Source organism: Nicotiana tomentosiformis, chromosome 2 (genome assembly GCF_000390325.3).
Source record: "Nicotiana tomentosiformis chromosome 2, ASM39032v3, whole genome shotgun sequence".
NCBI lineage: Eukaryota > Viridiplantae > Streptophyta > Magnoliopsida > Solanales > Solanaceae > Nicotiana > Nicotiana tomentosiformis.
The window spans coordinates 91432150-91576328 of record NC_090813.1 but is presented as its reverse complement, the minus strand read 5'-3'; the positions used below and the strand labels follow the sequence as shown (position 1 = coordinate 91576328).

The window sequence follows — 144179 nt, the reverse complement described above, 5'->3', positions numbered from 1 at the left end:
TTTCATGGCCAAATGGGCTCTAAGTAGGCGTTTGGACATGAATTTCAATTTTTTTTTTCAAATTTGGAATTTTACTAAAATTTGAATTGAAGATGAAGTTGTGTTTGGTTATAATTTTTGCAACATATTTGGATGTCTTTTTTTCAACATATTTTGCAACTAAAAACTAGCAACCTTCCCATTTTCAAGTGAGATTGGAAAAATTGTAAGATTTTGATAACCAAACATTGTTTTCAAAAAAACAATTGAAAAAAAAAAAGAAAAAATTTCTTATGTCAAACGGGCTCTAAATTGGCGTTTGGACATAAGAATTGTAAAATTCCAAAAATAAAGTAAAAGAAAAATTCAAGTGAAAATGGAGTTTGAAAATAAGAGTTGTGTTTGGACATGAATATAATTTTGGGTTGTTTTTTATGTTTTGTAAGTGATTTGAGTAAACATTTTGAAAATAACTTTTTGGAGTTTTTCAAATTTTCAAAAAATTCTAAAATTGATCTTCAAGTGAAAGTTGAAAATTTTATGGCCAAACAATGATTTTAAAAAAAGTAAAAAAATTTCGGTAAAAAAGAAAAAATTCTTATGTCCAAACGGGCTATGAGTATCTTTCTTATAGTTTCATTTAGTAGTACCGATGATACAACAGTACTTGAAAAAAAAGGGCAAGAGTAAGTTTTTTTTTATTAGCCGCATTTATGGGTGGAACATTAAGATAGCTAAGAGGAAAATTAAAAGAATAGGATAAATAAATGTTAATAAAGTATGAAATGATACTCAAACCAGTGAAGGTCAAGGGTATGTACCTCCTCAACAGTTCCTCAAGTTATGTATAGAAAATAATTTATTTATATTAGGTTCACGTCTATTGTTAAATAGTTCGTCTTTCTTTGTTAATGGCCATTCACAAACTTCTTGCCGCTCAAAAAGTTGATGCTTCGTTAGTTAAAAAATTAATTTCGTCTTGCTCAACTCTCTGTACAATTGATTGAAATTTTTTTCTCTACTATACTAGTGACTTCTCTTGTACTACTTCAATGAATTCTGAATTTGGGCCATTTAGCTTCTAGTTTTGGGCACAAGGAATAGCGCAATGAGGAACCTAATAAACCCACAAGACCCGTTTGTACAACAAAAAATTGCAGAAATATGACATGTTTTGGGATGGTCTTTATTTTTGACCCCAGCTTGTCTCGTGTGCAGAATTTTAAGATAAAAAATTAAAAATGTTGCTCATGAGGCAAATAAGGGGCAATACTTGTTAAACTTGAAGTTTTGTCGATGAGGCAAACAAGGGACAAAAATTCAAGATCATCCACTTTAAGGGCTATTTGTGTACTTCACCCATTGTACAAGGCCTCTAAAGCTCTTAAAAAATAAACAAAAACAAAGCAACTACTAGTAAGGGCTAGCCACTTTTCAGCCCTGTTATTGAAAAATAATCACTTATGGAATTTTAAATTCAACATGTGAAACTCCATGGCAGTGGTTATTTCAATAATGGGGGCTAAAATGTGGCTATTTGTCTACTATGTTAATCGAACAAAGGGTGCCGCTCTTTTTCTCTGATTCTTCCCAATTTTTTGTTCAGATTTCGGGACCACACTAAGCCAACATTACAACTTCAAATTCTTAAATTTGGAAGATGATGCGTAAAGCTTTATCGACTTTCTCCGTTAACAAAATGGTAACTCAAACTAACAACGATAGATGTTTCAAATTTGTTTTAACATATTATTAGAATCGATACTCTATTAAGCAACTTCAATACTAAACCTCCAAATTTTATAAATCTTGAAGTTCGTCGTCCGTCCAAAAACTTACAAATTTATGTAAAGTCGTATATAATATCTTCAACACCGATTTACTATAAGCATACATGACATGTATGAACAATGTATTGAAAGGTGTTCATAATCTCCTCGAAGTCCATCGGATGCGTGTTTGGAACTTCGTTCATCTTCCCTATGAAAACGCAGCTGTTTTGAATGGTTTGAAGCAAACCTTGCTTCAGCTCGAAATTATTGGCCGCAATTGGAAGTGGTCTAACACTTGACAATCCTTGATTGTAGACTGGTCTGGCATAGTCACCCAATGCTATACCAAGCCTTGCTACCGCATTCTCGAACTTGTCTTCAATCAAGGGTCGATTTAGATTGAATCTTTGACCCCTATTGTCTTCGACATTTTCCTCAGCAACTCTATGGGTTGCCTCAACAACAATCCTTGTAGCTGCCTCTACCTCATTGTCATCGTTATTAGCCATGTGTTCTTGGTTTGAAGGTTGCCCCAAGAACCTTACGGTAAACTCTATCTCCTTCCTCAGTTGTCGCAGGTGTTTTTCCAATTCCTGGTTGTATGGTATCACTTCTTTAGAAGAAGATTGTGTCATACACTACAAACTTAACATGTTGCCCTGTACATGGAGGAGAAACCCGTTAAGAATAAAATAAAAGTAAAAATAAAAATAAAATAAATTCCTGAATTAACACTACAAACTATTTCAAACACTATTAATTGCCAATCCGCAGCAACGACGCCAAAATTTGACGAGCTCAAAACACACACTTAAATTATGCTCGCTAGTCAAAGATAGTATAGTATAATATCGTGTCCACAGAGATTGGATTTAAATAATATTCTCGTAGTTTCTAGCTTGATTGCTATCCAGGAGGATAAGCAGTTGAGATTTATATGATTAATAATAAAATTTAACTAAGAATCTATATCTATTAACTAATGACAATCGAAGCAAGGCCTAAGCAAATGAAGATATCAATGGGAGAAAATGGGGTTTTGATAGGATAGGTACAAGATAATTGTCTGGGATTTAACTCTAGATAATTTACTTCTAATGTTCAAGTGAGTCTCTCGAATTCACTTAATTATCAGTACAATTGTTTAGTAGAAACTCCTCTCTCGATTAAGTCTCAACATCTCAATATGAACCAATTTAAGCTATGTGAAGATATGCTAGAATGCGTAATGGATCGGTCTTTAAGAAAATCTCTTTCGATTATTTAGAAGAATCTATGAACTCAACCAATAATAGAATGCAAAGATATCACAAGTTATGCCTATTTCGATTACAAGAATAAGTGAATATAGATGCAACAATTAAATCTTCTAGAAAATGATTCAAATACATAAAAATAGAGTTATAATCCACAAACAATCATCAATACACCAAATTTATCAAAACACAAAAGGATCTACTCCATAGACATGGAGAAGTTCTTCACAAATGTAACTAAGTATAGGAAAGCATAAATTCAATCCAAACCCGGATCTTGAGTGAGAAAGGATTGATGAAATCATTGTGCTTATGTTCTTCCAACTCCTCCCTAGCCTCCTTGGCTTTCTTAGGTCAAAAATGTGTTAAAAGTCTCGAAAATGGTATTTTCCCATGTATTTAAGTCACCCCCCAATAAACCCTGCACGAAAATACCCTTTTTAGCGGAAATGGGAACATACTCTAACATTTTTGCACTACCGCGCTGTGGCATGCGCCGCGCTTAAATCCAGTACGAATTGCAAATCACTTTATGGGCATATATTACACAGTCGTGAATCAGTTTTTCCAATTTTTGACATCCACACTTGGTACTCGACCCCCGAACGCGATTCCAGTTTAAACCCTTGGGCTTCTACTTAGACTTCAAAGCTTTAAATTGCTCGAATTTATTCAGTAACATCTAAATAACTCAAAATCACTCTTACACGGCATAAAACACACAATAAGAGAAAAACATGACTAATTAAAGCTCAACATAAGTAAAGTGAAGTGAATTAGAGTGCAATAAGCGACTAAAATACGGGATTATAGCCTACCATCAAGCTTCCAAAGATACTCCACTCTTAGAAGCTAGCAGTACTCACATTGTTTCCCTTCTTATGGAAAGATTGATGTTGATGTTTCTCCTCTTATTCTTATGTATCAAATGTTGTTGGTATTTCCTAATTCCTATAAGATTCATGATGATGAATTAGCTCTAATAACGAATACAGAGGTTACCTACCTTACATCATGCCGAAAGGTTTAGAACGTGAACCCATGAGTCCAACAAGCATTATATATATGTATCTATTTTACTCTATCGGGCCGCGCTATAGTCGACCGGGTACGACACCTATTGTGCAATCACTTATCAGTGGGGTTTTATCTAGCTCCACGTGGCCGGGTATGATTCTACTGAGCTTTATGATGGCCTGATATGTTTTTACCCAGTCCTCTTCGAGGCCGTATACGATATGATGATGATTTTGCCCACATAGGCGTATGTTTTTAAAGGTATATGTATCAGGCATTTCATGTCAGTCGCCCTCAGAAGCACTCAGATGTTACACGTTGTATACTCTCTATCCCTCTTTACATTACTATTCTTATTTATGCTTCTTGCGTTACATACTCAGTACTTTATTCGTACTGACGTCCCTTTTATTTGTGGATGTTGCATGTCGTGCTGCAGGTCCTGATAGACAGGTAGACGAAGCTCCCCCACCAAAGTAGGCTGCCCAGTTTAGTGGTTATTGGCCAGATCCCTTCTCGGGACTTGCCGTGGTCTTGGTATGCATTTTTGTTATAGACATTATAGGTATGTAGGGGCCCTAATCCGGCAATATTGCATCACTTATGTTCCTTTAGAGGCTCATAGACAAGTGTCGACTCATGTATGGTTTGGATAGCCTTGGCGGCTGATTTTTGTTGTATAGTCTCTCATGGTAGCTTGTCGGCTCGTACCTTATATATAGCTTCCTGACAACCTTGTCGGTCCATGTTATGTATTTTTATGCTATTATCTGTCATTGTTAGTTGTTCATGATTCATCTACCATTTATCTTGATCTCGTCGGCCCTTATAGATAATAAGAAAGGTTAGATAAAATGCATGTTGGTACTCGGCAAGTATGGACCGGGTGCCAGTCATGGCCTTCCAGTTTGGGTCGTGACAGTTGTGGTGTGCGCAACTGCAGATGACAGCTGTCACACCTCCTTTTTCCTAAAGGGATAGAGGAGTTTTTCCAATCAAAGTGACATTAATCGGAATGAGATTATTTAGGTATTCAGAGTCGCCACTTGAGATAATTTATGGTATCCCAAGTCACCGGTTTATTTTAAATCCCAAATCGAGGATATTTGACTCCGTTTAAAGTCCGCGAAATCAGAAGACCGGGTAAGAAATTCTGTTAACCCAGGAGAAGGTGTGAGGCACTCCTGAGTTCCGTGGTTTTAGCACGGTCGCTCAACTATTAATAATTGGCCTAATTATCTGATTTATTACATGTTTAAAACCTATTGTGCATTTTTAACTTTCTACGCGCTTTTAATATAGTTTTAATTGCTTTTAGAATTTATGGAATATATTTAAATAAGTCGAGATGTCGCGCGCTCATTATTTTTGTACATATTGCGAATCGCGTCACGTGAAACACACTCGCGACCTACAACATGTTGATTTTTATTATTAATTGATTTGGAGTTATGGTCGAGTCACGTGAAAGGTACACTCGAATTGGAATTTACGTATCGTGACCATGCCACGGGAACCGTACCCATGACCACGATGATTTATTAATCGCACCTAAAGCTATTTACTCCTCCTGTCTCAAGATATTAGTCACTTTATGCTAGTTCATCACATTTATATCCCAAATACCAGTCAGTTGCTCTTACCAACATTTGGTACAAGTCCCGACACTAAGGTTTATACATATTTTACTCCTACACCGTACAATCATATCACCAACTCGTCAAAGTTAACACCACTTTTATCTGTGCTGCTTTGATTCTTCATATCAAATCAAGCAACAAAAGGTGTAGAATAAGATGTATAAATACAACATAGGTAAGACAAAAAGGTCAAATGCATTGGGTTTCCAACAGCAATAAGAACTAGAATCTAGGAATAAGCTACCCATTAGCATATTTAAACAAAAATCAGCAACGAACTTCTCATAAACAAACACATATATTTAAATAAAAATCATCACCATTCATCCAAATCTTATAGCAAAAACTACACATGAATTTAAAAAGGAGCAAAATAACAGAGGAAGGATTGAGAATGCACCTCAATACGATACTTTCTTCAATTTATAATGAAACTTCACGTACAAAATCAATAGCTATTAGCCACGCCTGTTTAGAACACATCAATACCAAGCTTACATGATCGGAATCGTGAACCTCGAACAAGACCTCGATCGAACCGGAATCAACCTCGGCTCAAACGAAACTCCATCATTTGAGAAAAGTAGAAAAAAAGGCCAGCAAATGCAACAAGGGTTCTCCAAAAGAGGAAAACAAATTCAATCCATTTATAACAACAAGAATTGGGACTCCTATGCTTGTAGTGGTAATCTTTCTGCTTTTTTACCGAAAAAAGAAGAAGAAAGGAAACTAACGGCGAAGTGGAAAATGGATTGGTCCAATCTTGTTTTGCTAAATTCCTCCGTCGTTGTCTTGTTGTTCTTGTGTGTATGTGGTTCCTTTTATTATTTTCTTGTGTAGATTTCGACTGATTTCTTTTGAAGGGAATGGGGGTTAGACGGCAGAGAAAGAGATGAGTGCTGGGCCGTTCTTTCTCTTTTTGGGAGGTACGGCTCCTGTCTTTTGGAAATGAGAGTGAGCTCCTTTTGTAGGGAGTAGGAATTAGGTTAGGTCAAATGGGGAGTGGGTATGGGCTTGAGCGAGTTGGGCTCAGATTTGGGCCTTTAGTAGCCAAGTTTGTACTCAAAATTTGGGATTTCAACTCTTAAAGTGCAAACTATATGAAACTTTTTTTTTTTGTATTTTTCAATTTTTGAGCTTTAAAACTAGAATTAAAATTAATAATGAAGTGAAATCATATAGAAATAAACTTAAATAAATATTCTAAAAATACTAAGACTATTAAAGATAATTCTGATGTGCGGGTCAAAAATTATGTGCTTACAGCTGCCCCTCTTTGCTTGGAAACACGAAGTGTTTTTGAGCAAAGAATTAAGTAAGCGACGTAATTGACTTCTGACCTGACACTTATTAAAAAAATATATATATGGGTAAAAGATTGTGACCGAGCCCTGGTATCTGAGCTACCTATATATCCTTGGCTATAAAGGAATCAGGCCACGTGTAGTTCAGAAGTGAATGAAGTGATGGAGTATACGGAGAGGACGAGAGAGTCGAGTGAGGTTCCGTCGAGGTTCCGGTCCGTGGTCTTGTTATTACATCAAAATCAAAATCAAAATCAAAAGAAGCTAAACATGCCTATCAGCTATGAGTTACAAAATTCCTATCTACAAGTCTTTTGAAGCTTGATCTTGAGTCTTGACTGGTTGTTCATGCAGACTCTGATCTGAACCTTGATGCTTACTAGCTGTAGGTGCTAGTTCATTCTTCTACGGCTTCTTTTGAGCAAAACGGGAAATGTGAAGCTCGTAACTTCAGTCATGTCTTGAGCAGTCCATATCCTTTCTATCTGCTTCTGCATTTGGATTAACTTCTTTTTCTTTTCTTTTCTTTATTCTGGATTGAGACTTCTTCTTTAGTTCATCTTGAATCCTGTCTCGAGGTAAAACCTGCTCAGACATCACAACAAACAAACGAACGAAATTTTTCTGCCCCAGTTTTCACTAGGAAAATTTCGTGAGTTATTGTAAAAAAATTCTAAACTACTTTATTGAAAGCAATTAAAAAAAACGGGAATGGTGTACCTTGAAAAGGTCAGATAATTTTTTTTTGTCCCAAAAGAATGTCTCAACTAAGGATTGGTGTACCTTATGTTGGGAAATGTGGCCAGGAAATGGGATACCCTATATTGGCAATGATATCAGGGAGTGGTGTATCCTGTATTTAAAATCAAATCAAATAGGGAGTGGTGTACCCTATGTTGGAGAACACAGCTAGGGATTGGTATACCCTATACTGGTAAGGAGATCAGGGATTGTTGTACCCTATACTAGTAAGGAAATGTAATCAGGGGATGGCGCCTTGTATTACTGAAAAAGAAATATAACCAGGGGTTGGCGTCGTGTATTACATAAAAGAAATGTAAACAGGGGTTGGCGTCCTATATTACTGAAAAGGAAATGTAGCCAGCGGTTGGCGTCCTGTATTACTGAGAAAGAAATGTAACCAGGGGTTGGTGCCCTGTATTACTGGAAAAGAAATGTAACCAGGAGCTGGCGCCTGTATTACTGAAAAGGAAAATGTAACCAGAGGTTGGCGCCATGTATTACTGAAAAAGAAACGTAACTAGAGGTTGGCGCCCTATATTACTGAAAAGAAAACGTAACCAGGGGTTTGTGCCCTGTGTTACTGAAAAGGAAATGTAACCAGGGGTTGGCACCCTGTATTACTGGAAAAGGAAATATAACCAGGGGTGGCACCCTGTATTACTAAAAAAGAAATGTAACCAGGGGGTTGGCACCCTGTACTACTGAAAAGGAAATGTAACCAGGGGTTAGCGCCCTGTATTACTGAAAAGGAAATATAACCAGGGGTTGGCACCCTGTATTACTGGAAAAGGAAATATAACCAGGGGTTGGCGCCCTGTATTACTGAAAAAATGCTAAATCCCTGGGGAGATAAGGGTCTACCTGGGTTAAACTACGAAAAGCAAATCGGGGCGAAGAGTACTTCTACTCGGAATATGAGTTGTATCCCCATAGGTGAAAAGTTTTTACCCGGGTTAAACTACGTAAAACAACATGAGCGAAAAGTACCTCTACCCGGAACTATGAGCTGGATCCCCCTAGGCGAAAAAGGTTCTACCTGGGTTAAGCTACGTAAAACAATCTCGGCGAAGAGTACTTCTATCCGGAAACTATGAGCTGGATCTCTCTAGGCGAAAAGGTTCTACCTGGGTTAAGCTACGTAAAACAAACTAAGCGAAGAGTATTTCTACCCGGAACTATGAGCTGGATCCCCTTAGGCTAAAAGGTTCTACCTGGGTTAAGCTACGTAAAACAACTTGAGCGAAGAGTACTTCTACCCGGCACTATGAGCTGGATCCCCCTAGGCAAAAATGTTCTACCTGGGTTAAGCTACCTAAAACAGCCTGGGCAAAAAGTACTTCTACCCCGAACTATGAGCTGGATCCCCCTAGGCGAAAAGGTTCTACCTGGGTGAAGCTACGTAAAACAACCTGAGCGAAGAGTACTTCTACTCGGAACTATGAGTTGCATCCCCCTAGGCGAAAAAGGTTCTACCTGGGTTTAAGCTACGTAAAAAAACCTGAGCGAAGAGTATTTCTACCCGGAACCATGAGCTGGATCCCCCTAGGTGAAAAGGTTCTACCTGGGTTAAGCTACGAAAAATAAACCTGAGCGAAGAGTACTTCTACCAGGAAACTACGAGCTGGATCCCCCTAGGCGAAAAGGTTCTACCTGGGTTAAGATACATAAAACATCCTGAGCGAAAAGTACTTCTACCCAGAACTATGAGCTGGATCCCCCTAGGTGAAAAGGTTCTACCTGGGTTAAGCTACAAAAAACAGCCTAAGCAAAGAGTACTTCTACCCGAAACTATGTGCTGGATCCCCCTAGGAAAAAAAGTTCTACCTGGGTTAAGCTACGAAAAAACAACCTGGGCGAAGAGTACTTCTACCCGGAACTGTGAGCTGGATCCCCCAAGGCAAAAAGGTTCTACCTGGGTTAAGCTACCAAAATGATCTGTATGAACAATAGTGATACATGCTGAAAATAAAAGAAAATGGAAATTTTGCAAAAACTTACCTTTGGTGGCATTCATCCTTTTGGAATCGACATTCTGCACTGCTTTGTTCCTGCTGCAAACAAAGAAAAAATGTGAGTTTTAAAAAGTGGTGGTCGATTTGTGGCCTTGATGCACTGAGGAGTTTGAGTTCACGAACACCCCGTTGTCGAAGGACTAATTCTATCAGAGTGGTACCGAGATGCTCGGATACTTTGTATCATTTTCTGGAGACTTTGTCTTTCTGACGTCTCCCCTGGCTGTTTCATACCTGGATGTCCACGGTACCGTTAACCCTTGTATCTAAGGCAAAGCAATTTTTCTTTAAAATCAAACTTAGTTGTCTTGCACTCAGAACCAGTTTGTGTCTGTAGTGCTTATCAACTTTTCCCATAAAGCAAGTCTTACTTAGGCGACCTTTTTAGTTTCTTTGAGACACTTTGTCTGCCTTATCAAAAGAGATCACAGATGGATTCCTGCCTTCGTCAATGCCGTATATGCTCCAAATTGTGCTCGGTATTACGGGAAAACTGTAGACAGCTTTGCAGCCATTTTTGCTTTGCTTTTGATGCAAGATTAGACCGAAAGGGAATCTAAGAAAAATTATGGAAAAGAATAGAAGAGCAATTGGAAGTGAAAAAGGAATTGTGTCTAAATAAAAGGTGTCCCTTTCGTGGAGAAAAATAAGGAGACTTATCTGGAGATATGTGCTGACTTCAATGAATCATGACATCCATTTTGGACTGGACGCCTGATCTGTCTGGGCTATCTAATTCTCAAAATACGTCGCAAATGTTCATCTTGAAACTGTCTTGGTTGTGCTCATGCCGGAGCATCGAAGACCCTCATTCGGCTAGTAGCGCCCTTTGCGGGTTTTCGCTAACTGACCTCTCTCATTTCTCTAATCAATGTTGCCTTATGGTGCCTATTTGGTTTCACCAATACGACTCTTGCATAACTCTTGCATTTCTCTGCTCACTGTCGCCTTACAGTGCTCATACGGGTTTTCACCGATAAGACTCTCTCATTTCTTCTTTTCTTTTTTTCTTTTTTCTTTTTTTTATGCGGAAGGTTGGCCAATGCCCCTGGCATGGGGACTTCAAGTATTCTCAAAGATCGATCAGAAATTCTTAAAAGGAAAAGGCGAAAAGAATCTTGAACTGAATTATAACTTTTGGAACTATTTCTACGGGAAAACCGTAAGATAAAAACAAACTTCAGTCCCAGTTTTGGAGTATTGGGAATATGGATTTTTGTTGCGATGGGACCGAACCCAGGGTAAGGCTGCCTACGTATCCTTTCGAAATCAGGTTGGACGTAGTTCAATGACTCAAAAAATTTATTGTTTGACTTTTTTTTTTTTTTAACACAGGTTCCAGAAAATGGAAAACAAGGAAGAAAAATAAAGCTTAAAATGGGTAACAAAAGGGTGACACTTGCTTGGAATAGCGAGCAATGGTAGCCTTCGTCATCTCGATCTAAGAAAATCATGCGTGAAAGTTCCACAGTGGGTATATATCAGACATAATATCTTTTGACTGTATCTGCATTAATAGTCATGTCTGGTACCCGTCCTTCTTCATCTACCAAGTGCAAGGCCCCTTTTGGTAACACTTTCTTGATGATGTAGGGTCCTTTCCAGTTTGGGGCGAACTTTCCTTTAGCTTCTACTTGGTGTGGAAGAACGCATTTCAGAACGAGTTGGCCTACCTCGAAATGCCTTGGACGCACTTTCTTGTTGTAAGTGCGTGCCATTCTTTGCTGGTATAACTGGCCAAAGCACACTACTGCTAACCGTTTTTCATCAATCAACATTAGTTGTTCTAATCGGGTCTTTACCCATTCTGTATCATCAATCTCCGACTCCACAATGATCCGAAGAGAGGGAATTTCGACTTTAACCGGTATTACAGCTTCCGTCCCATATACCAACAGATAAGGAGTTGCACCAACAGATGTGCGAGCAGTCGTGCGGTATCCCAAAAGAGCAAAAGGCAATTTTTCATGCCATTGTCTCGAACCTTGGATCATTTTCCTAAGAATCTTCTTGATGTTCTTGTTCGCTGCTTCAACGGTTCCATTGGATTTTGGCGATAAGGGGTAGAATGGCGATGCATAATTTTAAATTGCTCGCATACCTCCTTCATCAAATGATTATTGAGATTGGCTGTATTATCAGTGATAATGGTATTTGGGATACCAAAGCGGCAGATGAAGTTGGAATAAACAAAGTCTACCACTGCTTTCTTGGTGACTGCTTTGAAAGTGACGGCCTCCACCCACTTGGTGAAGTAATCAATTGCAACCAAAATGAATCTATGCCCATTTGAAGCCTTTGGCTCAATTGGCCCAATAACATCCATTCCCCAAGCAATAAAAGGCCAAGGAGAGGACATGGGATGCAAATCCGAAGGTGGCGAGTGAATCAGGTCACCATGAATCTGGCATTGGTGACACTTGCGAACAAAACTGAAGCAATCTCGCTCCATTGTAAGCCAATAATACCCTGCCCACAAAATCTTCTTCGCCAAAACATATCCATTTATGTGAGGTCCGCATACCCTCGAATGCACTTCACTCATGATCCGCTCAGCTTCTGTGGTATCTACACATCTCAACAAGTTCAAATCTGGGGTCCTTTTGTACAAAATTTCCCCTTTCAGGAAGAAACCGCTGGCGAGCGGACTTATAGTTATTTTTTGATCTCCCTTGGCATGCTTTGGGTATTCTCTCATTTTCAGGAATCGTTTTATGTCATGATACCATGGTTCACCATCTGGCTCTGTCTCAATTGTATTGCAGTAATCGTGTTGATTATGAACTTGGATTTCTAGTGGATCGATATGGGTGTTTCCCGGATAAGGGAGCATCGAGGCTAAAGTAGCCAAAGCATCGTCTAGCTCGTTGTGAAACCTGGGAATGTACCTAAACTCGATGGATTTGAATCTTTTGCTTAAATCTTGTACACAATGTCTGTATGGAATAAGCTTGATGTCTCGAGTCTCCCATTCGCCTTGGGCTTGCCGGATAAGCAAGTCAGAATCTCCCATAACCAATAACTCATGCGCATCCAGATCGAGGGCCATTTTCAAACCCATGATACAGGCTTCATATTCTACCGTATTATTGGTACAGAAGAACCGAAGCCGGGCTGTTGCAGGGTAATACTGTCCAATAGGTGAGATAAGGATTTCCCCGATCCCAACTCCTTTGATATTGACAGCTCCATCAAAATACATTTTCCATAGAGGGTTGTCGTCTGGAACTACTTCCTCTATTGAGTTGACCTCTTCGTCTAGGAAGTATGTGGTAAGTGTCTTGTACTCATCATCAAATGGATTCTCTGCCAAATGATCAGCCAAAGCCTGTGCTTTCATCGCGGTGCGAGTGACATAGACAATGTCGAACTCTGTGAGCAGGATTTGCCATTTTACGAGCCTGCCGGTGGGCATTGGCTTTTGGAAGATATACTTCAGAGGATCCATTCTGGATATGAGGTAAGTAGTATAGGCCAAAAGATAATGTCTCAACTTCTTAGCGACCCAAGTCAAGGCACAACATGTCCTTTCTAAAAGGGTGTACTTAACCTCATAATTGGTGAACTTCTTGCTCAAATAATATATTGCTTGTTCCTTTTTGCCTATCGCATCATGTTGCCCCAGAACGCATCCAAAGGAATTATCCATCACCGATAGATATAAAAACAAAGGCCTACCAGGTTCAGGTGGGACCAGTACAAGGGGTTTTGATAGATAATCTTTGATCCTGTCAAAAGCATTTTGGCAATCGTCCGTCCACTTGATTGCAGCATCCTTTTTCAGCAACTTAAAGATGGGCTCGCACGTGGTTGTGAGCTGAGCAATGAACCTACTGATATAGTTCAACCTTCCGAGCAAACTCATGACCTCCTTTTTGTTCTTCGGGGGTGGCAGATCTCGAATGGACTTTATCTTAGATGGATCCAATTCGATGCCTCTCCGACTGACTATAAAACCGAGGAGTTTCCCAGATGGAATCCCAAACGCACATTTGGCTGGATTGAGCTTAAGGTCATACATTCGAAGTCATTCAAAGAACTTTTTCAAATCATTCACGTGATCACCCTGTGTCTTTGATTTTATGATGACATCATCGATATATACTTCAATCTCTTTGTGCATCATGTCGTGAAAAATGGTGGTCATGGCCCTCATGTAAGTTGCCCCTGCATTCTTTAAACCGAATGGCATGACCCTGTAACAATAGGTACCCCACGGAGTGGTGAAAGCGGTCTTTTCTGCATCACCCTCATCCATTAGAATCTGGTGGTACCCAGCATAGCAATCCACGAACGACTGTATCTCATGCTTTGCGCAATTATCTACAAGAATATGGATGTTCGGCAAAGGAAAATTATCCTTCGGACTTGCTTTGTTCAGGTCTCTGTAGTCAATACAGACTCTAGTTTTTCCATCTTTCTTTGGCATGAGCACAACATTTTCCACCCAGGTGGTGTATCGTACGGCTCTGACAACATTGGCGCTCAATTGCTTCATTATTTCCTCTTTGATTTTATCACTCATGTCCGTTTTAAATTTTCGCTGCTTTTGTTGAACTGGTGGAAAATCAGGATACGTGGGAAGCTTATGAACCACTAAATCGGCACTTAAACCAGGCATATCATCATAAGACCAGGCAAACACATCTCTATACTCAAATAAAAGTTGAATCAAGGCATCTCTGGTTTTTTGTTCAATATGAATGCTTATCTTTGTTTCTCTGACTTCTTCATGACCTCCGATATTAAATGGCTCGGTTTCATTGAGGTTGGGCCTAGGCTTGTTTTCAAATTGTTCCAACTCTCTTTTTATTTCATCAAAAACCTTATCTTCATCATATTCGACCTCTTGATGCATTATTTCGAAATTAGACAGCTTTTTGAGATCTGGGCATGAATTCCGCATGCATGTCATGTTATTAAAGCCGGCATTAACAAAACTGAAATGGAAATAAAATGGCAGGAATTAGGAAAAAGATACAAAACACGAATCTGAACTGCATTTCATTAAATTTGAAAGGATAGAAGGGTTAACGTCAAAATAAAACAATCATACTAAGATATTTGGATTACAACCCTGAAAGTAACCCAAAGTACAAAAGAAAGAAGCTGCAAAAGTCAACTACCAAGACTCCTTCCTTGTGGGGAGATGAGTTGCTTCCCAGTTATTGAGCATGGTGTGTGGGCCAATTAGTTGCATATCGGCATGACTAGGGCCTTCACCAGCCTAGATCATATTCACTTCAGAAAATATCTGGCTGAGGCCATGGCAAATTTCATCAATGTTTGCATGCGCCGAGGAATTTTGACCATGTTTGAATCACGGCTTGACAAAAGTGCAGAAAATGTAAGGGATAGGTTGCTGCAAGACCCACCCGTACTTTTTGCGGTGCTTGGCTTTGTCTTCATCCACTTGTGTTGGCCTAAAGCCTAAACCAAAAGTACCCCTGTTACTGAACGGAGAAATAGGTTTTGAAATTCCTTGCAATGATGCCTCCAAGCCTTTTCGTGGCTCATAACCTTATCTCATCATAACTGCAGCCACCATTACAGATGTGGCGGAGAGACGAGGATACAGAATGGGCTTTCCTTCCTCAACATGGTCCACAACAACCACTTCGAAAGCCTGATAGACAATAGACTCGCATCCTTTCTTGGCCTCAATACATGGGATTAACGGGTCTTTATAAATAGATGACTCGTCTTCTCCGTGAATAATAATTTCTTGCCTGTCGTGCTCGAATTTGAGCATCTGATGCAAGGTGGATGGCACAGCTCGGGCCGTATGGATCCATGACCTTCCAAGAAGAAAGTTATAAGAAGTTTCCATGTCCACTACTTGGAAGATAATTTCAAAATCAACAGGCCCAATCGTTATGGTGAGGTTGATCTCCCCAATGGTATCTCTCGCTGAGCCATCAAAAGCCCAGATGCAAACATTGCTGGGTCGGATCCTGTCTGTATTGATCTTCATACTTTGCAAGGTAGAGAGAGGGCATACATCTACACTCGAGCCTCCATCAACCATGACTCGCTTCACATAATGCCCCTCACATTTGACAATCAGGTGCAAAGCCCTATTGTGACTGGCTCCCTCCTCAGGAAGTTCATCATCAGTAAAAGAAATTCTGTTTACCTCAAAAAATCTATTGGCCATCTTCTCTAACTGATTCACGGTGGTATTCTCTGAGACATGTGCCTCGTTCAAGATTTTGATTAGTACACGGGCATGCTTTCCTGAGTGTATGAGCAGAGATAACAGAGAGATTTGGGCAGGAGTCTTTCTCAGCTGGTCAATGATTGAGTAATCCTGAACTTTCATCCTTTTCAAAAACTCCTCTGCCTCTTCTTTAGTAACCGGTTTCTTTATTGGCATTTGGCCTTCTCTGATTTGCTTAGCCTTCCTCAACTCTTCTGGAGAGTAACACCTCCCTGATCGAGTCAAACCTCCAGTTTCCCCCACTTTTTCTATGATTTCCTTGCCTTTGTAGGTTACTACAGTTTTGTTGTAGTTCCAAGGGATGGTTTTCGTATTTGTTACACGGGGTTGTGTGGCAGGCTTGATTATGATCGGTTCTATTATACCCGTTGCATCGCCCTGATTCTGCTTTGTGATGGGGTGACCTCCAAGGAAGTATAACTTTGGGTTTGGAACATTGGAGTGAACTTCCAACCTCGAGATTTTTGGAACAGATAAAGTTGCCCTCTCTGAGCTCTGGGCACCTTTCACAATTAACGGTGCATCTAGGCTTGGACTTACTTCCCGATTGGTTCCCTATTGAATCGTTACCACTGTCATTTTTGCTCGACCAACCAGCTTATATTCATGATCTCGGCCAATCATTCCCATAAAATGAACATCATTGTGTACTGGCAACGGGTTATTGGTCACATTAGGAGGGTCCTCGCCATTCGTGACTACAATCAATTTTTCAACAATGAGTCTTTCTATGGCTCTTTTGAGGGTCCAACAATCATCAGTGCTATGCCCCGGAGCACCTAAATGATATTCACATCTAGCATTTGCTTGAAATCCGTGTGAATCGGGATGCTTATGGTGGGGAGCGATGGGTCCAATCACGCCCATATGCTTCAACTTCTGGAACAGACTAGAGTATGATTCAGCCAATGGAGTAAATTTTTCCACCGGCCTCTACTCTCGACCATAATCCTGCCTAGGACGAGCATTGTAGGGTGCCCAAAAATTTTGCTGCTGAGGTCGGGGAAATCTTGGAGCTGGTGCCCGTACCTGTTGATTGAGAGGACGAGCATATGATTGAGCATTAAACACTGTATATTGTGGCGGTCCCACAGAGTACTGAGGAATTGGCGGGGGATAGTAATGTTGAGGGTAGCTGGATTGCCCCTGCTGAACTTGCACATAAGGGTGCGATGCCCCTCTTTGAACTTCCCTGGATCCCGAAGTCATCGTGGACCCTTCTTCTCTCTTCTTTCTATTTGCCAAACTTCCCGACCCATTTTGGATAGCTTGGGTGGTGGATTTGAGAGCAGCTTGACTTACAATTCTGCCAGTCTTGAGGCCATTTTCGACCATTTCTCCTATTTTGATCGCTTCCGCAAAAGGTCTACTCATTGCGGACATCATATTCTGAAAGTAATCAGGCTCTTGGGCCTCCAAAAAAATAGTGATCAACTCTTGGTTATCCATGGGTGGCTTAACTCTAGCTTCTTGCTCCCTCCACTTGATCGCATACTCCCTAAAGCTTTCAGTCAGCGTTTTCTTCATATTGGACAGGGAATTGCGATCCGGCGCAATATCTATGTTGTATTGAAATTGTTTGACGAAGGCTTGGGCCATGTCGTCCCAGACATGCCAGTGAGAGATATCTTGGTCAATGAACCATTCGGAGGCTACCCCCACAAGACTTTTCCCAAAATAAGTCATCAGTAATTCTTCTTTTCCACCTGCACCCCTCAGCTGGTTGCAGTACCTTTTCAAATGGGAGATAGGGTCGTTGTGTCCATCATACTTCTCGAATTTTGGGGTCTTGAACCCTAGTGGCAAATGGATGTGAGGGAACATGCATAAATCACTGAACGAAACACTTTTGTGACCCCCTAGTCCCTGTATGTTCTTTATGTTCTGTTCAAGACTTTTCATTTTCCTGGCCATCTCATCCGGCTCAACCGTCTTGGCAAGCTTTTCATTTTCCACTGGTGACTCGTACTGAGGAGTCTGATTATATGGAGCCGAGACCTCGAAAGCCATATTTGGAGAGTAGTATTGGCCATCATAAGCATGAGATGGTGGCTCGTTGATTGGCCTCGTCACAGGAGGTGGAGGCGGGATTGTGTATGCCGGTGCGCCAGACACGACTAGAGGAGTGTTCCTGACCGGTGCGACTGGAGGTCGCATATTAGAGGTACCAGGAGCAACGTGGAGGCTGTAGTTTGGCACATACCCTGGCGGTAGGATGTGGTCGCTCGTTGCATGGAGCGGTGGTTGAGTAACCATGGGTACAGTGGAAGTTCCCTCTGAGGGACCACGGGGTGGAGGCTGACTAGACACCCAAGCTTGATATACATCAGACAATTGTTGTCTCAATTTTCTTATTTTCTCCGACTCTTGTTCAACTGATTGACCCTGGGGGTCGTCACTGATCAGCTCGATCTCATCATCGTTGGCCATTACTACTGCTCCCTTAGATCTAGTGAAGTAATGGTGTGTTGCCAGTTTTACCACAAACCAACCACCTTAAGCTTACTAAGGTAAGAGACAACAAACGTGTTAGGGTTAAGCATTTTATAGATATGAATCACACATAATGTGCCATGCTCCTATCATTGTCACTATTTCTAACATGCTTTTGGAGGCTTCATGTTTCATTCTGGCTTATGAGGTTGCTTCTTATTGACGCTCTTATTTTCTTCTCTCTAATTTTTTTTTTTACTCATGCCTCATTTTGATCCCTCATCTTAGAATCATTGAAAAATATTTTGATCAAACCTTTTGTGGGTTGCCTACGTATCATGTCGCCGCATGAATCAGATTATTACGTAATACAGGGGGATTGGGAATAGACAGACCCATTTGTCTTTTTCTTTTTCTTTTTTTTTATATATAAAGATTTTTAAATATATTTTTGGAGTTTTTTTTCTTTTTATGAAATTTTGAATTGTTTTTTTTAAATGAAGGAATTCTAAAGAAGGAAGAAAATATTTTGGATTTTGATTTGAAGATTGTTTTAGTTCTTCTTCTTTTTTTCGAATGAAAGGCTTCGGAAAAGAAGGAAAATATTTTTGGATTTAATTTCTTTTTGGATTTTCTAAGGAAAGAATTCTAGAGAGGGAATCCAGGAAAGGGAAACTATTTTTGAATTTTTCTTTTTTTTTGAAAATTGGGGCCAGAACCGATGAGGTTTGCCTACGTATCTCATATCCGGTGAGAATCAGACCCGCGTAGTTCGGTTGATGAGAAATAAAATAGATAAACTAACTCTTTTTTTCATATACAATTAATCCGACAAAATCTCCTAGCAAAAAAAATATTTTCAATTTTTGTTTTCGATTTTTTTTTTTTGGAATTGGTGAAAGAAAAACTTCTAAAGAAGAAAAAAAAGATTTTTTTTGAATTTTGATTTTTTTTAAAAAAAATTCGAAAGAAAGAAAATATTTCTTTTTGAATTTTGGGTGAAAGACTTTTTTTTTTTTTAAAGGAAAAAAATATTTTTGGATTTTTGGTCTCAAAAAAAGAAATTTCTAAAGAAGCAATTAAAAAAAAATATCTTTTTGGATTTTTGAAAATTGGGGGCCGGAACCGATGAGGTTTGCCTACGTATCTTACATCCGGTGAGAATCAGACCCGCGTAGTTCGGTCAAAACCGACTATGTTCTTCTTTTTGTTTTTTGATTTTTATGAAAGTTAATCTTTAAAAATCATATGCACTAGACCACATTATTTTTTTTTTCTGTTCGTTCAAGCCTCTGAAATAATGCAACAAGTAGCACATAACATGACATAATGGTCTCAACAAGGTACCTGTCCTAAAACGGAACTCGGCCCCTGTGTCGAGCGTTGCTAAGTCAAATACACATGATGCAAATAAAGCGTAGCCTACTAGGGATATTCATTGCTTGTGGCTTGTTCTTCTAAGTTGTCAAATCCTAAAGGAGATGGTATCTAGACCTGGCTTACCCGGGCGGACAACCTGAGTCGAGGAGCGTCAAGCGTCACCAGTAGTAGAATAACACTGGCTAGCTAACGGCTCTCCCGCCTAAACATGTGTGACTAAATCTTTCACCAGAAGCTGGTAGGCTAAGCTGGCTTTATCTCAAGACAGAAATTTTGTGATGCTGGTAGGCAAACACAACATAACTAACTATCAGAAGACTCAGAGGGAAGAAGGGTTTTGTAAAAGTTCTATGTACAGTTCAAGCAATATCAAAGCGGCATTTAGCACATTAGGCTCAAATACGTAAAAAAATCAGATAATAAACAAAAGTCAGGTATAACAGTTATTCTAAGCTCGAATTCTGAACCCTGAACTAGAGATTCTGGGTTCTTGTCCACAGCAGAGTCGCCAAAGCTGTCACACCTCTTTTTTTCCAAAGGGATAGAGGAGTTTTTTCAATCAAAGTGACATTAATCGGAATGAGATAATTTAGGTATTCATATTCGCCACTTAGGATAATTTATGGTGTCCCAAGTCACCGATTTATTTTAAATCCCAAATCGAAGAAATTTGACTCCATTTAAAGTCCGCGAAACCAGAAGACCGGGTAAGAAATTCTGTTAACCTGGGAGAAGGTGTGAGGCACTCCCGAGTTCCGTGGTTTTAGCACGGTCGCTCAACTATTAATAATTGGCCTAATTATCTGATTTATTACATGTTTAAAACCTATTGTGCATTTTTAACTTTCTACGCGCTTTTAATAGAGTTTTAATTGCTTTTAGAATTTATGAAATATATTTAAATAAGTTGCGATGTCGCGCGCTCATTGTTTTTGTACATATTGCGAATCGCGTCATGTGAAACACACTCGCGACCTACAACATGTTGATTTTTATTATTAATTAATTTGGAGTTATGGTCGAGTCACGTGAAAGGTACACTCGAATTGGGATTTACGTATCGTGACCATGCCACGGGAACTGTACCCATGACCACGATGATTTATTAATTGCGCCTAAAGCTATTTACTCCTCCTGTCTCAAGATATTAGTCACTTTATGCTAGTTCATCACATTTATATCCCAAATACCAGTCAGTTGCTCTTACCAACATTTGGTACAAGTCCCGACACTAAGGTTTATACATATTTTACTCCTACACCGTACAATCATATCACCAACTCGTCAAAGTTAACACCACTTTTATCTGTGCTGCTTTGATTCTTCATATCAAATCAAGCAACAAAAGGTGTAGAATAAGATGTATAAATACAACATAGGTAAGACAAAAAGGTCAAATGCATTGGGTTTCCAACAGCAATAAGAACTAGAATCTAGGAATAAGCTACCCATTAGCATATTTAAACAAAAATCAGCAACGAACTTCTCATAAACAAACACATTTATTTAAATAAAAAGTATCACCATTCATCCAAATCTTATAGCAAAAACTACACATGAATTTAAAAAGGAGCAAAATAACAGAGGAAGGATTGAGAATGCACCTCAATACGACACTTTCTTCAATTTATAATGAAACTTCACGTACAAAATCAATAGCTATTAGCCACGCCTGTTTAGAACACATCAATACCAAGCTTACATGATCGGAATCGTGAACCTCGAACAAGACCCCGATCGAACCGGAATCAACCTCGGCTCAAACGAAACTCCATCATTTGAGAAAAGCAGGAAAAAAAAAAAAAAGGCCAGCAAATGCAACAAGGGTTCTCCAAAAGAGGAAAACAAATTCAATACATTTATAACAACAAGAATTGGGACTCCTATGCTTGTAGTGGTAATATTTCTGCTTTTTTACCGAAAAAAAAAAGAAAGGAAACCAACGGCAAAGTGGAAAATGGATTGGTCCAATCTTGTTTTGCTAAATTCCTCCGTCGTTTTCTTGTTGTTCTTGTGTGTATGTGGTTCCTTTTATTCTTTTCTTGTGTAGATTTCGACCGATTTCTTTTGAAGGGAATGGGGGTCAGACGGCAGAGAAAGGGATGAGTGCTGGGCCGTTCTTTCTCTTTTTGGGAGGTGCGGCTCCTGTCTTTTGGAAATGAGAGTGAGCTCCTTTTGTAGGGAGTAGGAATTAGGTTAGGTCAAATGGGGAGTGGGTATGGGCTTGAGCGAGTTGGGCCTTTAGTAGCCAAGTTTGTGCTCAAAATTTGGGATTTTAACTCTTAAAGTGCAAACTATATGAAACTTCTTCTTTTTTTTTGTATTTTTCAATTTTTGAGCTTTAAAACTAGAATTAAAATTAATAATAAAGTAAAATCATATAGAAATAAACTTAAATAAATATTCTAAAAATACTAAGACTATTAAAGATAATTCTGATGTGCAGGTCAAAAATTACGTGCTTACAAGAGCATTCTGGATGATCCTGAATATATTAGTTGATCTACTGTGGGCAATTTCAGCTAATTCCCCATTTGTTAAGTGAACTGAACCACCTTTACTTAATGAACTTGCATTGTGTAGTAAATCCAATCTTGGAGTCATATGATTGGATGCTACATATCTACAATCCAAACACCTTGATTCAAACAAGTCATTAAGGATATAATAGCACCCGTTTCCAGCTCTGCTGCATTAGCTGCAACTTCTGTGGGCTTGCTGTTGAGCAATTGCAGGATTTGTTGGTATTGTCATGGTGTGAAAGTTGGTGCAGTGGGAGTGGAAGTGAAGGTTGCTGGTGTAGGTTGTTGAGTCACCAACTTAGTTGTTCCTTGAGAGTTGTATTTCTTCTTGAACTTATGGTCATTTGGATATCCTACTAGCTTGTAGCATGTATCCCTAGTAAGACCTTTTAATTTGCAGTAATCACAGTAGACATTATAGTTCTTCTTTGGCTTTTGCTGATTTCCAATCCTATTTGTCAACAAGGCAGCCATTTCACCAGCATTTAGATTAGCATAAGCATTTTCCATAGTCTTTTGGCTTTCACGTTCCATTCGCATAGAATACACCTTATTTACTGATGGTACTGGGACCATCATCAAGAGCTGACTCTGAGCCTATTAGTACGACTCATTTAGCCCCATCAGAAACTGTAGAAGCATTTGGGGCTCCATAAATTGAACGAGTTCGCGAGATTTGGCACAGCCATAGCCAGGTATTGGTGCCAAACTATACAATTCTGGCCAAATCACTCTCAATTTTGAGAAGTAAGTTGAAATTAAGCTAGTGACCTGACTAGCAAAGTTGAAGTTGAGCTAGTGCCCTGACTAGCATTAGCAATTTCTTTGTGGATCTAAAAAATCCTAGAACATTCCACCTTATCAAAACACTCTTTCAAATCATCCCATACCGCACTAGCATTTGAGGAATACACCATTTCACTCAGTAATTCCGGAGAAACACAGTTCATCAACCAAGACAATACAATCGCATTATAACGTTCCTAGAGGTCAACAAGATTCGTACTGTAATTCTCCCTTTTGCATGTGTCGTCTATGAAACTTAGCTTGTTTCGACCTAGGATTACAATCCTCCTCGCCAGGCTCCACACAGAGTAATTTTTCGGTCCTCTCAATTGTAACGAAATCAATATAACTCCGGAATTATCATTTGAATTCAAGAAGAGCGGATGATTGTGATTTAGTTTCTCCGGTTCGGTGTTATCGGCTGTCGCCATTGACGATCTTCCTTCCAAGCTTCGAGAAAATGAAAATTGAAGACAATATGACCATATTAATGGTCGTGTGGCTCTGATACGATGTTGAATTTAGCTATCCAAGGACATCTGTCATGGTGATTGAGCTGAATTACTCTATTAGCCGGAGAAGGAGGAGGTCGTAGAGAATGAATCTTAGGGAATATTCTAGAAGAGGAGAGAGAATTGTAATATTTCATTCCAAATGTAAAATATATTTGTACATGTGTATATATAATGTGGGAAAACTAATCTAACTGTAGTTAGTACTAAAGCTAACTCAAGTTACTCTAACTCTAGTATAGTGTAAGTTAGTTATAACTAACTAATGGATAACTAACAAAGCTAACCACCACTAGCACTACAGGTCCATATCTATTCTTCAATCTTATATTTGCCTCTGGTCACTGGTGAACATATCGTGTATGTTACAGTAGAGAACAATTGTTTTTCTCTCCAGAGACTAGAAGTATATAATAAGGATGAAATGGAAGGAATTGTTTGTTTTTGTTGTTATTAGCATACATAAACTTCTTGACACTCAAAAGTTGATGTTTGGTTAGTTTAGAAGAATATTTTTGACTGGCTCAACTCTCATTGAAAAATTATGGGACTTTTATAGGACTACTAGGCGATGTAAACAATTAGCCACATATATACGTTTAGAGAATTCATCCATTAATAAATTACATAACACAATTTTATTCAATTCACATAATTATACTCTGAAAGTGTACAATAGTAAAAATAGTTGAATCACAGTGTTGTATACTATTAAGGTATACAACATGTGAATTGTATACTGCAAAACTATAGAACATACGTATTTCTTTTGGGTATTTTGTAAAAAGTTTTCTAGGTATGAATTATAATACTTTTTAAAACATATACTTTCGGATAATTAATTATTTTATCCTAAAAATTTAAACTAAAAATTTTAATTTTAGGACAATTTAGAACATTTATGTCCCAAAAAAGGTAAACTGAAAAACTAAAATTCATTACAGATTGGCTAATTCCTAAATAGCAACCTTTTAGAGTGGTTACCTTGTGTCATTTCTACTAACTTCTTGGACTACTTCAATGAATATGAAGCTTGGGCCAATGGGTCTTCAAGCTTTGGGCAGAAAAGGAAAAGGAAATGGAGCACACCTAACAAGCCCACGGGGCCCTTTTGTACAAGGCTCTAGATCTCCTGTATGAACTGCTGGCAATACCAATATTTTTTACGAAAAAGGTTCAAATATGTCCTTGTACTATACGAAATTGAGCACATTTGCCCTTCGTTAATACTTTAGCTCAAGAATGCCCTTACCGTCACATAATTGGTCCATATATGTCCTTAGAGTCACACAGTTGGCTCATATATGCCCTTTTCGAAACGAAATCTACCCAAACTAATTATCTCTTTCGCTAATTGTATTAAAATGTATTACAAACACTATTTCCTTTTTATTAGTACTTTTTTTCTTTACCTTTCTCTTTTCTTTCTTCTTTTTTCTTTTCTTCTCTTTTTTTCCCTTTTTCTTTCTCCCTTATCCGATTTCCTCCATTGCTGGATGACTTCTCCATTTTCGTCACCAATTTCATTTGACAAAACTCATGAATTCCAATTACTAAGAAAATTCTCCCAAAAAAATATTTTAATAGATCATATGTTTGTCAATTTTTTAATTTTACAGAACATATATTTAGTTATAAAAAATTTAACAAAGTAAGATTGAAATACTATTTATGTAACAAAAAACCCGAAAAATCTAACAAAACCGAACCATTGGTTTGGTTTGGTTTGATAAAATCGAACCAACCCCGTCCATGTACACCTCTAATTTACATAGTTAATATAAAAATAGAAAAAAGATGAAAAAAGACTAACAACTCAAATTTATAATACTAGAACTTGACCTCTGGGCTTTTAATCATTAAATTATCATTCTGAAAATAATTTAAATATTTTGGTCTTTTGAGTATTGTTAAAGGTTGAGATGTTTTTATTATTTTAAAGTTTAAACCATAATTTTTGGAATAATTTTATTTTATTTAGAGGGCCAGTGATATTGGAACTTGATTACCATATGGGAGAATTTTCTTAGTAATTAAAATTCATGAGTTTTGTCAAGTGAAATTGGTGACGAAAATGGAGAAGACATCAGCAATGAAGGAAATCGAATAAGGGAGAAAGGAAAGGAAAAAAAAAGAGAAGAAAAGGAAAAAGAAGAAATAAAAGAGAAAGCTAAAGAAAAAACAAATACTAATAAAAAGAAAATAGTGTTTGTAATACGTTTTAATACAATTAACGAAATAGATAATTAGTTTGGGTGGATTCCGTTTCGAAAAGGACATATATGGGCCAACTATGTGACTCTAAGGGCATATATGGACCAACTATGTGACGGTAAGGGCATTCTTGAGCTAAAGTATTAACGAAGAGCAAATGTGCTTAATTTCGTATAGTACAAGGGCATATTTGGACCTTTTCCGTATTTTTTATTTATTTTTGGCTTCTTTTTTTTTCTTTGGTCAAATGGTAAAAATAGTTACACTCTGCTGGAAAACAACACCATCAGACATTAGTAGAGGTAACACCTCATTTGAATTGGGCAAAATACAAACCTTGCAAATCACAACATTTGAATCTAAAACAGTTTGATCCACATTATTTCCACCTGGTTTGTTCAACTTACTATGTTAATAAAATAAAAGAATGCAGCTTTTCCCTATGTTAATATTCCTCCCAATTTTTATTTTATTTTTTCAAATTCTGGCTCCATATTGAGCCAACATCAAACAGTTCTAATAGTTCTGTAAAAAAAACCAAAGGCTAACAATACCATACTCACTAACAAAACTATTCTGAGGATAATAAGTTAATAACCTATAGTCTTGCTCTTCTATTTATAAAGTTCATGGGTTCATTGAAATACAATATATATCGTCTCGTTAGGTTAACACTCCTCAATCTATGATCATTTTATTGATATTGTTCAATTTGTTTAGCTTCACTTTAAATGCTATAAAAGGGTCTGTTTTCGTAAAGTTAAAACTTGTGACATGATTTTCAGAATTACCCCAATGCATGATTAGAACTAAGCAATTCAATTTACGAACTAGTGGTCGATGAACACTCTTTACTCAAATTATACCCCCTCTGTCTTCATCTTTATTGTTATGATGATAGTGAAGGATTTAAACTTCCTAGAAAATGAATGGTAACTCAACTAAATAACCATAGATGTAAAAACAAAAGCAAAAAAACCATAGATGTTCAAATTTGTTTTAACATTATATTGGAATCGACAATCTATTAAGGAACTCAATATTATAAGATTCCGCCAAAGTTTTACAAATCCTCAAGTCCTTACTCCATCCCTCACAGGTTCATTGGAGATTTAATGTTTGTACTCATTGTTTTGTAATATATTATTTTTTTAAAACATTTGAATAGATTGTATCACTTGATGTAGTTTAATAATATTTTGTTTCTTGATTTATTTGTATAGTATTGTACGATATCAAATAACTTTACTAATACCCTATTTAATACTTCTTAATTTATCACAAATTATGCCTCGTAAATAGTTTAAGATATTAAATTCACCAAAATCCTAACGAAATCAATCAAAGGCATAAAAAAGGGTTGGATAAAAAGGGGTCTTAGCATAAAAAAGGTAGGTGAGAATGCTAAAAGGGATAAATAAAAAAATGAAGCGGCAAACATACTAGATGTCTAATATTGATTAGTAGATTTAGATGTTATTTTGGTGATTTGATTGTGCGAGCAAGTTTGTATGATATTATTACACTTGTGTGCATGTTTGGTTTGGAGCCTTAGGTAAGGTGAAGTTAAACAGAAAAATAAAACTATGAAATAATAAGTAACATAGCTGGGAAAAAAAGAACGTAACAATAGAATCACACCAAATGAGTATTTTACATAAAATGGGTCTTTTCGTTATTACATACCAACAAATTTAACAATACAATACTAAAATAGCAGATTAACGAGAAATCATTTATGTCTTCACCAACTAGTATACATGACATATTCACATGCTTGCTTACCAAACACTAGAAAATATGAGAGAAACTCTCATTTTCCCATAGGAAACATTTTTTTGAAGATGTTTTTCTTCATACTAAACACACCCTACATGGCTACATCCCTTCAGGAAATGGGATGGATTCACAGCAATGGTAATAGCCATCGTCACCATACACATACATTTGTGAAAGATGAGCTTCACGTAAAAGACACTCTCCCCATTCTTCCGAGCCATACTGACCAAAAATTGCTCGTGCATCAAAGGAATCAGCATTTCCTGATCTATTTTTGCTACCAATTAGAGAACAGTAAGTCAGTGGCAACCATAACAACAAAGAGAGTTATGCAACCGGTAGCATCATGCTAGAGACTTTAAGCTGACTAATAAACAAGACTATGCAATGAAAGAATTAAAAATGGCACCTTCTCCTGTGTCCCGCATTCATTATAGTGGCATGTAACTGTATTAGAAGGGGCAGAAAAGGCTGATCAGGAACATTTCAAAACATAAAAATAGCCCCCCCAAAAAAAATCATGGATAAGCTATACAAGCATTCTGGTATCAAATCTAAAAAGGAAAAAGGCCACCAGAGACTATAGAATACATCTTGATAAGTAACTGTATCAAATGCAAGTCTAAAAACAGTTTTACGGGGACAAGCATAATGAGCATTTCTCGAAAGTAACCATAAAAGTGAAAATATAATTGAATAAGATGAAGCATAATGTTCAAGTATTTAATACTTGATGCCAGAGCAGAAAAAGAAACGAACACCACAAGAAAGCACCAGCAAGCAAAATGCAACTGAAGAAACAAGTTCTAGGCATATAAAGTTGGAATGCAGGAGGTGAGAAATGAGTTACGGTTCGAGAGTTCTGAATTCAGCCATATTGACTCTTGGTGGTGAATGAACTGCTTCCATTTCCAAAATAGGGTCGAACCATTTCTGGTTGTATTAAGAGATCCTCTACCGAGTGCCTTATGATTTTAGGCCCTTGCTTTTTTAGGAGAGCCAAGAAATCCCCGGGGGCCAAGTGGTGCAAAGTTCGAAAATCAGTAGATAATGAGCCCGCCCCTCAATCCTTCTCCGCTTAAATATCTGGCTTTTGTACCACTAGACCAAAGCCCTGGGGAGCCTTTAGACGCTTGCGATGAATAAATTGCTTTTATGAGAAAAGAAAGTGGAAGGGAGGAAAAGCAAGGAAGAAGCAGCACTAGATTGAATGGTCAAAGTATTTGAACACAGCATCAACAGAAATAGAGTCCTAATGGACAAACAATAAAGGCACTGCCAACCAAATCAACCAGACTACAGAATTAACACCTTGAAAGCTATACCTTTAACTTCCGGTTTGCATCTTTTTCAAGAACAAGACCAGCTTCAGTGAACGCATCAATGATGACCTCTAGAAAGGCTAAGGAATGACAAATGCAGGTAGTAATTTCCCTTAGAAATGACACATGCAGAGAAATTAAAATCAGTGGGTACAGTGAAGAAGATGCCAGAAATTGTGGATACGACAAGCACGTAAAAGTCGGGCTTCACCACCAATTACTTCCACAGGAGCATATACAACATAAGCTTTTGCCGGAGACCCTCTCATGCACTCCTGCAGGGTAAGAACAAATCTTAGTTCCGGCCAAGAAAAATTGAGACCTTGTGAAATCTCATTAGAAGCGACAGCCCAGAAACATCCAGCATCTAAAATCTATATGATATGTAGTCTCTCACTCTCACTCTCTCTGACACACACATACACAAACCAACAATTGAAGAAGCAAAAAGAAAAAGAGATTGGTGTCGCATGAAAAGGTAAATGAATTCTCTAGATACAATATAAGTGGGTCAACATTGCTACCAGTGGCACAGTTGAAGGCTCTAATACACATTTACCAATTGTTTAGTTTGGAGTTAAAAAATTACAGAAGTCTATTTGCTAATTCACATTTCCACTCTCATGCGTTGTCTATTTTTTTTTTTTTTGTAATACTTTTAACTTTTAAGCATATAAACTCAAGGCAGGCCTGATCTATGTTTCTTCATCAATTCGCACTGTTTCGCTACAAAATATTACTACAACTGTAATATCACTACTAATTCTTGTATCCTGTTTGGAGATGTTTTCTTTCTTGTTTTAGTGTTTCCCCAAGCCATTAACTTATTAGCCCATGAGAGAAAATCATCAAACCACAAGAAAATATTCCAAACTAGCAAACTGCTATAGCACAACAAATAGACATCAGAATCCATAAAATAAAATCTGAGTGGACCGTATGCATTTTTTTGATAAACACATACTGCAAGCCCGGCAATTACTCTCCAAAAAGGAAAAAGCCAAAGAAAAAGTCACTAGCGAAGTACAACTAAATTGATTAAGTTAACTCGTGTTATTTTACTTTGCACAACAAAATATCGAAATTTTGTGGTGCATGGAAAAATTACATCACATTCAACACATGTATAGTTATAAAAGGAAAAAAGGAACAAACACGTCAGGTGGCAACTTAAATTTATTCGAAACTTATAGTTGGACATTTCAAGTATCTCTAGTATGAGATCTATCATTTTGTTTTTGAAGTAAAAGATAAAGTGCAAGTTAAATTCAGATAATATTTAATACTGAAAAAACAAAATATAGATGATCTACATGCATATGAACCTAAACAATATAAGAACATTAGTTTCTGTAATACAATATGAAAATTTCCAATTTGACAGTTGCAATAATCTTAGGCTCAAGATGCTAAAAGTTGTGAATACTGAAAGGTGACTAGCTCTTAGATGTCTTCCCTCAATGTTCATTCGAGAACTTTGAGCCGAGTGATCCTTTCCTACTTTGCTCTTTTGGTGACTTAAACCAACAATCTTACGGTAGGTGGAGATTCCTCACCACTAGTCTAACCTTCCATTGTTTCCTTTCACTCCTCTCTTACTTTGTTCAATGAATCCTAGATCATTTGCTGCATCAAGATAGCCATTAATAGTGAAGTGCATTTGCTACAGCAAGAAAACCATTAATCACCTTCTGCTCAATCTACAACATCTTTCCATGTTTCTTCGTTATTGGACTCTACTTACATGAGATGGGATGAGTAGTGGCAGACGGTGTTTTGATCATTTTTCTTACGGAAAAGGGCCAAAACTACCCCTATTGCTTGGTAAATGGTCTAAAATTACCCTGCATCCACCTTTTGGTCCATAAATACACACGATGTTATTTCTAGGCTTAAATTACCCCCTCCCGCTAATGGCGCAATAGATGTGTCCCCATTTAATGCGTTGGCAACATATTACTAGGCTACGTGGCTATTTATTGTAGTCATTACATCCGGGTATAATATACCCGCCCCATTATTTGACCCGCCCCAATAATAGGTTATCCACTTCTTGTGCGTTAACCTATACCTTTTTATGCAGACGATTAGCAACAGATGATTCACCCAAAGATTGATTGCAAGTAGATAAGCAAATACGAACTCCACGGATAAATTTCAAAGGAAAGGGTTATGATGCCAGTTAAATTGTGTTAACTAAACCAGCTGTGTACAAAAAAAGAATTAGCTTTAATAAGGAGATGATATAACTTACGCGGATAAGAATTAACATGTAATGATTATCAACTATAGCAGCCTGAAGTGCATAATTGTATAACTTGGATAAATACTTACCAAACCCTTCAGTCTTATAGACACAGGTCGGTTCTCCAAAGCATCAAGTACTTTTGGTGAGACACTCTGGTTTATTTTGAGAAGTTAGACAGAAAAAGATATTACAAAGGGACAAAATAGCCATTCAAGTAGAAATGTTTACCCGCAAAACCTGAGCAGCAGCTTCAAAACGGTCCTTATTCCAAAGCTTCAGTATGAGCACAGTCAAGTGGAATGTTTCTGGATTAATAAAGATGGACTTCTCAATTCCCAACTCTGTTTGAGTGGAAAAACATTGGTGAATTTTGTCAGAGATTAAGAACTAGAAGCACCGAGTCCCCATGCTAGGTTGAAAGATAGGGATAGATATTATAATAAACATAAGGAAATGAAGAGAGAACAATTTTCATCTTTTACAACAACATTAGAACATGAATCCTTTCAGAATACCTAATAACCCATAAACTTGGCACGAATTATTAGTAGCACATCTGAACTATTCGTAATCTTAATTACTCCTCGACTTGGCTATTTGATAGTCCTTATCCCCTAAGATGCTGACATGGCAAACAGCTTAGGTGCGTGCAAGTGACTAGAAATTGAAGAATCAGCTAGAGGTGGGGTATTTTCCACCCGTTACTTGACAGTCATATACAATGGTTTATTTATTCCAATTGTTTAATTCCCCTAAGATGCTGACATGCAAGAGCGTAGCAAGAGCATGTATGTCACTTCCTGGAGATGAGATCATCCAGGGGTTAAATGCTGTCAAATATCCAAGTGCATAGGGTAATTTATACTATGTGCAACTAATAACCCGTGCCAAGTTTACGGGGATTTTAGCTAACCTGTCCTTAAGAAAAGAAACACAGTACGTAGATCTTATACCAAATAGTTCTGAAGCCTTTGATTCTGAGGTAGGGGACTTAGACACTTCAGTAATTCCAAGAACTGAGTTCTGAAAGTTGATGAGTTTGTTTACCAGTTCAGGATATATGGCTAATGGAAGCGATACAAAGTGAGAGTAGTCCGGATATTGGCTTTCAACTGCCTACAGGAAACAAAGAGGCACAAATAAGACTTGGAGGACTAACTCAACTTTAATCCTGAAAGAGTTCCTCGACAAAAAACAGAAGTCAAATAAAGTGGCCTTATTTAGACGTAATGCTATATTTTAAACAAATTACTGGCTAAAATATGGCTGTTTAGTCAAAATTTTATCCTTAATAGAATCAATGGAAGCAAAATAGACAGAATAGCCTTAGTAAAGACTCAGTTGATTAATAACTTTGCAGCACTGAATGTTCAAGCAGAAATGAGATCAACTATAGAGATATAAGAGCAATTCAGGCAGCATAGACATGAGATTATTCCTAACTGCAAAGCGGAGACCTATAAATCAGTATATGCACTTTCAATAAATTAGGCGTCTGGGCATATGCTTCTGCTGCCACAGATCCTACTTCCGGGTGCTTTTTCTACATAAAAAAGTACTACGAACTATAAAATCCAGATGAAAAGATGCAAAGAATTCACTCCAAACCTACCCCCTCCTATGAACGCCGCAGCTCTTGTATTCTTATGAAAAGGGAACCCTAAGTATTTATCGACTACTCTTGGTTGGGTAGGATGGTCTAATTCCATTTACCGAAAAAGAAAATGGGCCTGAATGATCAACGAACATAATATATACCATTTTTTTCACAGGCTGTCGATCCATTTGATGGATAGGACCTATAAAAGCAGAACAGTGAATATCAGAATCACAAATCCAATGTAAAATAAAACATTTAGGAGCCATATTCAAAAGAATCCAAAAATAAAATAAAAACACGGTCTGAACCAAAAAACAGTGTTTGCAATAGGCACTCCAAAACCTCAAACTATGCCAACACAGGATCAAGGTCGTGGAGAACAATAGAGAAATGATCAAATGGACATTTATAAGGAGTCGAAAACTTCCAAACGCCACGTATAAAGGGACTTCAGATCAAGTTGATTTAAAATTCTTGTACTTATGCAGACATAAAATGTAAAAACAACCATGTAAGGGTATGAGTTAATACCAGAAGACTGAGAAGGACTAGAGCCTGAAGGTGCACCCCTAGAACGAACATTTGATGCTCCTGATCTACTCGGTTCCACATCCCGTTGCAGCTGGTTTCCACAGCCGCCGCCACCACCATGTTGCTGAGGCTGCTGTGGCGGTGCCCGTATCCAAGCAGTACCACTGCCGCTACTAACATCTTGTTGTCGCTGCTTCGGTGGTGGTCGCGTCCAAGCAGTACCACCGCCACTACTACCATGTTGCTGTGGCTGCTGCTGCGGTGGTGGCCGGGGCCAAGCAGTACCACCGCCACCACGACTGACCCAAGCAGTACCACCACGACCCGGATTCTGACCAGCTGTATGGTGCTGACCCGTACCCTGCTGATTATAAGGAGCCCCACGACCCTGATATTGACCCGGACCAGATGCCCTTGGCTGGTTACCCCATTGTTGTGGAGGCTGAAATGGTGGCTGCTCATTGTATGAACCCATCTGGGGCCCACCCCTTCCGCCTCCACAGCCTTGCTCCTGTTCGGAGTTACCACCGCCACGGCCTCGGCCTCGGCCACGACCACGGTTACCTCCACCGCCACCACGTCGGTAATTTCCACGGTCCATTTTCCAACTTCACTAAATAAAACAACTGTATCTTTTCAAAAAACAAATTATATACTCCTTTTTAGTTGTCATATTTTGCTTCGAGTGTGAAAGTAAAGTTTGATCAAACATTTAAACTTTTTGACATAATAAAAATTATATTTTTAGTATTTTTATTAGAATTTTTAAGAATGTAAATTTTAATTTTATCTCTAATTTTACTTTAAAAATTAATTAAATTAACTCTCGAGAAGAAAATATTACAACAATTTTAAACTTGAGAGAGTAGAAATGACGCAAAAGAAAAAGCTCATAATGATTTGCAACTGCGAGGATCTAGTTGTGTACTTGTGGAGAGTAAAAGACTAAATATGGTATATAGAGTAGAAACAAAGGAATATTAAATGGAATAAGGCCGAATAGCTTAGTAGACTGAGCTCCTCTACTTATTTCAATCAGACATCTTGCCCTCGTACATCACTTGTTTTCGTCTAGACAATTCTACTTTATAAAAAACTTATTGTCTTAATTCAAGTTATGTGATATTTATTTTGTTGAATGAGATAAAGTGTGTGGCTCCATGCTTTTAAAAGAGAGTTAATGCAATAATTTTGATTAAAAAATATTAAAATCAAAAGAAAACTAACAAAGAAAAGCAAAAGGAAATAATTTAAAATATTCCCCAACTTTTTCGCACCTACATCTTCTTTCCCGAAGCTTCGCCCTTCCGAACCAACCAACCCCCCTAAACCCCGGGGTTCTACTCTACTCTATTACCTTTGGCTCCAATAAACATCAATACACTTGCAGATTGATGCCACGTGTTCATATAATTATGAAGGGCTGAGATTGCTTTTAATTTATTCTTATATTTTTTGTTATTCTCCATCTTTTGCGAACCGGAACAAGAACAGTAATAGTTCCAATTGACTATTACTTTGAGTATGACAAAACATGTACCTAATGCACTGATTTTTTATTTTATAATTAATGGCATTAATTACTGATTTTCTACATATAAAAAGCTAACCAAATTTTATTCTATTAAACAATTAGTTCATATATATAAATTTTTATAAGAATACAATACATTCGGTAACCTTTTGTTTTGTGGCACACTTTGCTATGTTTGTGCTTTCATGGAAGGGAATGATTGGTTGGGTATTGGCATGAGATAAGTACATTAGAAGGATAAAAATTTTGACGCCGACAACTTCCTTCTTGTTCCGGTCCGCAAAAGATGGAGAATGACCAAAAATACAAGAATAAATTATAAAGCAATCTCAACCCTTCATAGTTATATAGACACGTGTCATCCATCTACAGGTGTATTGATATTTATTGGAGCCAAAAGTAATGGAGCAGAGCTGAACCCCAAACTCAGCTTCTTCTTTCCCTCCCCTCCCTCCTCTGGTCACGAACCCTCAACCTTCCAACCTAGCTCCGCAATGGTAAAGAAGAATCAAAAGAATATAGATGAGTAGGAATGGCGATTGGGTAGGATAGGGCAAGGTGTGTGACCTGCTAAGCTTTTGATCTGCCCTATCCTGTCCTATTTAATATTTTTCAAGTTGTTGTCGTGCCTTGCCCGCCCTATTAGATCCTGCCTTGCCCTATTTAGACTTTCCTTCATTTTTTAACTTTTTTCATTTTGTAAGAATTATTCAAGTTTTTATAACTTTTGACCTTTTTAATAAAGCTAAAACTCCTTACATATCATGTCCTTCCCTATTCAAAATTTTCTTAAAAAGTGTTTTGACCTGCCTTTATCCTGCCTTGTCCCGTTTAAGTATTGCCATGCCCTATTGCCATCCAATACATGAGGTTTAACAAATATACCTAAAATTTAACAAACAAAAATACCGAAGTCTTCTCTTTAATTTCTCTCTAAGATGAATTAGTACCAAATAAAGAGTGAGTGGAGGTGCGTTTATCTGTATTTTATGAGCTTCCAAGACGAGTTCTATGCCATTGGAAAAATACCAAGTTAAGAAGATTTTTTTGGCAAAGACCATGATCTGATTCAGTAATTTTAATTTGTACACACTCTCTCAACCATCAAATTGGGCTGGTGCCTCTTTTGATTTGTACTAGTTATTTTCTTTAGGCAAAAATCTCAAGAACAGCCAGATCAAATTGGGTCGTGACACCCACAATCACCAATTGCATGTACACAAACTCATACAGTAATCAAGATTCTCTTCTTTAATTAATCTAGAAAATGGAAAAATCAAAGAGCTTGCAATCAAATGCACACACCATATATAAATAGTCATATTTTAAAACGTGGAAAATTTGAGAGTATAGTGCAATATATAATAGGATGATTATCCCAAGGCACAAGCATCAGAAGTCCAATTAAGGGCTAACGATCAAGTGAATGGTGGCCCATTTTAATTCTACAGAGCCAACTTAACTTTTATTTCATAATATCTCAAAATTCTAAACCTGAGAAGCTAGAATAAGCGTACTCGTATAAACTTTAAGAAACAATTAACATCCGAATACTTACCTGCAAGTATAAGGTCAAATATTGGAGAGAGATCACGAACAGGAAACCCTACGTTCTCGGATGAAAGACAAAAGTGAGAGTAAAGTGGCTATTCGTTTGTGTGAAAATGGTCATGCATAATTTTCTTATTTATTGTCTCGCTGGTATGAGATCAAATATCACATATAAGCAGTTGTCCTGCTATTTTTAAACCTTATTTACCCTGCTAAAATCAATGTTCAAGAACCGATTCAGAAAAGCAATAGTAATGAAGGAATGAATTTAACTTTTATATATTGATAATGTGATTTATTTTTTAGCCATGTTAGTGATATTTCACCTATAATGCATAAATTGTACAGTGCTAAATTATGAGGGCGTTTGGACATAAGAATTGTAAAATTCTAAAATAGGGAGAAAACAAATTTCAAGTGAAAATGGTATTTGAAATTTAGAGTTGTGTTTGGATATGAATATAATTTTGGGTTGTTTTTGAAGTTTTGTGAGTGATTTGAGTGAAAATTTTGAAAAATAACTTTTTGGAGTTTTTCAAATTTCCGAAAATTTTCAAAATACATCTTCAAGTGAAAATTAAAAATTTTATGAACAAATGCTGATTTCGAAAAAAAGTGATTTGTTTTTGGAAAAAAAGAAAATATTTCTTATGTCCAAATGAGACGTATCATATTTTTTAGGTTACTCATACTTCGACTTATTATAATAAGGCAAAATATATAAGTTGACAACCGAACTATGGACTAAATCCCTGTTACGCATTTTTTGTGGGCGAAAATAATATTACACACTCAACCTTTTAAAAGTGTGTCTAAGATACGCCGCTTTTTTCTTGACCACTTCACCTAAATATGGGTAATGTCACGCACCTATAAGTCGTGACATTTGTCATTAACATAAATAAAAAAATATATAAAATTACACATATACCCCCATCTTCTTGAACCCAGTCTCTTCCACCTCCATCTCCATCTCCTCCTCCATGGACCACCCAAAAAATTAGAACACACAATTCAACACAATAATTAGGATCCCAAGTGATTTAATACCAGAAAGAAATAAAAGCATCAAAAGCCAATAAGCCATGGCTCACACAACCGTATCATCTCCACAACAAGGCTATTGTTAAAAGAAAAATACAACAATGGCAAGGGTAGATCGAAAATAGAATAAGAACGACCTTCTCTCTACAACTCCTTGGGTACCATATCTACTGAAACTTATTTGCATCAACAAAGATATAAACTGGCTATTTTTATTTATAGCTCTCTTCCAAAATTTTGTTTGTCATTCCCATGGCTGCCGTCATCACCACAAACTTTCAGAATAAAAAATTCAGCCTTCTCTTCAACTTCAGATGCTAAGAATCCTAAATTTGAGATAGATAACCGCAAAATCAAAGGAAAAAGTAAATGCACACGATAGATGTAGCCGAAATTACTCACAGGAAAAAAAAGCTATATTAATTGAAAATTTTGCGATGATGACAAAAATTTATTAAGTGGGAATGAAATCAACCATATAAAAAAGGAGGCTAGAGAATGAAAGATATTGGAAGCTTGAGATTAATGCAAAATATTTATATTTAAGAGGGTAGTGATTTTGAGAAAGAAAAAGAAAAGAAGGGATTTTGGGGTGGGGTGGCTGGTGGAAGAGAGAGACATAGGAAGGGTGGAGAAGATAAGGGAATTGCTGACACGTGGCATTAAATAAATAATTATACAGTATTTTTATTGGTAGATGCACTTCTATCGTAGTGTTTTACACATGCTGAGTCCTGGTCAAAGAAGGTATGTATTAGACACACTTTTAAAAGTTTGAGTGTGTAATATTATTTTCGTTCACACAAAGTGTGTAACATGAATTTGGTGCATTGTTCAGGTGCCAACTTATATATTTTGTCTTATAATAACAATAACAACATACCCACTTTATTCTCATACTTGGGGTCTGGGGAGTGTGTACGGAGACCGGTGTGTACGGAGACCTTACCCCTACCTAGTGAAGGTAGAGAGATAGTTTTTAATAGACCTTTGGCTCAGAAAAGTAGGGAGGAGAGGAAGAATAATAATAAGAAAAAACAGATGGAGAGAGGGAAGAAGAAAAGAAAAAAGAGATGGGAGAAAAGGAGCGGGAGGGGGGAGAACAGAGTAACTAGCACCAAAATAGTGAGAATAGAGTAAGTAAAACCAAAAGAATACTATAACTAAAATCTGAGAGATAGGAGAGTACATGCGTGCTACTAGATCTATCGGTAAGAAAAGAAAAAACTCTCAACTACCTGCTAATCTTCTACCCTAATTTTCGACTTCCACTTATTATAATATGATTGTATAGTAATTCTCTCACTGTCGGAGGGGTTAAATTCTAAAGAAATACTATTAAGTGTCTTTCTTATAGTTTCATTTAGTGGTACCGACGGTACAACAGTACTTGAAAAAAAAAAGAGCAAGAGTACATTATTTTTTTATTAGCCGATCGTTTCGAGAGTTATAGCCTTGTTTCCCCTATTTTTATTTCTTTTGAGCTTTACAACTGTATTATATCCTACCGGGTTGGTTGGTTCAGGTCCGGAGTGGTTTTAGAGTGAATTGAGACACTTAGTCTCTTAATTGGAAGCTTAAGTTGAAAAAGACGACTGGATGTCGACTTGTAGGAAAACGACATCGGATTTGAATTTTTATGATTCTGTTAGCCCCGTTAGGTAATTGTGGACTTAGGAGCGTGTCCGAAATTTGATTTGAAGGTCCGTAGTAGAATTAGGCTTGAATTGGCTAAAGTTGGAATTTTGGCAATTTTGGCCGGTAGTGAAAATTTTGATATTGGGTTGGATTTACGAAAGTTGTAATAGGTTCGTGATGTCATTTTTGACTTGTGTGTAAAATTTAAGGTCAATCGGACATGGTTTGGTAGGTTTCAGCGTCGTTTGTGGAATTAAGAAGTTTAGAAGTTCTATAGGCTTGAATCCGGATGTAATTTGGTGTTTTGGTGTTGATTGGAGTGATTCGAATATTCGACTAAGTTCGCATTAGGTTTCATGACTTGGTAGTATGATCGGTTGAAGTCCTGGAGGCCTCGGGGTGATTTCGGGTGGTTAACGGCTTGATGTGAGTTAAGGAAATGCAGCTCGAGCTGCTGCTACGGGTGTAACCGCACCTACGGAGTGGGAATCGCAGGTGCGGGTCCGCAGAAGCAAAGAAGGAGTCGCAGATGCGGACAAGAAAGAGCTGGGCATGAACTGCAGGTGCGAAGATTTTCCCGCACCTGCGAGGGTCGCAGATGCGGGTAGTTGGGCGTAGGTGCGAAGGATGGCCGCAAGTGCGATGGATTCCCGCACTTGCGATAGGTGCATATACGGTCTCGGGGCCGCATGAGCGAGATCAAGATTTTTAAGTAAAATTCGCACCTGCGATAGAATTTCCGTAGGTGCGGCATCGTAAAAGCGACACGAGGACCGCATGTGCGGTATTTCTGGGCAGAAAAACGCCAGCTCGAGGGTTGGACTTTCATTTTCGATTTTGGACTTGAGAAGCTTAGGAGAGAGGCGATTGTTCGAGGATTTTCAAGGAAAATGTTGGGGGTAAGTAATTCTAACCCGGATTGGTCTAAATTTCGTGAATCTGTGGCTTTCTCCATCATCTAATTAGGGATTTATGTTATAAATTTGGGGGGGAAATGGTGGAAACTTCATAGGCTAAAATTTTGAGTTTTGGAAGTTGATTCGAGGTTGGATTCGAGTAATTCTTGTATGGTTGGACTCGTGAGTGGATGGGTGTTCAGAACCAGATTTCAAACAATTAGTTACCTCAAATGCGCAAAAATCCTACTCCGCAATGCCTTTGCCCCTCGAATCAATCTCCAAACACTCTGTTTGAAATCTGGTTTTGAGAGTATGAAACCCCGAGGATTGGTATGATGTGAGTGTTTGGAGGTGACGCACATGCTAGGTGACAGGCGTGTGAGCGTGCACCGTGAGGGATTGTGACTTGGTTCGTCTTGTGAGACTGTAAAGTCGAATAGCCATTGTTATTACTTGTTTTTCCTTGCCTTTGAACAATTGACTGCCTTTCATGTTAGAAACCAAGCTTAGGCCTTATGATATCACTGTTGGGACCCATAACAGTCGTATACTTGTTGAATTGACTGCTAATAGATATCTTGTACTCAGTCATAATCTTACTTGTGTGTTATATCTCTGTTCCCTCTCATTTCTTGTTGATACTTGTTGTATTCTCTGTTTGGGCCGATTATTATGATATTTTGTGAGCCCGGAGGGCTGGAGAGGTTAGTGACTGAGATAGAACCTGAGTGCCGAGCTGTGAACTATGTGAGGATATATGGATCGGGTTGCACGCTGCAACGAGCCTTATGGCTATTTATGGACTGTGGATCGGGTTGTACACCGAAAACGAGCCTTATGGCTACTTATATGATTGGGTCGGGCTGCACGCCGCAACGATATAGCGCTTAGGCTGGAAGGAGTCTCTTCGGAGTCTGTACACCCCTAGTGAGCGGAGGTACCTATTGAGAGTGTGTATTGAGGGCTGAGAGTCGAGAGTATGAGTTGATGAGATGAGTTGAGTGACTACTGCCTTGAGAGGTTGTACTTGCTTTTATTTATTGTTGCACTTATTTGCTATCTGATGTTGTTGTGAAAATTCTGGAAGATTCATATCTCTCTTACTTGGGCTCGAACTGATTTGACTTATACCATCGGATTTGAAAGCATGTTCACTCTTTACTGAAAACTTTTGAAATGATCTGTATTATTATAGCTCGTCACTGCTTCTCAGTTCCTTATTTAATTCTGTTACTTGCTGAGTTGGTTGTACTCATGCTACACCCTGCACTTACGAGGTAGCTGCCGGCATTTATCGGTTCTGGCAGTCGCTGAGTTCGTGCGCGAGCTGTTTATCGGAGACTTATAAGGTAGCTGCCGGCGTTCGCAGTACTTGTTTCTCCGTTATTATTATCTTTTCTCTCTTGTATTGGCGTTTGGCACAGACTGTAGTAAACTCTATTTCTAGATTGGTTATTAGATGCTCATGACTTAGTGATACCTCGATGTCGGTCTATGTTTCTGCACTTATGTTTTATTTGGGTTTTACCCCCTTTTTATGAAAACTCTAGTTATTTTAAATGTCTTAATTAATTTTTGTTAAAATTTTAAGGTGTTTTTGGGAAGGTCGGCTTGCCTAGTATCACGATAGGTGCCATCACGACGGGTTAGGTTTTGGGTTGTGACAAGTTTGTATCAGAGCCTAGGTTACATAGGTCTCTCAAGTCATGAGAGGGTTTAGTAGAGTCTTGCGGATCGGTACGGAGACATCTGTACTTATCTTCGAGAGGTTGCAAAACCCTTAGGAAACTTCACATTCTTGAATTCTTGTCATGCAAATCTGTTGATTCAAGTAACTAAACATTTGTTGTTTCATTCTCTCACAGATGGTGAGGACTCGTACTACCGGGCATGATGGACAACCACCAGTACCCCCAGCCAGTGTCGCGAGAGGCCAAAGTCTTGGTAGGGGAAGAGGTGCAGCCCGTACAGCAGCTGGGGTAGTACCTGCAGATCCACCAGTTACCCCAGATCAGGACCAGATTCCAGTTGTTGATGCACCAGCTCAGGCACCACCTGTGCCTATTGTGATTCCAGGCCTTCAGGAGGCCTTAACTCAGATTTTGATCGCGTGTACCAGTCTTGCTCAGGCGGTCTCTGTTCCGGCCGCAACAGCCACTTCTCAGGCCAGGGGAAGTGCTCAGACTCCCGCTGCCCGCACACCAGAGCATGTGGTACATGGATTCTAGACACCGGGGGCACCACCAGCCCAGTCGGTTGCAGCTGCTCAGGACTATGTGGTTCCTGCTATGCCTGGGGATGAGCAACGTAGATTGGAGAGGTTTGGGAGACTCCAGCCTCCATCTTTCAGTGGTGCATAGGGAGAGGATGCACAGGGTTTCTTGGGCATGTGTCAGAGGATACTCTGTACAACAGGTATTCTAGAGGCCAGTAGGGTCTCGTTCACTACTTTTCAGTATTTTGGGGATGTCTTCGTTGGTAGGAGGCTTACGAGAGGTGTAGGCCGGTCGGCTCAGCACCCCTTACATAGCAGAAGTTCTCCGGTCTATTCCTGGAGAAGTTTGTGCCACAGTCCCACAGAGAGGAGCTGCGCAGACAGTTTGAGCAGCTTCGTCAGGGTGATATGTCTGTGACGTAGTATAAGATGCGATTCTTAGAGTTGGCCCGTCATGCTATCTGGTTAGTTCCCACAGATAGGGAGAGGATCAGGAGGTTTATATAAGGCCTCACTTTTTAGCTGCGATTTCTTATGACCAGAGAGAGAGTGTCTGGTGCTACTTTTGATGAGGTTATTGACATTACGCGTCAGATTGAGATGGTTCGTAGTCAGGAGAGGGTTGAGAGGGAGGCCAAGATGCCTCGTGGATAGGGTAGATTTAGCGGTGTTTGTTTCGGGGGCAGTTCCACCATGGTAGGGGTCGTCCTTTCAGACATGCTCCGACGGCTCACCCAATCCACAGTGGTGCATCATCTGGACATGGTTCACATAGTTATCAGCAGGGCCATTCATCTCTCAGTTCCCTCCCAGCTTAGAGTTCATCTCGTGCTTCATCGATTCAGGGCTCGTCTATGCCAGGTCCTTCTACCAGTCATCCCGGTGCTCGGGGCTCCCTTCAGTCCCCAGCACCAGCACTGGGGAGTTGCTATGAGTGTGGGGACTTTGGCCACATTAGGAGACATTGTCTCCGCCTTACGGGAAGCTCGACTCAGCGGAGGATCCAGTCTACGACATGAGCACCAGTCTCTTCACCACCCGCTCAGCCAGCTCGGGTGGAGCCCAGTCAGTTAGGCGTCGCCCAAGAGGGGAAGGCAGATCAGGGGGTGTCCGGGCCCGTTTCTATGCCCTCCCTGCCAGACCATATGTCATTGCTTCAGATGTTGTGATTACAGGTATTGTCTTAGTTTGCCACAGAGATGCCTCTGTATTATTTGACCCTGGTTCCACTTATTCATATGTTTCCTTGTATTTCGCTAATTTTTGGATATGCCCCGTGAGTCTTTAGTTTCATATGTTCATGTATCTACTCCTGTGAGTGATACTATTATTGTGGACCGCGTATATCGGTCATGTGTGGTGACTATTGGGGGTTTGGAGGCCAGAGTGGATCTTTTGCTGTTCAGTATGGTCGATTTTGATGTGATATTGGGTATGGATTGGTTGTCTCCATGTCATGCTGTTCTAGATTGTCACGCTAAGAATGTAACGTTAGCGATGCTGGGGTTGCCGAGAGTTGAGTGGAGATATTCTATAGACTATGTTCCCAGTAGAGTGATTTCATACTTGAAGGCTCAACGGATGGTTGAGAAGGGTTGTCTATCCTATTTGGCTTTTGTGAGGGATGTTAGTGCAGAGACTTCTGCCATTGATTTTGTTCCGGTAGTGCATGATTTTCCGGATATGTTTCCTGCAGACCTGTTGGGCATGCCGCCTGACAGGGATATTGACTTCGGTATTGATTTGGTGATGGGCACTCAGCCCATTTCTATTCCACCGTACCGTATGGCACCGGCTGAGTTGAAGGATTTGAAGGAGCAGCTTCAGGAACTCCTCGATATGGGGTTTATTCGGCCTAGCATGTCACCTTGGGGTGCACCAGTTCTATTTGTGAAGAAGAAGGATGGTACTATGAGAATGTGCATTGATTACAGACAGTTGAAAAATGTCACAGTCAAGAACAAACATCCTTTGCCACGTATTGATGATCTATTTGACCAACATCAGGGGGCGACGATGTTCTCCAAGATTGATTTGAGGTTAGGGTATCACCAGCTGAAGATTCGGAATTCGGATATTCTTAAGACAGCTTTTAGGACCCGATATGGCCATCATGAGTTCCTTGTGATGTCTTTTGAGCTGACCAACGTACCAACATCATTCATGCATTTGATGAATAGTGTGTTTCAGCCTTATTTGGACTCATTCGTTATTGTATTCATTGATGATATCCTGGTGTACTATCGTAGCCAGAAGGAGCATGCCCCGCATCTGAGGATTGTGTTACAGAGATTGAGGGAGGAGAAGCTTTATGCAAAGTTCTCCAAGTATGAGTTTTGGCTCGGTTCAATGGCGTTCTTGGGGCACATGGTATTTGGCAAGGGTATTCAGGTGGACCCGAAGAAGATAGAGGCGGTGCAGAGTTGGCCCAGACCGTCCTCAGCCACGAAGATTAAGAGCTTTCTAGGTTTGGCGGGCTATTACCGTCATTTTGTGGAGGGTTTTTCATCTATTGCATCACCCTTGACCAAATTGACCCAAAAGGGTGCTCCATTCAGGTTGTCGGATGAGTGCGAGGAGAGCTTTCATAAGCTCAAGACTGCTTTGACCACGACTCCAGTTCTAGTTCTGCCATCAGCTTCTGGTTCTTACACAGTGTATTGTGATGCCTCGCGGATCGGTATTTAGTGTGTTCTGATGCAGGAGGGTAGAGTGATTGCTTATGCTTCGCGCCAGTTGAAGACCCATGAGAAGAACTATCATGTCCACGACCTTAAGTTAGCAGCTATTATTCACGCCTTGAAGATTTGGCGGCATTATTTGTACGGTGTCCATTGTGAGATTTACACTGATCATCGGAGTTTGCAGCATTTGTTCAAACAGAAGGATCTTAACTTGCGTCAGCGGAGGTGGTTGGAGTTTCTTAAGGACTATGATATCACCATTTTGTACCATCTCGGGAAGGACAATATAGTGGACGATGCCTTGAGTCCCCGGGCGGAGAGTCGGGGGAGTTTAGCATATCTTCTAGCAATATAGAGACCCTTGGCATTAGATGTTCATGCCTTAGCTAGCCAGCTTGTCATATTGGATATTTCGAAGCCGAGTCGGGTATTGGCTTGTGTGGTCTCTAGATCTTCTCTTTATCATCGTATCAGGGAGCGTCAATATGATGACCCCCATCTGCTCGTCCTCCAGGACATGGTTCGGCGAGGTGATGATAGAGATGTGACTATTTGTGATGATGGCGTATTGCGGATGTAGGGCCGGATATGTGTGCCCAATGTGGATGGGCTTCGGGAGTTGATTCTTGAGGAGACCCACAGCTCGCGGTATTCCATTCATCCAAGTGCCGCGAAGATGTAACAGGATTTGAGACAACACTATTGGTGGAGGAGGATGAAGAAGGATATAGTTGGGTTTATGGCTCGGTGTCTCAACTGTCAGCAGGTTAAGTATGAGCATCAGAGATCGGGTGGCTTGCTTCAGAGGTTAGAGATCCCAGAGTGGAAGTGGGAGCGGATCACCATGGATTTCGTAGTTGGGCTCCCATGGACTTCGAGGAAGTTCGATGCTATTTGGGTGATTGTGGATTTGTTGACCAAGTCCGCGCACTTCATTCGAGTTGGTACTACTTACTCTTCAGAGCGGTTGGCTGAGATTTACATCTGAGAGATTGTTCGCCTTCATGGTGTCCCAGTTTCCATCATTTCGAATAGAGGCACAAAGTTTACATCACAGTTTTGGAGGGCCGTGCAACAAGAGTTGGGTACTCAGGTTGAGTTGAGCACAACTTTTCACCCTCAGACGGACGGACAATCCGAGCGCACTATCCAGATATTGGAGGACATGTTACACGCTCGTGTCATTGATTTTGGGGGTTCATGGGACCAGTTTCTACCGCTCATGGAGTTTGCATATAACAATAGTTATCAGTCGAGCATTCAGATGGCTCCGTATGAGGCTTTATATGGGAGGTGGTATAGATCTCCGGTGGGATGGTTTGAGCCGGGTGAGGCTAGGCTCTTGGGTTCAGACTTGGTCCACGATGCATTAGACAAGGTGAAATTGATTCAGGAGCGGCTTCGCACGGCGTAGTCTAGGCAGAAGAGCTATGCTAATAGTAAGGTCTGTAATGTGTCTTTCATGGTCGGGGAAAAGGTTCTGCTGAAACTATCACTCATAGAGGGTGTTATGAGGTTTGGGAAGAGGGGCAAGTTGAGCCCCCGGTTCATTGGGCATTTTGAGGTACTTCAGAGGATAGGGGAGGTGGCTTACAAGCTTGCCTTGCCACCTAGCTTGTCGAGTGTGCATCCAATATTTCATGTTTCTATGCTCTGGAAGTATATCGGTGATGCATCCCATGTTTTGGATTTCAGCATGATTCAGTTAGATTGTGATATGACTTATGATGTGGAACCGGTGGCCAATTTGGAGCGGCATGTTCGGAAGTTGAGGTCAAAGGATATAGCTTCAGTGAAGGTGCAGTGGAGAGGTCAGCCTATGGAAGACGCAACTTGGGAGACCGAGCGGGAGATCCGGAGCAGATAACCACACCTATTTTAGACTCCAGGTATGTTTCAAGACTCGTTCGAGGATGAACGTTTGTTTAAGATGGGGAAGATGTAACGACCTGGCCGGTCATTTCAAGAGTTATAGCCCCGTTTCCCCCATTTCTGCTTCTTTTGTGCTTTACAACTGTATTATGTCCTACCGGGTTGGTTGGTTCGGGTCTGGAGTGGTTTCGAAGTGAATTGAGATACTTAGTCTCTTAATTGAAAGCTTAAGTTGGAAAACACGACCGGCTGTCGACTTGTGGGAAAACGACCTCGAATTTGAATTTTTATGGTTCTGTTAGCCCCGTTAGGTGATTTTGGACTTAGGAGCGTGTCTGAAATGTGATTTGGAGGCCCGTAGTAGAATTAGGCTTGAATTGGCGAAAGTTGAAATTTTGGCAATTTTGGCCGGCAATGGAAATTTTGATATCGGGGTCGGATTAAATTTTCGAAAGTTGGAATAGGTTCGTGGTGTCATTTTTGACGTGTATGTAAAATTTGAGGTCAATCGGATGTGGTTTGGTAGGTTTCGGCATCGTTTGTGGCATTCAGAAGTTTAGAAGTTCTTCAGGCTTGAATCCAGGTGTAATTTGGTGTTTTGGTGTTGATTGGAGTGATTCGAATATTCGACTAAGTTTGCATGGGGTTTCATGACTTATTGGTATGATCAGTTGAGGTCCCGGAGGCCTCGGGGTGATTTCGGGTGGTAAACGGCTTGATGAGAGTTAAGGATATGCAGCTGGAGCTGCTGCTACTGGTGTAACCGCACCTGTGGAGTGGGAATCGCAGGTGCAAGTCTGCAGAAGCGAAGAAGGAGCCGCAGATGCAGCCAAGAAGGAGTTGGGCAGGAGCCGCAAGTGCGAAGAATTTTCCGCACATGCGAGGGTCGCAGATGCGAGCAGCTGGGCGTAGGTGCGAAGGATGGCCGCATGCGCGATGGATTCCCACACCTGCAATAGGCGCATATGCGGTCTCGGGGCCGCATGAGCGAGATCAAGATTTTTAAGTGAAATTCGCATCTGCGATAGAATTTTCGTGGGTGCGGCACCGCAAAAGCGACACGAGGACTGCATGTGCGGTATTTCTGGGCAGAAAAACACCAGCTCGAGGGTTGGTCTTTCATTTTCGATTTTGGACTTGAGAAGCTTAGGAGAGAGGCGATTGTTCGAGGATTTTTAAGGAAAATGTTGGGGGTAAGTAATTCTAACCCGGATTGGTCTAAATTTCGTGAACCTATGGCTTTCTCCATCATCTAATTAGGGATTTATGTTATAAATTTGGGGGGAAGTGGTGGAAACTTCATAGGCTAAAATTTTGGGTTTTGGAAGTTGATTCGAGGTTAGATTCGAGTAATTCTTGTATGGTTGGACTTGTGAGTGGATGGGTGTTCATATTTTTGTGACTTTTATCGGATTTCGAGATGTGGGCCCGGGGGCCGATTTGAGCATATTTCGGATTTTTACTTATAATTTCGTGTTGCTCTTGTGGAATTGATTCTTTAAGCCAATATTGATTATCTCGTACTGCATATGGATAGATTTGGAGCGTTTGGAGATTGATTCGAGGGGCAAAGGCATTGCGGAGTAGGATTGTTGCGCGTTTGAGGTAAGTAACAGTTTAAATCTAGTTTTGAGGGTATGACACCCCGAGGATTGGTATGATATGAGTGTTTGGAGGTGACGCACATGCTAGGTGATGGGCGTGTGAGCGTGCACCATGAGGGATTGTGACTCGATCCGTCCCGTGAGACTGTAAAGTCGAATAGCCATTGTTATTACTTGTTTTTCCTTGCCTTTGAGCAATTGACTGCCTTTCATGTTAGAAACCATGCTTAGGCCTTATGATATCATTGTTGGGACCCCTAACAGCCGTATACTTGTTGAATTGATTGTTAATAGCTATCTTGTACTCAGTCACAACCTTACTTGTGTGTTATATCTATGTTCCCTCTCATTTCTTGTTGATACTTGTTGTATTTTCTATTTGGGCCGATTATTATGATATTCTGTGAGCCCGAGGGGCTGGAGAGGTTAGTGACTGAGATAGGGCCTGAGCGCCGAACTGTGAACTATGTGAGGGTATATGGATCGGGTTACACACCACAACGAGCCTTATGGCTATTTATGGACTGTGGATCAGGTTGCATGCCGCAACGAGCCTTATGACTACTTATATGATTGGGTATGGCTGCACGCCGTAGTGATATAGTGCTTGGGCTGGAAGGAGCCCCTCCGGAGTCTGTACACCCCAAGTGAGCGCAGATATCTATTGAGAGTGTGTATTGAGGGCTGAGAGCCGAGAGTGTGGGCTGATGAGATGAGTTGAATGACTGCTGCCTTGAGAGGATGTACTTACTTTTATTTATTGTTGTACTTAGTTGCTATCTGATGTTGTTGTGAAATTTCTGGAAGATTCATATCTGTCTTACTTGGGCTCGAACCGATTTGACTTATACCACCAGATTTGAAAGCATGTTCACTCTTTACTGAAAACTTTTGAAATGATTTGTATTACTATAGCTCGTCACTGCTTCTGAGTTCTTTATTTAATTCTGTTACTTGCTGAGTTGGTTGTACTCACGTTACACCCTGCACTTCATGTGTAGATCCATGCGTGTACGGTTCTTGCGGTCGCTGAGTTCGTGCGCGGACTGATTATCGAGACTTACGAGGTAGTTGCCAGCGTTCGTAGTCCTTGTTTCTCCTTTCTTATTATCTCTTCTCTCTTGTATTGGCATTTGGCACAGACTGTAGTAGACTCTGTTTCTAGATTGTTTATTAGATGATCATGACTTAGTGACACCCCGATGTCGGGCTATTTTTCTGCACTTATATTTTATTTGGATTTTACCCCTATTTTTATGAAAACTCCGGTTAATTAAAATGTCTTAATTCATTTCTGTTAAAATTTTAAAGTATTTTTGGGAAGGTCGGCTTGCCTAGTATCATGATAGGCGCCATCATGACTGGTTAGGTTTTGGATCGTGAGTCGTGACAATGTACCTCTTCAACAGTTGCTCAAGTTATGTATAGAAAATAATTTATTTATATTAGGTTCACGTCTATTGTTAAATAGTTCGTCTTTCTTTGTTAATGGACATTCACAAACTTCTTGCCGCTCAAAAAGTTGATGTTTGGTTAGTTAAATAAATAATTTTTATTGGATCAACTCTCTGTAAAGTTGATTGAATTTTGTTTCTCTATTATACTAGTGACTTCTATTGTACTACTTCAATGAATACTGAAATTGGGCCATTTAGCTTCTAGTTTTGGGCACAAGGAAGAGCGCAATGAGCAACCTAATAAGCCCACAAGACCCGTTTCTATAACAAAAATTGCATAAATATGACACATTTTTGGATGGTGTTTATTTTTGACCCCGGCTTGTCCCATGGACAGAATTTTAAGATAAAAAATTAAAATTGTTGCTCATGAGGCAAACAAGGGGCAATATTTGTTATACTTGAAGTTATGTCGATGAGGCAAACAAGGGACAAAAATTCAAGATCATCCATTTTAAGGGCTATTTGTGTACATCACCCATTGTACAAGGCCTCTAAAGCTCTTAAAAAATAAACGAAAACAAAGGAGCTACTAGTAAGGGCTAGCCACTTTTCAGCCCTATAGTTGAAAAATAATCACTCATGGAATTTCAAATTCCACATGTGAAACTCCATGACAGTGGTTATTTCAATTATGGGGGCTAAAGAGTGGCTATTTGTCTACTATGTTAATCGAACAAAGGGTGCCACTCTTTTTCTCTGATTTCTCCCACTTTTTTGTTCAAATTTCGGGACCACAATGAGACAACATTACAACTCCAAATTCTTAAATTTGGAAGATGATGATTATCGACTTTCTCCGTTGACAAAATGGTAACTCAAACTAACAACAATAGATGTTTCAAATTTGTTTTAACATATTATTAGAATCGATACTCTATTAAGCAACTTCAATACTAAACCTCCAAATTTTATAAATTCCGAAGTCCGTCGTTCGTCCAAAAACTTACAAATTTATGTAAAGTCGTATATAATGTCTTCAACATCGATTTACTATAAGAATACATGACATGTATGAACAATGTATTGAAAGGTGTTCATAATCTCCTCGAAATCCATCAGATGCGTGTTTCGATCTTCGTTCATCTTCCCTCTGAAAACGCAGTTATTTTGAATGGTTTGAAGCAAACCTCACTTCAGCTCCAAATTATTGGCTGCAATTGGAGGTGGTCTAACACTTGACAATCCTTGATTGTAGACTGGTCTGGCGTAGTCACCCAATGCTCTACCAAACCTGGGTACCGCATTCTAGAACTTGTCTTCAATCAAGGGTCGATTTAGATTGAATCTTCGACCCTTATTGTCTTCGACAGTTTCCTCAACAACTCTATGGGCTGCCTCAACAGCTATCCTTGCAGCTGCCCCAAGAACCTTACGGTAAACTCTTTCTCCTTCCTCAGTTGCCGCATGTGTTTTTCCAATTCCGGGTAGTATGCTATTGCTTCTTTACAAGAAGATGGTTTATACACTACAGACTTTACTTGTTGCCCTGCACACGGAGGAGAAACCCGTGAAGAACAAAATAAAAGATAAAATAAAATAAATTCCTCAATTAGCACTACAAACTATTTAAAACATTATTAATTGCCAATCTCCGGCAACAGAGCCAAATTTGACGAGCGCAAAACACACACTTAAATAGTGCTCGCTAGTCAAAGATAGTATAGTATAATATCGTGTCCACATGGATTGGATTTAAATAGTATTTTCGTAGTTTCTAGCTTTATTGCTATCCAGGAGGATAAACAGTTGAGATTTATATGATTAATAATAAAATTTAACTAAGAATCTTAAATCTACAGCTATTGACTAATGAAAATCGAAGCAAGCCTAAGCAAATGAAGATATCAGTAGGAGAAAATGGGGTTTTGATAGGATAGGTGCAAGATAATTGTCTAGGATTTAACTCTAGATAATTCACTTCTAATGTTCAAGTGAGTCTCTCGAATTCACTTAATTATTAGTACAATTGTTTAGTAGAAACTCCTCTCTCGATTAAGTCTCAACCGCTCAATATGAACCAATTTAAGCTCTGTGAAGATATGCAAGAATGCATAATGGATCGGTCTTTAGGAAAATCTCTTTCGATTATTCTCCTAACTAGGTTTAATCAATGATTCAACTAGCCTCTTTCGATTACTTAGAAGAATCTATGACCTCAACCAATAATAAAAAGCAAAGATATCACAAGTTATGCCTCTTTCGATTACAAGAATAAGTGAATATAGATGCAACAATTAAATCTTCCAAAAATGATTCAAATACATAAAAATAGAGTTATAATCCACAAAAATCATCAATACACCAAATCCATTAAAACCCAAAAGGATCTACTCCATAGACTTGGAGAAGTTCTTCACAAATGTAACGAAAGTATAGGAAAACATAAATTCAATCGAAACCCGGATCTTGAGTGAGGAAGGAATAATGAAATTCTTGTGCTTGTGTTCTTCCAACTCCTTCTTAGCCTCCTTGGCCTCCTTAGGTCGAAATTGTATCAAAGTCCCGAAAACGGTATTTTATCGTGTATTTAAGCCATCCCCCAATAAACTACGGATGCAAATACCCTTTTTAGCAGAAATGGGAACATACTCTAACATTTTTATACTACCGCACTGCATGAGCCACGCTTGTGGATAATTCTAGTACGAATTGCAAATCACTTTATGGGCATATATTACACAGTCGTGATTCGTTTTTTCCAATTTTTGACATCCGCACTTGGTACTCGACCACCGAACGCGATCCCGGTTTAATCCCTTGGGCTTCTACTCAGATTTCAAAGCTCCAAATAGCTAGAATTTGTTCCGGAATATCTAAATAACTCGGAATCAGTCTTACACGGCATAAAACACACAATAAGAGCAAAACACGACTAATTAAAGCTCAACATAAGTAAAGTGAAGTGAATTAGAGTGCAATAAGCGATTAAAATACGAGATTATAGCCTACCATCAAGCTTCCAAAGATACTCCACTCTTAGAAGCTAGTAGTACTCACATTGTTTCCATTTTTACGGAAAGATTGGTGTTGATGTTGCTCCTCTTATTCTAATTATGTATCAAATATTGTTGATATTTCCTAATTCCTATATGATTCATGATGACGAATTACCTCTAATAACGTATACAGAGGTTACCGACCTTACATCACGCCGAAAGGTTTAGAACGTGAACCCATGAGTCCAGGAAGCATTATATATATGTATCTATTTTACTCTACCGAGTCGCGCTATAGTCGTCCGAGTACGACACCTATTGTGCAACCACTTATTAGTGGGGTTTTATCAAGATCCACGTGGCTGGGTATGATTATACCGAGCTTTTTGATGGCCTGGTATGTTTTTACCCAATCCTCTTTGAGGCCAGGTACGATATGATGATGATTTTGCCCATAGAGGCGTATGTTTTTAAAGGTGTGTGCATATATATATATATATATATATATATATATATATATATATATATATATATATATATATTTGCCCATAGAGGCGTATGTTTTTAAAGGTGTGTGCATATATATATATATATATATATATATATATATATATATATATATATATATATATATATATATATATATATACCATGCATTTCATGTAAGTCGCCCTCAGAGGCACTCAGATGTTACACGTTGTATACTCTCTATCCCTCTTTACATTACTATTCTTAATTATGCTTCTTGCGTTACATACTCAGTACTTTATTCGTACTGACGTTCTTTTTATTTGTGGATGATGCATGTCGTCCTACAGGTCCTGATAGACAGGTAGACGAAGCTCCCCCATCACAATAGGCTGTCCAATTTAGTGTTTATTGGCCAGATCCCTTCTCCGGACTTGCCGTGGTCTTGGTATGCATTTTTGTTATAGACATCATGGGTATGTAGGGGCCCTAATCCGGCAATATTGCATCACTTATGTTCCTTTAGAGGCTCATAGACAAGTGTCGACTCATGTATGGTTTAGATAGCCTTGGCGGCTGATTTTTGTTGTATAGTCTCTCATGGCAGCTTGTCGGCTCGTACCTTATATATAGCTTCATGACAGCCTTGTTGGTCCATGTTATGTATTTTTATGCCATTATCTGTCATTGTTAGTTGTTCATGATTCGTGTCTACCATTTATGTTGATCTCGATGGCACTTATAGATAATAAGAAAGGTTAGATAAAATGAATGTTGGTGCTCGGCAGGTATGGCCTGAGTGCCAGTCATGGCCCTCCAGTTTGGGTCGTGACAGTTGTGGTGTGCGCAAGTGCAGATGACAACATTCTTGGTGATCCTGAATATATTAGTTGATCTACTGTGGGCAATTTCAGCTAATTCCCCATTTGTTAAGTGAACTTAACCACCTTTACTTAATGAACTTGCATTGTGCAGTAAATCGAATCTTGGAGTCATATGATTAGATTCTCCATATCTACAATCCAAACACCTTGATTCAAATAAGTCATTAAGGATGTAATAATACCTGTTTCCAGCTCTGCTGCATTAGCTGCAACTTCTGTGGGCTTGCTGTTGAGCAATTGCAGGATTTGTTGGTATTGTTATGGTGTGAAAGTTGGTGTAGTGGGAGTGGAAGTGAAGGTTGCTGGTGTAGGTTGTTCAGTCACCAACTTAGTTGTTCCTCGAGAGATGTATTTCTTCTTGAACTTATGATCATTTGGATATCCTACTAGCTTTTAGCATGTATCCTTAATATTACCTTTTAATTTGCAGTAATCACAGTAGAGATTATAGTTCTTCTTTGGCTTTTACTGATTTCCAACCCTATTTTTCAACAAGGCAGCCATTTAACTAGAATCTAGATTAGCATAAGCATTTGCTGTCTTTTGGCTTTCACGTTCCATTAGTATAGAATACGACTTATTCACTGATGATACGGGGACCATCATCAAGAGCTGACTATAAACCTGTTAGTACGACTCATTTAGCCTCATCAAAAATTGTAGAAGCTTTTAGCGCTCCATAAACTAAACAAATTAACAAGATTTGGCACAGTCATAGCCAGGAATTGGTGTCAAACTATAAAATTCTGGCCAAAGCACTCTCAATTTTGAGAAGTAAGTTGAAATTGAGCTAGTGTCCTATCTAGCATTAGCAATTTCTTTGTGGATCTGAAAAATCCTAGAACAATCCACCTTATCAAAATGCTCTTTCAAATCATCCCATACCGCACAAGAATTTGAGGAATATACCATTCCACTCAGTAATTCCGGAGAAACAGAGTTCATCAACCAAGACAGTACAATCGCATTACAACGTTCCCAGAGGTCAATGAGATTCGTACCGTAATTCTCCCTTTTGCATGTGTCATCTATGAAACCTAGCTTGTTTCGACCAAGGATTACAATCCTCATCGCCAGGCTCCACACGGAGTAATTTTTTGGTCCTCTCAATTGTAACGAAATCAATATAGCTCGTGAATTATCATTTGAATTCAGGAAGAATGGATGATTGTGACTTAGTTTCTCCAGTTCGGTGTTATCGACTTCCGCCATTGACGATCTTCCTTCAAAGCTTCGAGAAAATAAAAATTGAAGAAAATAGGACCATATTAATGGTCATGTGGCTCTAGTACGATGTTGAATTCAGTTATCCATGGAGCTCTGCCATGGTGATTGAGCTGCATTACTCTATTAGCTGGAGAAGAAGGAGGTCGCAGAGAATGAATCTTAGGGAATATTCTAGAAGAGGAGAGAGAATTGTAATATTTCATTCCAAATATAAAATATATTTGTACATATGTATATATAATGTGGGAAAACTAATCTAACTGTAGTTAGTACTAAAGCTAAATCTAGTTACTCTAACCCTAGTATAGTGTAAGTTAGTTATAACTAACTAATGGATAACTAACAAAGCTAACCACAACTAGCACTACAAGTCCACATCTATTCTTCAATCTTATATTTGCCTTTGGTCACTGGTGAACATATCGTGTATGTTACACTAGAGAATAATTATTTTTTCTCGAGAGACTAGAAGTATATAATAAGGATGAAATGGAAGGAATTGTTCGATTTCGTTGTTCTTAGCATACATAAACTTCTTGACACTCAAAAGTTGTTTGGTTAGTTTAGAAGAATATTTTTGACTGGCTCAACTCTCATTGAAAAATTATGGGACTTTACAGGACTATCAGGCGATGTAAACAATTAGCCACTTATATACGTTTAGGGAATTCGTCCATTAATAAATTACATAACACAATTTTATTCAATTCACATAATTATACTCTGAAGGTGTACAATAGTAAAAATAGTTGAATCACATTGTTGTATACTATTAAAGTATACAATACGTGAATTGTATACCGCAAAACTATAGAACATACATATTTCTTTTGGGTATTTTATAAAACGTTTTCTACTAACTTCTTAGACTACTTCAATGAATATGGAGCTTGGGTCATTGGGGCTTCAAGCTTTGGGCAAAAAAGGAAAAGGAAAAGGAAAATGAGCACACCTAATAAGCTCACAGGGCCCTTTTGTACAAGGCTCTAGATCTCTTATATGAACTGTTGCCAATACCAATATTTTTTATTTATTTTTGGTTTCTTTTTTTTCTTTGGTCAAATGGTAAAAATAGTTACACTCTACTGAAAAACAACACCATCAGACATTAGTAGAGCTAACACCATCAGCATTCAAATTTAAAACAGTTTGATCCACATTATTTTCACCTGGTTTGTTCAACTTACTATGTTAATAGAATAAAAGAGTGCAGCTTTTCCCTATGTTAATATTCCTCCCAAATTTTTTTTATTTTTTTCCAGATTCTGGCACCATATTGAGCCAACATCTGACAGTTCTAATATTTCTGTAAAAAAAAAATAAGGCTAACAATACCAAACTCACTAACAAAATTATTTTGAGGATAATAAGTTAATAACCTATAGTCTTGCTCTTCTATTTATAAAGTTCATGGGTTCATTGAAATACAATATATATCTTCTCATTAGGTTAACACTCCTCAATTTATGATCATTTTATTGATATTGTTCAATTTGTTTAGCTTCACTTTAAATGCTATAAAAGGGTGCGTTTTCGTAAAGTTAAAACTTGGCATAATTTCCAGAATTACCCCAATGCATGATCAGAACTTAGCAATTCAGTTTACGAACTAGTAGTCGATGAACACTCTTTCCTCAAATTCTACTCCCCTCTGTCTTCATCTTTATTGTTAAGATGATAGTGAAGGATTAAATTTCCTAGAAAATGAATGCAGTTCATATTTTTTTAACATCTTCAAATTTTGAAATTTAATGATGATGCACAGTGTTTTATTGATTTTTTCCTTGATAAAATGGTAACTCAACTAAATAGCCATATATGTAAAAAAGAAAAAAAAACATAGATGTTCAAATTTGTTTTAACATACTTAAGGAACTCAATATTATAAGATTCCGCCAAGTTTTACAAATCCTCAAGTCTGTAACGACCTGACCGGTTGTTTTGTGCTCCAGCGCTTCGTTCGGTGGTTTGAGGCCTTGAATAGTTTTACTTCAGGTATTATGACTTGTAAGCGTGGTCGAAATTTAATTTTGGGAAGTTCGGAGTTGATTTGGAAAGGAAATTCTCATTTCGAAAGCCTTAAGTTGAAAGAATTGACTAGGATTGGATTTTAGAGTAAACGGCCTCAGAATCATAATTTGAAGATTCCAGCAGGTTCGTATGATAATTTCGGACTTGGGCGTATGTTCGAATCGAGTTTTGGATGCCCCAGGAGCGTTTTGGTACCTATTGTGGAAGTTAACATTTTGGAAGAATTCCATAAATTTGGGTTGAAGTGTATTTCGATGTAACCGATGTCGGATTGGAATTCCGAGTCTGGGAATAGCTCTATATGGTGATTTCTGAATTGGAAGCGCATCCAGAAGTGGATTAGGAGGTATGTAGGTCATTTTGGAGTCATTTGGCTAAAGTTAGAAATTTGAAGGTTTTTGAGAAGTTTGACCGGGAGTGGACTTTTTTGATATTCGGGTCGGATTCCAATTCCGTAAATTGGAGTAGGTCCGTAATATCAATTATAACTTGTGTGCAAAATTTGAGGTCAATAGGACGCGGTTTGATAGGTTTCGGCATCGAATGTAGAAGTTTAAAATTCTAAAGTTCATTAGGCTTGGAATGGGGTGCGATTCATGAATTCGACGTTGTTTGATGTGATTTGAAGGCTCGACTAAGTTCGTAATGTGTTTTGGGACGTGTTGGTATAATTGGTTAAGGTCCCAAAGGCCCCGAATGGATTTTGGGTGGTTAACGGATCGAATTTGGAATTTGAAGAAGAGTTGAGGCAGCTGATATCTGGTGTGATCGCACATGCGCAAAAAGGGCCGCGGGTGCGAAGCCGCAGGTGCGAAAAATCCATCGCGGGCGTGGACACCGCAGGCGCGAAGAATTTTGCCGCCGGTGCGGAGCCGCAAGTGCGAGAAATCCATCGCATGCGCGGACACCGCATGCGCGAAGGATTTTACCGCGGGCGCGATGATCGCTGGGCAGTGAGTGTTTAAAGCGGGAATTTGAGCATTTTTGCTCATTTCTTCATTCTTGGACGATCTTTGGAGCTTCTTGAGAGGAGCATTCACCTAGCAACTTGGAGGTAAGTTAATTCTCACCTATTGCAAGTTAAATACATGATTTATATATGAATTTAGACATGGAAATTAGTAAAAATTGTGGGGGTTTGTTAGAAAACCTAGAATTTGATATTTTTGGATTTTTATCACGAATTTGAGCATGGGATTGGACATAAGTCATATATTTGAGTTCATAAGGTTATGGGTAAAGTTTATTTTTGAAATTTTTCGGAATCCGGGCACGTAGGTCCGAGGGTGATTTTTATCGACTTTTAGAATGGAATTAGAATTTGTTATAAATTGGATTATAAGGAGTATTAGAGTATATACTCATGGATTGCACATTTATTTACTAGTTTTGGAGCATTGAGCATCGGTTGGAGTTATTGGGAAGGCTCGGGAGTCGGAGAAGGAACTTCGGAGCGAGGTAAGTCTTCTTTCTAACCTTGTAAGAGGGAATTAACCCCATAGGTGAATTAAATAAATGTTTGTACCTAGTTGTGGGGGATACGTACGTACGAGGTGACGAGAGTCCGTACGTAGCTACTATTATTGTAACGACCCGACTTGTCGTTTTAAGAATTAACGCCTCGTTCAGTGACTTAAGGTCTCGAGCAACTTTGTAATAATTATTATGACCCGCGGGTGTGGTCGAGTTTGATTTTCGGAAGATTCAGAATTTAATTAAAAGAATAATTCTTATTTAGAAATTTAAATGGAAAGAGTTGACCGGAGAGTTGACTTTTGAGCAAACGACCGGAATAGAATTTCGATGATGAGAATAACTCCATTACATCAATTATGACTTGTGTGCAAAATTTGAAGTCATTTCGAATTGATTTGATACGTTTCAGCGCAAAATATAGAAGTTGAAAGATCTGAAAACTCATAATTCGATTGGAGACACGATTCGTAATTCAGACATTTGTTTGACGTGATTTGAAGCCTCCACTAAGTTCGTATTATATTTTGGACCGTGTTGGTATATTTGGTTGAGGTTCCGAGGGGTTTGGGTGTATATTTTGGAGATTAGTAAAGTTAAAAAATTTGGGAGTTTGATCATGGTCAATATCAGGTCAAGACGACCTCTTTTCAATGTTTTCAGTGCGCGAGCAGGTCCGTAGCGTGTTTTATGATTGAAATTCATATATGGTTTGTGTCCAGGAGATTCCGGATGAGTTTCGGGAGTGCTGAGGCAAACGGGAAGTGCGGACCTCGGGGGAATTGTGCGGACCGCACAATTTTGGTGTGGCCGCACTTAAGTCCGCAGTGGAGTGTGCGGGCCGCACAATTTTGTGTGCGGCCGCACTCAAGAACTCTCAGATTCGCTCGTCCGATTTCGGAAGCTTATATCTTTTGATCTACGAGGAATTTTGAGATGATTCAAAAATGAAAGTTGTAGCTCTTCGTATCTAGTTTCCAGAAAGATAAAGAAGTCATCATTTGGACATCTTTAGAGAAACTTATGGCCAAAAAAATAAAGCATGGCAGTGCGACCGTACCATTTTTGTGCGACCGCAGGAGCTGGGATGTGCGGCCGTACTTGTAATTGTGCGGACCGCACATTGGAAGTTCAGAGGATGTACTATATATCTGAGGTTTAGGTTATTATTTTTCAAGAAATTCATCGAGGTAAGTAATTCTAACTCAGATTTGGTTAATATACATGAATATATCACTGATTTCATCATTTAATTAGTACTTTGAGATGAAAATTTGGGGGGAAATGTAGAAACTTCATAAACCACAAATTTAAGATTTGAAGGTCGATTTGTTATTAGAATTCGATAAAATTAGTATGGTTGAACTCATATCGGAATGGGTATTCGGATTTCGTGGAAATTTTGTCGGGTTCCGAGAAGCTAGCCCCGCGTTGACCTTTGTTGACTTTTTGGAATAAATATTTAAGTTGACGTTTTATTATCCGAAATTATTTTCGATGAATTTTAATGAAGTTATACAACTGATTTGAATAGATTTGTGCGGTCCGGATGTCAATTCAAGCAAGAAGGCGATTTTGGAATATCGGCATAATTTCAAAAAGGTAAGTGTCTTGCTTAACCTCGAGTGGGGGAATTACCCCTTAGGCATCGAGTCTTATGTGCCATTTGTGAAATGTGAAAAGCCGTGTACGCAAGGTAACAAGTACGTACTCGGGCTTATATGTACAAATTTTATTGGATTAAAGTCTTAGGCATTATTGTGGAGTAAATTGGGTAATTGTAGAAATTTATTAAATCATCTGTTTGCCATGCCTAAATCCTTGTTGTTGAATTTGTTTTTATATGACAATTTGATGTGATTGTTACTTAAAATATTTATGAAATTTCGTGAGTATTGTTGGGTTAATATTTCTTGAAAATTAATTTCAATATGAATTTTTCCTATGCAAATAATTAATTAAGCAAGTTTAAAAAGAAGTGTTAATATAATTATCTAAATTTGGATTAATGAAGGCTTTGCCTTATGCTGAGTAATTTCTATCTCTGTTGATGGTTTTTGGTGTGTTATACACATTGTGTGGAGCCTTCGGCTATTTGTTGTGAAATTAATTGATTTGGTTGCATCTTTGGAATTTTGGTTGTGGTCATTGGACAAATTGTGATATGAATTGATTTTGTTATGTTGCCGTGATAATTTTCCGTGTAAATTGTTGTGTTGTATGAGTTATTATTTTGAGGAGATAAGGTGGCATTTCACCGTTGATATTATGTGGGTATAAGGGTGGCATTTCACTGTTGTTGTGTTTGTTGGAATATTGTCTGGGCGGAGCGATAAGGGCGGCTATAGGAGCGATAAGGGTGACAATATGAGCGATAAGGGTGACTATTGATATTGTCAGGGCGGAGGGATAAGAGTGGATATAGGAGAGATAAGGGTGGCTATTGTTAGGGACGACATGTGATGATGTGGAATTGTGGTGTTTGTGATTTTTATGTGATGTTGTGATATTCTTGTGTTTATTTTTATACTTTGTGCAATTTGTCTTGTTGTTGGTAAATTGATAACAATCTGATTTATGTTGAAATTGAGAGTTTGTGGCTATTGCCAGGCGGATTATAAAATGAAATGTGGGCACGAGGTGCCGTGAGTAAATAATGAGAATATTGGCACGAGAACTGTCCGTGCGATTGTGATATGAAATGTGAGCACGAAGTGCTGTGAGTAAATGATAATGATATTTGGCACGTGAATTGTCCGTGCAGTTGTGATATGAAATGAGGGCACGAGGTGCCGGAAAAATATGATAATTTAATTATGGGCATGAAGTGCCATGAAAATATATGAAAATGAGCTGAAACCCGCATTTTTAAGATTATGAAATGAGGTGTCATAGGGTGACTTTTTAATTGAAAGAATTATATTTAAAATATTTATTTGGAAGGACTTTTATTTAGAAAATATTATATGAAAGAAGTTTTTATTCGAAAGATATTTATTTAAGGAAATTATATTTGAAAAAGAATTTTATTCGTAAGAATTATATGTGAAAGATATTTAATTGAAGAACTTGATTTATCTGGGTGTAATTGTATTTATCAGTTGTTGAGCGATATTAATGGTGATTTTATTGTCTTACTATGCATATCACTGGTTGTTTTATGTTGCCTTTATTGTTATTTGCTTTCTATTATTTTTGTATATTAGATTGCACATGCTATTAGACTAGTGAGTGTCTTGACTGTACCTCGTCTCTATTCCACTGAGGCTAGTCTTGATACTTACTGGGTACCGACTGTGGTGTACTCATACTACACTTCTGCATATTTTTGTGCAGAGCCAGGTATTGAAGATATCGGACTTGAGCAGAGTTAAAGCGGGATCGTAAGGATTCAAGGTAGAGCTGCTTGGTCGTCGCAGTCCCTTGGAGTCTTTTCATTTCATTGTACTGTTAATTTTTAATCAAACAGTATTATATATTCGATCCTCGTGATCATTCCATGTATTCAGTTAGAGTTCGTGACTCGGTACTACCAGTCTTGGGAGGTTGTAGATTCATATTTGTTCCGTTGGTAGTTTTGAATATTTATTTAATTCAAATAAAAAAATGGCTTCAAAACGTAATTGAAATCGGCTTAGCTAGTCTTAAAGACTAGGTGTCATCACGATACCTGTGGTGGGATTTTGGGTCGTGATAATTGTGCTATTGTCCGGGTAGTTTAGGACCCATATCATGCTATACTTGGAATGTTTGTGCCCTTACTTGCTAATATAATCACTTAGTCATGATAGAAATTGATAAAAGAATTGTGTGAGATTAAATTCACTTACTTGAAGGTTTGTATGAGATACTTGACTGTAAATGAGAAACTTATATTTTCTTAAAAATAATTGTTATTTGTGGATCGGGCCGAGCGCCTCGGTAGTAAATAGATACATATATGGTTCGCGCCATTCGACCCTCTGGCAGTGCACAATTTAAATAATTATTGGATCAGGCCGTACGACCTCGGCGTGATTTGCGCATGCTTGTATTGCTTGCCTTGAAATTTATAAATAACGATATTGCCTCCCTGGTCTGAGATAAATTGATAATTTGATATGGCCTCATTGGCCGGAGATATAAATTGTTAAAAGATGAAAATAAATTTGAAAATCCACTATTGACAAGAGAATTAATTACCTGTCTCATGTTATTGTGTTTATCGTTGCCTCATGAAAATCCATAATGTACCATATCATTGGTATATTGATTATAGCCCATAGTAAGTGTCCGAGTCGATCCCTCGTCACTACTTCTTTGAGGTTAGGCGGGATACTTACTGGGTACGCGTTGATTTACGTACTCATGCTACACTTGCTGCACATATTTGTGCAGGTACACATGTTTAACAGCCTTGTGGGCGCAGAGGCGCGATTATGGCGGGGACTTAGGTGAGCTGCATTCTATACGACGTTCCGCAGCCAACAGAGTCTCCTTCAGAGTACTTACATTTTTCCTGTCCAATTGTATTTCGGACAGTTGTTGTATTTTATTTTACATTCTTAGTAAATGCTCATATAGTTGTGACACCGGGTTTTGGGATGATTATGGGTTGCACTGTATTAGAAATTCTTTTAAAGATAGTATTACGTATTTTGTAAACTCCATCTTCTGCTATTTAATTGAGGGGAATAACTATGAATTCAAAATATTAAAATGAGAATTTACTAATTATTGGTGTTGGCTTGCCTGACAGTAGTGTCCGGTGCCATCACGACCTTTCAAAGATTTTGGGTCGTGACAAAATCATTACTCCATCCCTCACAGGTTCATTGGATATTCGATGTTTGTACTCATTGTTTAATAGATTGTATCGCTTGATGTAGTTTAATAATATTTTGTTTCTTGATTTAATTGTATAGTATTGTATGATAACAAATAAGTTTACTAATACCCTAATTACTACAAGTATTAAATTTATCAACAATTACAAAATAATTTAAGATATCTCAATTTCTTAATTTATCACCAATTATGCCTCGTAAATATTTTAAGATATTAAATTCACCAAAACCAATAAAAAGGGTCTTAGCATAAAAAAGGTAGGTGAGAATGCTAAAAGGGATAAATAGAAAAATGAAGCGCCAAACAAACTAGATGTCTAATATTGATTCGTAGATTTAGATGTTATTTTGGTGATTTAATTGCCCAAGCAAGTTCATATGATATTATTACACTTGTGTTCATGTTTGCTTTGGAGCCCGATGTAAGATGAAGTTAAACAGAAAGATAGAACAATGAAATAACAAGTAACATAACTGGGGAAAAAAAGAACGTAACAATCGAATCACACCAAATGAGTCTGTTACATAAAATGGGTCTTTTCGTTATTACATACCAACGAATTTAACAATACAATACAATAGAATTTTAGTAACAACTAAAATTGTTACTAAAATAGCAGATTAACGAGAAATCATATATAATGTCTTCACCAACTAGTATACATGACATATTCACATGCTTGCTTACCAAACACAAGAAAATATGAGAGAAACACACTCATTTTCCCATAGGAAACATTTTTTTGAAGATGTTTTTCTTCATACCAAACACACCCTACATGGCTACATCCCTTCAGGAAATGGGATGGATTCACAGCAATGGTAATAGCCATTGTCACCATACACAAACCTTTGTGAAAGATGAGCTTCACGTAAAAGACACTCTCCCCATTCTTCCGAGCCATACTGACCAAAAATTGCTCGTGCATCAAAGGAATCAGCATTTCCTGATCTATTTTTGCTACCAATTAGAGAACAGTAAGTCAGTGGCAACCTTTAACAACAACGACAGTTATGCAACCGGTAGCATCATGCTAGAGACTTAAAGCCGACTAATAAACAAGACTATGCAATGAAAGAATTAAAAATGGCACCTTCTGCTGTGTCGCGCATTCATTATAGTGGCATGTAACTGTATTAGAAGGGGCAGAAAAGGCTTATCAGGAACTTTTCAAAACATGAAAATAGCCACACACAAAAAAAAGAATATTAATTTTAGTAATTTTTATCACGACAATTTCATGGATAAGCTATACTAGCATTCTGGTATCAAATCAAAAAAGGAAAAAGGCCACCAGAGACTATAGAATACATCTTGATAAGTAACTGTATCAAGTGCAAGTCTAAAAACAGTTTTAGGGGGACAAGCATAATGAGCATTTCTCAAAAGTAACCATAAAAGTGAGAATATAATTGAATAAGATGAAGCATAAGTATTTAATACTTGATGCCAGAGCAGAAAAAGAAATGAACACCACACGAAAGCACCAGCAAGAAAAATGCAACTGAAGAAACAAGTTCCAGGCATATAAATTTGGAATGCAGGAGGTGAGAAATGAGTTACGGTTCGAGAGTTCTGAATTCAAAGAGGTGTCAGAATTAAAATGGATGCAGCCATATTGACTCTTGGTAGTGAATTAACTGCTTCCATTTCCAAAATAGGGTCGAACCATTTCTGGTTGTATTAAGAGATCCTCTACCGGGTGCCTTATGATTTTAGGCCCTTGCTTTTTTAGGATAGCCAAGAAATCCCCGGGGGCCAAGTGGTGCAAAGTTCGGAACTCGGTAGATAATGAGCCCGCCCCTCAATCCTTCTCCGCTTAAATATCTAGCTTTTGTACCACTAGACCAAAGCCCTGGGGCGCTTTTAAACGCTTGCAATGAATAAATTGCTTTTATGAGAAAAGAAAGTGGAAGGGTCGGTGGGGGAGGAAGAGCAAGGAAGAAGCAGCACTAGATTGAATGGTCAAAGTATTTGAACACAGCATCAACAGAAATAGAGTCCTAATGGACAAACAATAAAGGCACTGCCAACCAATTAACCAGAATACAGAATTAACACCTTGAAAGCTATACCTTTAACTTCCGGTTTGCATCTTTTTCAAGAACAAGACCAGCTTCAGTGAACGCATCAATGATGACCTCTAGAAAGACTAAGGAATGACAAATGCAGGTAGTAATTTCCCTTAGAAATGACACATGCAGAGAAATTAAAATCAGTGGGTACAGTGAAGAAGATGCCAGAAATGTGGATACGACAAGCACGTAAAAGTCGGGCTTCACCACCAATTACTTCCACAGGAGCATATACGACATAAGCTTTTGCCGGAGACCCTCTCATGCACTCCTGCAGGGTAAGAACAAATCTGAGTTCCGGCCAAGAAAAATTGAGACCTTGTGAAATCTCATTAGAAGCGACAGCCCAGAAACATCCAGCATCTAAAATCTATATGATATGTAGTCTCTCACTCTCACTCTCTCTGACACACACATACACAGACCAACAATTGAAGAAGCAAAAAGAAAAAGAGATTGGTGTCGCATGAAAAGGTAAATGAATTCTCTAGATACAATATAAGTGGGTCAACATTGCTACCAGTGGCACAGTTGAAGGCTCTAATACACATTTACCAATTGTTTGGTTCGGAGTTAAAAAATTACAGAAGTCTATTTGCTAATTCACATTTCCACTCTCATGCGTTAGTCTTTTTTTTTTTTGGTAATACTTTTAACTTTTAAGCATATAAACTCAAGGCAGGCCTGATCTATGTTTCTTCATCAATTCGCACTGTTTCGCTACAAAATATTACTACAACTGTAATATCACTACTAATTCTTGTATCCTGTTTGGAGAGGTTTTCTTTCTTGTTTTAGTGTTTCCCCAAGCCATTAACTTATTAGCCCATAAGAGAAAATCATCAAACCACAAGAAAATATTCCAAACTAGCAAACTGCTATAGCACAACAAATAGACATCAGAATCCATAAAATAAAATCTGAGTGGACCGTATGCATTTTTTTGATAAACACATACTGCAAGCCCGGCAATTACTCTCCAAAAAGGAAAAAGCCAAAGAAAAAGTCACTAGCGAAGTACAACTAAATTGATTAAGTTAACTCGCGTTATTTTACTTTGCACAACAAAATATTGAAATTTTGTGGTGCATGGAAAAATTACATCACATTCAACACATGTATAGTTATAAAAGGAAAAAAGGAACAAACACGTCAGGTGGCAACTTAAATTTATTCGAACCTTATAGTTGGACATTTCAAGTATCTCTAGTATGAGATCTATCATTTTGTTTTTGAAGTAAAAGATAAAGTGCAAGTTAAATTCAGACAATATTTAATACTGAAAAAACAAAATATAGATGATCTTCATGCATATGAACCTAAACAATATAAAAACATTAGTTTCTGTAATACAATATGAAAATTTCCAATTTGACAATTGCTAAAATTTGTGAATACTGAAAGGTGACTTGCTCTTAGATGTCTTCCCTCGATGTTCATTCGAGAACTTTGAGCCGAGGAGTGATCCTTTCCTACTTTGCTCTTTTGGTGACTTAAACCAACAATCTTACGGTAGGTGGAGATTCCTCACCACTAGTCTATCCTTTCATTGTTTCCTTTCACTCCTCTGTTACTTTGTTCAATGAATCCCAGATCCTTTGCTGCATCAAGATAGCCATTAATGGTGAAGTGCATTTGCTACAGCAAGAAAACCATTAATCACCTTCTGCTCAATCTACAACATTTTTCCATGTTTCTTCGTTATTGGACTCTACTACATGAGATGGGATGAGTAGTGGCAGGCGGTGTTTTGATCATTTTTCTTACGGAAAAGGGCCAAAACTACCCCTATTGCTTGGTAAATGGTCTAAAATTACCTTGCATCCACCTTTTGGTCCATAAATACACACGATGTTATTTCTAGGCTTAAAATTACCCCTCCCGCTAATGGCGCAATAGGTGTGGTCCCATTTAATGCGTTGGCAACATATTACTAGGCCACGTGGCTATTTATTGTAGTCATTACATCCGGGTATAATATACACGCCCTATTATTTGACCCGTCCCAATAATAGGTTATCCACTTCTTGTGCGTTAACCTATACCTTTTTATGCAGACGATTAGCAACAGATGATTCACCCAAAGATTGATTACAAGCAGATAAGCAAATACGAACTCCACGGATAAATTTCAAAGGAAAGGGTTATAATGCCACTTAAATTGTCATAACTAAACCAGCTGTGTACAAAAAAAATTAGCTTCAATAAGGAGATGATATAACTTACGCGGATAAGAATTAACATGTAATGGTTATCAACTATAGCAGCCCGAAGTGCATAATTGTATAACTTGGATAAATACTTACCAAACCCTTCAGTCTTATAGACACAGGTCGGCTCTCCAAAGCATCAAGTACTTTTGGTGAGACACTCTGGTTTATTTTGAGAAGTTAGACACAGAAAAAGATATTACAAAGGGACAAAATAGCCATACAAGTAGAAATGTTTACCCGCAAAACCTGAGCAGCTGCTTCAAAATCGTCCTTATTCCAAAGCTTCAGCATGAGCACAGTCAAGTGGAATGTTTTTGGATTAATAAAGATGGACTTCTCAATTCCCAACTCTGTTTGAGTGGAAAAACATTGGTGAATTTTGTCAGAGATTAAGAAATAGAAGCACTGAGTCCCCATGCTAGGTTGAAAGATAGGGATAGATATTATAATAAACATAAGGAAATGAAGAGAGAACAATTTTCATCTTTTACAACAACATTAGTACATGAATCATTTTTCTCTTTTCATCTTTTAATCAAGGCAGAATACCTAATAACCCATAAACTTGGCACGAATTATTAGTAGCACATCTGAACTATTCGTAATATTAATTACTCCTCGACTTGGCTATTTGATAGTCCTTATCCCCTAAGATGCTGACATGGCAAAGAGTTTAGGTGCGTGCAAGTGACGAGAAATTGAAGAATCAGCTAGAGGTGGGGTATTTTCCACCTGTTACTTGACAGTCATATACAATGGTTTATTTATTCCAATTGTTTAATTCCCCTAAGATGCTGACATGCAAAGAGCGTAGCAAGAGCATGTATGTCACTTCCAAGAGATGAGATCATCCAGGGGTAAAATGCTGTCAAATATCCAAGTGCATAGGATAATTAATACTATGTGCAACTAATAACCCGTGCCAAGTTTACGGGGATTTTAGCTAACCTGTCCTTAAGAAAAGTAACACAGTACGTAGATCTTATACCTAATAGTTCTGAAGCCTTTGATTCTGAGGTAGGGGACTTGGACACTTCAGTAATTCCAAGAACTGAGCTCTGAAAGTTGATGAGTTTGTTTACCAGTTCAGGATATATGGCTAATGGAAGCGATACAAAGTGAGAGTAGTCCGGATTTTGGCTTTCAACTGCCTACAGGAAACAAAGAGGCAAAAATAAGACTTGGAGGACTAACTCAACTTTAATCCTGAAAGAGTTCCTCGACAAAAAACAGAAGTCAAATAAAGTGGCCTTATTTAGACGTCATGCTATATTTTAAACAAATTACTGGCTAAAATATGGCTGTTTAGTCAAAATTTTATCCTTAATAGAATCAATGGAAGCAAAATAGACAGAATAGCCTTAGTAAAGACTTTGTTGATTAATAACTTTGCAGCACTGAATGTTCAAGCAGAAATGAGATCAATTATAAGAGATATAAGAGCAATTCAGGCAGCGTAGACATGAGATTATTCCTAACAGCAAAGCGGAGACCTATAAATCAGTATATGCACTTTCAATAAACTAGGCGTCTGGGCATATGCTTCTGCTGCCACAGATCCTACTTCCGGGTGCTTTTTCTACATAAAAAAGTACTATGAACTATAAAAGCCAGATGAAAAGATGCAAAGAATTCACTCCAAAACCTATCCCCTCCTATGAACGCCACAGCTCTTGTATTCTTATGAAAAGGGAACCCTAAGTATTTATCGACTACTCTTGGTTGGGTAGGATGGTCTAATTCCATTTACCGAAAAAGAAAATGGGCCTGAATGATCAACGAATATAATATATACCATTTGTTTCACAGGCTGTCGATCCATTTGATGGATTGGACCTATAAAAGCAGAACAGTGAATATTAGAATCACAAATCCAATGTAAAATAAAACATTTAGGAGCCATATTCAAAAGAATCCAAAGATAAAATAAAAGCACGGTCTGAACCAAAAAACAGTGTTTGCAATAGGGCACTCCAAAACATCAAACTATGCCAACACAGGATCAAGGTCATGGAGAACAATAGAGAAATGATCAAATGGACACTTATAAAAAGTCGAAAACTTCCAAACGCCAGGTATAAAGGGACTTCAGATCAAGTTGATTTAAAATTCTTGTACTTATGCAGACATAAAATGTAAAAACAACCATGTAAGGGTATGAGTTAATACCAGAAGACTGAGAAGGACTAGAGCCTGAAGGTGCACCCCTAGAACGAACATTTGATGATCCTGATCTACTCGGTTCCACATCCCGTTGCAGCTGGTTTCCACAGCCGCCACCACCACCATGTTGCTGAGGCTGCTGTGGCGGTGCCCGTATCCAAGCAGTACCACTGCCGCTACTAACATCTTGTTGTCGCTGCTTCGGTGGTGGTCGCGCCCAAGCAGTACCACCGCCACTACTACCATGTTGCTGTGGCTGCTGCTGCGGTGGTGGCCGGGGCCAAGCAGTACCACCGCCACCACGACTGACCCAAGCAGTACCACCACGACCCGGATTCTGACCAGCTGTAAGGTGCTGACCCGTACCCTGCTGATTATAAGGAGCCCCACGACCCTGATATTGACCCGGACCAGATGCCCTTGGCTGGTTACCCCATTGCTGTGGAGGCTGAAATGGTGGCTGCTGATTGTATGAACCCATCTGGGACCCACCCCTTCCGCCTCCACGGCCTTGCTCCTGTTCGGAGTTACCACCACCACGGCCTCGGCCACGACCACGGTTACCTCCACCGCCACCACGTCGGTAATTTCCACGGTCCATTTTCCAACTTCAGTAAATAAAACAACTGTAACTTTTCAAAACAAAAAGTATATATGTGCTCCTTTTTAGTTGTCATATCTTGCTTATAGAGTGAAAGTAAACTTAGATCGACATTTAAACTTTTTGTCGTAAGAAAAATTATAATTTTTAGTATTTTTATTATAATTTTTAAGAATGTAAATTTTAATTTTATCTCTAATTTAACTTTAAAAATTAATTAAATTAACTTTCGAAAAGTAAATATTACAACAATTTAAAACGAGAGAAAGTAGAAATGACTCAAAAGAAAAAGCTCATATATGCAACTGCAGAGGAACTAGTTGTGTACTTGTGGAGAGTAAAAGACTAAATATGGTATATAGAATAGAAACAAAGGAATATTAAATGGAGCAAAGCCGAATAGCTTAATAGACTCCTCTAATTATTTCAATTTGACATCTCGCCTCTTACATCACTTGTTTTCATCTAAACAATTCTACTTAATAAAAAACTTATTTTCTTAAATCCCCTTGATCGTTAATTAAAGTTATGTGGTATTTATTTTGTTGAGTCAGATAAAGTGTGTGGCTCCACGCTTTTAAAAGAGACAGAATGCAATAATTTTGATTAAAAAGTATTATAATCAAAAGAAAACTAACAACGTAAAGAAAAGGAAAATAATTTAAAATATTCCCCAACTCCTCCGCACCTACATCTTCTTTCCCGAAGCTTCGCCCTTCCGAACCCCCCACCCCAAACCCAGTTTCTTTCCCTCCCCTCCCTCCTCTAGTCATGAACCCTCAACCCTCCAACCTAGCTCTGCAATGGTAAAGAAGAATGGAAAGAATATAGATGAGTAGGGATGGCAATTGGGTAGGGCAGGGCAAACTGTATGACATGCTAAGCTTTTGATCTGCCATATCCTGTCCTATTTAACATTTTTCAAGTTGTTGTCCTGCCCTGCCCTTCCCACCCTATTAGATCATGTCTTGCCATGTTTAGACTCTCTTTCATTTTTTAATTTTTTTCATTTTGTAAGAATTATTTAAGTTTTTATACCTTTTGACCTTTTTAATAAAGCTAAAACTCCTTACCTATCATGTCCTTCCCTGTTCAAAATTTTCTTACAACGTGTTTTGACCTGCCTTATCCTACCATGCCCCGTTTAAGTATTGCCATGCCCTATTGCCATCCCAATACATGAGGTTTAACAAATATACCCAAAATTTAACAAACAAAAATACCGAAGCCTTCTCTTTAATTTCTCTCTAAGATGAATTAGTACCAAATAAAGAGGGAGTGGAGATGCGTTTATTTGTATTTTATGAGCTTCCAAAATGAGTTCTATTCCACTGGGAAAATAGCAAGTTAAGAAGATTTTTTTGGCAAAAACCATGATCTGATTCACTGCATTTTGATTTATACACTCTCTCAACCATCATATTGGGCTGGTGCCTCTTTTGATTTGTACTAGCTATTATTTTGGGCAAAAACCTCAAGAGCAGGCAGATCGAATTGGGTCCTGACACCCACAACCACCAATTACATGTACACAAACTCATACAGTAATCAAGATTCTCTTCTTTAATTAATCTAGAAAATGGAGAAATCAAAGAGCTTGCAATCAAATGCACACACCATATATAAATAGTCATATCTTAAAACGTGAAGAATTTGAAAGTGTACTGCAATATATAATAGGATGATTATCCCAAGGCACAAGCATCAAAAGTCCGATTAAGGGCTAACGATCAAGTGAATGGCAGCCCATTTTAATTCTACAGAGCCAACTTAACTTTTATTTCCTAATATCCCAAAATTCTAAACCTGAGAAGCTAGAATAAGCATACTCGTATAAACTTTAAGAAACAGTTAACATATGAATACTTACCTGCAAGTATAAGGTCAAATATTGGAGAGAAATCACGAACAGGAAACCCTACGTTCTCGGATGAAAGACGAAAGTGAGAGTAAAGTAGCTATTCGTTTGTGTAAAAATAGTCATGTATAATTTTCTTATTTATTGTCCCGCTGGTTTGAGATCAAATACCACATATAAGCAGTTGTCCCTTTGTTTTTAACCTTATTTAACCTGATGAAATCAATGTTCAAGAACCGATTCAGAAGAGCAAATAGTAATGAAGAAATGAATTTAACTTTTTTATATTGACAACGAGATTTTTTTTAGCCCTGTCAGCGATATTTCACCTATAAAGCATAAATTGTACAATGCTAAATTATGTGGGCGTTTGGACATAAGAATTATAAAATTTCAAAATAGAGGGGGGGGGGGGGGGGAAGGGGGGGAGATTTCAAGTGAAAATGAAATTTGAAATTTAGAGTTGTGTTTGGACATGAATATAATTGGGGTTGTTTTTAAAGTTTTGTGAGTGATTTGAGTGAAAATTTTGAAAAACTTTTTGGAGTTTTTCAAATTTTCGATAATTTTCAAAATGCATCTTCAAGTGAAAATTAAAAATTTTATAAACAAACGTTGATTTCGAAAAAAGTAATTTTTTTTGGAAAAAGGGAAAAACTTTCTTATGTCCAAATGGGACGTATCATATTTTTTAGGTTACTCATACTTTCAGTTATTATAATTAGGCAAAATATATAAGTTGGCAACCGAACTATGGACCAAATTCATGTTACGCACTTTTTATGGGCGAAAATAATATTACACACTCAACTTTTTAAAAGTGTGTCTAAGACAAATCGCTTTTTCTTGACCACTTTACCTAAACATGGGTAATGTAATGCACCAATAAGGTCGTGACACTTGTCATTAACATAAATAAATAAAAATTATAAAATTACACATATACCTTCATTTTTTTCAACCCCGTCTTGTAACAACCCGACCGGTCGTTTTGAGTTCTAGCGCGTCATTCAGCGGTTTGAGACTCTGAGCAGTTTCACTTCAGGTATTATAACTTGTACGCGTGGTCGAAATTTAATTTCGGAAAGTTCGGAGTTGATTTGGAAAGAAAAATTTCAATTCCGGGAGCCTTAAGTTGGAGAAATTGACTAAGTATGATTTTTGATTAGACGACCTCGGAATCAAGATTTGAAGGTTCCAACAGGTTCATATGATAATTTTGGACTTAGGCGTACGTCCGAATCGGGATTTGGATTACCCGGGAGCGTCTCGGCGCCTATTGTGGAAGGTTGGTGTTTTGGAAGAATTTTATAAATTTGAGTTGAAGTGCATTTCATTGATATCAATATCTGTTTTGGATTCCGAGTCTGGGAATAGCTCCGTATGATGATTCCGGTCTTAGGAGCGCGTCTGAAATTGGATTTGGAGGTCCGTAAGTCATTTTGTGGTCATTTGGGCGAAAGTTGGAAATTTGGATAATTTTAAGAAGTTTGACCGGGAGTGAATTTTTTGATATCGGGGTCGGATTCCGATTCCGAAAGTTGGAGTAGGTCTGTAATGTCAATTATAACTTGTGTGCAAAATTTGAGGTCGATCGGACATGATTTGATAGGTTTCGGCATCGATTGTAGAAGTTTGGAATTTCAAAGTTCATTAAGTTTGAATTGGAGGGTGATTCGTGATTTCGATATTGTTTGATGTGATTTGAGGCCTCGAACAGGTTCGTGTTATGCTATTTGACTGGTTAGTGTGATTGAACGGAGTCCCGGGGGCCTCAGGTGAGTTTAGGATGCTTAACGGATCGATATTTGGACTAAAGAAAATGCTGAGGCAGTTGATACCTGGTGCAATCATACTTGCGTGAAAAGGGCCGCAGGTGCGGGCTCGCAGGTGCGACCCACGAGCTACAGAAGCAAGAAACGGAGGGCAGCCCAGAATCCGCAGATGCCGAAGATTGGGCGCACCTGCGTGAGCGCATGTGCGAGAGACATGGTCGCAGGTGCGGCTAGGCTCGCAGAAGCGGCCCTCCTTGTCCACAGATGCAGAGCCCGGCCAGGTGATGGAAATGCGCACCTACGAGGCATTTGCCGCAGGTGCGGTACCGCAGATGCGGCCCAAAGCACCGCATGTGCGAAAGTCGCTAGGCAGTGAGATTTTATAAAATGGGCTTTGGGCTTATTTTCACTTCATTTCGTCCATGGGAGCCGATTTTGGAGTACTTTGGAGTGCCATCTTCATCAACTATAATGGGGCAAGTGATTTCTTTACATTTTGAGTTTAATACATGGTTTTTACATGGATTCAAGCATGAAAATTTGTAAAAATTTAAGATTTTGAAGAAATCCTAGAAATTGATATTCTTGAATTTTGATCACGATTTTAGACATGAAATTGAGAATAAATTATATATTTGAGTTCATAGTGCTATGGGTAAGGTTTATCTTTAAAATTTTTTGAAATCCAGGCACGTGTGCCCGAAGGTGATTTTTATCGACTTTTCAAGCGGAGTTAGAAATTGTTATAAATTGGATTATAATAAGTATTAGAGTGTATACTTATGAATTTGCACGTTTATTGACTAATTTTGGAGCGTTGAGTATCGATTTGAGTTATTGGAAGGGCTTGAGAGCCGGTAATGGAACTTCGGAGCGAGGTAAGTCTCTTTTCTAACCTTGTAAGAGTGAATTAACCCCATAGGTGAATTAAGTTATATGTGCTATTATTTATGGGGGCTACGTACGCACGAAGTGACGAGAGTCCGTACGTAGCTACTATTCCTATTTATGTCCGGGTAGTTTTAGGTTTACACCATACTTTGTGGACACCGTTATTTGATTATATTTGTTAATTGTATCAAATGAAACTAAGTCGAGGATTTAAAGGATTTAAAAGCTTCAAGTTGAATTGTCTTTATTTTGAAAAGAATCAAGAAAGAGTTATGATTTATTGATAATTTATATTTGGCCGCGTCGCAAGTATGATCCGTGAGCGGGGTAATTCTTTCTACTACTCTCATGGGAGCGGGCCTTTTTGCCTCGGCAGGTTAATAGATGCATCTATGGTTCGTGTCGTTTGACCCTCGACAGTGCACAATTACATTTATGTTGGATCGGGCCGAACGTCCTCGGTGGAATTTTATGCGTGATAATAGAACTGGAAGTCCCTTTTATAATTGGTATAAATTCATTATTTGAAAGATTATTTGTTTTAAACGAAGGAAATGATTTAGGTTCTTAAATATGGTGATGAATTGTTCATTTATTTCTTGTTCTGAGTTTTATTGTTATATATATCATGCTTAATTAGAATTTCATATTATCATATTGTTGGCCCTTAATAAGTGCCGAAGTCGACCCATCGTCACTACTTCTTCAAGGTTAGGCTGGATACTTATTGGGTACGTGTTGATTTACGTACTCATACTACACTTGCTGCATATTTTTGTGCAGGTGCATATATGTCTAGTGGCCTTGTGGGCGCAGAGTCGCGGTTATTACGGGAACTTAGATGAGTTGCATTCCACGTTACGAGTCCGCATCCAGCAGAGTCTCATTCAGAGTATTTATGTTTTTCTGCCCAATTTGTATTCCGGATAGATGTTGTATTTTATTTTATATTCCTAATTGATACTCATGCACTTGTGACACCGAGTTTTGGCCGATTATGGGTTGCATTGTATTGGAATTTTTAAAGATATTATTATTTATTTTGTAAACTCCATCCTTTACTATTTAATTGAAGGAAATATGATTTCAGAAATATTAAAAATAAGAACCAAATTAAGTATTTATTTTTGGCTTGCCTGACAGTGGTGTCCGACGCCATCACGACCTTTAATGGATTTTGGATCGTGACACGTCTCTTCCACCTCCATCTCTCCTCCATGGACCACCCGAAAAATTAGAACACACAATTCAACCCCAAAAATTAGGAGCCCAAGTGATTTAATACCAGAAAGAAATAAAAGTATCAAAAGCCAATAAGCCATGGCTCACACCGCCATATCATCACCACAACAAGGCTGTTGTTAAAACAAAATGCAAAAATAGAAAAGGTAGATCGAAAATAGAATAAGAATGGCCTTTTATCTACAACTCCTTGGGTACCATATCTACTGAAACTTATTTACATCAACAAAGATATAAATTGGCTATTTTCATTTATAGCTCTCTTTCAAAATTTTGTTTGTCATTCCCATGGTTGCCGTCATCACCACAAACTTTTAGAATAAAACATCCAGCCTTCTCTTCAACGTCAGAAGTTAAGAATCCTAAATCTGAGATAGAAAATCACAAAATCAAAGGAAAAAGAAAATGCACGCGATAGATGTAGCCGAAATTACTCATAGGAAAAAAAGCCATATTAATTGAAATATTTGCGATGATGACAAATTTTTATTAAGTGGGAATGAAATCAAACATATAAAAAAGGAGGCTAGAGAATGAAAGATATCGGAAGCTTGATATTAATGCAAAATATTTATATTTAAGAGAGTAGTGATTTTTAGAAAGAAAAAGAAAAGAAGGGATTTGGGGGTGGGGTGGAAAAGAGAGACAGGGGAAGGGTGGGGAAGATGAGAAAATTGCTGATACGTGGCATTAAAGAAATAATTATACAGTACTTTTATTGGTAGACGCGTTTCTATCGTGGTGTTTTACATATGCTGGGTCATGGTCAAAGAAAGTGTGTGTTAGACATACTTTTAAAATGTTGAGTGTGTAATATTATTTTCGCTCACAGAAAGTGTGTAACAGGGATTTGGTGCATTGTTCAGATGCCAACTTATGTATTTTGCCTTATAATAACAACAACAACATACCCCATATATTCTCATACTTGGGGTATGGGGAGTGTGTACGCAGACCAGTGTGTACGCAAACCTTATCCCTGCCCAGTGAAGGTAGAGAGACTGTTTCCAATAGACCTTCGACTCAGAAAAGTATGGAGGAGAGGAAGAAGAAGAATAAGAAGAAGAAGAAGAGGGAGATAAGGAAGAAGAAAAGAAAAAAGAGATGGGAGAAAAGGAGCGGGAGGGGGGAGAACAGAGTAACTAGCACCAAAATAGTGAGAATAGAGTAAGTAACACCAAAAGAATACCATAACTGAAATTTTAGAGATAGGGAAGTACATGCGTGCTACTAGTACTACCGGTAAGAAAAAGAAAAACTCTCAATTACGTGTTAATCTTCTACCCTAATTCTCAACTTCCACTTATTATAATATGAAGGTATTGTAATTCTCTCACTATCGGAGGGGTTAAATTCTAAAGAAATACTATTAAGTGTCTTTCTTATAGTTTCATTTAGTGGTACCGACGGTACAACAGTACTTGGAAAACAAAGAGAGCAAGAGTACAATATTTTTTTTATTAGCCGTATTTATGGATGGAACATTAAGATAGCTAAGAGGAAAATTAAAGGAATCTATTAGTAATTCTATAGGATAAATTAATGTTAATAAAGTATGAAATGATACTTAAAACAGTGAAGGTCAAGGGTATGTACCTCTTCAACAATTGCTCAAGTTATGTATAGAAAATAATTTATTTATATTAGGTCCACGTCTATTGTTAAATAGTTCATCTTTCTTTGTTAATGTCCATTCACAAACTTCTTGCCGCTCGAAAATTTGATGTTTGGTTAGTTAAATAAATAATTTCGATTGGCTCAACTCTCTGTAAAGTAGATTGAAATTTTTCTCTCTACTATACTAGTGACTTCTATTGTACTACTTCAATGAATACTGAATTTGGGCCATTTAGCTTCTAGTTTTGGGCACAAGGAAGAGCGCAATTGTCACGACCCAATTTCACCTATAGGTCGTGATGACGCCCAACATCACAGCTAGGCAAATCAACTAGTATTTAAATATATAATTATTTGTTTAAAAATTATCCGAGTAATTAAACTTGTCGTACTTGCAAAAATTAAGACAATATGAGAAATAAGATAAATTAAAATCCAAGTAAAATAATTAAATTCAAAAATTCTACCAGTGTGTGCCAAGAATAAAAAATTCTAAATATTGTCTGAAATAAAATAGACAAAATACAAATACAAGAGGAGACTCAAGGGCTGCAGAACGACTCAAGAAGTAACTCACCACTAAGTCCCAGGGTAGCTTGGGTATGCTTCGGTAGGTCCTCCGATAGTACCTGTCTCACGCCCTGCACAAAAAGTGTAACAAGCGTAGCATGAGTACGTAAACAACGTGTACCCAGTAAGTATCAAACCTAATCTCGAAGAAGTGGTGACGAGAGGTCGACTTTGACACTCACTATGGGTCAATAATATTACAATATAAATATTTAATTAAACATGATTTTTAGGTGAACAACAATAATTTTCTTAACAAGCAGAAATAATTAATTGCTTACATTTCAAAAAAATTCAATTTATCAATTAACTTCACAAGCAGCAATTAAAATATCAAGGTATCGTGTAATTATTATTATTAGGCATGATTTCTGCCGAGGTCGTACGACCCGATCTAGAGTATCGTGTACACTGTCGAGAGACGTGCGGAGCGATCCATAGATGCATCTATACTGTCGAGGCGTTCGGCCCGCTCCACAAGACAGGAGGACATTTTCTTATGAACCTCCAGAATGAGAAGTTATTATAGAAATTAACACATAGGATGTTCAATTTCTATTAACAATTAAATAATTTATACAAACTTCAAGTATATGAAGTTTCGATCTTTTACTATTTTCTCTAATAATTTACAATATAATTCCAGTAACTTAATTAAATAAAAGGAGCAATTATCACAAGTAATTCATGATTTGAGTCCTAAACTACCCGGACATAGCATAATTAGTAGCTACGCACGATCTCACGTCACTTCGTGCGTATGTAGCCCCCACAATTAGCAACAATTATTAATGTAATCACATATGTGGTAAATTCCCTCTTACGAGGTTAGGCAAGAGACTTACCTTATCTCAAAGCCCACTTCCCGATCACAAATCGCGTAAAATCTCAATTCGACGCCGAAAAATTCGAAACTATCCAAAAGTTATATAAAATAATTAATACATGCTCAATAATTTAAAATTAGACTATTAAATTAATTATCCAACCCAAAATGGTAAAATTCCCAAAATTCATCCCGGGTCTACGTGCCCGGATTCCGAAAATTTACGGAGAAAATCGTTACCCATAATCTTAAAAACTCAAATATACAATTTCCATCTAATTCCATAACCATTTCATGGTTAAAATATTATTTTTATACAAATCTAGGTTTTTCACCTAAACCCTTGATTTTCACAATTACAGTTTATAATCTACCCATAATCTACATATTTAACTGAAAGTGTATAGAATTAGCTTACCTTCAAGTTGCTAGTTGAAATCCCCTCTCAAAAAGCTTCAAGATCGCCCAAGAATGGAGAAAATGGGTTCAAACATGGCTGAGCCCCGATTTTAACACATTCTGCCAAGTAGTCTTTTCGCATATGCGGCTCCGCATCAGCGAAAAATGCGTCGCAGATGCGGATTCCCCCCTAAGCCGGCCTCGTCCGCTTCTACGGCTTGTATATCGCACCTGCGATGCGCTTCTGTGGTTGTACATGCGCATATGCGCCCAATCCGCTTCTGCGGTGCTTTTCACGCACCTGCGGCTGGCCAAGCGCAAGTGCGGTTGTAGCAGAAGCTGGAAGCTTCAGCTGCTGCTACAAGGTCCAAAATTGATCCGAGCCGGTTAACACTTGAGGCCCCCGGGGCCAAGCCCGAACATACCAACAAGTTTGAAATCATAAAACGGACTCGCTCGAACCCTCGGAACATGTAAAACAACATCAAAACTAAGAATCATATCTCAAACCAAATCAGTTCAACTTAGAAATTTTAAATTCTTCAAACTTACTCCGAACGCGCCGAAACAAACTTATACTGCTCGGAATGACACCAAATTTTGCGTGCGAGTCTTAAATCACCATACAGAGTTATTCTCAGGCTCGAAATTCCAAACGGACTTCAATTACTCCAAAACCTACCCTAAACCAAATTTAAAGAACATTAAACTTTCAAATAGTTGATTTTCACTATTAAGCACTGAAATACTCCTGGGTTGTCCAAAACCCGATTCGAACATACGCCCAAGTCCAAATCATCATACGAACCTATTGGAACCGTCAAATCCCGATTCTGGGGTTATTTTCTCAAAATGTTGACCGAAGTCAAACTTAACATTTTAAGGCCAACTTAAGGAACCAAGTGTTCCGATTTCAACCGAAACACTTCCAAATCCCGAACCAACCATCCCCGCAAGTCATAAATTAATAAAAGCACATATGGGAAGTTTTATTTAGGGGAACGAGGTTCTAAAAGTCAAAATGAGTGGTTGGGTCATTACAACAATGAGGAACCTAATAAGCCCACAAGACCCGTTTGTACAACAAAAAATTACAGAAATATGACACGTTTTGGGATGGTCTTTATTGTTGACCACGGCTTGTCCCATGGGCAGAATCTTAAGATAAAAAATATTAAAAATGTTGCTCATGAGGCAAAAAAGGGGCAATACTTGTTAAACTTGAAGTTTTATCGATGAAGAAAACAAGGGACAAAAATTCAAGACCATCCACTTTAAGGGCTATTTGTGTACTTCACCCATTGTACAAGGCCTCTAAAGCTCTTAAAAAATAAACGAAAACAAAGCAGCTACTAGTAAGGGCTAGCCACTTTTCAACCTGTAGTTGAATATTAATCACTCATGGAATTTCAAATTTCATATGTGAAACTCCATGACAATGGTTATTTCAATTATGGGGGCTAAAAAGTGGCTATTTGTCTACTATGTTAATCGAACAAAGGGTGCCGCTTTTTTTCTCTGATTCCTCCCTTTTTTTTTTCCAGATTTCAGGACCACACTGAGCCAACATTACAACTTCAAATTCTTAAATTTGGAAGATGATGCGTAAAGCTTTATCGACTTTCTCCGTTAACAAAATGGTAACTCAAACTAACAACAAATAGATGTTTCAAATTTGTTTTAACATATTATTAGAATCGATACTCTATTAAGCAACTTCAATACTAAAACTCCAAATTTTATAAATCCTGAAGTCCGTCGTCCGTCCAAAAACTTACAAATTTATGTAAAGGCGTATATAATGTCTTCAACACCGATTTACTATAAGCATACATGACATGTATGAACAATGTATTGAAAGGTATTCATAATCTCCTCGAAGTTCATCGGATGCATGTTTGGAACTTCGTTCATCTTCCCTATGAAAACGCAACTGTTTTGAATGGTTTGAAGTAAACCTTGTTTCAGCTCGAAATTACTGGCTGCAATTGGAAGTGGTCTAACACTTGACAATCCTTGATTGTATACTGGTCTGGCGTAGTCACTCAATGCTATACCAAGCCTTGGTACCGCATTCTCGAACTTGTCTTCAATCAAGGGTCGATTTAGATTGAATCTTCGACCCCTATTGTCTTCGACGGTTTCCTCAGCAACTCTATGGGCTGCCTCAACTAGGGGTGGGCATAAAATCTGAAAAATCGAACCGAACCGAACCGAACCGAACCGAACCGAATTGAATTAATTTGGTATTTCGGTTTCGGTTTTTTCGGTATTTCGGTTTATTTCGGTACATAAATTACGGTATTTCGGTATGGTATACGGTATTGGGTTTTTGATATTTCGGTACCGAAATAGTTTAGTCCAAGCCCAACTTTATTTTTATTTTTTAGCAAAATAACCTTAAAACCCACACCCCAAAAATCCAAAACCAGTAATTCCCTAATCCCTTACCCTTACAAATTTAAGTCAGGATTTAAGTGAGGATCACCCATCTCACGAGGTGGAATTTCAGGACATTCTAAAGAACAAGAACTTGAATTGCAGCTACTCCTGATATTTTTCCCTAAGCTTAAAAGGTTATGTGTTCCATTGATATTTAGAGGACCATACTGTGAATCAAATGATGGAGTTGAATGTGAAATCTTGAAGGGATGAATATCTATTGAGCTCTGCATTAAAGCAGAGGATGAGCCTTGTATCTTCTGAAGAAGTCGAGGTATCCAGAGATGGCGAATCATGTATTGAAATGCTGCACTATTGGAGTCAGTCTTCAAATGCCTAGCTTGTTTCTGCACCCTTGTTCTCCAGTAATTCTTTATTTCATTATATGTTCTGGTAGATATTGCGCAATATTTAACCATCTATACCATTGTCAAGGAGAATCACACCAGTTATTATGGTGAATATGTATTAAACCGAAACCGTACCGAATCAAAATAAGAAATACTGAACCGTACCGAAATACTTTGGTATGATATTTGGTATACACAATTGATAAACCGAATATCGAAATACCGAATCGAAATTCTTAAATACCGTACCGAAGTACCGAATGTCCACCCCTAGCCTCAACAGTTATCCTTGTTGTTGCCTCTACCTCATTGTCATCGTTATTAGCCATGTGTTCTTGGTTTGAAAATTGCCCCAAGAACATTACGGTAAACTCTTTCTCCTTCCTCAGTTGTCGCGTGTGTTTTTTCAATTTCGGGTTATATGGTATTACTTCTTTACAAGAAGATCGTGTCATACACTACGGACTTAAACTGTTGCCCTGCACACGGAGGAGAAACCCGTGAAGAACAAAATAAAAGTAAAAAATAATAATCCTCAATTAGCACTACAAACTATTTCAAACACTATTAATTGCCAATCCCCGACAACAGAGCCAAAATTTGACGAGCGCAAAACACACACTTAAATTGTGCTCGCTAGTCAAAGATAGTATAGTATAATATCGTGTCCACATGGATTGGATTTAAATAGTATTCTCGTAGTTTTTAGCTTGATTGCTATTCAGGAGGATAAACAGTTTAGATTTATATGATTAATAATAAAATTTAACTAAGAATCTAAAATCTACACCTATTGACTAATGACAATCGAAGCAAGGCCTAAGCAAATGAAGATATCAATGGGAGAAAATGGGGTTTTGATAATATAGGTGCAAGATAATTGTCTGGGATTTAACTCTAGATAATTCACTTCTAATGTTCAAGTGAGTCTCTCGAATTCACTTAATTATTAGTACAATTGTTTAGAAGAAACTCTTCTCTCGATTAAGTCTCAGCCTCTCAATATGAACCAATTTAAGCTCCGTGAAGATATACAAGAATGCGTAATGGATCAGTCTTTAGGAAAATCCCTTTCGATTGTTCTCCTAACTAGGTTTAATCAATGATTCAACTAGCCTCTTTCGATTACTTAAAAGAATCTATGAACTCAACCAACAATAAAATGCAAAGATATCATAAGTTATATCTCTTTCGATTACAAGAATAAGTGAATATAGATGCAACAATTAAATCTTCCAAAACATGATTCAAATACATAAAAATAGAATTATAATCCACAAACAATCATCAATACACCAAATCCATCAAAATCCAAAAGGATCTACTTCATAGGCATGGAGAAGTTCTTCACAAATGTAATGAAAGTATAGAAAAACATAAATTCAATCCAAACCTAGATCTTGAGTGAGGAAGGAATGATGAAATCCTTGTACTTGTGTTCTTCCAACTCCTTATTAGCCTCCTTGGCATCCTTAGGTCAAAATTGTACAAAAGTCCTGAAAATGGTATTTTCCCGTGTATTTAATCCATCCCTTAATAAACCCCGAATGGAAATACCCTTTTTAGCGGAAATGGGAACATACTCTAACATTTTTGCACTACCGCGCCGCATGTCGCGTCGCGACATGCCAGTACGAATTGCAAATCACTTTATGGGCATATATTACATAGCCGTGATTCATTTTTTTCCAATTTTTTACATCCGCACTTGATACTCGACGCCCGAACGCGATCCCGGTTTAATCCCTTAGGCTTCTACTCAGATTTCAAAGCTCCAAATAGCTCGAATTTGTTCTATAACATCTAAATAACTTGCCATCACTCCTACACAGCATAAAATACATAATAAGAGCAAAACACGACTAATTAAAGCTCAACATAAGCAAATTACAGTAAATTAGAGTGCAATAAGCGACCAAAACACGGGATTATAGCCTACCATGAACCTTTCAAAGATATTCCACTCTTAGAAGCTAGCAGTACTCACATTGTTTCCCTTCTTATGGAAAGATTGATGTTGATGTTGCTCATCTTATTCTTATAATGTGTCAAATGTTGTTGGTATTTCCTAATTCCTATAAGATTCATGATGGCGAATTAGCTCTAATAACGTATACGGAGGTTACCGACCATACGCCACGCTGAAAGGTTTAGAAGGTGAACCCATGAGTTCAACATGCATTATATATATGTATCTATTTTACTCTATCGAGATGCGCTATAGTCGGCCGGGTATGACACCTATTGTGCAACCACTTATCAGTGGGGTTTTATCGAGCTCCACGTGGTCAGGTATGATTCTACCGAGTTTTATGATGGCCTGGTATGTTTTTACCCAATCCTCTTCGAGGTCGGGTATGATATGATGATGATTTTGCCCATAGAGGCATATGCTTTTAAAGGTATATGCACATATATATATATATATATATATATATATATATATATATATATATATATATATATATCATGCATTTCATGTCAGTCACCCTCAGAGGCACTCAAATGTTACACATTGTATACTCTCTATCCCTCTTTACATTACTATTCTTATTTATGATTCTTGCCTTACATACTAAGTACTTTATTCGTACTGATGTCCCTTTTATTTGTGGACTGTAATGATCCGACCGGTTATTTTACTTTCTAGAATTCCGTTCCCCTAAATAAGACTCCCCGTATGTGCTTTTACTGTTTTATGACTTATTGGTTAGTTTGAGATTCGAAAGGGTGCAGGTTGAAATCGGGACAATTGGTTCCCTGAGTTGTCCTTAAAAGGCCAAGTTTGACTTCGGCCATTATTTTTAGTAAACGACATAGGAATCGGGATTTGACGGTCCCAATAGGTTTGTATGATGATTTTGGATTTGGGCGTATGCTCGGACCGGGTTTTGGATGACCTGGGAGCGTTTCGGCGCCTAATAGTGAAGGTTGGTTCTTTGGAGATTTAGAAGTTCTTTAAATTTAATTTGGAGCGGGTTTTGGTGATATCGAGGTCCAAATAGAATTTCGAGATCGGTAATAGTTCCATAATATCATTTCAGACTTGCACGCAAAATTTGGCATCAATCCTGGTAGTTTAGGTACGTTTCTGCACATTTGGAGTAAATTGAAGAACTTAAAATTTATAAGTTTGATCCAATGAGTTTGGGGGTACGATTCTTAGTTTTAATGTTGTTTCGGGCGTTCCGAGAGTTCGAACGAGTCCGTTTTATGATTTCAAACTTGATGGTACGAGGCTCGGGTCAAGTTGAGACCTTAGAGGCACAACTGAAGCTCCCAGATCTGTCATAATCGCACTTATGCTTGACCAGCCGCAGGTGCGAGACACGAGCCGCAGAAGCGAAATATCGAGGGCAGCCCAGGAACCGCTGATGCAGAAGATTGGGCGCACCTGCGTGACCGCATGTGCGAGAGCTGTGGTCGCAGGTGCATCTAGGCTCGCAGAAGTGTCCCCTTCTGTCTGCAGATGCGGAGTAAGGCCAGGTGAGGAAAAAACTCACCTGCGAGGCAATTGCCGCAGGTGCAAGACCGCAGATGCGGCCAAGGCACCGTAGGTACGAAAATCGCTCGGCAATGAGGGTTCATTTAATACGGGACTTAAGCCATTTTTATCACATATTTCTTTCACTCTTGGGCGATTTAAGAGCTTTTAAGGAGGGAATTTCACCTAGCACTTGGAGGTAAGTGATTTCTACTAATCTTGAGTTAAATAAATAGATTAAGGGTAGCTAATAGCATGTAAATTAGTGAAAAAAATCACGGGTTTAAGTAAAAACCTAGGTTTTTGATAAAATGAGATTTAACCACGAAAATGGTTATGGAACTTAGTGAAAATCATATATTTATGTTCCTAAGGGTATGGGTAACGACTTTCTTCGAACAATTCCGGAATCCGGGCACGTGGGCCCGGGGTGAATTTTAGGAATCTTACATTTAGAGTTGGGTAATCGCTTTAATAGTTGGGATATGAACTTTTGAGCATAAATTGATTAATTTATATAATATTTGACTAGTTTCGAGTCGTTTGGCACCGAATTTGGAGGTTTGAGCACGACCTTGGACCGGAAAGTTGGCCTTGAGACGAGGTAAGTCTCTTTTCTAACCTTGTAAGAGGGAATTAACCCTATAGGTGAACTTAATCAATATGCACTTTCATTTGTGGGGGGCTACGTACGCACGATGTGATGAGAGTCTGTGCGTAGCTACTATTTATGCTTATGTCCGGGTATATTTAGGCTTACACCATGTTTTGTTGATATCATTGCTTGTTTATGCTTACTAGTTGTTGGATTAAAGTGGAAGTTGAGGATTTCAATATCTAAAGATCTAAGTTGAATTTCTTGTTTTTAGAAAGGAATTGAGAAATAGTACGATGAATTGAAAAATTATATGTTCAACCGCTTCGCAAATATATTCCGCGAGCGGGGTAAACCTCCACTACTCTCATGGGAGCGGGTTATTCGCCTCGGCATGACTTATTGATATATTATATGGTTCGGGTCGTTCGACCCTCGGTAGTGCACAGTATATTATTATGTATATTTGGATCAGGCCGTACGTCCTCGGCAAACTCGTGCGTAGTGATACCGACATCCCTTTTATTATTTAATACTGTTTCACGGAATTGAAAAGTGAAAGGAATAAATGAGAGAAATGGTTTGATTCTTACTTGAAAGAAGGATTTGCTTACTTACTTCTTGTTTTGAGCGTTGTTATCATTGTATATTTACATGTTTAATTAGAACTTCACATTATTATGTTTTTCGCCCTTAGTAAGTGTCGAAGTCGACCCCTCGTCACTACTTCTTCGAGGTTAGACTAGATACTTACTGGGTACATGTTGTTTATGTACTCACGCTATACTTCTGTACTTGATGTGCAGGATCTGAGTCAGGTGCATCTGGTTACTAGTCCGACGCGCATGCTTGACTTCTAGCTCGAGACTACACGGTGAGCTGCCCTTCCGAGCCGTTCAGCAGCAGCCAGAGTCTCTCTTTTGGATTTATATTTTTGTCTATTTTCCTTGATACAGTAAACTAGTATTCTTTTATATATTCTGCTAGTAGCCCACACACTTGTGACATCAGGTCCCGGCACACACTAGTAGACTTATGATTTTGGATTTATTGTCATGACTTCGATTTGCTCTCAGTTGCTTTTGTTTAATTACTTTACAGCAGTAAATTTCTAAAACTTTTATCAATGAGGAAAGCTTTTCACTTTGCAAACATATTAAAATTGGAAACCACTAAATTTATCAGTGTTGGCTTGCCTAACGACGGTGTTGGGAGACATCACGGCGTATGATGAAATTGGATCGTGATATGGACGCTACATGTCGTGTTGCAGGTCCTGATAGACAGGTAGACGAAGCTCCCCCGCCACAGTAGGCTGTCCAGTTCAGCGGTTATTGGCGAGATCCCTTCTCTGGACTTGTCGTGGTCTTGGTATGCATTTTTGTTATAGACATTATGAGTATGTCGGGGCCTTAATTCGGCAATATTGCAGCACTTTTGTTCCAGGCCCATAGAGAGGTGTCGACTCGTGTATAATTTGGATAGCCTTGTCGGCTAATTTTTGTTGTATAGTCTCTCATGGCAGCTTGTCGGGTCGTACCTTATATATAGCTTCATAGAAGCCTTGTCGGTCCATGTTATGTATGTTCATGCCATTATCTGTCATTGTTAGTTGTTCATGATTCATGTTTAACATTTATGTTGATCTCGTCGGCCCTTATAGATAATAAGAAAGGTTAGATAAAATGTACGTTGGTGCTCGGCAGGTATGACCCGGGTGCCAGTTTGGGTCATGACAGTTGTGGTGTGCGCAAGTGCAGATGACAGCATTCTGGGTGATCCTGAATACATTAGTTGATCTACTGTGGGCAATTTCAGCTAATTCTCCATTTGTTAAGTGAACTGAACCACCTTTACTTAATGAACTTGCATTGTGAAGTAAATCCAATCTTTGAGTCATATGATTGGATGCTCCATATCTACGATCCAAACACCTTGATTCAAACAAGTCAGTAAGGATGTAATAGTACTTGTTTCCAACTCTGCTGCATTAGCTGCAACTTCTGTGGGCTTGCTGTTGAGCAATTGTAGGATTTGTTGGTATGCAATTTGGTGCAGTGGGAGTGAAAGTGAAGGTTGTTGGTGTAGGTTGTTCGGTCACCAACTTAGTTGTTCCTTGAGAGATGTATTTCTTCTTGAACTTATGATCATTTGGATATCTTACTAGCTTGTAGCATGTATCTCTAATATTATCTTTTAATTTGGAGTAATCAAAGTGGAGATTATAGTTCTTCTATGGCTTTTGCTGATTTCCAACAGTATTTGTCAACAAGGCAGCCATTTCACCAGCATCTAGATTAGCATAAGCATTTGCCATAGTCTTTTGGCTTTCACATTCCATTAGCATAGAATACGCCTTATTCACTGATGATACTGGGACCATCATCAAGAGTTGACTCTTAGCCTATTAGTACGACTCATTTAGCCCCATTAGAAACTGTAGAAGTTTTGGCACTCCATAAACTGAACGAATTCACGAGATTTGGCACAGTTATAGCCAGGAATTGGTACCAAACTATAAAATTCTGGCCAAAGCACTCTCAATTTTGAGAAGTAAGTTGAAATTAAGCTAGTGTCCTATCTAGCATTAGCAATTTCTTTGTGGATCTGAAAAATCCTAGAACAATTCACCTTATCAAAACGCTCTTTCAAATCATCCCATACCGCGCTAGCATTTGAGGAATACACCATTTTACTCAGTAAATCCGGAGAAACACAGTTCATCAACCAAGACAGTATAATCGCATTACAACGTTCCCAGCGATCAACGAGATTCGTATCGTAATTCTCCCTTTTGCATGTGTCGTCTATGAAACCTAGCTTGTTTCGACCTAAGATTACAATCCTCATCGCTAGGCTCCACACGGAGTAATTTTCCGGTCCTCTCAATTGTAACGAAATCAATATAGCTCCTAAATTATCATTTGAATTCAAGAAGAGCAGATGATTGTGACTTAGTTTCTCCAGTTCGGTATTATCGACTGTCGCCATTGACGATCCTCCTTTCAAGCTTCGAGAAAATGAAAATTGAAGACAATAGGACCATATTAATGGTGGTGTGGCTCTGGTACGATGTTAAACTCAGCTATCCATGGAGCTCTGCCATGGTGATTGAGCTGAATTACTCTATTAGCTAGAGAAGAATGAGGTCGCATAGAATGAATCTAAGGGAATATTCTAGAAGAGGTGAGAGAATTGTAATACTTCATTCCAAATGTAAAATATATATCTGTACATGTGTATATATAATGTGGGAAAACTAGTCTAACTTTAGTTAGTACTAAAGCTAACTCTAATTACTCTAACTCTAGTACAATGTAAGTTAGTTATAACTAACTAATGGATAACTAACAAACCTAACCACCACTAGCACTACAGGTCCACATCTATTCTTCAATCTTATATTTGCCTCTGGTCACTGGTGAACATATCGTGTATGTTACAGTAGAGAACAATTTTTTTTTAAGGATGAAATGGAAGGAATTGTTCGGTTTCGTTGTTATTAGCATACATAAACTTCTTGACACTCAAAAGTTGATGTTTGATTAGTTTAGAAGAATATTTTTGACTGGCTCAACTCTCATTGAAAAATTATGGGACTTTTACAAGACTACCGGGCGATGTAAACAATTAGCCACTTATATACGTTTAGAGAATTCGTCCATTAAAAAATTACATAACACAATTTTATTCAATTCACATAATTACACTCTGAAGGTGTACAATAGTAAAAATAGTTGAATCACATTGTTGTATACTATTAAGGAATACAACATGTGAATTGTATACCGCAAAACTATAGAACATACGCATTTCTTTTGGGTATTTTGTAAAAAGTTTTCTTGGTATGAATTGTAATACTTTTTAAAACAGATACTTTCGGATAATTATTTATTTTATCCTAAATTTTTTAATTTTAGGACAATTCAGGATATTTATGTCCCAAAAAAGGTGAACTGAAAAATTAAAATTCATTATAGATTGGCTAATTTCTAAATAACAGCCTTTTAGAGTGGCTATCTTGTGCCATTTCTACTAACTTCTTGGACTACTTCAATGAATATGGAGCTTGGCCATTGGGGCTTCAAGCTTTGGGCAAAAAAGGAAAAGGAAAAGGAGCACACCTAACAAGCCCACAAGGCCCTTTTACACAAGGCTCTAGATCTCCTATATGAACTGATGCCAATACCAATATTTTTTATTTATTTTTGGTTTATTTTTTTTCTTTGGTCAAATGGTAAAAATAGTTAAACTCTGCCGGAAAACAACACCATCAGACATTAGTAGAGGTAACACCTCATTTGAATTGGGCAAAATACAAACCCTGCAAATCACAGCATTCGAATCTAAAATAGTTTGATCTACATTATTTCCACCTGCTTTGTTCAACTTACTATGTTAATAGAATAAAAGAGTGCAGCTTTTCCCTATGTTAATATTCCTCCCAATTTTTTAATTTTCTTTTTGAGATTCTGGCACCATATTGAGCAAACATCAAACAGTTCTAATAGTTCTGTAAGAAAACCAAAGGCTAACAATACCATACTAACAAAACTATTCTGCGGATAATAAGTTAATAACCTATAGTCTTGCTCTTCTATTTATAAAGTTCATGGGTTCATTGAAATATAATATATATCTTCTCATTAGGTTAACACTCCTCAATCTATGATCATTTTATTGATATTGTTCAATTTGTTTAGCTTCACTTTAAATGCTATAAAAGGGTCCGTTTTCGTAAAGTTAAAACTTGTGACATGATTTTCAGAATTACCCCAATGCATGATCAGAACTAAGCAATTCAGTTTACGAACTAGTGGTCGATGAACACTCTTTCCTCAAATTCTATTCCCCTCTGTCTTCATCTTTATTGTTAAGATGATAGTGAAAGATTTAAACTTCCTAGGAAATGAATGCAATCCATCTTTTTTTTTAGCATCTTCAAATTTTGAAATTTAATGATGATGCACATTGTTTTATTGATTTTTTCCTTGATAAAATGGCAACTCAACGAAATAATTATAGATGTAAAAAAAAAAAACATAGATGTTCAAATTTGTTTTAAGATACTAATAAAATCGACAATCTATTAAGGAACTCAATATTATAAGATTCCGCCAAGTTTTACAAATCCTCAAGTCCTTTCTCCATCCCTCACAGGTTGATTGGATATTCGATGTTTGTACTCATTGTTTAATAAATTGTATCGCTTGATGTAGTTTAATAATATTTTGTTTCTTGATTTAATTGTATAGTATTGTACGATAACAAATAACTTTACCAATACCCTAATTACTACAAGTATTAAATTTATCAACAATTACAAAATAATTTAAGACATCTCAATTTCTTAATTTATCACCAATTATGCCTCGTAAATATTTTAAGATATTAATTTCAGCAAAATCCTAACGAAATTAATCAAAGGCACGATGGTCAACCAAAACCAATAAAAAGGGTCTTAGCATAAAATGGTAGGTGAGAATGCTAAAAGGGATAAATAGAAAAATGAAGCGGCAAACAAACTAGATGTCTATTATTGATTCACAGATTTAGATGTTATTTTGGTGATTTGATTGAGCAAGCAAGTTCGTATGATGTTATTACACTTGTGTGCATGTTTTTGAGCAAGCAAATTCGTATGATGTTATTACACTTGTGTGCATGTTTGCTTTGGAGCCCGAGGTAAGGTGAAGTTAAACAGTAAAATAAAACTATGAAATAATAAGTAACATAACTGGGGGAAAAAAGAACGTAACAATCGAATCACACCAAATGAGTATGTTACATAAAATGGGTCTTTTCGTTATTACATACCAACGAATTTAACAATAAAATACAATACAATACAATAAAATTTTAGTAACAATTTTATCAAATATGTACAGATTAACGAGAAATCATATATAATGTCTTCACCAACTAGTATACATGACATATTCACATGCTTGCTTACCAAACACTAGAAAATACGAGAGAAACTCGCTCATTTTCCCATAGGAAACATTATTTTGAAGATGTTTTTCTTCGTACCAAACACACCCTACATGGCTACATCCCTTCAGGAAATGGGATGGATTCACAGCAATGGTAATAGCCATTGTCACCATACACAAACCTTTGTGAAAGATGAGCTTCACGTAAAAGACACTCTCCCCATTCTTCCGAGCCATACTGACCAAAAATTGCTCGTGCATCAAAGGAATCAGCATTTCCTGATCTATTTTTGCTACCAATTAGAGAACAGTAAGTCAGTGGCAACCATAACAACAAAGAGAGTTATGCAACCGGTAGCATCATGCTAGAGATTTAAAGCCGACTAATAAACAAGACTATGCAATGAAAGAATTAAAAATGGCACCTTCTGCTGTGTCGCGCATTCATTATAGTGGCATGTAACTGTATTAGAAGGGGCAGAAAAGGCTTATCAGGAACTTTTCAAAACATGAAAATAGCCACACAAAAAAAAAAGAATATTAATTTTAGTAATTTTTATCACGACAATTTCATGGATAAGCTATACTAGCATTCTGGTATCAAATCTAAAAAGGAAAAAGGCCACCAGGAAAAAGGGACTGCCGGCCAAATTAACCAGAATACAGAATTAACACCTTGAAAGCTATACCTTTAACTTCCGGTTTGCATCTTTTTCAAGAACAAGACCAGCTTCAGTGAATGCATCAATCATGACCTCTAGAAAGGCTAAGGAATGACAAATGCAGGTAGTAAATTCCGTTAGAAATGACACATGCAGAGAAATTAAAATTAGTGGGTACAGTGAGGGAAGAAGATGCCAGAAATTGTGGATACGACAAGCACGTAAAAGTCGGGCTTCACCACCAATTACTTCCACAGGAGCATATACAACATAAGCTTTTGCCGGAGACCCTCTCATGCACTCCTGCAGAGTAAGAACAAATCTGAGTTCCGGCCAAGAAAAATTGAGACCTTGTGAAATCTCATTAGAAGCGACAGCCCAGAAACATCCAGCATCTAAAATCTATATGATATGTAGTCTCTCACTCTCACTCTCTCTGACACACACATACACAGACCAACAATTGAAGAAGCAAAAAGAAAAGGAGATTGGTGTCAGATGAAAAGGAAAATGAATTCTCTAGATACAATACAACATTGCTACCAGTGCCACAGTTGAAGGCTCTAATACACATTTACCAATTGTTTGGTTCGGAGTTAAAAAATTACAGAAGTCTATTTGCTAATTCACATTTCCACTCTCATGCGTTGTTTTTGTTTTTTTGTAATACTTTTAATTTTTAAGCATATAAACTCAAGGCAGGCCTGATCTATGTTTCTTCATCAATTCGCACTGTTTCGCTACAAAATATTAATTGTATTATCACTACTAATTCCTGTATCCTGTTTGGAGAGGTTTTATTTCTTGTTTTAGTGTTTCCCCAAGCCATTAACTTATTAGCCAATGAGAGAAAATCATCAAACCACAAGAAAATATTTCAAACTAGCAAACTGCTATAGCACAACAAATAGACATCAGAATCCATAAAATAAAATCTGAGTGGACCGTATGCATATCTGAGGTAAACACATACTGCAAGCCCGGCAATTACTCTCCAAAAAGGAAAAAGCCAAAGAAAAAGTCACTAGCGAAGTACAACTAAATTGATTAAGTTAACTCGTGTTATTTTACTTTGCACAACAAAATATTGAAATTTTGTGGTGCATTGCAAAATTACATCACATTCAACACATGTACAGTTATAAAAGGGAAAAAGGAACAAACACGTCAGGTGGCAACTTAAATTTATTCGAACCTTATAGTTGGACATTTCAAGCATCTCTAGTATGAGATCTATCATTTTGTTTTTGAAGTAAAAGATAAAGTGAAAGTTAAATTCAGACAATCTTTAATACTGAAAAAACAAAATATAGATGATCTTCATGCATATGAACCTAAACAATATAAAAACATTAGTTTCTGTAATACAATATGAAAATTTCCAATTTGACAGTTGCTAAAAGTTGTGAATACTGAAAGGTGACTTGCTCTTAGATGTCTTCCCTCAATGTTCATTCGAGAACTTTGAGCCGAGGAGTGATCCTTTCCTACTTTGCTCTTTTGGTGACTTGCACCAACAATCTTACGGTAGGTGGAGATTCCTCACCACGAGTCTATCCTTCCATTGTTTCCTTTCACTCCTCTCTTACTTTGTTCAATGAATCCTAGATCCTTTGCTGCATCAAGATAGCCATTAATAGTGAAGTGCATTTGCTACAGCAAGAAAACCATTAATCACCTTCTGCTCAATCTACAACATCTTTCCATGTTTCTACGTTATTGAACTCTACTTACATGAGATGGGATGAGTAGTGGAAGACGGTGTTTTGATCATTTTTCTTACGGAAAAGGGCCAAAACTACCACTATTACTTGGTAAATGGTCTAAAATTACCCTGCATCCACCTTTTGGTCCATAAATACACACGATGTTATTTCTAGGCTTAAAATTACCCCTCCCGCTAATGGCACAATAGGTGTGGCCCCATTTAATGCGTTGACAACATATTACTAGGCCACATGGCTATTTATTGTAGTCATTACATCCGGGTATAATATACCCGCCCCATTATTTGACCCGCCCCAATAATAGGTTATCCACTTCTTGTGCGTTAACCTATACCTTTTTATGCAGACGATTAGCAACAGATGATTCACCCAAAGATTGATTACAAGCAGATAAGCAAATACAAACTCCACGGATAAATTTCAAAGGAAAGGTTTATGATGCCAGTTAAATTGTCATAACTAAACCAGCTGTGTACAAAAAAAATTAGCTTCAATAAGGAGATGATATAACATTATAACTTACGCAGATAAGAATTAACATGTAATGGTTATCAACTATAGCAGCCTGAAGTGCATAATTGTATAACTTGGATAAATACTTACCAAACCCTTCAGTCTTATAGACACAGGTCGGCTCTCCAAAGCATCAAGTACTTTTGGTGAGACACTCTGGTTTATTTTGAGAAGTTAGACAGAGAAAAAGATATTACAAAGGGACAAAATAGCCATTCAAGTAGAAATGTTTACCCGCAAAACCTGAGCAGCTGCTTCAAAACGGTCCTTATTCCAAAGCTTCAGCATGAGCACAGTCAAGTGGAATGTTTTTGGATTAATAAAGATGGACTTCTCAATTCCCAACTCTGTTTGAGTGGAAAAACATTGGTGAATTTTGTCAGAGATTAAGAACTAGAAGCACTGAGTCCCCATGCTAGGTTGAAAGATAGGGATAGCTATTATAATAAACATAAAGAAATGAAGAGAGAACAATTTTCATCTTTTACAACAACATTAGTACATGAATCCTTGGCACGAATTATTAGTAGCACATCTGAACTAGTAGTAATCTTAATTCCTCCTCGACTTGGCTATTTGAAAGTCCTTATCCCCTAAGATGCTGACATGGCAAAGAGCTTAGGGGCGTGCAAGTGACGAGAAATTGAAGAATCAGCTAGAGGTGGGGTATTTTCCACCCGTTACTTGACAGTCATATACAACGGTTTATTTATTCCAATTGTTTAACTCCCCTAAGATGCTGACATGCAAAGAGCGTAGCAAGAGCATGTATGTCACTTCCTGGAGATGAGATCATCCAGGGGTTAAATGCTGTCAAATATCCAAGTGCATAGGGTAATTAATACTATGTGCAACTAATAACCCGTGCCAAGTTTACGAGGATTTTAGCTAACCTGTCCTTAAGAAAAGTAACACAGTACGTAGATCTTATACCTAATAGTTCTGAAGCCTTTGATTCTGAGGTAGGGGACTTAGACACTTCAGTAATTCCAAGAACTGAGTTCTGAAAGTTGATGAGTTTGTTTACCAGTTCAGGATATATGGCTAATGGAAGCGATACAAAGTGAGAGTAGTCCGGATTTTGGCTTTCAACTGCCTACAGGAAACAAAGAGGCACAAATAAGACTTGGAGGACTAACTCAACTTTAATCCTGAAAGAGTTCCTCGACAAAAAACAAAAGTTAAATAAAGTGGCCTTATTTAGACGTAATGCTATATTTTAAACAAATTACTGGCTAAAATATGGCTGTTTAGTCAAAATTTTATCCTTAATAGAATCAATGGAAGCAAAATAGACAGAGTAGCCTTAGTAAAGACTCTGTTTATTAATTACTTTGCAGCACTGAATGTTCAAGCAGAAATGAGATCAATTATAAGAGATATAAGAGCAATTCAGGCAGCGTAGGCATGAGATTATTCCTAACTTCAAAGCGGAGACCTATAAATCAGGATATGCGCTTTCAATAAATTAGGCGTCTGGGCATATTCTTCTGCTGCCGCAGATCCTACTTCCGGGTGCTTTTTCTACATAAAAAAGTACTACGAACTATAAAATCCAGATGAAAAGATGCAAAGAATTCACTCCAAAACCTATCCCCTCCTATGAACGCCGCAGCTCTTGTATTCTTATGAAAAGGGAACCCTAAGTATTTATCGACTACTCTTGGTTGGGTAGGATGGTCTAATTCCATTTACCGAAAAAGAAAATGCGCCTGAATGATCAACGAACATAATATATACCATTTTTTTCACAGGCTGTCGATCCATTTGATGGATTGGACCTATAAAAGCAGAACAGTGAATATCAGAATCACAAATCCAATGTAAAATAAAACATTTAGGAGCCGTATTCAAAAGAATCCAAACATAAAATAGAAGCACGGTCTGGACCAAAAAACTTTCAAACGCCACGTATAAAGGGACTTCAGATCAAGTTGATTTAAAATTCTTGTACTTATGCAGACATAAAATAAAAACACAACCATGTAAGGGTATGAGTTAATACCAGAAGACTGAGAAGGACTAGAGCCTGAAGGTGCACCCCTAGAACGAACATTTGAGGCTCCTGATCTACTCGGTTCCACATCCCGTTGCAGCTGGTTTCCACAGCCGCCGCCACCACCATGTTGCTGAGGCTGCTGTGGCGGTGCCCGTATCCAAGCAGTACCACTGCCGCTACTAACATCTTGTTGTCGCTGCTTCGGTGGTGGTCGCGCCCAAGCAGTACCACCGCCACCACGGCTGACCCAAGCAGTACCACCACGACCCGGATTCTGACCAGCTGTATGGAGCTGACCCGTACCCTGCTGATTATAAGGATCCCCACGACCCTGATATTGACCCGGAGCAGATGCCCTTGGCTGGTTACCCCATTGCTGTGGAGGCTGAAATGGTGGCTGCTGATTGTATGAACTCATCTGGGGCCCACCCCTTCCGCCTCCTCGGCCTTGCTCCTGTTCGGAGCTACCACGACCACGGTTACCTCCACCGCCACCACGTCGGTAATTTCCACGGTCCATTTTCCAATTTCACTAAATAAAACAACTGTAACTTTTCAAAAAAAAAATTATATACTCCTTTTTAGTTGTCATATTTTGCTTCGAGAGTGAAAGTAAACTTTGATCAACATTTAAACTTTTTGTCATAAGAAAAATTATAATTTTTAGTATTTTTATTATAATTTTTAAGAATGTAAATTTTAATTTTATCTCTAATTTAACTTTGAAAATTAATTAAATGAACTCTCCGAAAGTAAATATTACAACAATTTAAAACGAGAGAGAGAGAGAGAGTGAAATGAGGCAAAAGAAAAAGCTCATAATGATTTGCAATTGGGAGGATCTAGTTGTGTACTTGTGCAGAGTAAAAGACTAAATATGATATATAGAGTATACCTTAGTAGACTCCGGTACTTATTTCAATTTGACATCTCGCTTCCTGCCTCACTTGTTTTCATCTAAACAATCCTATTTGATAAAAAAATTATTGTCTTAAATCCCTTTGACCGTCAATCAAAAGTATGTGGTATTTATTTTGTTGAATCAGATAAAGTGTGTGGCTCCACGCTTTTAAAAGAGAGTGAATGCAATAATTTTGATTAAAAAATATTAAAATCAAAAGAAAACTATCAAAGAAAAGAAAAAGGAAATAATTTAAAATATTCTCCAACTCCTCCACACCTACATCTTCTTTCCCGAAGCTTCGCCCTTCCGCCCCCCCCCCCCCAAACCCAGCTTTTTCTTTCCCTCCCCTCCCTCCTCTTGTCACGAACCCTCAAACCTAGCTCTGCAATGGTAAAGAAGAATCGAAAGAATAGATGAGTAAGGATGGCAATTGGGTAGGGCAGGACAACCTGTGTGACCTGCTAAGCTTTTGATCTGCCCTATCCTGCCCTATTTAACATTTTTCAAGTTGTTGCCCTGTCCTGCCCGCCCTATTAGATCTTGCCTTGTCCTATTTAGACTCTCCTTCGTTTTTTAACTTTTCTCATTTTGTAAGAATTATTCAAGTTTTTATAACTTTTGACATTTTTAATGAAGCTAAAACTCCTTACCTATCTTGTCCTTCCCTATTCAAAATTTTCTTAAAAAGTGTTTGACCTGCCTTATCTTGCCCCTGCCCCGTTTAAGTATTACCCTGCCCTATTGACATCCCAATACATGAGGTTTAACAAATATACCTGTTTACCCGAAAAATGGATAGCAATTGAATTTATACGTAGTTCTGAAGATACGTGGTATAGCTTGATACAAATTGGAAAAGAAAAATAAATGAATATTAAAATTAGTTGTAAAAGAAATGAAATTGAACCAAATGAACTAGTTAGCCTAAGCCTTCAAGTTTACCACCTTCAAATTAAGTGAAGAACGATTGGTAGAAGAAACAATATGACTAAATACCAAAAGCCAAAAAAGGATAGTATTTGCTCTATTTTCTGTATATATCAGAATGAATGTGTGTATCCCTCCTACAAATGATAACCACTCTTAATATAGTGGGGGAATTCTATTTTAGATATAATTAAAAATACATAGTGGGGATCCCATGATAGATTAATTAATTAGCTTTTCCTAGATTCAAGCCGTGATTTTCGCCGAGATTCTCTCCCCAAATGCGGCTATAACAGCTCTTTTGTTTCTTGGCTCAAAATTATTTTTGGCCGATCTCAATCTTGACCGGTCCATGGGTCTCGAGCTCGACCTTGACTCGATCTCGATTTTGGTCGGTCTTGGTATTGATCGGTCTCTGGGTCTCGAGCTCGATCTAGACTCAATCTCGATATTGACCGGTCTCTGGGGCTCTAGCTCGAGAACCTAACTTCGTATCATGGCTCGATATTACAATGATGAACCTTGGACCATCATGTTCCAATCTCGATTAGTCATACGAAGGGCAGACTCAGTTTTGACCTTATACAATACCTGGAATTTAACAAACAAAAATACCGAAGTTTTCTCTTTAATCTCTCTAAGATGAATTAGTACCAAATAGAGGGAGTGGAGGTGCGTTTATCTGTATTTTATGAGCTTCCAAGATGAGTTCTATGCCATTGGGAAAATAGCAAGTTAATAAGATTTGTTTGGCAAAAAACATGATACGATTCAGTGCATTTTGATTTGTACACTCTCTCAATCATCAAATTGGGCCGGTGCCTCTTTTGATTTGTGCTAGCTATTTTTGGGGGGCAAAAATCTCAAGAACAGCTAGATCGAATTGGGTCCTGACACCCACAACAACCAATTACATGTACACAAACTCGTACAATAATCAAGATTCTCTTCTTTAATTAATCTAGAAAATGGAGAAATCAAAGAGCTTGCAATCAAATGCACACACCATATATAAATAGTCATATCTTAAAACGTGGAGAATTTGATAGTGTACTGCAATATATAATAGGATGATTATCCCAAGGCCCAAGCATCAGAAGTCCAATTAAGGGCTAACGATCAAGTGAATGGCGGCCCATTTTAATTCTACAGAGCCAACTTAACTTTTATTTCATAATATCCCAAAATTCTAAATCTGAGAAGCTAGAATAAGCGTACTCGTATAAACTTTAAAAAACAGTTAACATTTGAATACTTACCTGCAAGTATAAGGTGATATATTGGAGAGAGATCATGAACAGGAAACCCTACGTTCTCGGATAAAAGACGAAAGTGAGAGTAAAGTGGCTATTCGTTTGTGTGAAAATGGTGGAACTGTACGAAGGAATGATTTTCTTATTTATTGTCCCGCTGGTATGAGATCAAATACCACATATAACCTGCTGTTTTTTAACCTTATTTTTAACCTGCTGAAATCAATGTTCAAGAACCGATTCTGAAGAGCAAATAGTAATGAACAAATGAATTTAACATTTATATATTGACAACGTAATTTTTGTTATAAATAGTATTTTATTTATGGTGAATGTCTATATTTTAGAGAGATTTTAGGGTTGTTACTTGATGACTAAGTCATTTCTTCCCTATAAATAGACGGGTTCTATTTCATTGTAATTCATCCCAAATCAATAAGAATTCTCTCTCTCTCTCTACTTTTCCCTGCAACACTCTTTTCTTCTTTTATTGTTTCATAACACGTCATCAGCACGAGACTCTAACCAATTGAGTAGAAGCTTTGGGATTGAGCATAATGATTGTCAATTGTTCTATGAACTTCCTTCATGATTAAATTCTGGATTTAAAGTAAGTATTTTACTTTATTTTTCTCTTTTAAATTCTTGAAATTCTATGATTTGATTTTAAATACAAGCAAAGACAATAAATTTTGATTATAACTCTATTGGAGTTTATAAGAAATTATAACCACGCGAAGTGGTAAAATTTCTATGCCATGATCAAATCATATATGATTATGAGCACAATAAGTGGAAACTTGTCCCATTGAATTTGTTTCATTTTCATTTCCCTTAAGAGAATATGATAGCAATATGTGACAAGTCTGAAATAAGACAAAATTATTATCGTGAAGGTGTCAATGGATGTGGACGTGGCAATAGACGAAATTATAATCGTCATCATTATGATAATAAGAATAATAAGGATTCTCAAAATAATCCTTCACTCTGTGAAAGTAATATTTGTCATCGATTTGACATGAGATTTTGTAAAGCACATATAGATGATTATGGTCCATTCATGATGTGAATGTGACAACATCTAATTTATGAATACATATTTATTCTTGGAAGAATATGAACGTGCTAGTGGTAGTGAATATACCACACTCATCTCTAGAAGAAGGTTTGAGATGAAATAAAAAAATAATATCATGAATGGTCTTTAGTCACATACCTATTATACGCCAAAATATTTTGGCAATATGATTATTAAAAGACAACAGTAATGCAAGAAACAGATCTTGCATATAAGTTTGACCATGACCATAATGGTATAACTTTCTCCTTAAAAGTTTATTCACCATATAGATATTGATGAATACGTGGTAGTACAAAATTAATTGAGAGCTCTGGAAGAGCCAATTATACTATTTTGTGTCGTAGTAAGTCTCAAAGAAACTTATTGAGTTTTTAAAGTATTCGCGAAAGCGGATGGTTATATTGAGACTATAAATAATGAAGATTTAATATCTTTATATTACTATAACTGTAGTGGGGTAATATGTATATATGAATAGTACTCGCTTTATTGCTTGATTTGTATTACACAAATAAAAAATATGGTAAAATTACATGACACATTAGACTGGATGTTTATTGATATAAACCCATGTCGCAGTAAACGAGAAGTTTAATTAACAATTGCGCATGTCATGATGTAAACCTGAAGTTTGCTAATACAGACAATTTTATCAAGCATGGCCTATTGAGCAATCTTGATTTAGATGCGCAAAATAAATGAGAATTAACATGGGTAAGTGTTGAAGGAGATTATTTATGAATTCTCTTGTTTTGCTTGTTCTCGCGATTACTATACCAACTAAATTGGGATTGAATCCCTTGAATTCTGAAATTTATCAAAGGTGAATATGGGCCCATTCACCTGCCATGTATAACACATAAGATGCATCTATGAGATGGTTACATGTGCGATTATTATTAACCTGCAACTTGGTGTTTGTGATGTAACTTGCTCAATAATTTAATTTAGAGCATAATTTTCAGATTTTCTATTCAAGACAGTTCATCTTGATAAGTTAGTTTACATCACAGCTGGTTTAGCAAAATAATTTATTGAGTGCCTCCACTTAATAGTTAAACTATTGCTTATGAGAACAAAGTTATCTATATTAGTTTGATATACGTTATACACGAAAGTATATTATATTCTCCCCTTACAAGTAGTTCGAGGTCAGGAACCAAATAATTCCATCTTATTATTATTGATGTGCGATGTATATTTTGATTAACACCATAACCCACAAAGGTGGGGTTTCAAAGTTCAGAAAGTAAGTTAGTTTTTCTAACATGAGGGGGAGACAAGATAAACAGTTGAGAACAAGTTACATGGAATGAATTATCATTTGTACATCGAGATCCTCGAATAAAATAATATGAACTTGAAGTTCATAAAATGATAATTCATTTGCAATATATTGCAAAGCATGCCAGACACATTTGCTGACCCAAAGAAAGTAATTATATTCTCACTGAAAATGCTCCTATTAGAATAAGTCCTAGAAGGACAAAGTCTATGGTACATTTAAAGAGCATAGACAAATCAGTTTCAAATAAAATTATTGATAAAGAAGATGAGCAAATGATCAAAATGATCATAATAAAGAGGCAAGTGCTCTAAAAGAGTACATGACTTAACATTTCAAAAACCTCAAGAGAGGTTCAAGTACCTAAAATGAATGAAGAGATCTCTATGTTATGTCTCTATGAAAAATATATTGGAACCGATATATAATGTTCGTCGATAACATATATGATAACGCTAAATTTATAAGAGGATCTTAAGTCAGGAGAAACAATGACTCGGTTTCATATGAAAGACATGTAGTTTTAGACATGTAGTTCAAACACTTGAAAGTATAAAGTCAATGGTGTGTGCAATCACTTTTATCTATTTTATATGTCTAGCATGACATGAAAACTTGATATGCATCTAAAGTCTATTTATATGGCTTATATGACTTAACTTGTATGACAACCCCTGAAGGATTTAAATTGCTTAAAGCATATATAATTCTTGGTCCTGAAGTACCACATCATACGCGTAATTTGTGCACATATGTATCTTTCTATAACTATAAACATGATAATGTGATAGCGAGAATTTTTTCCTTTATGGAGATATTGAAAAGGTTATTTCACGACATTATATGAAGACATTATATATATACAAGAATGATGATTCCAAGGTGCAACATATTCATTCAAGTGATAATATGACTGATTTATTCATCAAATCTTTACTGATGTCAACCTTCAAGAAGCTAGTGTACAAGATCGGGATGCGAAGGCTCAAGGATGTGAATTGATGCTCTCATCAGGGGGAGTTAATACGCGATGTACTCTTTTTCCATACAAGGTTTTGTCCCACTGGGTTTTCCTTGCAAGGTTTTTAACGAGGCAACCAAAAGGCGTATTTCTAAACATGTGTACTATTTTTCCTTATCTAGAATTTTTTTCCGCTGGATTTTATTTTAGTTAAGGTTTTAACTAGATACATTATCTATTGAATAGACATTCAAGGGGGAGTGTTATAGAAAGTATTTTATTTACGGTGAATGTCTATATTTTAGAGAGATTTTAGGGTTGTTACTTTGTGGCTAAGTCACTTTTTCCCTATAAATAGAGGGGTTCTATTTCATTGTAATTCATCCCAAATAAATAAGAATTCTCTCTCTTTACTTTTTCCTGCAATACTTTTTTCTTCTTTTCATAACAATGTTTTTTGCCCTATCAGTGATATTTCACATATAAAGCATAAATTGTACAGTGCTAAATTACTTGTCATATTTTTTAGGTTACTCATACTTTCACTTATTATAATAACAGCAACAACATACCCGATATACTTTGGGTATGGGGAGTGTATACGCACACCTTACCCCTAACTCTCAACTACCTGCTAACCTTCTACCATAATCACTCCCACTTACTGTATAGTAATTCTCTCACTGTCAGAGTTTTTTTTTTTGTTTCTCACACGGTGTCCGGTATCCTCATTGGAGCCCGACTATATCCGAATTCGCGCCGCGTAGGGCTCCATTCTGGGAGAAGCGCTCCCTACCAAGGATTTTTCCATACCAGGACTCGAACTCGGGACCTCTGGTTAAGGGAAGAGAAGTCTCATCCACTGCACCACATCCTTTGGTGGTTAAATTCTAAAGAAATACTACAGTCAAACCTCACTATAACAACATACTTATATAACAATACTTCACTATAAAAGCCAAGCTTTTTCGGAACCAAATTTATGTTATGTTATAATATATGTTCTCTATAATAACATTTCGCTATAATATTCGGAACAAACGATATTGTTATAGAGAAATTTGACTGTATTAAGTGTCTTTCTTATAGTTTCATTTAGTGGTACCACAATACGACAATACTTGAAAAAAGAAAAGAGCAAGAGTACATTATTTTCTTTATTAGCCGCATTTATGGATGGAACATTAAGATAGCTTAGAAGAAAATTAAAAGAACCTATTAGTAATTCTATAGGATTAATAAATGTTAATAAAGTAGAAAATGATACTCAAAACAATGTAGGTCAGGGGTACGTACCTCTTCAACATTTGCTCAATTATAGAGTAAATTTTGTGGATGGTCATTCAACTTTGTATTCATCACGCAAAAGTTATTTTTCTTCTTTTTTAAAAGGGGTAGCCCGGTGCACTAAGCTCCCGCTATGCGCGGGGTTCGGGAAGGGCCAGACCACAAGGGTCTATCGTACACAGTCTTACCCTGCATTTTTGTAAGAGATTGTTTCCACTGCTCGAATCCGTGACCTCCTGGTCACATGGCAGCAACTTTACAAGTTACGCCAAGACTCCCCTTCATTTTTCTTCTTTTTGTTACATAAAAATCATTCAACTTTGTGTTCATTACCTAAAAGTTAATTTTCTTTCTTTTGTTACACAAAAATTATTTTACTTTGCTCTATTTATCACAAAAGTCACCTTGGCCAGATTTTATAATACTTTTACTTGAAAAGTCAATTATGCCATTCACATTATAAATCTTCTTATTTATGTAATACCTTCTATATGATATACTATATAATATATTCTTCTATAGGTATTTTACTGGCACTCACTTTGTTTAATCATATTTAAACGTGAATATATTTTAAATATAAAAATAATAAAAAATATTTATTTTTTAATATTTATTTGAAATAATAACAAATAGATTTGTTTAACAAATGATAGTTTTTTTTAATAGTCAATATATTTATTTTTAAAAATTTAAAGATATTTGTGTTTAATATTAAGATTTTAAAGCTTTATATATTAATATTATTTATTTGAAAGTATTAATCCGATGTGTCATTCTGCTAAATGTGGGTATTTATTTATTGGATTAATGAGTATGGCTTGGCTGATAAATCAGTAAACTTTGATTTTATAATTTTCATTAAAAATATTTTGTTAAGCTTGGTTAAGAACATGGACTTGAGTTTTGTTCACGGTAATATTACTGATAAATTTAATAATGCTACATATGAATCTTAAAAACTAACATTAAGAAAACATTTAATGTATAAATATATTATAAAAATAATAAATAAAATAATATAAAGTTATTTTAATTATAAGTAAAATACTTGGGTAAAAGTATATTATATAGCATATAATATATAAGGTATTACATAAATGGGATGATTTGTAATGTCAAGGGCATAATAGACTTTTTAGGTGAATAATTTGTAAAATCTGGTCAAAATGATTATTGTGATAACTAGAGCATAGTAAAATAATTTTTGTGTAACAAAAGAAAGAAAAATGACTTTTAGGTAATGAACATAAAGTTGAATGACTTTTACGTAACAAAAGAAAGAAAAGTAATTTTTGGATAATGAACACAAAGTTGAATGACCACCCATGAAATTTACTCCAAGTTTTGTATAGAAAATAATTTATTTATATTAGGTCCACGTCTATTGTTAAATAGTTCGTCTTTCTTTGTTAATGGCCATTCACAAACTTCTTGCCGCTAAAAAAGTTGATGTTTGGTTAGTTAAAAAAATAATTTCGACTCGCTCAACTCTCTGTACAGTTGATTGAATTTTTTTTCTCTACTATACTTGTGACTTCTCTTGTACTACTTCAATGAATACTGAATTTGGGTCATTTAGCTTCTAGTTTTGGGCACAAGGAAGAGTGCAATGAGGAACCTAATAAGTCCACAAGACACGTTTGTACAACAAAAAATTGCAGAAATATGACACGTTTTGGGATGGTCTTTATTTTTGACCCTGGCTTGTCCCATGGGCAGAATTTTTAGATAAAAAATTAAAAGTGTTGCTCATGATACAAACAAGGGGCAATACTTGTTAAACTTGAAGTTTTGTCGATGAGTCAAACAAGGGACAAAAGTTCAAGACCATCCACTATTTGTGTACTTCACCCATTGTACAAGGCCTCTAAAGCTCTTAAAAAATAAACGAAAACAAAGCAGCTACTAGTAAGGGCTAGCCACTTTTCAACCTGTAGTTGAATATTAATCACTCATGGAATTTCAAATTCCACATATAAAACTCGATGACAGTGGTTATTTCAATTATGGGGGCTAAAAAATGGCTATTTGTCTACTGTTATAAAAATATTATATTGTGGATATTCATTCATTATTCCGCTATAGATAATCTTTCGGAAGAAGATTATCCATTTAGTACTCTGTTGAAGTTTATCTACAAACAGCTGATGCAGGCAGGTTGCAAGAAACTCAATAAAATGATTTGCAGCAGCTTCTTATTAAACAGGCAGGTTGCAAGCAACTCATGCAGATAATTTACAAGCAACTGATGCAGGCAGGTTGCAAGCAACTCAATGAAATGATTTGTAACAGCTTCTTATTAAACAGGCAGGTTGCAAGCAGCTCATGCAGACATCTTACAAGCAGCTAAAGAAAAGCCTTGCAGCTGCTTCCTGAAAAGCCTCGCAGCTGCTTCCTTTCTTCTATAAATAGAGGAGTTTTCAGTTCATTATGAACATAAGTTTAAAGTTTGAATAATATATCAGTTTCTCTCTATACTTGTCTTCACTTTACAGTCTTTATTTTATAACACGTTATCAGCACGAGACTCTGTCATTTCGAGCAAATACTTTGAAAGTATCAGATGTATGAACTTTCTTTTTCTAAATAATATAAAATCTTTCTAAACTTGAATTTGTAGCCCTGGATATATCGGGTAAAAGCTACATGTCTTGGGTACTTGATGTCGAAATTCATCTTGATGCGATGGGTCTGACAGGCACCGTCAAGAAAAAAATCAGGCATCAAACCAAGACCATACCAAAGCAATGATATTCCTACACCATCACCTTGATGAGGGCCTGAAAATGAAATATCTTACTGTTAAAGATCTAGTCATACTGTAGAATAATTTGAAAGATAGATATGACCACCTGAAGATGGTCGTTCTTCCACATGCACGATATGATTGGACTCATTTAAAGCTACACGATTTTAAATCTATCAGTGAGTATAACTCTGCTATGTTCAGAATTATTTCCCAATTAAAATTATGTGGTGATAATATTACTGATCATGATATATTGGAGAAAACTTTCACCACTTTTCATGCCTCGAATATGCTCCTGCAGCAGCAATATCGAGAGATGGAATTCAAAAAGTATTCTAAACTTATCTCACATCTTCTTGTAGCCGATCAATATAATAGGCCATTAATAAAAAACCATGAAAGCCGACCAACTGGTTATTGTCCATTCCCTAAAGTGAATGAGACGAACTTCCACCAAGCTAAGCGTGGAAGAGGTCGTGGCCCCAGTCGTGGTCATGGCCGTGGTCGGGAAAGAAACTCTAATCATGGCAATAATAATGCACCAAAGAACCCTCCTCACCACCAGCAGTGGAAAAGGAAGGAACAAAAGCATAAAACGGTGCAAGCGGCAAAGCCAGAAAATGCATGTTATAGATGTGGACGAAAAGGGCTCTGGTCATGTACCTGTCATACGCCAAAGCACCTAGTTGAGCTTTATTAAGCCTCCCTGAAGAAGGCAGAGAAAAATGTTGAAGCAAATTTTATTTCTGAAGATAATTTAGACTTCATGCATTTGGATGTAGCTGATTACTATGCACTCCCAGAAGGAGAAACAAGTCATATGATCAGGGTGAATCTGTAGAAATGTAAATATTTTAATTTTGGTTATGTAATTGTTGTACATAAATAAAAGTTATGCTTTGATAATGATGTTTACTATAACATATTTTATTTATGTCATTTTGAAGAATATGGATAATCCTCAAATAATATTTGGATCAAAAACCAATCATGAAGATATTTGTATAATTGATAGTAGAACAATTCATGCCATATTCAAGGATCAGAAATACTTTTCTTATTTGCATAAGGAAAAAGCAAAATTTTCAACAATTTCTGGTAATATAAGTTTGATTGAAGGCTCTGGAAGAGCCATTATATTTCTGTCTAAGTGAACAAAACTTATAATAGACAATGCATTATTCTCCTCCAAGTCCCGAAGAAACTTGTTGAGTTTTATAGATATCCGCCGAAATGGGTATCATGTTGAGACGACATATGAAATGAATATGGAATATCTTTGTATTACAAAGAATATTTCTGGCGAGAAGTGCATTGTAGAAAAGTTACCAACTTTATCTTCTGGCTTATACTATTCAACGATTAGTACAGTTGAAGCACACTCTATCGTAAACCAGAAGTTTACTGATTCAAATATTTTTGTGTTTTGTCATGGCCGTTTGGGCCATCGTGGATCAATAATGATGAGACGAATTACTGAAAATTCGAGTGGACATCCATTAAAGAACCTGAAGATTCTTACAAGTAATGAATTTTCTTGTGATACTTGTTATCAAGGAAAAATGATCACTAGACCATCACCAATGAAGCTTGATATTGAATCCCCTGCCTTTTTAGAACGTATACATAGGGATATATATATAGACCTATTCACCCACCAAGTGGGCTGTTTAGATATTTTATGGTCCTAATAGATGCATCTTCAAAATGGTCTCATGTGTGTCTACTATCATCTCGCAACCTGGCATTTGCAAAGCTATTAGCCCAAATAATTCGATTAAGGGTGCAATTCCCAGATTATCCTATAAAGGCTATTGATAATGCTGGAGAATTCTCATCTCAAGCTTTTGATGATTACTGTTTATCAGTTGGAATAAAAGTTGAACATCCTGTAGCTTATGTTCATACTCAAAATGGCCTTGCAGAGTCATTTATTAAACGTCTGCAATTGATAGCAAGACCACTACTTATGAAAATAAAATTATCCACTACTGTCTGGGGCCATGCTATCTTGCATGCATCATCAGTTATCCGTCTCAGACCGACACATTATAATAAATATTCTCCGTCACAATTAGTTTTTGGTCATGAACTAGATATTGCCCATCTACGAATTTTTGGATGTGTTGTATATGTGCCACTAGCACCACCACAGCGCAGTAAGATGGGCCCACAGAGAAGGTTAGGAATATATGTTGGGTTTGAATCACCCTCTATTATTAGCTATCTTGAACCATTGACGGGAGATTTATTTACTGCTCGATTTGCAGATTGTCGGTTTGATGAAACAAATTTCTCACAATTAGGGGGAGAGATAAAGGAAATCAAAAGAGAAATTATGTGAAAAGTTTCATCATTATCTCATTTTGATCCATGTATCCCTACATATAATTAGGAGGTCCAGAAAATCGCCCATTTACAAAATATAGCAAATCAAATGCCAGACGCGTTTACTGATTTGAAAAGGATAAATAAGTCACATATCCCTGCATAGAATGTGCCTATACGAATTGACGTCCCAGCAGGACTATCTACTAGCATGAGAACTAGTGAAACTAAAGTACGCCTGAAGCATGGTAGGCCTTTGGGTTCTAAGGATCGAAATCCTCAAAAAAGAAAATCGACAAATGATCAAAAAGATACTATAAAGGGATCTCCTGAAGAGACCCAAGATCTGATTAGTTCTGAGATTCCTGAAGAAATCACTGAACCCGAGACTCAAGTGAGCAGGGAACTTTTAATAAGTTTTACTGGTGATGGGATTAATTTAAATCGATCTGAAATAGTGGTGGATAATATTTTTGCTTATAATATTGCACTTAACATTATGCAAGATAGTGGAGATTTTGAACCCCGATCTGTCGAAGAATGTCGACAAAGATCTGATTGGCCAAAATGGCAAGGGGCAATTCAATCAGAATTGAACGCACTTGCTAAAAGAGAGGTATTTGGACCAGTAGTCCAAACACCTGCTGGTATAAAACCAGTTGGTCATAAATGGGTTTTTGTGCGAAAAGGGAATGACAAAAATAAAGTTGAAAGATACAAGGCTCGTCTTGTCGCACAAGGATTCTCACAACGACCTGGAGTCAATTATGAAGAAACATATGCACCCGTTATGGATGCCATAATATTTTGATATCTCGTCAGTTTAGACTTACGTGAAAGGCTTGAAATACATATGATGGATGTGGTTACAGCTTATCTGTACGGGTTACTTGATAATGAGATTTACATAAAAATCCCTGAAGGATTTACATGTAAATCTCATTATTATATGTACGGGTTACTTGATAATGAGATTTACATGGAAATCCCTGAAGGATTTAAAATGCCTGAAGCAAATTCAAAATCTCGGGAAATGTATCCAATCAGATTACAAAGATCTTTGTACGGTTTAAAGCAATCTGGGCGCATGTGTTATAATCGACTTAGTGAATATTTGTTGAAAGAGGGTTACATAAATGATGTTATTTGTCCATGTATTTTTATAAAGAAAATGACATCAAATTTTGTTATACTTGCTATTTATGTTGATGACATAAATCTTGTTGGAACTCCAGAAGAGATCCAAAAGGCAATTGAATATCTTAAGAAAGAATTTGAGATGAAATATCTTAGAAAGACAAAGCTTTGTCTTGGACTGCAAATTGAACATTTAGCAGACGGGATCTTTACGCATCAATCTGCATGTAATGACCCAACCGGTAATTTTAACTTTTAGAACCTCGTTCCCTAAAATAGAACTTCCTGTAGGTGCTTGTAATGATTTATGACTTGCGGGGATGGTTGGTTCGGGATTTGGAAGTGTTTGGGGTAAAAACCAGAATACTTGGTTCCTTAAGTTGGCCTTACAGTGAAAGTTTGACTTCGGTCAACATTTTGTGAAAACAACCTCAAAATAGAATTTTGATGATTCCAACAGCTCTGTATGGTAATTTTGGACTTAGGTGCGTGTTCAGAATTTTATTTGGAAGTCCATAGTTAAATTAGGCTTGAAATGGCTAAAAACAAGAATTTAAGTTTGGAAGTTTGACCGATGAGTTGACTTTTTGATACCGGAGTCGGAATCCAGTTCCGAAAATTTTCATAGCTCCGTTATGTAATTTATGACTTGTGTGTAAAATTTAAGGTCAATCGGAGTTGATTTGATAGGTTCCGACATTGAATGTAGAAGTTGAAAACTCTTAGTTTCATTAAGCTTGAATTGGGTATGATTCATGGTTTTAGCATTGTTTGATGTGATTTAGAGGTTCGATTAAGTTCGTATGATGTTTTAGGACTTGTTGGTATATTTGGTTGAGGTCCCGAGGGCCTCGGGTGAGTTTCGGATGGTTAACAGATCAAAAATTTGAGTTAAAAAACTACTACAATTTTTCCTCTTCTGTTGGACATTCTGGGCTGTGATCGAGCCTAGATATCGAGCCAGATATCGAGCCCAGGTATCGAGCCCAGGGTTGACGAGGTACATGCTCGAGCTAGTGTATCGAAGCCATGATCGAAGGTCTAGCTCGAGGGCCATGATCGAAGGCAAGGCTCGAGGGCCAGGATCGAGACCCAAGATCGAGGGTCACAATCGAAGGCCCAGCCTCGATGTCCTGATCGAAGGCCCAATCTCGATGCCCTGATCGAGGCCATGACCGAGGTCCAGGCTCGAGCCTGTGATTGAAGCCGCGATCGAGGCCCAGTTCGAGGACCAGTTCCGAAGGCTGCTGGGCAGTTTTATAAAAAGAGGGCATTCGTCCCATTTGCCATTTTTGACGAACTTGAGCTTGAGCAGAGATGACTTTTGGCAGATTTTCAAGGGTAAAACATTGGGGTAAGTGATTCTAACTCGGATTTGGTCTACATATACAAGTATATCATTATTTTCACAATTTAATTAGTGTTTTGAGATTGAAATTTGGAAAAGTTTAGAAATCTCATAGAAACGAAATTTTGAGATTTCGGTATCGATTCGGAGTCGGATTTGAGTGAAACTGGTATGGTTGGACTCGTAATTGAATGGGTTGTCGGATTTCATAACTTTCGCCGGATTCCGAGATGTGGGCCCCGCGGGCGAATTTTTAATTAATTTCGGATCTTTTCTTAAAAATGTAGTATTTTCTTATAGAATTGATTTCTACAATATTTAGTGATTTTATCGAATTATTTTGGCTAGATTCGAGCCGACGGAGTTAGATAATCGTGGAAAAGTCCCTATAGTGGATTAAATTGGAGCAAGACGAGGTAAGTCTCTTGTCTAATCTTGTGAGGGGGAAATTACCTCATAGGTGATTAAGATTAAACAATTGTTGCTAAATTGTAGGGGCTACGTATGCACGAGGTAACGAGAGTCCGTGCGTAGCTACTATTAATGCTAAAGTCCGGTTAGTTTAGGACTCAAAGCATGCCTTACTTGTGTAAATTGCATTCTTTGATTTATTTATATTAATTGATATCTATATGAATATATTGTGAATTGTTAGATAAAGATATTAAATGATGGAAATATCATAGGCTTGATATGTCTGTTTAAATTAATTAACTGTTTAAAGAAATTTGTTCATCCTCCCGAATTAATCTTATAATGAATATACTCTCCTTCCGGAGGTACATAAGAAAATGTCCTCCTTTCTTGTGGAGTGGGCCGAACGCCTCGGCAGAATAGATGCATCTATGGATCGCGCCGCACGTCCCTCGGCAGTGTACACGGCACTCTGGATCGGGTCGTACGTCATCAGCAAAAATCGTGCTTAATAATAATAATTACACGATACTTTAATAATTTATTTCAGCTTGTGAAGCTAATTAATAAATTGAAAAATTCTTGGGATTTAATGAATTATTATTCTTGCTTGTTAAGGAATTAATTGTTACTCCTGTAAATGAGATTTAATTGATAAATTGGAATTTATTTGAATTGAAGGAATTTAATTAATATATTGAGAATTGTTACATTTGAAGGAATTTGATTATTTTTGCTGATTAAATAAATTATTGTGAATTCTGTAAATCATGCTGATTTAAATATCCTAGTTTTATTTCAGTTATTATTGACCCATAGTGAGTGTCAAAGTCGGCCATCTCGTCTCTACCACTTCGAGATTAGGCTTGATACTTACTGAGTACACGTTGTTTACGTACTCATACTACACTTGCTGCACTTTTGGTGCAGGACCTGAGACATGTACTAGTGGAGGACCTATCATCACATACCCACGTCATCCCGAGACATAGTGGTGAGCTGCCTTTCTGAGCCGTTTTGCAGCTACCAGTGTCTCTTCTTATATTTATATTCTGTCTATTTCATTTCAGACAGTATTTGGAGTTTTGTATAATCTACTAGATGCTCATGCACTTGTGACACCGGGTCTTGGCATACACATTGGTAGAAGTTGGTATTTTCTTATTTTTCTTGGAATAAAAGTTTAACCAATGTATGGTTGACTTATTAGTTGGCTTGCCTAGCTGTAGTGTTGGGCGCCATCACGACCTATAGGTGAAATTGGGTCGTGACAACATGGTATCAGAGCACTTGGTTCATGTAGGTCTCACAAGTTATGAGCAGACCCAATAGAGCCTTGCGGATCGGTACAGAGACATCTGTACTTATCTTCGAGAGGTTATATGGTGTTAGGAAACTACCTTTCTTCATATTCCATCGTGCAATTGATGTAGTACTAAATATCCTTCTCTTATTCTCTCACAGATGGTGAGAACACGTTCTAATGAGATTCCAAACCAGGGAAGAGCTACTCCCCCAGTTGTTAGAGGCTGAGGCAGAGGTTGAGGGAGGGCTCCAGCCTGTGGTAGAGGGCGAGGGCGTCCCAGGACTATTCCGGTTATGCCTCTAGTAGATCCAGCAGAGAATCCCATTATTGAGGATCAGGGTGAGGTGCCTATGGCAGAGCCAGCTCCGGTGGACTTCACATCTGCACCGGGATTTCAGGATGTCATGGGTCGTATGCTGCGATTCATGGACAATATGACTTAGGCCGATTTATTTCCGACAGACCCAGCCACATCTCAGGCGGGCAAGGGAGCACAGACCCCTATCGCGCAGGCTCATGGACGGGCAGCTGCTGTATATCAGATCCAGGGTGCACTACCCGTGGGTGGAGTCCAGCCAGTGGCAGCAGCTACACCTGAGCCCAGGCCAGCTGTAGCCGCCGATCCTCAGAAACTATTGGACAGATGGACTAGACTACATCCTCCTATCTTCAGGGGTGAGCGACATGAGGATCCACAGGATTTCATTGATCGTTGCAAGGATAGACTGTACAACATGAGGATAATGGAATCCCATGGGGTTTATTTCGCTACTTTTCAGCTAGAGGGTAGAGCCCGTAGATGGTGGCAGTCTTATGCTCTTGGCAGACCAGCAGATTCTCCTCCCATGACTTGGGACAGGTTCACCCGTATCTTCTTGGACAGGTATATTCCACCCTCTCAGAGGGAAGAGTTGCGGTTTCAGTTTGAACAGCTCCAGCAGGGTCAGATGTCAGTGACTGATTATGAGGCGAGGTTTTATGAATTATCTCACCATGCACTAATGATACTCCCTACTGAGGCGGAGAGAGTGCGAAGGTTTGTAGCCGGTTTACATACTGGTATTCAGGCCACTATGGCTCGAGAGGTTGAGATGGGTACTTCTTATGAGCGAGTTGTGGAGATAGCCCGGAGGATTGAGAGTGTACGTCAGCAGAGTCGAGAGCAGATTATGAGAGATAAGCGGTTCAGGTACTCTGGAGAGTTCAGAGGTGCTCCGACCGGGGGCAGGGGTCAGTTCGTGAAGGGACAGTCCAGCAGACCCCCATATCCAGCACTATCACCTCCTCGAGGTGCTCCAGTGCGACTTTATCTCAGTGTTATCCCAGAGAGTTCTTACCGCCCACCAACTATTCAAGGTCCTCCCAGTGGGTATTCAGTTCCCCAGGGCCAGACACTTAGTCAGCAGCCCATCGCACCGAAGAGTTGTTACGAGTGCAGGGATCCTAGTCACATGCGGAGGTTTTGCCCCAGGCTTCGAGGTAGACCAGTACAGCAGGGTCAGCAGCCTATGCTTACCGGACCAGTTGCTCCACAAGTGGTCCGACCACCCAGAGGTGGAGGACAGGTGGGTAGGGGCCGTCCTAGGGGTGGAAGTCAGCCAGGCGGAGGCCAGCTTGTTGGCGCTCCAGCTCGGTTCTATGCTTTTCCGGCTAGACCAGATGCAGAGGCCTCAGATGCCGTGATTACAGGTATTATTTCTGTTTGTGGCAAAGATGCCTCAGTATTATTTGATCCAGGATCTACGTATTCATATGTGTCATCTCTATTTGCTCCATTCTTGGGCATTTCTCGTGAGTCCTTGAGTACTCCTGTTTATGTGTCCACTCCTGTGGGCGATTATATTGTTGTGAACCGGATCTACCGGTCCTGTATTATTACATTATGTGGTTATAAAACTAGAGCAGATCTCCTATTGCTTGAGATAATTGATTTTGAAATTATTCTGGGTATGGACTGGTTATCTCCATATCCTGCTATTCTAGATTGTCATGCCAAGACCGTTACCTTGGCTATTCCAGCATTGCCTAAGCTGGAGTGGAAGGGTTCACTTGTTAGTTCATTTAATCGAGTTATTTCTTTTATAAAGGCTCAACACATGGTTGAGAAAGGTTGTTTGGCTTATCTAGCCTATGTTCGGGATACTACTGTAGAGACTCCAGCTATTGATTCAGTGCCTGTAGTTCGGGAGTTCCCTGATGTATTTCAGTCAGATCTTCCAGGTATGCCACCTAATCGTGATATTGATTTCTGTATTGACTTTGCTTCAGATACCCAGCCTATATCTATCCCACCATATCGTATGGCTCCGAAAGAATTGAAAGAACATCTTGAAGAGTTACTAGCCAAAAGGGTTTGTCAGACCGAGTGTATCGCCTTGGGGTGTACCAGTATTATTTATGAAAAAGAAGGATGGAACAATGCGGATGTGTATTGATTATTGCCAATTGAACATAGTCACTATTAAGTACAAGCAACCATTGCCGCGTATTAATGATCTATTTGACCAGTTGCAGGGTGCTAGGGTATTCTCTAAGATCGACTTGAGGTCGGGGTACCATCAGTTGAAGATTCGGGATTCGGATGATCCGAAGACTGTTTTCCGTACTAGATATGGTCATTATGAGTTTCTAGTAATGTCTTTTGATTTAACTAATGCCCCGACGATTTAACTAATGCCCCGACAACGTTTATGGATCTGATGAACAGGGTATTCGGGCCATATATTAACTCATTTATCATTGTCTTCATTGATGACATTTTGATCTACTCACGTAGTAAGGAGGAGCATGAGCAGCATATGAGAGTAGTGCTTCAGACATTGCGGGAACAAAAGCTATATGTTAAGTTCTCTAAATGTGAGTTTTGGCTAGAGTCTGTAGCATTTTTGGGACATATCGTATCGGGCGAAGGTATTAAAGTTGATCCCAAAAAGATTGAGGCAGTTCAGAATTGGCATCGTCCCACTTTGGCGACGGAGATCAGGAGTTTTCTGGGTTTGGCAGGTTATTATCGTCGGTTCGTAGAAGGTTTTTCATCTATTGCAGCACCTTTGACCAAATTAACCCAGAAGGGTGCTCCATTCTGATGGTCCGATGATTGTGAGGTGAGCTTTCAGAAGCACAAGACATCATTGACTACAGCACCAGTGTTAGTGTTGCCTTCCGGTTCGGGGATGTATATAGTGTATTGCGACGCTTCGCGCGTTGGTTTGGGTTAGGTATTGATGCAGGAAGGGCAAGTTATTGCATATGCTTCACGTCAGCTGAAGCCCCACAAAAAGAATTATCCGGTACATGATTTGGAGTTAGTTGTGATTGTTCACGCTCTTAAGATTTGGAGGCATTATCTTTATGGGGTGTCTTGTGAAGTTTACACTAATCATCGCAGTTTGCAACATTTGTTCAAGCAGATGGATCTAAATTTGAGGCAGCGCAGATGGCTGGAGTTACTAAAAGATTATGATATTATTATCTTGTAGCATCCGGGCAAAGCAAATGTGGTTGCAGATGCCTTGAGCAGAAAGGCAGAGAGTATGGGTAGTTTGGCTTTCATTTCAGCAAAGGAAAGGCCATTAGCCTCAGATATTCAATCCTTGGCTAACAGACTTGTGAGGCTGGATATTTCAGAGCCTAGCCGAGTTCTTGTATGTGTTGTGGCCCAATCTTCACTATTTGAGCAGATCAAGGCTCGCCAGTATGATGACCCACACCTGGTGGTTCTTCGTGAAACGGTACTACTAGGTGATGCTAAGGAAGTCACTATTGGTGCAGATGGTGTTCTACGACTCCAGGATCGTTTATGTGTTCCTAATGTGGATGAACTGAGGAAAAAGATCCTGGAGGAGGCACACAGTTCTCGATATTCTATTCATCCAGGTGCTACAAAGATGTATCGTGACTTGAGGCAGCATTATTGGTGGCGACGAATGAAAAAGGACATAGTTGAGTATGTAGCTCGGTGTCTAAATTTCCAGCAAGTTAAATATGAGCACCAGAGGCCAAGTGGCCTACTTCAGCAGATGACCATACCAGGGTGGAAATAGGAACGAATTACTATGGATTTTATAGTTGGGTTGCCGCGGACCTTGAGGAAGTTTGATGCAGTTTGGGTGATTGTTGACAGGTTGACTAAGTCGGCACATTTTATTCCTATTGTGACTACGTATACTTCAGAGAGGTTGGCCCAGATTTATATTCAGGAGATAGTTCCGTTGCACGGTGTGCCAATTTCCATCATATCACATAGAGGTCCTCAGTTTACTTCACATTTCTGGAGAGCAGTACAGGGTGAGTTGGGGACCCGTGTAGAGCTCAGCACAGCCTTTCATCCGCAGACCGATGGACAGTCAGAGAGGACAATTCAGATTTTGGAGGATATGCTCAGGGCATGTGTGATTGACTTTGGAGGTCAGTGGGATCGTTTCCTGCCTTTGGCCGAGTTTGCTTATAATAACAGTTACCAATCCAGCATCGAGATGGCTCCATTTGAGGCTTTATATGGTCGGCGATGTCGTTCACCTATCGGATGGTTTGAGCCAGGTGAGGCTAAGTTATATGGTACTGATTTGGTAAGGGATGCCTTGGAAAAGGTAAAGTTGATTCAGGAGCGACTTCGTACAGCACAGTCCAGGCAGAAGAGTTACGCATATCAGAAAGTGCGTGATATATCATTTATGGTAGGTGAAAAAGTTCTCTTGAAGGTTTCGCCGATGAAGGGAATTATGAGATTCGGGAAGAAGGGCAAGTTGAGCCCAAGGTTTATAGGCCCATTTGAGGTGTTGAAACGAGTTGGGGAGGTTGCTTATGAGCTTGCATTGCCTCCCAGCCTATTGGGAGTTCATCCGATTTTTCACGTATCTATGCTCCGGAAGTATCATGCCGACCTATCACATGTGTTAGACTTCAGCACAGTTCAACTAGATAATAGCTTGGGTTATAAAGAGGAGCTAATTGCCATTGTTGATAAACAGGTTCGCCAGTTGAGGTCCAAGAGGATTTCTGCAGTAAAAGTCCAGTGGAGGGGCCAACCAGTCGAGGAAGCGACTTGGGAGGCCGAGGAAGACATGCGGAGCAGATATCCACACTTATTCAGCACTCCAGGTACAATTCTAAACCCGTTCGAGGACGAACGTTTGTTTAAGAGGTGGAGAATGTAATGACCCAACCGGTCATTTTAACTTTTAGAACCCCATTCCCTAAAATAAAACTTCCTGTAGGTGGTTGTAATGATTTATGACTTGCGGGGATGGTTGGTTCGGGATTTGGAAGTGTTTGGGGGTGAAACCAGAACACTTGGTTCCTTAAGTTGGCCTTAAAGTGCTAAGTTTGACTTCGGTCAACATTTTATGAAAATGACCCCGGAATAGAATTTTGATGATTCCAACATCTCCGTATGGTGATTTTGGACTTAGGAGCATGTTCGGAATTTTATTTGGAAGTCCATAGTTAAATTAGGCTTGAAATGGCTAAAAATAAGAATTTAAGTTTGGAAGTTTGACCGATGAGTTGACTTTTTGATACCGGAGCCGGAATTTAGTTCTGAAAATTTTCATAGCTCCGTTATATAATTTATGACTTGTGTGTAAAATTTGAGGTCAATCGGAGTTGATTTGATAGGTTCCGACATTGAATGTAGAAGTTGAAAACTCTTAGTTTCATTAAGCTTGAATTGGGGTATGATTCATGGTTTTAGCGTTGTTTGATGTGATTTAGAGGTTCGATTAAGTTCGTAAGATGTTTTAGGACTTGTTGGTATATTTGGTTGAGGTCCTGAGGGCTTCGGGTGAGTTTCGGATGGTTAACAGATCAAAAATTTGAGTTAAAAAGCTACTACAATTTTTCCTCTTCTGTTGGACATTCTGGGCTGTGGTCGAGCCCAAATATCGAGCCCAGGGTTGACGAGGTACAAGCTCGAGCTAGTTTATCTAAGCCATGATCGAAGGTCCAACTCGAGGGCCATGATCGAACGTCCAACTCGAGGGCCATGATCGAAGGCAAGGCTCGAGGGCCAGGATCGAGACCCAAGATCGAGGGTCACAATCGAAGGCCCAGCCTCGATGTCCTGATCGAAGGCCCAATCTCGATGCCCTGATCGAGGCCATGACCGAGGTCCAGGCTCGAGCCTGTGATTGAAGCCGCGATCGAGGCCCAGTTCGAGGACCAGTTCCGAAGGCTGCTGGGCAGTTTTATAAAAAGAGGGCATTCGTCCCATTTGCCATTTTTGACGAACTTGAGCTTGAGCAGAGACGACTTTTGGCAGATTTTCAAGGGGAAAACATTGGGGTAAGTGATTCTAACTCGGATTTGGTCTACATATACAAGTATATCATTGTTTTCACAATTTAATTAGTATTTTGAGATTGAAATTTGGAAAAGTTTAAAAATCTCATAGAAACGAAATTTTGAGATTTCGGTATCGATTCGGAGTCGGATTTGAGTGAAACTGGTATGGTTGGACTCGTAATTAAATGGGTTGTCGGATTTCATAACTTTCGCCGGATTCCGAGATGTGGGACCTGCGGGCGAATTTTTAATTAATTTTAGGATCTTTTCTTTAAAATGTAGTATTTTCTTATAGAATTGATTTCTACAATATTTAGTGATTTTATCGAATTATTTTGGCTAGATTCGAGCCGACGGAGTTAGATAATCGTGGAAAAGTCCCTATAGTGGATTAAATTGGAGCAAGACGAGGTAAGTCTCTTATCTAATCTTGTGAGGGGGAAATTACCTCATAGGTGATTAAGATTAAACAATTGTTGCTAAATTGTGGGGGCTACGTACGCACGAGGTGACGAGAGTCCGTGCGTAGCTACTATTAATGCTAAAGTCCGAGTAGTTTAGGACTCAAAGCATGCCTTACTTGTGTAAATTGTATTCTTTGATTTATTTATATTAATTGATATCTATATGAATATATTGTGAATTGTTAGATAAAGATATTAAAGGATGGAAATCTCATAGGCTTGATATGTATGTTTAAATTAATTAACTGTTTAAAGAAATTTGTTCATCCTCCCGAATTTATCTTATAATGAATATACTCTTCTTCCGGAGGTACATAAGAAAATGTCCTCCTTTCTTGTGGAGCAGGCCGAACGCCTCGGCAGGATAGATGCATCTATGGATCGCGTCGCACGTCCCTCGGCAGTGTACACGACACTCTGGATCGGGCCGTACGTCATCGGCAGAAATCGTGCTTAATAATAATAATAATAATTATACGATACTTTAATAATTTATTTCAGCTTGTGAAGCTAATTAATAAATTGAAAAATCCTTGGGATTTAATGAATTATTATTCTTGCTTGTTAAGGAATTAATTGTTACTCCTGTAAATGAGATTTAATTGATAAATTAGAATTTATTTGAATTGAAGGAATTTAATTAATATATTGAGAATTGTTACATTTGAAGGAATTTGATTATTTTTGCTGATTAAATAAATTATTGTGAATTCTGTAGATCATGCTGATTTAAATATCCTAGTTTTATTTCAGTTATTATTGACCCATAGTGAGTGTCAAAGTCGGCCATCTCGTCTCTATCACTTCGAGATTAGGCTTGATACTTACTGGGTACACGTTGTTTACGTACTCATACTACACTTGCTGCACTTTTTGTGCAGGACCTGAGACAGGTACTAGTGGAGGACTTATCATCACATATCCACGTCATCCCGAGACATAGTGGTGAGCTGCCTTTCTGAGCCGTTCTGCAGCTACCCGTGTCTCTTCTTATATTTATATTCTGTCCATTTCATTTCAGAAAGTATTTGGACTTTTGTATAATCTACTAGATGCTCATGCACTTGTGACACTGAGTCTTGGCACACACATTGGTAGAAGTTGGTATTTTATTATTTTTCTTGGAATAAAAGTTTAACCATTGTATGATTGACTTATTAGTTGGCTTGCCTAACTGTAGTGTTGGGCGCCATCACGACCTACAGGTAAAATTGGGTCGTGTCACTGCATATACATAAAGGGTCTTAAAACGCTTTTACATGGACAAAGCGCACCTATTGAGTACACCAATGGTTGTTCGATCACTTGAAGTGAATTAGGACCCATTCCGACCTCCAGAAGAGGATGGGGAACTCCTTGGTCCTGAAACACCCTATCTCAGTACAATTGGTGCACTTATGTATCTTGCTAATGCTACAAGGCCTGACATAGCATTTTCTGTTAATGTACTAGCAAGATATAACTCTTCTCCTACACGAAAACACTGGAATGAGATTAAGCATATTTTGTGATATTTAAAGGGAACTCTTGGTATGGGATTGTTTTATGCTAACAAAGGTAGTGCGGATCTTATTGGTTATGCAGATGCAGGTTATTTATCTGATCCCTATAAAGCTCGATCTCAAACCGGGTACGTGTTTACATGTGGAGATATTGTCATATCATGATGCTCCACAAAGCAATCAATTGTTGCTACTTCTTCAAATCATGCTGAAATAATAGCTATTCATGAAGCAAGTGGGGAATGCATATGGTTGAGATTAGTGATTCATTTTATTCAAGAAAAATGTGATTTGGAATGTGATAAAAGAACTACAATTTTATACGAAGATAATGTTGCATGCATAGCCCAATTAAGGGGAGGATTTATAAAAGGAGATAGAACGAAGCACAATTCACCAAAATTATTCTACACATATGATCTTCAGAAAAATGGTGAAATCGATGTGCAACAAATCCATTCCAAGTGACAATCCAGCAGATTTGTTCACTAAATCTTTGCCAACTTCAACTTTTGAGAAGATGGTATACAAGATTGGAATGCGGAGACTTAAATATTTGAAACAAGGTTTTCATCAGAAGTAGTGAAATACGTGATGTACTCTTTTTTTCTTACTAAGATTTTTTTCATAGGGATTTTCTTATAAGGTTTTTAATGAGGCATCTAAAAATGCGTACTACTAAATATGTGTACTCTTTTTCCTTCACTAGGATTTTTCCACTAGAGTTTTCCTAGTAAGGCTTTAACGAGGCACATTATCTTTTAATGAACATCCAAGGGGGGTGTTATGAAAATATTATATTGTGGATGTTCATTCATTACTCAGCTATAGATAATCTTCCTGAAGAAGATTATCCATTTAGTACTCTGTTGAAATTTATTTACAAACAGCTGATGCAGGCAGGTTGCAAGCAATTCAATAAAATGATTTGCAGCAGCTTCTTATTAAACATGCAGGTTGCAAGCAGCTCATGCAGACAACTTACAAACAGCTCATGCAGGTAAGTTGCAAACAACTCAATGAAATGATTTGCAGCAGTTTCTTATTAAACAGGCAGGTTGTAAGCAGCTCATGCAGACAACTTACAAGCAGCTAAAGAAAAGCCTTGCAGCTACTTCTTTTCTTCTATAAATAGAGGAGTTTTCAGTTCATTATGAATATAAGTTTGAAGTTTGAATAATATATCAGTTTCTCTGTATACTTGTCTTCACTTTACGGTCTTTATTTTACAACATCTACTATGTTAATCGAACAAATGGTGCCGCTCTTTCTCTGATTCCTCCCAATTTTTTGTTCAGATTTCAGGACCACGCTGAGCCAACATTACAGCTTCAAATTCTTAAATTTGGAAGATGATGCGTAAAGCTTTATCGACTTTCTCGGTTGACAAAATGGTAACTCAAACTAACAACAATAGATGTTTCAAATGTGTTTTAACATATTATTAGAATCGATACTCTATTAAGCAACTTCAATACTAAACCTCCAAATTTTATAAATCCTGAAGTCCGTCGTCCGTCCAAATACTTACAAATTTATGTAAAGTCGTATATAATGTCTTCAACGCCGATTTACTATAAGTATACATGACATGTATGAACAATTTATTACTCACACCAGAAAATATGTGAGAAAATCAGTTATTTTCCCATACAGAACATTTTTTGGAAAATGTTCTTCGTACCAGAAACACCCTGCGTCGCATCAGGAAATGGGATGGAAGCACAGCAATGGAAATAGCCATTGTCATCGTACACAGTCCTTTGTGAAAGATGAGCTTCACGGATAAGACACTCTCCCATTCTTCCGAGCCATATTGACCAAAAATTGTTCGTGCATCAAAGGGATCAGTTTTTCCTGGTCCTTTTTTGCTACCAATTAGAGAAGAGTAAGTCAGTGGCAACCTTAACAACAACGACAGTTATGCAACTGGTAGAAATATTGAATCATAATAGAGACTTTGAGCCGACAGATAAAAAAGAATATGAAATGAGAGAATTAAAAATGGTACCTTTTTTGTGTTGCGCATTCATTATAGTTGCATGTAACTGTATTAGAAGGGGCAGAAAAGGCTTATCAGGAACTTCTCAAAGCACAAAAATAGCACAAAAAATAAATAAATATTAATTTAGTAATTTTTACCACAGACAGTTTCGTGGATAAGTTATACAAGCATTCTGGTATTAAATCTGTAAAGGGAAAATATAGGAGGACATCCAGAAAAGTAACTGCATCAAGTGCACGGCTAAAAATAGTTTTAGGGGGCCAATTCTTTCTTGAAAGCAGAAAGTACCCGTATAAGAGAACATATTTGAATGAGCTGAAGCATAATGTTCAAGTATTTAATATTGATACCAGAACAAAAACAAATGAACACCACAAGAAAGCACCAGCAAGTAATATAGAACTGAAGAAACAAGTTCCAGGCATCTAAATTTTGAATACAAAAGGTGAGAATGAGTTAGGGTTTGAGATGCTGAATTTGAAAAAGTGTCAGAATTAAAATGGATACTGACTCTTGGTGGTCAGTGAAATTGCTTCCCTTTTCAAAACAGGTTCAGACCATTTCTGCCTGTATTTAGAGATTCTCTACCATGTGCCTTATAATTTTAGGCCTTTTTTTTGGATAGCCTAAAAACCCAAGAGCCAGTGGCACAAGGTTCGAATCTCGGTGAATAATGGGCACATTCCTCTACCCTTCTCCGCTTAAAAATCAGGCTTTTGTACCGCTAGACCAAAGCCCTCTGGGGGTGCTTTACCCTTTTTTGTTATGAATAAATTGCTTTTATGAAAAAAGAAAGTGTAGGGTTCATGGGGGAAGGAAAAGCAGGAAGAAGCAGCACTAGATTGAATGGTCAAAGTATTTGAACACAGCATCTACAGAAATAGAGAGTCCTAATGTACAAACAATAAAGAAATTGCCAGCAAAAATTAACCAGAATAAAGAATTAACACCTTGGAAGTTATACCTTTAACCTCTGCTTTGCATCTTTTTCAAGAACAAAACCAGCTTTAGTGAATGCATTGATGATTACCTCTGGAAAAGGCTAGGGAATAACAAATGCAGGAACTAAGTTCCCTTAGAAATAGCAAAGAAATTGAAAAAAGGGGGTAGGATGAGGGAAGAAGAAGCCAGAAATTATGGATACGACATGCATGTAAAAGTCAGGCTTCACCACCAATTACTTCCACAAGAGCATGTACAACATAAGCTTTTGCTGGAGTACCTCTCCCTTTCATGCATTACTGCAGGATAAGAACAATTCTGAGTTCCAGCCAAGAAAAACTGTGACCTTGTGAAATCTCATTAGAAGCAACAACCTAGAAACATCCAGAAAAAGAGATTGGGGTCTCATAGAAAGGAAAATGAAGTCTCTAGATATAATATAAGAGCATAAGTTCTTCTTTTTGAGGTACTTAAATTTTGTTCATCCGCTTTGCCTAATTCCAAGTGGATCAACACTGCTACCTGTGGCATAGTTGAAGGCTCTAACACACATTTACCCTTTGTTTGTTTTGGAGTTAAAAAATTAAAGAAGTCTCTTTGAAAATTCACATTTTCACTCTCTCATGCGTAACATTTTTTTTATATAGTTCTTCCTTTTAGCTTTTAAGCATAAAAACTCAAGGAGACCTGATCTATGTTTCTTCTTCAATTGCGACACTGTTTCGTGACAACATATTAACATAGAGTATCATGTTCAAAACATGTATACTTCTAAAACAAAAAAAAAACTTCCTATTTGAAAACATGTATACTTATAATCCTTACCACTAGCCTATCTTTCCTTGTTGCTTTTCACTCGTGTCAAGGGCAGATGCACATTATACGAAGGAGTGTCACGTGACATCACTTCGTCAGAAGATGTTAATAAATATGTATACAAAAAGTACTAAATCATCTCGAATACATAATAAATAATGGCACTGCTGACATAAAACGCTTCCAAATATACTGGTCGAGCGCCTAATTGGCCTCCTGCTATATGCAAATTTTGAATTCTCTTTTGTTTGAAAACATGGAGAGGTTTTGCAGGATTGAACTCCATACCTCCCTTAAAATAAAAATTCACTTAAACAAGTGAGGCAAAGCCCGTTCCAACTAACCAGAGGGAAAATAAACTCTATTATATTAATAAGTTTATTTGTTTCCTTCTTTAAATATTGACATCGCTTGCAAAAAATTTAGTGCACCCTACAGACTCCACAGACAAATTTTTACCATGCTAGTTAAATTGTCAAAACAAACCAGCTCAATGTACAAATCTAACTAGCTTCACTTAAAACATGATATAACCTAGGACGATAAGGATATTCCAACAACAACCTTTAAAGAGTAAACTTGAGAGGAAAAAAAACATAAAGAGCACGAGAAATGGCGATTATCACCTATAGACTTACCAAACCCTTCAGTCTTATAGACACAGGCCGACTCTCCAAAGCATCAATTACTTTTGGTGATACACTCTGGAAAGACAAATAATTTATTTTGAAAATTAAGACAGGGAAAAAAGATATTACAAGGAAAGAAAATGGCAATCTAAGTAGAAATGTTTACCCGCAAAACCTTAGCAGCAACTTCAATTCGATCCTTATTCCCAAGCTTCAGCATGAGCACAGCCAAGAACTGAGTTCCGAAAGTTGATGAGCTTGTTGACCAGTTCAGGATGCATGGCCAACGGAAGTGATACAAAATGAGAGTAGTCAAGATTTTGGCTTTTAACTGCCTACAGGGAAAAAGAGACGTAAATAAAACTTGGAGAAATAACTCAAGCTTAACCCCAAAAGAGTTCCCTCGATGAATACAAAGAAGTCAAATAAAGTGGTCTTCTTTTTTAAGTAATGCTACTGAAAATAAATCACTGGCTCAAATATGGCTGTCTAGTCATGAGTTAAACATTGTTTTTAGAATCAACAACAACAACAACAACAAAAAACTCTGTGTAAACCCACAAGTGGAGTTTGGGAAGAGTAGTGTGTACACAACCTTACCCCTACTTTGTGAAGGTAGAAATGTTGTTTCTAATAGACATTCGGCTCAAGAAAAGCATAGTCACAACATAGTTGAAAAGCTTATGGTAGACATAGAACAACCCTAGTAAGGACTGCTGATAAATAACTTCGCAGCACCGAATATTCAAGCAGAAATGGACTTATAAAGCTTATTGTATTTTTGCAGATTGGCAATAAAAAATGTAAGGGTAATACAGGCAGCGTAGACATGAGATTATTCCTAACTGCAAAACGGAGCCCTATAAAGTGTTATTCCCGCCAATATTGCTGTATTTGTAAATAATAATTCTGCAAAATATAAGTTAACGTAATGAAACAATAATAAATTCGAGCCCACTGAATTCACAGTGTTTTCTTAAGGAATTTAATCCCCTCCTAGTACCCAAGGTAATTGATTATTTCCTCCCAGGATAGAACGAATAACACACTGGTGTAGCGGTACTTCAAACCCTAGTGTTTCAGCGAACACAAAGTTCGGTAGCAAATCACACTTACAGTTGCTTTGTTTGAAGATAAAAACAATGCAGAACAAAGGAGTATAAACTCAGAAAATCGTATGGAAATGCTGAGAGGAAGGAGTGCAATGTATAGCCAATTTGTTGAGCGAATTGTGTGTTGTGTGTTGAGTGTCTTTCTTCAACATCTGCTGCACATATATATAGCAGCCAGTGTTGAAGAAGACCAAACGTCCACCCTCCATGGTGGAGCAAGCATTAACTTATTTGTGGAGCAAGCACTTCATGTTTGTGGAGCAAGCACATTCATGGTGGGAAGAGCATTAGGCGGCTGCCAAATGGTCAATACACGGATTGAAAAATATCCGTTACAAATGCGGATAATCTTACGTTAATATTTACTATTAACAAATAAATTTGGTCCAAAAAATTAATCAATCAATCGATCATTTGACCAAATCCAAATCCAAAGCCGAAGTCGTAGCCGTAGCCGAAGCCGAGCGGAGCGAGCGATGACGACGACGGCGCGAGGCTTGCTTTCTTCTTAACTCTTTAAGAGCTACAAGAAGAGCAATTATATATATACCCACCAAAAATATCTTCCTCTTCCAATATGGGACAATGTCTCATTGTCAAGAGGGGAAACTTAAAATTTTACTCAAAATTTTATTTTTCCTCCATTTCCCATTCACCCTCATTTTAAGAATATTTCATCTTAAAAATAAAACCTCAACAATCCCCCACATGAATGGGGAATGGCTATATCACGGAAGTATGTATGGAAAAACTGTGTGATTTACAAGTAAGGATTAATCGCATCTGGATAAGTAGGTTTCCCTTTGAACTTTCCGTAGTAAACTTATGTCGGATATACTCGGTCAATCGGTAGATTTGATATCTTTGAACCGTCGATCTTTGGTGTATACCTAGACAATCATAAGTCACACAATCAACCCTTAACCGTCTTTGGTTCTCATTGTTGTATTTGTTTCAGCCATAAACACCGCCTGGTTTCATAAGTGCGTAGAGAACTAGCCTTACAAAGTTCTCCTTGAAGCGGCTAATACTTTACACTTACATAGGTGATTCCTAAACGTGTCATCCTGTAGATACACTATTTGATATACCCCGTATCAAATTTAGAAATCATTAAAAAGCCTTAATGCTTTATCCTTGGTACTGAACATTGTCTCATAACGAGAACGGACTAAAATTTTATTTGACAATGTTGAACCGTCATTAATGACTTTGTTTGATCTCCTTGAACCTAGATCTTGGGATCTCCAGTCTTCTAGGTAGAGTTACCGCCACAATGACTTGTTCTCGGCCATAGCCCTATTCCCCTTGATGATTTCTCAACTACCTCTCTAGTTAGGCCTTTTGTAAGTGGATCCGACACATTATCACTTGACTTTACATAGTCAATCGTGATAATTCCTCTAGAGAGTAATTGCCTAACGGTTTTATGTCTTCGTCGTATATGACGAGATTTACCGTTATACATAACGCTCCCAGCCCTTCCAATTGCCGCTTGACTATCACAATGTATGCATATTGGTGCCAACGGTTTGGGCCAAAATGGAATGTCTTCCAAGAAATTCCGGAGCCATTCAGCTTCTTCACCGGCTTTATCTAAGGCTATGAATTCAGCCTCCATTGTAGAGCGGGCAATACATGTTTGTTTGGATGACTTCCAAGATACCGCTCCTCCACCAATAGTGAATACATATCCACTCGTGGACTTAGAATCAGTTGAACCGGTGATCCAATTTGTATCACAGTATCCCTCAATCACCGCAGGGAAATTACTGTAGTGCAATTCAAAGTTCTGGGTATGTTCTAAATATCCCAAAACTCGTTTCATTGCCATCCAATGAGATTGGCCTGGATTGCTCGTATATCAACTCAGTTTACTTATAGCACAAGCTATATCTGGTCGTGTACAATTCATGATATACATTAAGCATCCCAACACACGAGCATAATCCAATTGTGATATGCTTTGACCATTGTTCTTTGCTAATGCAAGATTCACGTCAATTGGGGTCTTTGCAACTTTAAAGCCCAAGTGCTTGAATTTTTCAAGTACTGTCTTAATATAATAAGATTGTGACAATGCCAGACCTTGAGGAGTCTTATGGATCTTAATTCCCAGAATTAAATCAGCAACTCCCAAGTCTTTCATATCAAACTTGCTATTGAGCATACGCTTAGTAGCATTTATGTTGGCAATGTCATTACTCATTATCAGCATATCATCCACATATAGGCAAACAATGACTATGTGATTTGGAACATTTTTAATGTACACACATTTATCACATTCATTTATCTTAAAACCATTTGACAACATTGTTTGGTCAAATTTCGCATGCCATTGTTTGGGTGCTTGTTTTAGTCCGTAAAGAGACTTAACAAGTCTACATACCTTCTTTTCTTTACCTGGAACCACAAACCCTTCAGGTTGTTCCATGTAAATTTCTTCCTCCAACTCTCCATTTAAGAAGGCAGTCTTAACATCCATTTGATGAATTTCAAGACCATACACTGCAGCTAATGCTACTAACATCCGTATGGACGTAATTCTTGTAACTGGAGAGTATGTATCAAAGTAGTCTAGACCTTCTCGTTGTCTATACCCTTTGACTACGAGCCTTGCCTTGAATTTATCAATAGTGCCATCATCTTTGATTTTTCTCTTAAAAATCCATTTAGAACCCAAAGGTTTATTTCCAGGAGGAAGATCAACCAATTCCCATGTATGATTGTTCAATATGGATTCTATTTCACTATTGACTGCCTCTTTCCAAAATAATGATTTCGAAGAAGTCATAGCTTCTTTAAATGTTTGAGGCTCATTCTCCAATAAGAAAGTCACAAAATCCGGTCCAAATGAAGTAGACGTTCTTTGACGTTTACTACGTCTTGGATCCTCCTGGTTACATGTACTTTCTTTTGTTTCTTCCCGAGGTCGTTTAGATCCTTCACCAAATGACTCACATTCCTTTTTATACGGATATATATTTTCAAAGAACTCAGCATTATCTGATTCTATAACCGTATTATTATGAATGTCGGGATTTTCTGATTTATGAACCAGAAATCGATATGCTTTACTATTTGTCGCATATCCTATGAAAACACAATCAACGGTTTTCGGTCATATCTTTACCCTTTTGGGTTTAGGAACTTGCACTTTTGCCAAACACCCCCACACTTTAAAGTAATTCAAGTTGGGCTTCCTTCTTTTCCATTTTTTATATGGAATGGATTGTGTTTTGCTATGGTGCACTCGATTTAATATTCGATTAGCCATAAGAATGGCTTCCCCCCACAAGTTCTGTGGCAAACCTGAACTTATCAACAACGCATTCATCATCTCCTTTAATGTGCGATTCTTTCTTTCCGCAATCTCATTAGATTGGGGCGTGTAAGGGCTGTTGTTTGATGAATAATTCCATATTCTAAACATATTTCTTCAAAAGGAGATTCATATTCACCACCCCTATCACTTCTTATCATTTTTACTTTCTTGTTAAGTTGCGTTTCAATTTCATTTTTGTATTGCCTGAATGCGTCTATTGCTTCATCTTTACTATTCAGTAAGTAAACATAGCAATATCGAGTACCATCGTCAATAAAAGTTATGAAATACTTCTTTCCACCGCGAGATGGTATTGACTTCATGTCACAAATATCTGTGTGAATTAAGTCTAAAGGATTTGAATTCCTTTCAACTGACTTATAAGGATGTTTAACATACTTAGATTCCACACATGTTTGACATTTTGATTTTTCGCATTCAAACTTGGGCAGTACTTCCAAGTTAATCATTTTCCGCAAGGTTTTATAATTGACATGACCCAAACGTACATGCCATAAATCATTTGACTCAAGTAAGTAAGAAGAAGCTGAAATATTATTATTATTTTCCACAACCATTACATTTAGATTGAAAAGGCCCTCGGTGAGGTAACCTTTTCCTACAAATATTTTATTCTTACTAATGACAACCTTGTTGGACACAAAAACGCACTTAAAACCGTGCTTAACAAGAAGTCCAGTAGAGACTAAATTCTTTCTCATTTCGGGAACATGAAGGACATTGTTCAAAGTCATGACCTTGCCAGAAGTCATTTTCAGAAATATCTTCCCATATCCTTCAACTTTTGCTGTTGAAGCATTTCCCATATAAACTGTCTCTCCGGGTTCAGCAAGAGCATAAGTAGCAAAAGCCTCTCTAACTGCACAAACATGGCGAGTGGCTCCTGAATCAAACCACCACAGTTTAGGATTTCCCACCAAGTTACATTCAGAAAGCATGGCACACAAGTTATCAACATCATCATGGTTTACTACCATGTTTGCTTGACCTCTTTTCTTGTCTTTCTTCGGAGCACGACACTCCGTAGACTTGTGTCCAGTTTTTCCACAGTTGTAGCAGTTTCCACTGAACCGCTTCTTGCTTGGGTTGTATTTCGGACCAGAAGCCTTCTTCCTCTTTTTGTTAGCTTCAACAATATTTGCTCCCATTATTGTTGAATTTCCACGGCCTCTCCTTTCAGCAGCTTTATTGTCCTCTTCGATTCTCAACCGAACAATGAGATCTTCAAGGGACATTTCCTTTCGTTTGTGTTTCAAATAATTTTTGAAGTCCTTCCACAACGGAGGCAACTTCTCAATCATTGCTGCTACTTGGAATGCTTCGTTGATGACAAGACCTTCAGCAAGTAGATCATGAATAATCACTTGCAATTCCTGGACTTGGGTAATAACAGACTTGCTATCTACCATTTTGTTAGTCCAAAAATTTTGCGGCAACAAATTTCTTCATCCCGGCATCTTCAGTTTTATATTTCTTTTCAAGCGCATTCCACAATTCTTTTGACGTCTCCATGCTACTGTATACATTATACAGATTATCATCCAGTCCGCTAAGAATATAATTCTTGCATAAAAAATCAGAATGCTTCCACGCTTCAATCACGAGAAAGTGTTCATTCTCTGGAGTTTTATCTGGCAGATCAGGAACATCTTCCTTGATGAACTTCTGTAGACATAACGTAGTTAGATAGAAGAACATCTTCTGCTGCCAGCGCTTGAAATCAATCCCAGAAAATTTTTCGGGTTTTTCTGTCGGTGCCAACGCCGGTGTTCGGCTTGTCGATGCGTTGGCAGTTACCATCGGAACAGCTTGGTTTTTGCTTTCAGTCATCATTTTTTCTGTAAAAGAATGACACAAACAAACGTTTAATACACGTTTTCAAACTGGAGTAAAAATCACGTAGATTTTAATATCCAACAAAATGCCACGAAGGCTTAACTCTCCAAAACGGGAGTACACAAACCACAAAGGTTTTAGTTTGCAGAATAATAAGAATAACACAAATACAGAAATAAATATTAAATTCCTTAAGATTGTTATTCCCACCAATATTGCTGTATTTGTAAATAATAATTCTGCAAAATATAAGTTAACGTAATGAAACAATAATAAATTCGAGCCCACTGAATTCACAGTGTTTCCTTAAGGAATTTAATCCCCTCCTAGTACCCAAGGTAATGAATTATTTCCTCCCAGGATAGAACGAATAACACACTGGTATAGCGGTACTTCAAACCCCAGTGTTTCAGCGAACACAAAGTTCGGTAGCAAATCACACTTACAGTTGCTTTGTTTGAAGTTAAAAACAATGCAGAACGAAGGAGTATAAACTCAGAAAATCGTATGAAAATGCTGAGAGGAAGGAGTGCAATGTATAGCCAATTTGTTGAGCGAATTGTGTGTTGTGTGTCTTTCTTCAACATCTGCTGCACATATATATAGCAGCCAGTGTTGAAGAAGACCAAACGTCCATCCTCCATGGTGGAGCAAGCACTTATCCGAAGCCGAAGCCGAAGCCGAAGCCGAAGCCGAGCCGAGCGAGCGATGACGACGACGGCGCGAGGCTTGCTTTCTTCTTAACTCTTTAAGAGCTACAAGAAGAGCAATTATATATATACCCACCAAAAATGTCTTCCTCTTCCAATATGGGACAATGTCTCATTGTCAAGAGGGGGAAACTTAAAATTTTACTCAAAATTTTATTTTTCCTCCATTTTCCATTTACCCTCATTTTAAGAATATTTTATCTTAAAAACAAAACCTCAACATAAAGCAGTATGTGCACTTTTTATATATTAGGCATCTGGGCGTATGCATCTGCTGCAACAGATCCTATTTCCTGGTGCAATTTTCTACATTTTCTACATAACAAAGTATACAAATAACCAAGTTCAGATGAAAAGATGCAAGGAATTCACTCCAAAACCCAACTTCCTATGAACGTTGCAACTCTCATATTCCTATGAAGAAAAGGGAATCCTAATTCCCAGATCTTGAACCTTTCGTCCTATTTATCGACTACTCTTGTTGAGTCAGATGGCTAATTTCATTTACCAAAAAAGATAATGGGCCTGAATGATCAACTAACATAATGTTTACCAATTTTTTCCCAGTCTGTTGATCCATTTGATGGATTGCACCTACAAAAGCAGGATAGTGAAGAGTCAGCATAACAAATTTAATGTAAAAATAATCATTAAGGAGCAATATTCAACAAAATAATAATTAAGGATCCATGTTCAAAAGAATCCATTTTCCTTCAATGATCAATACTAGAAGCATTAAAAGCCACAAGGGGGGTAGGATTCTTTTCTGATTTCATATATGTCTATGGTCTGATAGTTGTCATACAACATTAGATCGTCGAGTTGATGGTCTGATATTTGTCATACACCATGAGATGATGAATAGTTAAGTAATGGATGTCAATCCATCAACTACGCTTCAATCCCAAATTAGCTGGGATAGGCAATATGAATCCTCTATGCATTCAGCTCTAAATCAGGCTTATATTACTAAGGAAGCAGTACAACAAAAGAAGCAAATAGAAAACTAAGAATCTGAACAACGTAATTAATCCTTTAAGGATGAAGCTAGCTAGTATCATTATTTGAACTGAAGGAAGCAAACAGAACAAACTTACCTTTGCTGGAATGATGCACAGAGGCAAACTTCTGTTGTAGAAGATAAGGCTAACTCCAATAAGTAGCCAAAAAACATCTTGGCCGTTGAATGAAATAGACTATAGCATGTCGATGGTCAACAGAAATTTTGAAAAATGAAGAACGCATGAAATATAAACAAACATCAACACTGATATAACAGAGCAAACCTGCAATTGTGTTCGAATTAGAGATACTCCATTCCAAATCAAAATCACGGACTGTTATACATAGCGGATATATTCCTAAGCTTTTGTTTTCCTTTTTCGTCTCCATCTATACTCGAACTCCCATATCGTTCCGAATTTTCATTGGAGGACAATGTTCGTTGATAATGTATTTGATTTCGATAATTTTTTCTGATATATCGATCATTAGATGCTCTGCGATTGCAGAATTCAATTGACTATAATTAGAATCTTCACTGACTACAATTCTGTCAATATTAAAATCTCTGTATCTCCCAAAGCTATCCCAATTACCATTTAGCTGAAGCATAATAGCTATTTTCGATATTATTTCGCATAATTCAGTACAATTGTAGATAATTGCTTCGTTTATGGTTGTGAAACCAGAATAGACAGAGAAAAACAGAGTATCGAAAAAGCAGAGTATCGAAATAGTGAGAAAAATGACTTAATTGCAAGCTTAATTCATTACGATTATTGCGTTGCAAAAATACCAGTAGAATCCTACGTTATCCCAAAACTCCGCTTCTAAAAAAGAAATGCTACTGCAGAAAGGATTCTAGTTTAAATAATTGTATAGAATTTGTAGACAAAACGTGTTCAGGCCGGGTAATTAAGTAAACATGGACATTTTTGGTAATAAAGTTTCATATATTGTATAAGAATGAAAAAATCCCTAATAAGTAACATAACTGGGGAAAAAAAGAACGTAACAATCGAATCACACCAAATGAGTATGTTACATAAAATGAGTCTTTTCGTTATTACATACCAACGAATTTAACAATACAATACAATTTTAGTAACAACTAAAATTGTTACTAAAATAGCAGATTAATGAGAAATCATATATAATGTCTTCACCAACTAGTATACATGCTTGCTTACCAAACACTAGAAAATATGAGACAAACTCACTCATTTTCCCATAGAAAATATTTTTTTAAGATGTTTTTCTTAGTACCAAACACACCCTACATGGCTACATCCCTTCAGGAAATGGGATGGATTCACAGCAATGGTAGTAGCCATTTTCATCATACACAAACCTTTGTGAAAGATGAGCTTCATGTATAAGACACTCTCCCTATTCTTCCGAGCCATACTGACCAAAAATTGCTCGTGCATCAAAGGGGTCAGTTTTTCCTGATCCTTTTTTGCTACCAATTAGAGAACAGTAAGTCAGTGGCAACCTTTAACAACAACGACAGTTATGCAACTGGTAGAAACGTTGAATGATAATAGAGACTTTGAGCCGACAAATAAAAAAGAATATGAAATGAGAGAATTAAAAATGGCACCTTTTTTTGTGTTGCGCATTCATTATAGTGGCATGTAACTGTATTAGAAGGGGCAGAAAAGGCTTATCAGCAACTTCTCAATGCACAAAAATAAAAAAAGAATATTAATTTAGTAATTTTTACCACGACAGTTTCGTTGATAAGTTATACAAGCATTCTGGTATCAAATCTAAAAAGGAAAAAGACCACCAGAGACTATAGAATACATCTAGAAAAGTAACTGTATCACGTGCAAGTCTAAAAACAGTTTTAGGGGGACAAGCATTTCTTGAAAGTAACCATAAAAGTGAAAATATAATTGAATAAGATGAAGAATAATGTTCAAGTATTTAATACTTGATGCTAGAGCAGAAAAAGAAATGAACACCACAAGAAAACACCAGCAAGCAAAATGCAACTGAAGAAACAAGTTCCAGGCATATAAAGTTGGAATGCAGGAGGTGAGAAATGAGTTACGGTTCGAGAGTTCTGAATTCGAAGAGATGTCAGAATTAAAATGGATGCAGCCATATTGACTCTTGGTGGTGAATGAACGGCTTCCATTTCCAAAATAGGGTCGAACCATTTCTGGTTGTATTAAGAGATCCTCTACAGGGTGCCTTATGATTTTAGGCCCTTACTTTTTAAGGATAGCCAAGAAATCCCCGGGGGCCAAGTGGTGCAAAGTTCGAAACTCGGTAGATAATGAGCCCTCCCCTCAATCCTTTTCCGCTTAAATATCTGACTTTTGTACCACTAGACCAAAGCCCTGGGGCGCTTTTAGACGCTTGCGATGAATAAATTGCTTTTATGAGAAAAAAAAGTGGACGGGTCGGTGGGGGAGGAAAAGCAAGGAAGAAGCATCACTAGATTGAATGGTCAAAGTATTTGTGGATTTTCTGTTATCAATGTCACCTACCATATCAGCATCTGTATAGCTTTTCAAGATTGGATGAGATCCTCCAAAGAACAAACAATCTCCCGTGGTACCTCTCAGGTACCTGAGTATCTACTTGACTGCTTCCCAATGTTCCTTTCCAGGATTTTCAAGGAATCTGCTAACAACACCAACTGCATGAGCATTATCAGGTCTGGTGCATACCATTACATATATCAAGCTACCGACTGCCGAAGAATAAGGAACTCTAGCCATGTTTCCTTTCTCCTCCACACTTGTAGGACATATCTTCTTGCTCAACTTTAGATAACTAGCAAGAGGTGTGCTGACTGGCTTAGCATTCTTCATGTTGAAGCGTTCCAGTACACGTTCAATGTACTTCTTCTGAGACAGCCACAACTTTCTGCTTGTTTCGCTCTCAAACTATCTTCATACCCAGAATTTATTGTGTTGGGCCCAAGTCCTTCATATCAAATGACTTGGACAAATCTCCCTTCAACTTTATGATCAGCCCCTTGTCTTTTCCTACAATTAACATGTCATCCACATACAACAACAATATAATAAACTTGTTTTCAGAAAATCTTTTGAAGTATACACATGGATCAGAATATGTCTCTATGTAAGTTTGACTTTTCATGAATGAGTCAAACTTCTTGTACCACTGCCTTGGTGCTTGCTTCAACCCATAAAGACTCTTATTCAGTTTGCACACCATGTGTTTCTTTTCAGCTACTTCAAATCCTTCTGGTTGCTCTATAAAGATCTCCTCTTCCAAATCTCCGAGAAGAAATACAGTTTTCACGTCCAATTGCTCCACTTCAACATCTAGGCTAGCTGCTAAGCTCAAGATTGTTCGAATAGAAGTTATTTTGACAACATGTGAGAATATTTCATCAAAATCAATAACTTTCTTCTGCTCGAAGCCTTTTACCACCAATCGAGCTTTGTATTTGACCAGCTTGCCATTTCCATCTTTTTTGAGTTTAAAGACCCGCCTATATTTGAGTGGTCTTTTACACCTTTTGAAGTTCAACCAGCTTGTACGTGCCATTTTTCTGCAAAGATTCCATCTCCTCTTGCATGGCTTTCATCCACTGGTTCTTTTCTGGATGGTCCATCACCTCCTTAAGACTTTCTGGCTCCCTCTCATCACTGATAAGGACATACTCCGTGGAAGGGTACCTGCATGACTCTACCCTTGACCTTTCTGATCTTCTTATAGGTTGAGGTTGTTTTTCTCCCTGAGTGGGGTGATCCGCTTGCTCGACATCATCATCAAGTTGCTCCCCCTGCTCAATAACCTCACCAGGTTGTTCCCCCTGCTCGACAACCTCGTCGGTCGTACTTTATGCATGTGTGGGATTGTTAGAAGTAGAAGGAATAGTAACAAGGTTAGGAATAATACCATTTTTGGCCTTCTCTGGCATATCATCAGCAGTTCCAACTTCACTTTCTCGGAAGACTACATCTCTGCTTCTGATGACCTTCTTCTTTACGGGATCCAACAATTTGTATCCGAATTCCTCATCTCCATATCCGATGAATATGTAAGGAATAGATTTATCATCCAGCTTTGTTCTCTGCTCCTTTGGTACATGTGAAAAAGCTTTGCAACCGAACATCTTCACATGCGAGTAGGACACCTCCTTGTTGGTCCAAACTCTCTATGGGATGTCAAACGCCAACGGAACTGATGGACTCATATTGATCAGGTAACAGGCTATCTGAACTGCTTCACCCCAGAATGACTTAGGCAGTTTAGCCATTCCGAGCATGCTTCTCACCTTCTCCACAATGGTGCGATTCATCCTTTCGGCTACGCCATTGTGTTGTGGAGTTCCAGGAACTGTCTTTTCATGTCTGATCCCATGGTTAGAACAGTACTCTTCAAATTCCCTTGAAGTGTACTCACCTCCATTATCACTTCGGAGACGCTTTAGCTTTTGGCCTGTCTACTTTTCCACCATAGCATGAAACTTCTGAAAAACTTGAAACACCTGATCTTTGGTTTTCAAAATATGAACCCATAATTTTTGTGAAACATCATCAATAAAAGTAACAAAATATTTGTTACCGCCCATCGATTCAATTTCCATTGGACCACAAACATCAGAATATACCAAATCAAGTATATTTAATTTTCTTTCAGACGATGTCTCAAATGAGACTCTATGCTGCTTACCAAATAAACAGTAGTCACACGGTTTTACCGTTGTACCTTTGGCATAAGAAATGAGTGATTTCTTCGCAAGAATCTGCAATCCCTTCTCGCTCATATGACCCATTCTTTTGTGCCACAAATCTGCAAAAATCTCATCTTGTGCCGCGTTCAATTCACCTTGGCATATTTCTGCATTTGTCTTGTACAACGTGCCATGAGCAACTCTCTTTGCAATCACCAATGATCCCTTGGTGAGTCTCCACTTTTGATTTGCAAAATAATTCTCGTATCCATCTCAGTCTAAAGCAATTCCCGAGATCAAGTTCATCTACAAATCAGGTACATGTCGCATGTCCTTCAGAACCAATGTGCATCCGACATTTGTCTTGATACAAATGTCACCAATCCCCGCAGTCTTTGAGTAACTTGTGTTACCCATTCTCACAAGGCCGAAATCACCTTCTACATATCTGCAAAAAAGATCTCTTACCGGTGTGGTATGGTAAGATGCTGCTGTATCAACCACCCATTCCGATACTGGACCTGATAAGTGCATGCATTCCCCTTCCTCGTTTATACAGAGGACAACATTATCATTGTTTTGCACCATGGCGGTTGTGTTGTCGTCATTCTTCTGGCCACTAGTTTCACCTTTGCCCTTCCTTGGATTTGGGCAATCTCTTTGAAGTGACCTGGTTGATCACAATTGTAGCAATTTCTAGCTCTTGATTTGGATCGGTTCTTAGACTTCCCACGAGCTCCGGATCTACCATAGTTGCTTGAGCTCATTTGATAACTCCTGCCTCTACCTTCTGTGATGAGAGCATGTCCTTGATTTTCAGGCTTCTTTCTCATCTTCTCATTGAGTAAAAGAGCAGATGTGACATCTTTCAACTCAATGGTAGTCTTACCGTGCAGGATAGTTTTTGCCAGATTATCGTATGAAGATGGCAACGAGTTCAACAGCAAGATGGCTTTATGTTCTTCCTCGATTTTCACTCTGAGATTGGCGAGTTGTGTGATTAGTCCATTAAACACATTTAAATATGACAAAAAATGTGTACCTTCACCCATGTGTAGGGTGTATAGCTGCTTCTTCAGGTATAATTTATTTGTTAGCATTTTGGACATGTATAGGCTTTCCAACCTTGCCCAAATGCCACATGCGGTGTCTTCATCAATGATGTTATTTACCACATCATCTGATAAGTGCAACCTGATTGCACTAGCAACCATTTCATCCAAGTCAGCCAAATCCTCAGCTTTCATGGTATCATACATTTTGGCATCAGCATCTAGTACCTTGTGTAATCCTTGTTGGATGAGTAGATCTCACATCCTTCTTTGCCATGTTGAGAAACCCCTATCTGCGTTAAATTTTGCTACCTCGTACTTTACTCCGGACATTTTTATTTTTCACAGAGTATAGTACTACCGACAGTGAATGGTATTTCTGTGAACGAGCAGAACCTGTGCTCTGATATCAGTTGTTGGGAATAAACCCCCATAGAAATAATATTCACGGTACTAAAAGCGGAATAATAATATAGCAGCGAGATACGGTAATTAACAATAATAAAAGAGTGACAACGACACCAAGATTTTTACGTGAAAAACCCTTTTGAATAAGGGAAAAAATCGCGGCCCCGAGACGAGCAACTAATATCACTATAGCAAGGAATTTTACACTTTGTAGGTCCGAGTAAAATACTCCAAATACCACTATAACACTCAAAAGAAATAACTCTCTTTTGATATTTCCACCTCACTACAATATCGCTCACTCTCTATTTTTTCTCTACACAGTCTATTTCTCACAATGCCTAAGAAATACTCTCTGCAACTATTGTGTTGCTTCTCTTTCTGTGTGATGAAATGAAGAAGCCGAAGCTCTCCTTTTATAGGAGAAATAGCCTACCTCTTCAACCAACCAGAATGAAGGATTGGTTGAAAATTTGCAATGCAAATTTTTTCTTTCTTCCGCCTAACAATTTGACATTTTCCTTCTGCAGCCTACCATTTTTGACAATTCAAAAGAGAAGATGGTTGCCAATCAAAGAAAGAAACTTTTTGTAATGGATCCATATTTACTAAATGTAACGATAATCCGATATTAAACCAAACTGAGGAATTACAACTGATTCATGGAACAAAAAATTGAAAAATAAGAAAAGGGAGGTTCCAGATTGCTATTACAAAATAGCTAATGAAAAGAAAAGACTAAATTCTAGCTTAGCCTCACAACTACACACTCTTGCTATTTATATTTTCTTTATTTCCTTCGGCACTCTAATATTTTAATAGATTTTCTCAACCCGAATCCCACATCACATATTGGTATTTCCTTATTTTAATAACTGGCCCAAATACCAGCCCAATAGTATAATTGGTAAAGGGCATGTTAATAACAATACTCTCACCCTCAATAAGAACCTTGTCCTCAAGGTTCGAGACGAGCAACTAATATCACTAATGTAGCACCGAGATACGGTAATTAACAATAATAAAAGAGTGACAACGACACCAAGATTTTTACGTGGAAAACCCTTTTGAATAAGGAAAAAAACTGCGGCCCCGAGACGAGCAACTAATATCACTATAGCAAGGAATTTAATACTTTGTAGGTCCGAGTAAAATACTCCAAATACCACTATAACACTCAAAAGAAATAACCCTCTTTTGATATTCCAACCTCACTACAATATCGCTCACTCTCTATTTTTCCTCTATACAGTCTATTTCTCACAATGCCTGAGAAATACTCTCTGCAACTATTGTGTTGCTTCTCTTTCTGTGTGATGAAATGAAGAAGCCGAAGCTCTCCTTTTATAGGAGAAATAGCCTACCTCTTCAACCAACCAGAATGAAGGATTGGTTGAAAATTTGCAATGCAAATTTTTTCTTTCTTCCGCCTAACAATTTGACATTTTCCTTCTGCAGCCTACCATTTTTGACAATTCAAAAGAGAAGATGGTTGCCAATCAAAAGAAGAAACTTTTTGTAATGGATCCATATCTACTAAATGTAACGATAATCCGATATTAAACCAAACTGAGGAATTACAACTGATTCATGGAACAAAAAAATAAAAAATAAGAAAAGGGAGGTTCCAGATTGCTATTACAAAATAGCTAATGAAAAGAAAAGACCAAATTCTAGCTTAGCCTCACAACTACACACTCTTGCTATTTATATTTTCTTTATTTCCTTCGGCACTCTAATATTTTAATAGATTTTCTCAACCCGGATCCCACATCACATATTGGTATTTCCTCATTTTAACAACTGGCACAAATACCAGCCCAATAGTATAATTGGTAAAGGGCATGTTCATAACAATACTCTCACCCTCAATAAGAACCTTGCCCTCAAGGTTCGAGACGAGCAACTAATATCACTAATGTAGCACCGAGATACGGTAATTAACAATAATAAAAGAGTGACAACGACACCAAAATTTTTATGTGAAAAACCCTTTTGAATAAGGAAAAACACCGCGGCCCCGAGACGAGCAACTAATATCACTATAGCAAGAAATTTTATACTTTGTAGGTCCGAGTAAAATACTCCAAAGACCACTATAACACTCAAAAGAAATAACCCTCTTTTGATATTCCCACCTCACTACAATATCGCTCACTCTCTATTTTTCCTCTACACAGTCTATTTCTCACAATGCCTGAGAAATACTCTCTGCAACTATTGTGTTGCTTCTCTTTCTGTGTGATGAAATGAAGAAGCCGAAGCTCTCCTTTTATAGGAGAAATAGCCTACCTATTCAACCAACCAGAATGAAGGATTGGTTGAAAATTTGCAATGCAAATTTTTTCTTTCTTCCGCCTAACAATTTGACATTTTCCTTCTGCAGCCTACCATTTTTGACAATTCAAAAGAGAATATGGTTGCCAATCAAAGGAAGAAACTTTTTGTAATGGATCCATATTTACTAAATGTAACGATAATCCGATATTAAACCAAACTGAGAAATTACAACTGATTCATGGAACAAAAAATTGAAAAATAAGAAAAGGGAGGTTCGAGATTGCTATTACAAAATAGCTAATGAAAAGAAAAGACCAAATTCTAGCTTAGCCTCACAACTACACACTCTTGCTATTTATATTTTCTTTATTTCCTTTGGCACTCTAATATTTTAATAGATTTTCTCAACCCGGATCCCACATCACATATTGGTATTTCCTCATTTTAACAACTGGCCCAAATACCAGCCCAATAGTATAATTGGTAAAGGGCATGTTCATAACAATACTCTCACCCTCAATAAGAAGCTTGCCCTCAAGGTTCGAGACGAGCAACTAATATCACTAATGTAGCACCGAGATA

The 144179-nt window shown here is 37.9% G+C and overlaps 3 protein-coding genes and 2 long non-coding RNA genes across 22 annotated transcripts; all 5 read right to left on the bottom strand.

The window, feature by feature from the left end:
• Positions 1-27399: 27399 nt before the first annotated feature.
• Positions 27400-36478, bottom strand: LOC104103424 (uncharacterized). 10 transcript variants are annotated; one of them, XM_009611324.4, is made up of 10 exons: positions 36364-36478; positions 33272-33884; positions 32899-32939; positions 32094-32256; positions 31369-31481; positions 31227-31292; positions 29077-29167; positions 28896-28963; positions 27980-28017; positions 27400-27847 (listed from the first exon to the last, which is right to left on the bottom strand). In XM_009611324.4, the coding sequence occupies exons 2-10, from the start codon at positions 33870-33872 to the stop codon at positions 27670-27672; spliced, it is 1359 nt and encodes a 452-aa protein (XP_009609619.2). In that variant the 5' UTR covers positions 33873-33884; positions 36364-36478; the 3' UTR covers positions 27400-27669. The 10 variants fall into 10 exon arrangements, with proteins under 10 accessions (XP_009609619.2, XP_009609620.2, XP_009609621.2 ...); XM_009611325.4 differs by having other exon boundaries at positions 27400-27838; XM_009611326.4 differs by having other exon boundaries at positions 31369-31445.
• A 618-nt stretch (positions 36479-37096) lies between these two features.
• On the bottom strand, positions 37097-73453 carry LOC138906603 (uncharacterized). Its single transcript, XR_011414096.1, has 2 exons — positions 73412-73453; positions 37097-37226 (listed from the first exon to the last, which is right to left on the bottom strand). It is a non-coding gene; the product is annotated as an uncharacterized lncRNA (long non-coding RNA).
• On the bottom strand, positions 64121-70811 carry LOC108949238 (glutenin, high molecular weight subunit 12-like). Of its 4 annotated transcripts, none has more exons than XM_070195752.1 (9): positions 70076-70805; positions 69702-69742; positions 68895-69057; positions 68144-68256; positions 68000-68065; positions 65874-65964; positions 65694-65761; positions 64712-64749; positions 64121-64569 (listed from the first exon to the last, which is right to left on the bottom strand). In XM_070195752.1, the coding sequence occupies exons 1-9, from the start codon at positions 70668-70670 to the stop codon at positions 64401-64403; spliced, it is 1344 nt and encodes a 447-aa protein (XP_070051853.1). In that variant the 5' UTR covers positions 70671-70805; the 3' UTR covers positions 64121-64400. The 4 variants fall into 4 exon arrangements, with proteins under 4 accessions (XP_070051853.1, XP_070051852.1, XP_070051854.1 ...); XM_070195751.1 differs by having other exon boundaries at positions 64121-64578; positions 70076-70801; XM_070195753.1 differs by lacking the exon at positions 64712-64749 and having other exon boundaries at positions 64410-64569; positions 70076-70811.
• A 19032-nt stretch (positions 73454-92485) lies between the features above and the next one.
• LOC104120493 (uncharacterized) lies at positions 92486-98578 on the bottom strand. Of its 6 annotated transcripts, XM_009632268.4 has the most exons (10): positions 98452-98578; positions 97563-98088; positions 97298-97338; positions 96491-96653; positions 95792-95904; positions 95648-95713; positions 93530-93620; positions 93345-93412; positions 93081-93118; positions 92486-92948 (listed from the first exon to the last, which is right to left on the bottom strand). In XM_009632268.4, exons 2-10 carry the CDS (start codon positions 98074-98076, stop codon positions 92771-92773), a joined length of 1272 nt encoding a protein of 423 aa, XP_009630563.1. In that variant the 5' UTR covers positions 98077-98088; positions 98452-98578; the 3' UTR covers positions 92486-92770. The 6 variants fall into 6 exon arrangements, with proteins under 6 accessions (XP_009630563.1, XP_009630566.1, XP_009630558.1 ...); XM_009632271.4 differs by lacking the exon at positions 98452-98578 and having other exon boundaries at positions 92486-92939; positions 97563-98412; XM_009632263.4 differs by lacking the exon at positions 98452-98578 and having other exon boundaries at positions 97563-98410.
• Positions 98579-124365: 25787 nt separating this feature from the next.
• On the bottom strand, positions 124366-126022 carry LOC117277126 (uncharacterized). The gene is made up of 3 exons (XR_011413503.1): positions 125760-126022; positions 124802-124838; positions 124366-124653 (listed from the first exon to the last, which is right to left on the bottom strand). It is a non-coding gene; the product is annotated as an uncharacterized lncRNA (long non-coding RNA).
• Between the last annotated feature and the right edge of the window lie 18157 nt (positions 126023-144179).

Coding starts and splice junctions, on each gene's coding strand:
- LOC104103424 (XM_009611324.4), bottom strand. CDS start 33,872: ATGGACCGTGGAAATTACCGACGTGGTGGCGGTGGAGGTAACCGTGGT. Junction 29,168..31,226: donor CTATAAGACTGAAGGGTTTG/GTAAGTATTTAT, acceptor CTTACCCTGCAG/GAGTGCATGAGAGGGTCTCC. Junction 28,964..29,076: donor CCGACTTTTACGTGCTTGTC/GTATCCACAATT, acceptor TAGCCTTTCTAG/AGGTCATCATTGATGCGTTC.
- LOC108949238 (XM_070195751.1), bottom strand. CDS start 70,670: ATGGACCGTGGAAATTACCGACGTGGTGGCGGTGGAGGTAACCGTGGT. Junction 69,743..70,075: donor TAGTCCTTCTCAGTCTTCTG/GTATTAACTCAT, acceptor CTGCTTTTATAG/GTCCAATCCATCAAATGGAT. Junction 69,058..69,701: donor GACAGCCTGTGAAACAAATG/GTATATATTATA, acceptor TGTTTCCTGTAG/GCAGTTGAAAGCCAAAATCC.
- LOC104120493 (XM_009632268.4), bottom strand. CDS start 98,076: ATGGACCGTGGAAATTACCGACGTGGTGGCGGTGGAGGTAACCGTGGT. Junction 93,621..95,647: donor CTATAAGACTGAAGGGTTTG/GTAAGTATTTAT, acceptor CTTACTCTGCAG/GAGTGCATGAGAGGGTCTCC. Junction 93,413..93,529: donor CCGACTTTTACGTGCTTGTC/GTATCCACAATT, acceptor TAGCCTTTCTAG/AGGTCATGATTGATGCATTC.